We start from the raw sequence: 144179 nt of genomic DNA, 5'->3' as shown, positions 1-144179 counted from the left end.
TTTGAAGTAAGCTGAACTTTTTGGAATTCACTGGACAAATCCAAGTCGACTTGCGAATCTTCTATTTCGAAGTGCTATTGTCTTTGTCAAGTCTCTGGTCTCCATTACAGGAAGATCCAGGATGTTCTTCTGATCTACTATCGATATTATCTTCAAGCACCTCCGCTTCCACTTGATGACATGAAACCGTGCAGACTTCCTTTAAGAGCTTCCTTGGTAAGAATTCTAAAAGAGTAACAGGCACACGGGGAGGTTGTTGAAAGATGTCTTCAGGGTCTGCGGGTGGAACTCGGAAAGCCTTCTTCTTTGTTGCTCTCTTTCGTTTCTTTGACCCTGTACTTGGTTTTGACTTTCTTCTCTTTCTCTTTGGCTTCGAAATAGAAGGAGTCGGCACATATGTAGGACGTCTTTTTCGACGAGTGACAACTGTCCACCCTTCATCATCAACTGAAGCAGACTCTGAGATGTCTGACTTTGATTTTGAAGCCGAATGAGATTGTAATCCTTGTTGAAGTGAAGTGGGAAAGGTGATGATTTTTCTTTGATGTGGCCTTGCCCCCAGCGTGGGATGGGCCTTTTCAACATCAAAATGTACGGACATGAGTTGTGATGGTTTAGGTAAAATTTTGGTGATCTGAGGAGATGGAATCTGCGTAGCATACTGACTTGTCAAGAATATTGGATCAAAAGATCCAAATGTGACAGATGTCATGTTGGAAGTAGCAACATTTTCGGCACAGTCAAGTTCAATTTTCCCTTGACGTGCCAAATCCATGATTTTCTCCTTGAAGACGAAACATTTTTCAATTGGGTGACTAATCACCCTGTGATAACGACAATACCTCGGATCATTCTCGCGACCTGCTTCTTCGGGTCGCTTGGGTATTGGAAGTTCGATGAGCTTTAACTTCAGTAGCTCTTCGAACATGCCCAAGACATCAGCATCAGGAAAAGGGTATTCTTTTGCCTCAAGCTCTTTGAGAGTTTTCCAGGCTTTTTCTTTTTCTTGTGTTGAATCAACTCGTGGCTGATCTTCTCTTCTTTTACCTGTGATTTTGACAGGTTTGCTGGTAGTGGTGGATAAGACTTCCTTAGTTTTGAAGGACTTGCCATCCTTCTTTTCTTGCCTTCGAGGCTCGCTTGGTCGTGGAGTCTGATGCACAGCTATACTCTGCTCCATGTCGTGGGCTCGAGTAGCAAGCTCTTCGAAAGTGTGTGGCTTGATTCCTTTCAAGATGTAAAGGAGTTGCCAGTGCATCCCTTGAACACACATCTCGATAGCAGAAGATTGGGAGAGTCGATCCATGCAGTTGAGGGAAAGATTTCTCCATCGCTCGATGTACTCGATAACTGGTTCATCTTTTCTTTGTTTGACGGCAGCGAGCTCCACCATACTTACTGTTCTTCTAGTGCTGTAGAAGCGGCCGAGGAACACTCTTTCAAGTTGATCCCAACTATCTATTAAGTTGGGTTCCAAGTCAGTGTACCAATCGAATGCATTGCCTCGGAGGGAACGAACGAATTGTTTCACCATGAAATCACCGAATGTACCGGCGTTGTTGCAAGTTTCGATGAAGTGGGCAATATGCTACTTTGGATTGCCTTTTCCTTCGAACTGTTGGAATTTTGGTGGTTGATATCCTGCCGGAAGATGCATTTGTTCGATGCGTTGAGTGTAGGGTTTGGAGTAAACCAATGAGGATTGTGGCATACCCCCATACTGAGCACGAATGGTGTCAGTAATCATTGCTTGCAGTTGTTGGACAGAAAGCGAGGCAACAGACCCTTGTGGTGGATCTCGAGTAGCTTTTCGTGAACCAGAATAATCTGCCCGTTGTTCCTCTTCATGCGGAGCCATGTATGCTTCAGGGGTGAATCCTGGAGGATGGGAAGGTCCGGCACTCGATTCATTCTCCTTGTCTTTATGCTCCAAACGGCTGGCGAGAGTTGCAATTTGAATGTCTTTGTCTTCCATTGCTTTTGTTAATTTGTTGATGGTGTCTGCCATTTGGGCAACTTGTTCCTCCATTGTTAACGCTCCAGCTGTCATCACTGCTCTGATGGATGTGTGAGTTTGTGACGGAGAAGTGATCGATAAAGATCTAGATGATCCCTCGCTTGACTTCGAATCAGATCCAGAATCTGACGAGTCGTCTTCTACCATGTCCGCCCACGATTCTTTCGTGGTAAGTGTCGTTTTCGTGGCACGTTTCTTGGAGTGATGCTGGAGAGGCTCCATTAGCTTGATTCCACCAGTCTTTGTCTTTGTTCGTGTCACATGATGATCGCGACTAGTAACTTGATCAGATTCAAGATTGGAAGAAAGGGTTTTCTTGCCTTTCTCATTAGTGGCAGATGCGATAGCGTTGACGTTGCGAGATGCCATTGATGCTTTAGGTGATGTTCTTGCAGTTGACTGAAAGATGAGAGGTTGAGATCGTCCCACCGGGCGTGCCAGAAATTTGTCGACAATAAATTTCAAACGGATCTACCTCGAGATCCGTGAAATAAGATCGCAAATGATTTTGTTGATTTTTGATGAAATGTGGATACAGATCTCAGTGTTTCCTCTGATTAACAGTCAAGTACAAAGATAGTGATGATGATGTATGTAGCTTTTCTTCTCTCCGAGCTTCGCGCTTTATCGGCTGAGAAGGTTGCTTGGGCGGTGGCTTTGTTTTGTGCTTGATCTTCTGTAGAGGCTTCTTCTCTCCGGGCTTCGCGCTTTATCGGTTAAGAAGGTTTTCTTGGCTTCCGGAGAAGGGCTTTATGCTTGATCTTCTCTTTAGTCGGAGTCCGGATCTCTGAAGAACCTTGCTTTGTCTCTGGAGGAGGGCTTGAGAGCTTCTTCTTCTCTAGAGGGAGAGCTTCTGTCTTCTGAGAGAAAGTGATCCAGATCCCCTCTCAATGAGAGAGGCTCTTGTATTTATAGACTTAAAATAATTTAGCTTTCCAATTATACCCCAATTTAAAGAGGTTTAATTGATTTGTTTAAAAAGCTAAATTTGTCCAAACCCCATTTTAAGGATTCTATGGATCATTATTGGGCCAAACACATTTGTTTGGGTGTAAAGCCCAATACTTAATGTGTGGATTACTTGAATTTGTTAGATTATGGGCTTTATCTACGAAAGCCCAAAACCCGAATTTGTAGGGAGCACGTACCCAGTTAATGGACTCAATTTGGATTTATGGGCCCAATTTTAATTTAAGGGACTTTCGTTAATTTGGAAAACGATGAAGACCCATTTCAATTTTGATGTCTACAGATATATATATTTGGAAAACTCTCACAATGCCAACGTATCCAACTACAAGAGAGTATAATAACTTTCTATTTTTTATAAACACCTTAATAATAGTAAAACATGTTTTTTGAAATAAGCAGAATAACTGTTAAAAACATTTTTAGGGGCCTTCTCAAATTGTAGGGCGTTAGGGGATTGACTAAGTGGCCTTATGCTTGAGCTGGTCTGAAAACTGTTTGAAGTAGATTATTTAAGAGAGATATTATTGTCACACCAACTTTTACTAATGCCACACCAATTTTTATGTAAATCACCAAAGAATTGCACATAGTTGATGTGGCTTACTTAAACAATGACAAATGCAATGATAAGGTATCATTTTATTGTTTTAGTAATTCAATAGTTAAAAAATTTCTTAAACTTGAGTATGAGAGTATCTATTTTCAACGACCCACCCAAGTAGACTAGAAGCTGTCTGAATCAACATTGAAGTTCATGTGATAAAAAAAAAAAAAGAACACGAAAGTTACTTTGAAATAAATTACTTATAGAATTAACTATGGAAAATTTATCAAAATATGCATCGAAATTCGATTAATTCCCAAAATGATGTACTATTGAAACTAATTTAAAAAATGGTAATGTGCCATTTTTGGAAATAATTTTCTTTTAGGAAATCGACAAAAAATAAAATGAATAGTGTTTTGATAAATTTTTGCACCAAAATACCCTTTTCTCTCTCTTCTTCCTCTACTACTTTAATTTCAAACTAAAGGTTAGTAGGATCTTGTCGATACTTTATAAAATAATACTTTTATCTAATGTCGACAAAACCTTATTGACAATGTATAAATTATATTCTAATACAATGTCAATAGGGTTTTGTTGACACTATTTAAAATAATATTCTAATCTAGTGTCAACACGATCCTATGGACATAAAATCAAAAATCAAATTCTGGTACAATGTCAACAAGGTCTTAATAGCATCAATTTGTGGCATTCAAAGGCATGATCTGATATCATAAGATTATGAGAATAAAATTGGAAGGACTTTGATAAATTAAAAAAGTTACTTTTCACTATTAAATTTTGGTTATAAATTTGGGAGTTCGGTAGCTCCTTATATTGATAATTTCATCATAACAACTAAGAAGTCTTCTAGAATATTTAAAAAAAAAAAAACTACTTTCCTAATCTATTTATGATAGAGTAACAAATTTTTAATCTTATTAATTATAGCTCAATTTGGACATTTTCTAAGCATTTCTAATTATAACCTACAAAATAAAAATGAATTTAAATAAAAATAAATTTTTTAAAACAAATTAAAACCTAAGAAGGAGTGGTACTCTAAAATTAATTATGAAATAAAAATCCTACTACAACTAGAAAATAGAAACAAACACTACCAAAAAAAAATGCAAAATAGGAACAGACGTTTAAAACGGCATTAAGCCGCTTTTATTTAAAAACGGTATTACACCATTTTATATTTTTACAACCGTTTTATTCGCATTTTAAAACCATTTTATTTGCATTTTAAACGTCCCTGTCTGTCTGTCTCTCTGTCAGCCATTCTCTCCCTCTCTCTCTCTCTCTCTTGATCGAACTCGGTCTCATCTCTCTCTCAGTCGCTCTCGATCGACCTCTTAGTCGCTCTCTCAGTCTTTCCCTCGATCGATCTCTTGATCTCATCTCTCTCAATCGCTCTTCGATCGACCTCTCATCACCTCACACGACAAGCCAGGAACTCTTCGAGTAGCAATCCCATCTTGGATTTGTCCAAAATCTTAAGATTCCAAATTCTCAGTGAGGAAGAAAGATTGTTCGAAAAAAAAATAATCCATTCTTTCTTTCGATCGATTTCAGAACCGGAGTTCAAATATTTCGTGTTCGACAATGGGAAGGGGGAAATTCATGGGAAAACCTACAGTTCGAAGGCACTTCTCAACTCCCGAAGAGATGCGTAAGATCTCTCTTTCTCTCTCTCTCTCTCATTATTTCTTCGATTGAGATTTTTAGGTTTTTCTTGTTTAATTTGAGTTCTGGTGTACTTTTAGATCTAAATTGATGACTGTTTTTTAATTCTGTTAAAATAAAAAAATTTAATTCTATTGAAGTAATCTTAGTTGAACAAAATATTCAAACTCAACAACCTTGAATTAAATTATCATCAGAGTCATCTAGGAATCAAGAAATTCTATGAAACTTGAACAATTCGGATTTGATTTAATACGGAAATTAGGAATCCAGTAGACTTCTTACTAAGATGTACTCATGTATTAGACCTATGTTAACTGGTTCATTCGGTTCACTCGGTTTGAATTTGGGTTTGTAGTTCACATTTTGTTGGGGGGTAGGCAGAGATAATTTGTTTCTTGGTCCATTTAGGTTCAATTCGCTAATTTTGTTTGCTTGTTCATATATATATGTATATATGCTGTTTAATAAATAGAAATCTGTCCAACTGATTGAATTGGGTTCTGACTAGTTGAGCAAAATTTCCGTTTGGTTATTGGTCTGGTTTTCATAACCTTGTGTATGACTATGTATATATTACAATGGTAACATATGTTAGGCATTATCCCTAGCTTATTATGTGATAATGCGAGTCACACAAGTTCAACACACTATCGGGATTTGTAAATCACATGAGAAACTCATTACTATGACCTGGCACTAAGTGTGTGTTTGGTAACACTTCTGAAGTTTGAATGGAGGTGGTTCACCTTTTAAATTTAGAATTTAGAAGCTTTATTTCTGTTAGTTTGGTTCTAGATTTCAGAACCGAAATTCAAAACTTTTGAACCAACGATTGGCGGGGGACACTGGATGAAACTTCTGAAGTCTGATTTCTAGTTTCCTGACTTCAGACTTTAGAAGTGTTGCCAAACATTGCCTAATAGTATCTTTTTGTTAAAAAATCTTGAACTTTTATTTAGAAAAACGAGATATGGATCCTGAAATGGTTTTCCTTGTGAGGAGTTGGTATTTTACGTGGGAAATGTTCTTTTAGGTGCCTTCATGGCCCTGTAGACTTTGTAGCTTTTTTGTACATCATTTGTAGCTATATGCTTTTGTAACTAGAGGTGTTTCCCTTTTTTTGTTCTCTTAATATAATACATCTTCACCTATAAAAAAACAGAAGAAATAAAAATAGAAGTTGTAAGAAGAAAATGATATTTAGAAAATGATATGAATTTGAACACAAGTAGGTTTAGATTGTTAGATTCAGCAATTCAGTCTTCAAGGATCCAAAACTGACAGCACCTACACTGTAAACTAGTAGGCACTTCGCAGTGCTAGATAGCATACTTAAGAAAAAAAAAAAGAAAGAAAGATAGCATACTTAAGAAAAAAAAAAGTAATGGGCCTATTGGTATTATGTTTGGTACCATGGCCATAGCTGCAGTCTCAAGCTCGTAGAATGAGTTGCAGATATACCAATCTGCACGTGACTTGAAAAACTGCTCAGTATGAGAGAAAGAAGTACGAAAATGAAATTGAACTATTCAACTATTTGTGGTTAAGATAATGGAAGATAATCATCCTACTATTTGGATAAATCCTATTACAATTAGAAATTAGAAACAAATTCAACTAAAGTTAGGAAACAACTTAAGACTTTCTAATTAGAACTGTAGATGTGGAGCATAAAGTAAGATAGTTGTTTCTTAATATTAGGATATCATAGGCCCTATTAACAGCCCAACTTATCGATCAAGGAAAAAAAAACAAAAAAATAATAAGGTAGTTATGTTGCATTGTATTAAGTTGTCTCAAAATAAACCGAATCATGTTGATGTTGTCGTTATAGTAGTTGCGTGACTACATGTATACAGTTTTTTCTATTTAATAGAAGTTAACTAGGGTCAAAATCATTCGAATTATTCAATACTTTATCCAATAGTAGGGATGGCAACATGGTGGGTTTAGGGTTTTGCTTAAACCACCCCGATTACCCGCTTAGACCCCGACTCAAGTCTATTTTTTTAATACATCCCCACCCCTAATAGTATTTCTAAACACTGACCCCTCCCTGTCCCGCATTTAACACAAGTTTTTTTTTTTTTTTAATCTTTTTCTTAATCAAATTGGAAAATCTTTAATTTTTTAATAAACATAAATCCTGATAAAATTTTAGAAGATGCAAAACCGTCCCAACTTCAAATCCGACTTGATTTTCATTTTTAATACCAGAACCACCTCAAAATCATTTTAAAGGTGTGAAGACCTGACCCTATAAGAGTGGGTGGGACGGGCAGGGCAAAATTGCCATCTCTATCGAATGTCATCAAGTTGGAATTTGGAACAAGACATGCTAACCCAGTCCATATGAAATAATAAGATTAGGACCTTTATATTGAGCTTGCAAATTATATTTTTTGTTTCCACTTCCAGAAATATGACCCTTTGAATCAAAAGGATTCATTGTTGGTGGATGTCTTCCATATAAATTTGCACGTTATTCCTAATTTTTATATTCTGTCGTCTATCCATACATAGAAGGGACTGATGAACAACAAACCACAATGAATTGGACCGAAGTATTTAGCGACTCATCATACATTCAATATATATTTCAATATAGGCATTAATTTCATCCCCAAGAGAGAGAATTTTCCTCTAAGAGTATCTATTTTCATGGACCCACCCAACTAGACTCGAAGGACAAAAGGATACTTCCTCGGTGAGTCCATAAACTGCTCGAATCAACATCAAAGTTCATGTGATCGAAAAAAGAACACACAAATCACTTCAATTTAAATTATTTATCAAATTAAACATGGCAAATTTACCAAAATATTCATCGAAAATCGATTAATTCCCAAAATGGTGCACTATTGAAATTAATTTAAAAACATGGTAATGTACCATTTTTGGAAAAAAAAAAGTTTTTTTTTTACCAAATCTGTAAAAAAAAATTTGAACAATGTTTTGATAAAAATATTACAGAAAATACCCTTTTCTCTCTCTTCTTCCTCTACTAATTTAATGTAAAAGTACAGTGTCAATAGGGTCATGTCAATATCGTATAAAATAATTATGATCTAATGTCAACTACACCTTATCGATGCAGCATAAAATTATATTTTGATACAATGTCAACAAGGTCTTGTCAACACCGTTTAAAATAATATTTTGATCTAGTGTCGACAAAACCTTATCGACACTGTATAAAATCATATTATGATACAATGTCAACAAGGTCTTGTTGACACCTTGTAAAATAATATTCTAACCTAAAAAGGGCATTTTCGGTATGAAAAATTATCGAAACACTGTTCATTTATATTTTATCGATTTGGTAAAAAAAAACTTAATTCCAAAAATGGTAATTTACATTGTCAGAAATATTTTCAATATTGCACCGTTTTAGGAATTAGTCGATTTTTGTACTCTATTTTGGGAATTCTCTCAATAAATATTCTAGTCCTTGCCCGTAATTTTTTAGAAATTAAAACATTTGACCCAAATATTAGAATCAATTTATAAAAAAAAAAAGAAGAAATAAAGTTGAAATTATTGTTTTGTTGCAGTTATTATATATCGCTTGAAAGGTTATGGTAACATTAGACCCGTGAAATCTATCGTTCACAAGGGTTCAATTATGTTTGCCTTACATTTGTGAATGGCATGTGCAATTGCACAAATTACAGAAATTAGTATTTACTTAAAGTTTACCAATATATGGGGAATACTAACATTCAAGACCTCATTGGGACGTCAACATTGTTTAATACTTTATTTTTCCAATAATGCCCCTATTATTTCATTTTTTAGTAAAAACAAATAGGGGTATGGCAGTCTATTACATAATAAATGCTTGCTTACATTAATTGCCATATCATTTATTGCAACAAAACCTTTAATTCTAAAGATTAAATACCTTTAGCATTTATTATGAAAAAGATCATTATTACTTAAATAAATAAGCAGTTATTATGTAAAAAGATTAATATACCCTTATCTTTTTTACTAAATGACAAAATGAATAGAGATTTTATTTAAGAAAAAAAAAAGTGTTAGAGAATGCTAACGTCCCCAAAAAGTCTTGGACATTAGCATTCCCCTTTATAATATTTTTTCTCATTTAACATTTTTTGGGATTTAGGCTCTTGAAAAATGACTTATAAAGAATAACAAAATCCCTACCATTAATAAAATATAAATACAATAGTCAGATGATGTATCTTGAATAATCATGATAACCTAACTCAAAAAAAGTCAACTGAAATTCACTCAATTAGATAGAACTACAGATTTTTTCCTTGTGCACCTGGGGAAAAAAATCTATGGCTTTGTGCACAAGCCACATCAATTGAACGAATTTCGATTATCTTTTTCCAAGACTTTTCGTTGAAATTTGTGTTACCCTTCTCTCATTATATTATAACTAGAAGATGGCATGTGCAAACGCACATGTATCAAAAGGGATTTATTGTAATTTAAAATATTGATTAAATGGTTTTTATAGATTAGATAGTTAAAAAAATGATATTTTGTAATTTTGAAAACTAAGCAACGTGATTCTAGGGGATGAGGGTTTGCAATTTTATAGATTTTTTTTTATCAAAATAACCTTAATTATATTAAATTCAAATGTTTAGATGAGGGCATTTATGACCACTCAAATTTGGGTGTCGAACCACTTCTACTCCGCCTTCTCTCATTATAATAGTAAAGATAAAGGAAAGGATATATAAACAATCTTATATATTTTCTGACGTGTTACCATTGAATTGAACTCTTCTCTTTTTGGCAAAGATTCCTTGGACTACTGATCATTGGTTCCAAAAAATTCATGAAATTCTCAGGGTAATTAAACTGAAAAGTGCAATATATTTGTTTGGAGGGAAACAAATGCAGTCTCTCATGCATTAGCTAATTATGCAGTGTCGCTCCAAGAACCAAGAGAGTTCTCTGATGTTTCGAGTCTGCCCATTATTGCTAAAAATTGCCTAATGGGAGATAATATGAGGTTACCTCTCTGTTCAGATCTGTAAAGTCAGGGGACCCCTCCTTTGTACACTATTGTTTGATTAATATACTGATTTTACTTAGCAAAATATATATATATATATATATGGGTCCCGTTCACCAACAAACATTTTGGCAAACATTTTGGCAAAACATTTTTCAAAACATGGGTTAGAGGTTTTGGAATGGGCTGATTTTCCCCAGTTTACAAGTTGAAAAATCGTTGACCGTCCATTTTTTATAAACCATTTTTGATGGGGTTAGAAGTTTTGGAATGGGCTGATTTTTGGTGATGATGATCTCCTCACCGTAGAGATCATCTCACCAAAAATCAGCCCATTCCAAAATCTCTAACCTATGTTTGGAAAAATATTTTGCCAAAATGTTTGTTGCTGATCATTTCCTTATATATATATGGGGGTGGTTCGTGGGACGTCTTGGAAAATGGTTAGAAAACCTATGCAACTCAACCATTAAATCTGGAGTGCTTGGCGGTTGAGATTTAATTTTTAACTCAAAAATTGCTTTACAGCTGTAAAGGATTTCAACATAACTTCTCAGGTTTTTACAAAGACCTCCTCAATAAAATATTTTTTTATTTTTTTTAAAAGATTTCATTCTCCATACAAAATAAAAACTGATTGGACAGTTGAAAAGTTTTTTTTATTTTTTATTGTATCATTCTTCTCTCTCTCTCCATTGACTTCCGTGGACAATCAGACCATATCTCTCTCTCTCTCTCTCTCTCTCTCTCTCGGCTTCTACAGAAAACCAGATCATCACTGCCTTCGGAGCACACAATCGAATTCGGAGAAAGATCTCTATCTGCATCTATGGCTACACATTCTGGTGGTAATGGGTAGTCTTTCCTTTGGCAAAACTGATTTGCAGAAAGAACAAAGCATTCACCTTCAATGGCAATGTGAGTCATGGACGTCCGCCATACATCTCTAGCATCCGCCATTGGTGCATAGTATATTTCAACTCCTACGAAAGCAGGGAACTTATGAAGTTTAAAAGAATTATTGAAAAATTATCAGGGAATACAGCCATGCCATCATATTATAATACAAAATGGTTTCTATAATACATATGGTAAACATGCCCATTGATCTAGATTGGGCCCATTGATCCAGTAGTATTAAGAGCACTCCATTTTCTACAAATTGCCGAGTCCAACATTGTGTTGTAATCATGTGTCAGATGCTAGCCAACATACTTAAATGAAAAAAAATTCAAGTTATCCATATATATTTTTTCAGCTATATTTATCCATGATCTTAATGTATGTAGAAGCCGATAGAGAAATAGTCTGGTTCTTTATACAAGCCAATGGAGAGAGAGAGAGAGAGAGAGAGAGATGGTCTGGTTCTCCGTAGAAGCCGATGGGGAGAGAGAGAAGAATGATAAAAAAAAACTTTTTATATGTCCAATCAGTTTTTACTTTTTATAGAGAAAGAAGTCTTTTTAAAGAAATAAAAAAATATTTTGTGGAGGAGGTCTTTGTAAAAACCTGAGAATTTATGTTGAAATTTTTTACAGTTGTAAAGCAATTTCGATTTAAAAATTAAATCTCAGCCGTCAACCACTTCAGATCTAACGGTTGTATTGCATCAGTTTCCCATCTGTTTTCCAAGACGTCCCACGAACCGCCCCCTATATATATATATATATATATGGGTCGCGTTCCTACGACCCCCATTACGACCCCCATCACGACACACGAATTAAACCGTCCAATTAACGACAGATCTACGATTCAGATTGTTTTAACTTTACAAACGATTGTTTACAAATGAAATTTCGTTATTTGCAACTAACTCCCCGTAAACAAACAATTCGAGTTCAGCTCCTCATCTCAACTTTGTCTTCTTCGCTCTAACCTCTGCGTTCGAAGCCCGCTCTAACCTCTGCGTCCGAAGCCATTTTCTACAGATTCCTCATCTCATCTTCCTCGATCTCTCTCTGTTTCTTTTTCGGGTCTTCCTCTTCGACAGAGATCAGAGATCAGATCTGACTTCATCTTCTTTCCTTCCTCGTCTTCTTCCTTCCTTGAGGAAGGATCAGATCTTCCTTTGTTTCTTTACTGTAAACGAAGGTCACGGTCTTCCTCATCTCTCTCTCTCTCTTTGCAAAGAAACGGAGAGCTCGATAGAAGAAATCCTAAGGTAAGCAATCACAAACCCTTAATTAGTTTTTTTTTTTTTTTTTTTTTAATTTCATGTTCTGCTGAGTTTTATGTATGGATTTTGACGAATCATCGAAAACAAAGATTCGTAAGGAAATTTTATGATTGCTGTATTTTTTATGTATGGATATGTACATAGTTGCATTTTTTAACTGTTCAAAAACCCTCAGCATTCGAAGATTGGCGTCTCTAACGACCCCCAGTTGAATTGGCTCCTATCTTTTAGATTTAGATAAATATAGCCAAATTGGTAGAAGACCACTGCTGCACCATTACCCACAGTATTGCTTGTCCAATAAGCTTTGTAATTGTTTTCCTTAGGCCGAGCTAAGGGATACATAACAAGATTACCATCACCTTGTAGAATAAACTCGAATCTTCCTGTCGAGTAGTCGTTTTTGGTTCATCAAGAAACGAGTTTACTACCAAGGCCTAGTGTCTGGTTAAACAAGATTGTGTTTGTTGGTGCATCAAAGCTTTGCCAATTGTTAATGGATTGTGCGTTCCTTAGCACGAAGTTTCCTGTGTCAAGCATGGCAGCGGAGGTGGCTTGGGTACTGTCTGAGGGTTCGGCCTTCCAAAGTTCTGTACCATTTGGAGCATTGAGGACAAAAACACCATTGGATGTTAATTCAATTTTGGAACCTTTCTGCACTGGGTTACCTCCATTTGCTGTCCAAACAATGTTTTCTACTTGTATTTTAGCAAACCAGATTGCTAACAAGAATTGATCTCCTCCTTGAATGGGATGGATATCAATTCCTGCTTACAAACAGTTCATAATGAGTTCTATTGGTTACACCTTGGCCTAAAAAATTTAAGGTTCTAAAAAATTTCTTTTTCTAAGCCATATTCATTGAATCATTTCTATATGTGTCTGTTTTAATCTTTTGTGTATAGTTCGTCGAACCATATAGTTAGCTTCAAACTTGATATCATTTTTAGTAGGTGATGCTAGTTGAAAGTTGCATTTGACAACAACATAAACAAAAAAGAAAAAAATTAAGAAAATGTGACCACATTTCTTTTAGAACATCTAATTTTTGTGCGTTGTCGATCTGCCGACGAACAATACAGCCATTGTTCGTTACTAACTGTATATAATAAGTTACATTATTTCTTTGTAGGTGGTGCCGAGGAGCTCCATTTAGTCCAATACCGAGGGTCGAGGAGTGGTTCGAGCTGCCACTTCATGCATTTGGCTATACTTACTATTCTTGAATTTCAAATTATGAACAACATGAGGAAATGCCTGAAGTGAAAGATTTCATGTTTGGGGCTTGAAGGAGATGAAGAAGCCTGCTTTCGTTCCTTTGGACTTTCTGTTGACTTCTATTTCATATACATATCTTATGAAAAAAAGGGTTCCATGTTCTAGGAGGCAATGTTATTTAGGAAAAAATGTGGAGGACATTCAATAGGGTCATCTTGGGCCAATCAAACCACATTGTAGGGAGGACCTATAGCAACATACTCCCAATCCATTAGATCTGTGGCATTTGTAGGCATATTATGTTGTGCTCAATCTCTTTTGACTTCTCTATTATATTATTGATGCTTCTTTCTTTAAGCAAAAATATAACAATGTTAACCAATTTTGCATTGGATTCAGCAACACAAATCGATTTCACAATTCAACTCTATAATGAGACATATCATTAGTTGAGGGGCATGTCTTTGGGTCTTATCACTCCCATCCAATTAAACAAATATGCCATCAAATATTTAGAAATCTACGTCGGATTATTAAAAAATCAGATTTTGGAGCGATTAGAAAATTACAAAAAATGATACCATTCAGCTTGAACAACAAAGAGTAATTAATCAAGTTCACCAACTAGTTTTCCAAAAAAAAGCCTTACTGCAAAGAGCACATTATATCTGACATGTTACATTCATTTACAACTTTGTGGATTAGAATCAAGCCCTTCATGAGTTAGAAATACTAAGAAGAGAAGTAGCATGTCCAGTCCAAGGCATTTCCCACAACACTGAAATATGTTTTATGAACCTCCAATCTGAACCGGACCTGTGAGTTTGAAAGGAGGAAAGTCACTCCCAAGCACCTCCCATACGCTGTTATGCAAATAATTTATGAAAAGTCGATAGTGTTGATAAACCCCACTTCTCTGCTTTGAATCAATTCTTCCTAGCTTCTTCAAAATAGCAACTATGCCAACTCCAGGAAGATGACCCCCCACGTTCTACAACAATGTCACACACTTCAGCCACCACTTCTGTCATCATTGGAGTAGAATCTACGATCTGTGATTGAAAGAATATAAGGATTATTCGGCAATCCATATCCATTAGGTACTGAATTTTACACAATCTAGTGTCATACCCCAAAAATTTCATTCAGTTTCTCACCAACCACTTCACAGTCCTCTGATGTATCTTGATGCATGGCAGCCATATCAAGAGACCTACATAAATCAAAACTTCAGATATTTATTTCCCATGCAATATGTTTCTTAATTCTTATACTTACTATGACCTTGTAATTCAAATATTTTCCACCACTAACATCTTTCTGGATAGAGAAATTCTACTTGCAACATTTCTAAGACTGTAAAACATATATGGCAATATAGACTTTGTATATAGCAATTTAGTTTTCAATATAACACATTTCAATATATGGCAATCTCACTGTGGGTAACAAAAAATGGCAAAGTGCATGAATTGAGCCAAAAGGAAAGAGGCCAGCATTTAAATCCCATGAATTCTACCACCTGGGCATCAATCCATATAGAAACTAGAAAGTTCCTGTCCAATAACAGTCCACCATGCAGCAACAAGAGGTATCAATTCACCACACAGACTCTATGGCATTCTCAACCATTAATGAGTTTTCTTTTTATTCTTCCCTTTCCAGCTATGTATTTACTATTACTATCAATATGTGAAAAAACAAAGACTACTTAAAAGCGCATTACAAAAAAATGGTTTCATTTTGTGCTTGAGAAGTAGTTCCTTAAAAATATTTGTTCGGTGAAGTTGTTATAATCTTACTCACATCAACAAATTCTATGATCAACATTCCAAACAGCAAGTAATTTACTTTTCTAAAAGGTTAATGAAAATAATAATATCCCCTTTATTAGATAAGGAAAGTAGACAATGGATATTTGGGACACTTTGATGTCCTAGCTTGATCCTAGACAATGCCAATCGCAGGTATCACCTTCTACACTTATCCATGTTTGTCAGTGGTGCACTAGAATTGCATATGAACAAGCCAACAAAATTCCAAGCCACAAACAAACCACAATCTTGAACATGATGATTAACTATTGCCAAGCATCCTATGGCACACTTCCTAAGATAATTCTTTAATAGCAGAGGCCTAATAGCATTGAAGCAAATTACCAATACTATCAAGACTTGAACTACTTAACACTGGTATGTTCATGAGAAAGCCTTATCTACATGATTTACTCTCTCCAATTTTTTTAAGTAATTGATAATTTTTTTTCTCTCTTTAATTTCCATTAAAAAAAGAGGAAGATAAATACAACAACTAATTAGTTAGTTATATTACAGAGAAGTTGGAGCAGTGGCCATTCTCAACTTGAACAGGTTCCCAAGATAAAATTTTAAGTACATTGGATGCAAGTGTAAGTAATCCACAAAATACACAGAGTAGAGTTGTCTTTCATTCTTAAATAAGTGGCATCAAATCCTGAACTAGTTTGCTACACTGACATTTATGATTCATACCCATATTTGGCATTTATACAGGGAAAATGGAAATCTGAAAATAGGAATAATTTACACCCAACATTCGAGAATAATTTGAGTCTACAGCTTTCAGAATCTAAACAGTTTCTGTTAGGCTCCAACTACCCTGCTGTATCACCCAATTCAACCTCAGCACTTCAAGATGTGAACTCTAAAAGCAAGAATCTTTGTTTTCGATGATTTGTCAAAATCCATACATAAAACTCAGTAGAACATGAAATTAAAATAAAAAAAAAAACTAATTAAGGGTTTGTGATTTCTTATCTTAGGATTTCTTCTATCGAGCTCTCTGTTTCTTTGCAAAGAGAGAGAGAGAGAGATGAGGAAGACCGTGACCTTCGTTTACAGTAAAGAAACGAAGTAAGATCTGATCCTTCCTTGAGGAAGGAAGAAGACGAGGAAGGAAAGAAGATGAAGTCAGATCTGATCTCTGATCTCTGTCGAAGAGGAAGACCTGAAAAAGAAACAGAGAGAGATCGAGGAAGATGAGATGAGGAATCTGTAGAAAATGGCTTCGAACGCAGAGGTTAGAGCGGGCTTCGAACGCAGAGGTTAGAGCGAAGAAGACAAAGTTGAGATGAGGAGCTGAACTCGAATTGTTTGTTTACGGGGAGTTAGTTGCAAATAACGAAATTTCATTTGTAAACAATCGTTTGTAAAGTTAAAACAATCTGAACCGTAGATCTGTCGTTAATCGGACGGTTTAATTCGTGTGTCGCGATGGGGGTCGTAATGAGGGTCGTAGGAATGCGACCCTATATATATATATGTAGGGGACGGTTCAGCAGCCCTAATGTTTGCCAAGTTTGGTGCCAAACATTTTTCAAAATATGGGTTAGAAACTTTGGAATGAGCTGATTTTTTGTGAGGATAATCTCTAACCTCATTAAAAGTGATTGACAAAAATTGGACGGTCCACGATTCTTCAACTTATAAACTAGGGTTAGAAGTTTCAAAATGAGCTGATTTTTTGTGAAGATAATCTCTTCACCGTAGAGATCATCTTCACAAACAATCAGCATATTCCAAAAGTTCTAACCCCATCAAAAGTGATTTACAAAAAATGTTTGGCACCAAACTTGGCAAACTTTAGGACTGCTGAACCACTCCCATATATATATAGATAGGGTCCCGTTCAGCAACAAACATTTTGGCAAAACATTTTTCAAAACATGGGTTAGAGGTTTTGGAATGGGCTGATTTTTGGTGAGGATGATCTCTACGGCGAGGAGATGATCTTCACCAAAAATCAGCCCATTCCAAAACTTCTAGCCCCAGTTTACAAGTTAAAAAATCGAGGACCGTCCATTTTTTGTAAACCATTTTTGATAGGGTTAGAAGTTTTGGAATGGGCTGATTTTTAGTGATGATGATCTCCTCATCGTAGAGATCATTCTCACCAAAAATAAGTCCATTCCAAAACCTCTAACCCATGTTTTGAAAAATGTTTGCCAAAATGTTTGTTGCTGAACATTTCCCATATATATATATGGGTCAGGTTCGAAGGACAACCATTTCAACACACATATAGAAAACGTGTTTTGTCTTATATGGGCAAAAATGTTTGGAATTGACTGATTTTTTGTGAGGATGATCTCTGTGATGAGGGGATCATCCTGGCAAAAAATCATCCCATTCCAAAACTTGTAACCCCATCAAAATTGATTTACAAAAATTGGACGGTCTATAATTTTTCAACAAAAATTGGACGGTCTAGAAGTTTCATAATGAGCTGATTTTTGGCAAGGATGATCTCCTCATCACAGAGATCATCCTCACAAAAAATCAGTCCATTCCAAACATTTTTGCCCATATAAGACAAAACACGTTGTCTATATGTGTGTTGAAATGGTTGTCCTTTGAACCTGACCCATATATATATATATATAAGACAAAACACGTTGTCTATATGTGTGTTGAAATGGTTGTCCTTTGAACCTATATATATATATATATATATATATATATATATGGGTCAGGTTCAAAGGACAACCATTTCAACACACATATAGACAACGTGTTTTGTCTTATATGGGCAAAAATGTTTGGAATGGACTGATTTTTTGTGAGGATGATCTCTGTGATGAGGAGATCATCCTTGCCAAAAATCAGCTCATTATGAAACTTCTAGACCGTCCAATTTTTGTTGAAAAATTATAGACCGTCCAACTTTTGTAAATCAATTTTGATGGGGTTACAAGTTTGGAATGGGATGATTTTTTGCCAGGATGATCCCCTCATCACAGAAATCATCCTCACAAAAAATCAGTCAATTCCAAACATTTTTGCCCATATAAGACAAAACACGTTGTCTATATGTGTGTTGAAATGGTTGTCCTTTGAACCTGACCCTATATATATATATGGGTCAAGTTCAAGGGACATATGAGAAAACATATGTAAAAACAATGTAACATTAATATATTTTCAAAATATAGGTTAGAAGTTTCAGATTGAGTTGATTTTTTGTGAGGATGATCTCTATGATGGGAAGATCATCTGAAAAAAAAAAATCAGTCTAATCTGAAATTTCTAATACTATTAAAAGTGATTTAGAATGTGGACCGTCGATTTTTTGTCAATTTTTACCAATAATTTGTAAATCACTTTTGATGGAATTATAAGTTTCTGATTGAGCTGATTGTTGTGAGGCTGATCTACTCATCATAGTGGTCACATCCTCGCAAAAAATCAGCTCAATCCAAAACCTCTAACCCATATTTTGAAAAACCATTGTTTTTTCATATGTTTTTACATATGGCCCTTGAACCGCCCCCTATATATATATATATATGTATATATGGGTCAGGATCAAGAGACATTTGATTAAACATATGTAAAAACAATGTAACATTAATAAAATTTTAAAATATGGGTTAGAAGTTTCGGATTGAGCTAATTTTTTTTAAGATGATCTCTATGATGGGAAGATCATCTGAAAAAAAAAATCAGTCTAATTTAAAACTTCTAACCCCATTACAAGTGATTTAGAATGTGGACCGTCGATTTTTTGCCAATTTTTTTCAATAATTTGTAAATCACTTTTGATGGATTTAGAAATTTCAGATTGAGCTGATTTTTTGTGATGATGATCTTCTTATCATAGTGACCAACCTCGCAAAAAATCAGCTCAATCCAAAACCTCTAACCTATATTTTGAAAAACCATTATTTTTACATATGTTTTTTCATATGACCCTTGAACCGCCCCCTATATATATATATATATATATAGGGTCACGTTGAATGGCAAACTTTTTGGCAAAACATTTTTCAAAAATGATTTAGAAGTTTTGGAATGGGCTGATTTTTGGTGAGGATGATCTCCTCTGATTTTTGGTGAGGATGATCTCCTCACCGTAGATCATCCTCACCAAAAATCAGCCCATTCCAAAACTTCTAACTTATGTTTTAAAAAATGTTTTGCCAAAAAGTTTGCCATTGAACGCTATATATTCTTAAATCTTAACATTACATTACACAACTCAAGGTAAAGTACCACAGGAGGGACTAGGAAAAAGCAACAATTCAAATGGCACTAAACATGCCTTTTAGGATAAGGTTCAAGTTTGTACTCTCAAGCATCAACAGAAAATTTAACAACAGTAGTACTATTGGTGGTGATATTAGTTTCATCTTGATTAATCACGGAGACCATAGAAATTGCACTGGTGACATATTGCCCAGTATCAGAAACAAAAATTGCATTACCGTAGATAACTAGATCTCTGTATTTCCGGAGAATGAGGGCATATTGACCTTCGCCTCTTGCAGAGTAAGTCGCCCAAATGGGCCTCTCGTACGTATCATAGATCACAAGATTCCCATCAGTCTGCATAAAACAAATGCAATTTCTAGCGAACCCACCCGTTCTCATTGACCAAATTTTGTATCCGTTGTCATAAAGCACAAGATTGCAATCTCGTCGCATGATTAAGGTGTAGTAATTATATCGGAGATAGTTCCCAGGAGGGAGATATTCACCACTGTACAAAATGTTTACGTTTTGGGCATGGCAAGGTTAGTTGAAAATAAGGTAGAGGAAGAGAAGAGCAGAGGTGATCATGGGTTTGGGAAGATGAGAAGTAGTAACAAAGTTGCAAGCCATGTTTCTCAAAGTTTGGTGTGTTAGTGTGTGCGGGTTGGGGGGATGTATTTATGGATGGGGAGAGGACTTTTCTAACCACAAAGCAATTATCCAAGAAAAGAGAACTTTCTACTTATGGACAGTATTTTGTATGTGTGTGTATGTAAAGGGATACCTTACTTGATCCTGATTCTTTATGAATGGGAGAGGACTTTACTAACCACACACTACATGAAAACTGGAAAATTCTACACACACAAAATTGACGGGCCAAGGCCCACGAATTTTAGAAATTGAATCTTGATGGTCTAGAACCATTGAAATTCTTGATGTTCCCAGATTTGACAGCTTAGAGCTGTCGAATTTCTCTCATCCTTCATTAATTTGACAGATTCGGCCTGTCGAAAAAAAAAATTTGGACAATGAAAAATTCAACGCCAATTCCACCTCTTGGTCCGTCAAATTTGGGCTTTTTCACATTGTGACAAAGCAATCATCCATGAAAAGATTTGTTTCTTCTTTGGTAAAGTATTGTGTAGGTGTGGTTTAGTGTTGTGTGGATGGTATTTATGGATGGGGAGAGGATTTTACTAACCACAAACAAATTATCCAAGAAAAAAACATGTTTCTACTTTCTTAGGGACAATATCTATTGGCCTCTTCTAATCCCAAAAAATTTCCTAGGGATCCATTTCATTAGAATTCCAAGGGAATAGCCTTTCATCACATCCATTTGTTTAATGGTGTTGTTTGATTAACATCACGTGTGTTTCCCTCATCAATGAGATCGATCCCACATTTGCTTGAGAAGATAGAAAGTCTCATCCCCAGCGTCTTTAATTTGTATGTAGATAGATGAGAACTAAATGCTCTCTATCATACTTTCTCTCCAACATTTGAGGGAAAACGAAAAGGTTTTTTATTTTTCTTATTTCCAACACCAATAGCCTTGTAATGAAGACAATTCTCATTAGCCAACAAGGCAAGGTGTATATGACAAAGTATCAAATCAAGATCGTTTTTTTATTTATTGGTAAGCTAGGGTTAAAGGGGCCCCTCCCTAAAAAAACACTTCTAACGAGTGTAGATACAAGATAAATCTTCTTCTACAATTCTTAGAAGATCTTGAGGTACATTGAATCTATCCTGAATAATAAAAAAGGCATCTGAAACAACACCCACTTTTGCTAAAAAAATCCGTTGTCCTGTTTACTTCTCTCCACTGGAATTCAAACTCACATTCATCAAAACATTGAGCTTGGTCTACAATTTTCATCGACGTTTCTTCATACTTCCATAAATGTATAATGTCTCTCTCAATGCATTTGATAGAATACAATGAATCTGAACAAATCAGAATTCGTTTGAAATCCCTCGAGCTTGCAAATCTCATTGCTTCTAAGATTGCTTGGATTTCAATCTGTATGATGTCTTCTTCCTCCACTACAAAATTTTAAGTTTTTAGCGGGGGTCGAAAACCGCCGCAAATACTAAAAAACCGCCACTATTATCAATAGTGATGGCCACATGTAACGCCACTGTGATGTAGCTAAAAACCATATTGAGCCCTATAGTGGCGGTCAAAAACCGCCGCGAATTAATTGTATTACCGTCACTATAGATGTAAATGAGGCCCATAATGATGGTAATGGCAGCCGCTAATTTGTTTTTTTACCGTAGCTATAAATACAATTTGATTGCCTATAATAGCGGTAATGGCCGCCACTAATAAGATTTTTTTATTTTTTAACTTCTTTTATTTTAAAATTATTTGTAATTAAATACCTATTTTTATACAACTTGTTAATTAAACACAATTACTTAGCAATCTTTGGATACAATGCACTTATAATCATATAGAACTAATTAACTTTAGAAATTCTCATAAAATTACAAAGGAGTACATAGTAACTAACTTTTGATACATCTCAAGTCTCAACCAAACAAAGAAACCACCTCGTTACAACAACTCTATAAAAATAAAAAATAAAAAATAAAAAAACTCTCCTCTTTGTAGGCTCTTAGATAACAACATCAATTGTACCTTACAACATAAAACCTAGTAAAAGCCAAAAAAAAGATCTGAATAAGAACACAAGTTCTTTTATGAGGACCTTCAAATGGTTCCCAGATGATGGGAAAGTGCTAGGACTTGGACTACCAAAAGCCGAAATATTTTCTTTGGTGCAAGTATAATTGCATCAACTTGGAGGAATGATTCTGTATACACCACTACTTGCTAAGAGAAAAATGTCCTTTCGATTATCTTCTCCAAACGAGTATATATAATCCAAAGAAGGGAGAGGACTTCTTAGCATTGAATCACATTTGATCGGTGAGTCAACTGCACAATTGAAAGGAATCTTTGTAGAAGTGAAGTTCCCGCTATTTTTTGGATTCTCATCACCTACCCATAGATCATGTGCGTACAAATTTGCTTACAAGTACCTAGAAATCCATATATGAACAAGACGATTAATTAATAAGTTGATTCAAGTCTATATATGTTAACCAACCAAATACTCCAAGGGACTGATCTAATAGGTGAGATTTTGAGTGAATTTTTACATAATCTTCTTGTTATCATCGGCATCCGTATCTAGGCATCTTAGAAAAATATATCCAAATGCAACAAAATATGTCTAAAGAAATAGATAGTTTTGACAACAAAGAACAAGAATAAACTTACTAAGTAATACTCATTTGGTATGTTATTTATGTCCAACCTTATAATCTTTCCAAGCAAGTATTTCTTGTTTTAGGAAAAATTATAAGGATCACCTTTGCTTCCACCATCATCCATCATAAAATATAAATACCCATCTTCAGGTCCAAAGAGAAATAGACATCACGATTCTGAAATGCAATGAAAACTATTTAGAACTATTAAAGGATTTGAAGTAAACATCACGATTTTCTCACAAGTTTGACAGTTTCTTTAAACTCCCAATTGTTTGTTGAATAGGACCCGTAAGACCCTTGTTGTAAGATAGATCCCTACATGGAACAATCAGTAATCAGATATGAATCTATTCAGAAAATTAAAATAGAATTAGTCTGCTATTACAAGGGAACAAAGTGAACTACAAAGAGAAGACATACAGGACGAGTCGGAATATCTCCGGACAGCTGGCCTTTCAGTCCCATAGTAGATAATTGTCTGAGATGAATTTGATTTGGGTCAGAATTTCAAGTATTTGAAATGGAAGATTAAATATAACAAGCACTTACATGTAGATAACACATGATTCGTTGCAGCAAATTCCCACCCAATCATTACCACAAGGATCTGAACCCACCCAATTTGGTGGAGTGTTCTCCCATACATCCTTCAAGGAGTTTAGAGCAGCAACTACACAAGGAGAAGCAAAAGAGTGTACACTATAAGCCTAGTCACATAAAACTGAATTGGATCAATCAAAGCCAAGTATGGATCACTGATTAGATCTTAAGATATTTGCCCATGAGATTCTCTTCGGAGTCAAGACTCTGATTCAGCAAAATGTCTGGCATAACAATGACATATACTTAATCAAATTGGCAAGTTTTTCTTTGTGTCAAATGTGTTCTCAACAGTATACAAAGTATGATCTAATAACACAAAACATACCATATTTGAATTCTCTAATGGATAATTGATGACAAACTAGAAATGACAATGATGGTACATACCATCCGACATGTCAGTCATCGCCATTACAGCCGAGAGTTGGAGCATAAGAGCAAGCAGTGAGGCCTGGATTGTTCAGTCCATTGGTCAAATAAACGTCCTGAAAATCATTGTTTTGGACATGAATTCTTCTATGAGAGTTCTCAAAATCAACGATAAAATATCTGGGATACCTTGAAGTTTCTAATTATATTGGATGGAAGAAGTTGTCCCTCTCAATCATATGTTTCTAAGCATTTTTTACCATATAAATCAACTCAACCAATTTTAAAAAATGAACCCCAACGAGTACATTGGCATTATCAAAAAACATTTATGCTCAAGTGTCAATTGTCCTGAGAAGAGTTGGTGGTGAAACAACTTAACATTTGCAATGGGTTTGAATCAAGGACCTGTTGTAAATCAATATATTTTTGCATTGTTTATGTATGGATTAATTGTTCATATTCAAATGCAAATCTTTATATGCCTAAGCTTCCACATATAATCCTAATTTGATATTAGTACAGGGGCGAATGCAATATTTACCCCACACCCAAACACCCCTAGTTCTCCAATTTTTTGCGCCTCCTAATAAAAACACGATATCAAAACATAAATCGAAATAGAGTACAAGCTGCCAAGATAACCTGAACAACTGCATGTCTCTCTTGGATTTCAAGTGCCATTTGCGTTATACTAGTTTGTAACTTGTCAAAACTGAAATATCAAATCGTAATTCAAAAATGAATCGAAATAGACCAAACCAGAGTGTGAGAGGACTTCAAATCTTTAAGTTTAACGTAATCGAACTATACCTGAAGGTGATTGGTGATTCCAAGAGATGATCGAAGCAGAAACCCATAGTAGTAGCACCTGTTGAAGAAGAAAATTCAGATCTTAGGTTTTGTGGAATTGATACCCTAGATCGATTGAATCAAGTAGGAAAATAAAATCGACCTTTCTTGTCTGAAATAGGCCCTAGATCCACGACAAACACGCATAGAGTTACCTTGATGTGATCGATGAGAAACCCTAGTTCTTAGACAATTGGATTCATTTTAGAAAAACTAGAATCAATTGATTGATCGAGAGGGGTCAATTTGAGTGAGGGAGTTGTGAGGTTTTGGTGAGAGAGAGAGAGGCGAGGTTGAGCTTTCTCGAGTTGTGAGATTCTAGATCGATCAATCGATCGAGAGAGAGAGACTAAGGCAAGTTTTCTTGAGTGGTGAGGTTTTGGATCGATCGATCGAGAGAGAGCTCGAGTTGTGAGTTCTTTGGAAATAAAAATGGGAAGAATGGTTTTAGAAATAAAACGTAAGGTTAGGAAATAAACGCGCGAAGGAAAAGGTGACACAAACTCTACAGTGACTCAAAAATATGTAGATTGCAATGTATATAGTGACGGGAATTTTGGCCGTCATTAAAATAGTGTCACTAAAATCCCATGATTTTGTAGTGCTCACTGTTACACCAACCAGCAAACTGAAATAACCCATCTTTATCTCTCATAATGAAACCCAAACTCGCCCCTGGCGTTGATAAAGATCCATCTGTATTGATCTTCAACACATTGTCCGTTGGGGGTACCCACGATAGACGTTGAATGGCGGTTGGCACCATAGAGAAACCACATGTCCAGTTGTTCAAAATCCACAGCATTACCTATGGAGTTTTATCCTCAACGATCATCCCATCAAACCGGTTCTTCACTACCTCTCCCACCTGTTTTAGGACCAATTCCTTTTGAACGGACAATTCCTTTTGAGGACTAATTTACGCATTGTTTTGAAACATGGATGATGGTGTAACTGATAACATGACGATGATGTAAGAGTTAGATTTTGGCTGCTTTTGCTTTGCTCCAGACTGTGATAAATATATTTTGTTGGATACTTGTGATCCCTTTTCTTTTCTTTTTTAATTTACTATCTCGATCTACTTATTTTATTTTAATTTTTATATGGGATTTGATAATAATGGTGAGATATCATATTGCCCAACCGTTCCAACATTATCTGAAATTGCAATCAATTTATATATATATAGGGAAATGTTCGGCACCTTACACTTTACCATACGTGTTTTGTCCTACATGGGTTAGAAGTTTTGGAATGGACAGATTTTTAGTGAGGATGATCTCTACAGTTGGAAGATCCTCCTCACCAAAAATCAGCCCATTCTGAAATTTCTAGCCCCATGTTTACAAGTTGAAAAATTGTGGACCGTCCATTTTTTGTAAACCATTTTTTATGGGGTTAGAAGTTTTGGAATGAGCTGATTTTTGGTGAGGATGCGTGAGGATGATCTCCTCATCATAGAGATCCATCCTCACCAAAAATTAGCTCATTCCAAAACTTCTAACCCATGTAGGAAAATACACGTAGGGTAAAGCGTAGGGTGCCGAATGGGACCCATATATATATATATATATATATATATATATATATATATATGATTACTGTTGTGGGTTGCTGATTCTTTTCCTTACACCTCCCATAATTTAAAAATAAAAAATAAAGTGATGAGAAGCAATTACCTACACTAACATGACCTACTTTAACCAGCTAAGTGTCCAACAAGTACTTCAAAAATACAAGATGGGAATTACTGTGTTTAGAAGATAGTAACAAAGAATCTAGTATTTTAATTTGTAATTCAATAATAAGCCAATGGCTTAAATGTTAATCAATCCAATGAAATTGAACCTAGTAGCTCATGGTTGTTCAACAAATTTGATCAATTTTAGGTTAGTATCTAGCTATCCACGTGAAATCAACTACAAATCACAATGATCGTCAGCATGATTGCAATAAACAAGATGATCAAGTCTCAGAAAGTCATTTCTGAGATCATAATTACAAAGAGATTACCCACACTTGATTTATATTTTCCCCAAATAAAAACAAATCACCTAAAAATTCCAAAATTATTGATAATTAAAGAATTTATATTGGTTGCAAGTTAAAAGGCAAATATTCAGAGACAAATGGAAAAAAGCAAAGCCAACACTGCAATATTTGAGCCAATTCGGATCAGTCGCCCAAATTTCAGAGCAAAATCATTCCCAATCGTCGTGCCACGGTAAGAATGTGGTGCACCGCGATGGTCCCAGGGGAGACATTCTTGATATTCGTGCTGGAACTTTTTAGTCATTTTGCCTTGCATTAATAGAGTTGTCTCAAAACAACTTGAGGGGGAGTGATCCAGAAACCCTAGAAAAACTCTATAAATAAAAAGTGTGTTAGTTTGTTAGGGAGATTAGAAGGTGGGGGAAACTCCAAGGCTTGAAGAATGAGGCTCTTCCTCTCCCTTCTCCCCTCTCTTCTTTATTCTTCTTTTAGTTTTAGTTTTAGTTTAGTTTAGGTTTTTAATTTGAAGTTTGTAATGAAGGATGATCCAGTTAATTTTCAAACTCAAGATCAATGAAGAATACCTTTCATCTTTCTCATCTCTCATTTCTATTTTATTTTCTTATTTGTTGTTTCTTACGATGATCAGCGACTAGACTCCATCAAAGTGGTCAATGAAACTGGAGCAATATTTTTTCTCATAGTTAATTTGCCTTTTACCTTATACTTCATAATTTTCAATGTGAGAATTATTAAGTAGAGGTTATTAGGTTGAGTATTTGATTTCCTAATTTTGACGGTTTATTCTTAGATAAGCTCATGCTAAACCATGATTCATCAAGAACATCATATACAAATCCTTTAATTTCTTCTTATCGATTCATTCACAAACTTTTAGACTTCATTTTGGATTTAATCGCTTGATCTTTCGATCCATCGACATTAGTTTTGCTCAGAGGATTGAGACAAGTAAAGGACAAATTGATCTAAGGAGAAGATTTGCTCAGGTGGATTTGATTATTCTAAGATTTACATTGCATCTTTATTTCTTATTTTTGTTTTTATTCAACTAGTGATACTCTTTGCTAAAATTGTTTTAATTTGATTACTAAAAATCTACATTGGTTTCGAGTTGAAAGAGTATCAAATCGGTCATTGTCCCTGTGGATCGACCTTTGCTTACCAAAGTCTTACTTGTTCATTGTTATATCGGTAATTTGCATCGAACACAAAAGAGCTACTATTGGCACCCCCCAACTTTTATTTATTATAATCCAACTTTTTAAATTATTTATCACACCCCGATTAAAGATTAAAGATTAAAACATACTCTTCAAACATTACAAAGGTTGTGCTAAAATACAATCTCACCATTTCAAAACATCATAACACTAGTTCAAACAATTTCAGTAGATGTTAAAATTATGATTAGGCTCAAATAAAGTCCTAAACCCAAGAAAAAAAATCTAGAAGAGAAAGAGCTTCTATTCACACCCCGACTTTTACTCGTTCTCAACCATTCACTTATTTTCTTTATTTTTATTTGGGGTGTACTAAGTCAAAGGTAGACTACCAATAACAGACTCCTAGATTTCATGGATTACTAGAATAAAATTATTTTCTTTATTTTAGTCATTTTCAAATCTTACTAAGGGTCATTGGGCCCATGGATTACAAAATTTTCAATCCAACACTCTTAACGTCCTTCTAGATTTCATGGAAAAACCCAGATAATAATAAAATTATTTAAACTTGATCTGGGGTGTTGAAAATGGACGATCACCAAACTCCCAAGACTTAAAATCAAAACTCATTGGTGAAACATAATGGTTTTTTATTTATTGTTTGTTTCAAAGTTCTTAAATTTCATCCTCTACAAGCCAACAGTATTCAATCATGTTTATCGATGCCAAGTGTGAGCTCACAACTCTTTTTAACACTTGAGATCTTACTAAGTATGTCGAGCTAGTCTAACTCAAGATTAGGAGGATTTTCAGCCACGGCCATTAATCCATGGTATTGTTCAACATTCACAGAAGAGAGGGGAGGGGGGGATCTAACCATCAATATCAAGAAGGTTAAGAAAGTTCAGCAAACCGGCAAACAAAATCTGATCAAAAATCAGAACCACATAGTAGAAAACGGAATATAGAATTTCAAAAAGAGTTGTGCTAGAGTGACTTCAACGGGGACACCTTGACGTGGTGGTGCGCACATGTTCGTAGATGCGTTTTACTCGTATCTCGGAGAATAGTCATCTACAAGCATGCACGCACCACCACGTCAAGTTCTCCCCCATTGAGGTCATCACTCCAGCATTAATAGAAATGATTGAAAACCAAATTAATTTATTGCCATTCAATACCGTATCTAGAGATGCGGATAATACCGTGAATAATCTATATTAGCATGCCACATCATTTGTTGGATTGCTAATGTGGTAATCCATAGGAGCGTAACCACCCTTATTAAAATTTGAAAGCTTATTAAGGTAATAAAGCAAGTTTTTCTTTTCCTTCTTTATAGATTTAGGGGAAATTTTAAATAAATACCGATAATAAATAATAGTTTTAATAAAAATGGAAGTGGCAATTTTGGAATTGAGCAAAAGGATAATGAGGTAGTTGCATTGAAAGGGAAAGACACCATGTCTCAATTCTAACACATTAACTAGTAATTAAAACATTAATTAACGTAAATTGAAATCTAAATAAGTCAAATTAAAATTCTTAAACAAATAAAATCAATTAATTAAGCCTCACAGGCAAAATTTTAAGTAGTGACCAATTTACTTAAGTAGGACCCACATAATATTTAATAAAGAACCCTTCATTAGGAGTTTCTCCAAAAATTAAAAAATTCTCATTCTTCGTAAGTCAAAAAATTCAAAATTCAAAATTTTAATAAAACTTATCTAAAATATCATCCGACTCTAAACAACTTAACATATTAGTTAGAGATACACTTTATATCTAAGAGACCTAATCCAAACCCTAATCTTATCACAAAACTTTTTTAAAAGGTGCATTCACCACCTAATCTCGTAGGTCAAGAGAAATCCTAGAAAACGAAGGTCAAAAATCTTCCAAATATTTTTCAAACCCTAAGTAAATACCTAATCCCCAAACCCCAATTTTCAACCTAAAAAATATTCAAAAATTCTAAAAACATCTCAAATAGCTAGTAAAACATCTAGATCTAGAAAAAAGAAAGTCTCATCTTGAAGATTGGAAGCAAATGTAGCAACAAAGATAAAGTGAGAATATTCGCACGAGAAACGTTCACCATTAGTTTCTAAGAGAACCGATCGTCGTAATCACTCATGTAAAAGAAAAGGTATTTTGTTATTATTCTAGATTTAGACTATTTTGCAATGAAAATATTTGAAAAAAGTAGAGATCGATTTTCGTCGAGTGGGATTGGTGCTTGACACCTTCCAATCTCGTAACCTGATCCTCATACTCATAATCTTTTTGTGGTTATGTGGTCCTTGACTATTTAGAGTCATTTTTTGATTCCTAGACCATAAAACTAGGTGATGACTCCCAAAAAGAGAAAAGTGGATCCGCACCCACGGATCAAGGGCACTTTCAATTGAAGTTTTAAATTACCAGTTAGAAGTTATCTAAAGTTCGACACCCTACCTAGGTCCAATCTTTTGTTTGTGTGATTTATGGATCGACTATGTGTGTGATAGTTGATAGGCAACAGTAAAGATAAAACTTCTAATTTAGGAAAATCAAATAGAATTTATGTCATCATGAAGTTTAGGAGAAAGTCATGGATCATGTGTGTTTTGTGTCATAATTATGGTCATGCTTATGATGAATGGGCAATCAAGTTACAGTTCCACTCTTTTGAGAAATTCGATGATTGCTTACCAATGACTAATAACCCTTCATCAATTAAAGTCTAAAAACAAATCAATCATGTTACAATTCCAGTCATAGCAATGATAGAATCTCAAATGTGTTAGATAACTTCGTCGTTAGAAGAAAGAAAGAATGATTGATTTTGAAATGAGATAGCCCCGAGAGCCAACCCTTGTTTCCAACTCCCAATAAGCAAAATAATTGTGCATGTATGACTAAGGAAATTGGTCCACAATCAAAGGAGATTGTTGTTCAAAAGGAATCAAAAGACAACTCTGATGTTAGCCATACCAATTCTTTGAAATCTGATCACCACCAAGTATGGAACCTATTTGAAAATTAGTAAGGTAGATCAAACTTCGTATCCCACACATCCAGCCTATAAATTTACAAAATTGTAAGGACCTTGGTTCTCTTACCATTTTCATTTTATTTGGAAACACAATGGTTTAAAATTGTTTCAAAAAGGTGATGACACTAAAAATCAAGGACATACGTAGGATATTTTCGTAAAATAATTTTCATACCATTATGAGGATACAAATATATCTGATTAACATCTAAGGTAGAAAATCAATTGAGGTGTCCATAAAATTAGACATTAGGAAAATTCGTAGGGATCAACCATTTTTGGAAAATTTGGAGGATATATTCCCTTATGAAATAGATATGATCCCTAGGTTTTTCTTTAGCGGAGAGTGTGTGTGTGTGTGTCTCACACACACACACAAAAAACCAGTATCTTATGATTTTTCGATGGAGAGTGAATGTGCAGGAAGCAAATAGGATTTTTAATTTATATTTTTACTAACCACCACCCTAGTCAATTATGATAATTTACATCCATCCGTTGACTAATGATTTATTCAATTTTAATCTTCTTCATTTTATTGAGACAAAGGTCTGTATTGTTGTGGAAATCCATATTAATGGATTTCTAAACAATCAAAATATCCTTACATCTTTAAATGATCTTACCTTCAAACATGGTAAAAAAAAATTATATTTAGGATTTTTATTTTTAAATAAGAGGTAGAGAAACTGTATTATCCTTCGCGTACCCTCCTACTTAAGGTTTTGTGTGGAAGTTACCGAAACTATCTATTTTATGCTTGGTCAAAATCATGAGTCCAAGGAAAATTAACCTGTATATAAACATGCACACACATCTTATATTTTATTTTTTCATGCCTTTCAAACTCATTTTTTACATGATCTTGGAGTGGGAAAATTAACTTCCACTATAAGTAAAGAAAAGAAGTGACTCTAACTTGATTTTACAATTATTTTTTTTACTTTTGCGGCTTAAAAGTGGTGGAAGTACTGTGGCGTCCTGCCATTGGTTATTTATTTATTTATTTATTTTAATATACCATTGGTTCTTCAGTTTAGCACAAAAATATTAATGATAAATTCGTACTCAATTAATTTCTTAGTGAATTTTTGTCACTGTGCTGATAATGCGTACTTACCATACATCATAAAAAAAAATGCGGTGGTCTGCACATCGTAAAAGCCAAAAACAGAGTCATGATAATGACTGATCATGTGGCATACTCAAATGACTCCGTGACATGACAAGTTTGGGTACCGTAAATCTGAATGCCCAAGGATACACTATTGCATTTCTCCTCTTAAAAAGTGTATCCCAGGGGAATGTGCATCCCGAGGCATATATATATATATATGGGTCCCGTTCAACACCCTAAGCTTTACCACACACTTTAACAAACGTGTTTTGTCTTACATGGGTTAGAAGTTTTGGAATGGGCTGATTTTTGGTGAGGATGATCTCTATGGTGAGGAGATCATCCTCACCAAAAATCAGCTCATTCCAAAACTTCTAATCCCATCAAACATGGTTTACAAAAAATGGACGGTCCACAATTTTTCAACGTGTAAACATGGGGCTAAACATTTCGGAATGGGCTGATTTTTGGGGAGGATGATCTTCTAATCATAGAGATCATCCTCACCAAAAATCAGCCCATTCCAAAACTTCTAACCCATGTATGACAAAAAACATTTGTTAAAGTGTGTGGTAAAACTTAGGGTGCTGAACATTTCCCTATATATATATGTAGAGGCCAACACGTCATCGGAAAAAAAAATTGGATGGCCAACACATCATCCATATATATAAAAACTTAGGGTGCTGAACATTTCCCTATATATATATATATGTAGAGGCCAACACGTCATCGAAAAAAAAAATGGGATGGCCAACACATCATCCAAAAAAATAAGAACATGTGGTGGCCAACGAGTCGTTTGTTGCTCATGGACTCTTCAGTGCTTGCCATGGCAAGCATACAAGGGTAGTTTTGTAACTAATAAGGGTACTTTTGTATATTGGAAATTCCATTCAATACACATGGTGCTCAACGGCATTAAAAAAAAAAAAAAACTTGTGTTGGCCAACAGGTCATAAAAAATATAAAAAACATGTGGTGGCCAACATGTCATTAACAAAAATAAATAAATAAATAACACAGTCCCCACCACGTGAAAATTGAATTTTTTGACAGAAAAATTCGATAGGCGAAAATCGATATTTTAAAATCCGAATATTGACGGCCCAAGGCTGTTGAAAATGTTGATGTTCCCTCGATTTGATGGCTTAGAGCCGTCAAATTTCTCTCATCCTCCCTTAATTTGATGGTTTCGTTCCGCTGGAAAAAAAAATCAACAATAAAAATTTTGACGCCTTGGTCCGTCAAATTTTATGAAATTTGACGGCCTTGAACCATCAAATATGGGCTTTTCTCACATTGTTTCATAGGGAAAATTACTCTTTTTTGTCATCTTTTTTATCTTTTGTTTTAGAGAATATAGGAGAAAACTAATGATAATCTTACGCTCTATTTTTAGATGCTCTCTGACCTGCAAGGGATCACCACAAGAGAAGGGAAAATATTTTATTGTCTCAATACATGGTAATTGCTAAGGGTTTCACAACGTGAAAAAAAAACTCATATTTGACGGCTCAATGTTGTCGAAATTCATAAAATTCGACGGACCGTAAAGTCGAATTTTTCATTCTCAATATTTATTTTTGACGATCCAAAATTGTCGAATAAAGAGAGGATGAGAGAAATTTGATGGCTCTAAGCCATTAAATATGAGGAACATAAAAATTTCCAACAGTCCTAAGCCATCCAAATTCGGTTTCTAAAATTCAGAGGCCTTGGCCGGTCGAATTTTTTAATTTTCATGTAGTGGAAGCCAATTATCTTTTTTCCCCTAAGAATTTTTTCATTTTTTTTACCCTTCCTAGTGTATTCCCCTTTTATTTTTGTAAGTGAATAGTATGTTATTGAATGAGTAGTGAATTGAAGATGAGGCTGGTTGGAATTCAAGAATGGTCCAGAATATTCAAAATGAAGAAGATGTCAATTTGAAGCCTTGGGTTGAAGTTGCTCAAGGACTTCCTTCCCTATTTCTTCTTTACACTCCACTAAAACCTGTTTTTCCATTACTCCATCCCTATCCATTTTTTCCATCCAAAATTCAAACGCCATCCTCTTCAATCACCATCTCCTTCAATTTTCTGATAAATCCAAGGGAACCTTACTTTATGCAATTTGTTACCCACCAAGTCTTACTTTATCATAAAATTCAACTTGATTCAGTTAATTTGTTTCTTAAAAAACCTTGGAGTGGATCCTAACTTCATCAATTTGTGGCATCTAAAAATATAGGAATTTTAAAAAAAAATTTGAAAAAAGCAATAATTTTTCACCATTGAATTTTAATTTTAAATCTGTGAGTTTGTTAGCCTTCAGTTTAAAACACCTTCGATCAAGCTTTAAAAGGGGTTTTCTAGATTTTTTTCTTTAAAGTTTTCGCTATAACAGGCTGCACGTAACATTCCACCCGACATGTGTACAATTTTTTTTCTTTTGAATCTGAGTTTTTCCATGAAATCTAGTAGGTTATAGTGTTCGATTGCCAGTTTGATCGTCCATGTGGATGCAACGACCCTTACTAATACTTGAAATCTTACTAACTTAGTCATGCTTTTTTATTTAAACTTTTTTATAACTAAATTTCAACAGTTAAAATTAGCTTTTGATATGTGAATATTTCCTTCAAAGTTCTAAGATTTTTGTCCTTCGTAACCCTGAGGCATCTGATCATGTTTTTATTGTCACAAATCTTGCCTTTGAAACGACTTGTCAACTTGTCTTTTTGGTGGATGATACCAAAACAACTCAGACTAGTCATCTCGCTCTCAAACAGATTTAAAATCATGGTTAGGATCCACTCCAAGCTATGTTAAATATCAAATTAACTGCAACTTGAATTTTATGAAGTGGATCCCCGCTATAAGGTTTGCTGGTTAGCAGATTTGACAAAGTAAGATTTGGTGGGTAACAAATTTCGTAAAGTAAGGTTCCCTGGAGTTGTCAGAACTCTATGGGAGTTATTGTAATAAAAATGTAACTGTTTCGTCTGCCCTCTAAATTTCTCTCTTTCTTTCCGCTGCGTGACACTGACATCCTGCAAGAGGCTCGAAATTATAACAACGAAAAAGATAAGCAGCATTAGATAATATATATATGTAGATATATATTTTTTCATAAAACATAACATTGATCACATTAAACAGAACTTAAGGTACTTACGTACCACATGACGTGAAGAACTAGGAAAAACAACAATTACAATGGCACTAAACATGCCTTAGGGAAATTAAGGTACGTCACAGATATAGCTAGATAAGCTTAGGATAAGTTTTTTGTACTCTCAAGCATTAGTAGAAACCTTAGTATGAGTGTTGGTGCTGGTGATATTCTTAGATTCATTTCGCTTATTCACCGAGACCCCCGTGCCAATGGAGTTAGTGTGAGTAGCCCATTCTGCACCACCATAGATAACTAAATTCCTGTCTTTCTGAAGAACAAGGACAAAGTTACCTGTCCACCTATGCCAAGTGTTAGAAGCCCATACTGCAGTGTCTTTCTCGTTATAAATCACAAGATTCCCATCGCTCTGCATTGCACAACGGCAATTGCTCCCCTTGCCCATCGTGTTCGAACTCCACACCGCGGATCTGCCCTCATAAAGTACAAGATTGCAATCGTATTGCATTTTTAAGGAGTAAATAGTAGAGTCAAGACTGGTCCCAGCACTTAGATAGCTGGGGCTGTATAAAACATTATTGGGATAACTCTGAGCCTCACAGTAGTGTTGGTTGACAGTGAGGAAGATGGAGAGGAGGAGAAGGGTAGAGGTGAGCATGGCTTTGGGAAGATGAGAAGAAATAGGCATATTTATTTCTCAAAGTTTGTTGTCTATGTGTGAGTGTGACTATAAGTTGGGGGGACGGGGGGGCATTTATAGATGGGGAGAGGACTTTTCTAACCACATATTAATTTATTAATACATTCAGCTTACCTACACGTGTACAATTCTTAGTCTTGTTTTTTTTTTCTTCTCAAAGTTGGTTTTTTTTACAGGTCGTTATTTGTTCTGTTCTGTTCATCAAACTGGATTGACACACAACATACACGTGAGTAACCAATTTGCTTCCTAACTAGTCGCAATTCTTAATAACACACACGCGTGAAACGTGGCATGTTTTAAAGAAACATGGCAGGATTGCTCATCACACTCTCTCTCGTAAAAGCTCTATTTCTCTTCTCGAATAACTCTCATTCGTCTATCATCTTCACAGACATAGAGTGGTTTTGAGATGGACTTCTCCACTCTATATTGAGGTGCGTCCTTGCTGAACTATCTGCTACAGTTTCGAATGATATATCCATGGAAGCTTGTACAAAAGAACTTTTGACAGAAAAATAGTGTGCATGCATTTTTTTCCTCGAAAGAACATATATGCTACATGACTTTGCGAATTTTGAAAATTTCAACAATTTGATTGGATCAATTACATGGTAACCCCTCCTTGGATTTTTGCTAGAATTTTCTTCTCTTATCCATCTCAAATGTTCTACCCTTAAACTTCATTCTTCTCATATTGGTTTGCAGGTTCTCCGTGTCAAGACGGGGACCAATCAGCTGAGAGGTTTCTTATGTCTCATACAACCTATTTTCTTTATTTGAGTATTACTTACTCTACAGGGAATTGAGAAATCCATTATGTATGGATGTAGAGCTCGCCCTCAAAATGCGCTGTATATTGAATTAATGTAAGTGAATCTTCTACAGCGAATTAGAGAGTTGTTAAGGAGTTCACTTGGGTGCTTGTTTGATTTGTCATGAATCTTGTTTGTTGAGAGATTAGTTGTTCGTTTGGAAATGATGTTTGTAATTCCATCGTACATCAAGAAATTAAGTTCTATTTCATTTTTGAGTTCTCTAACTTCAATTGGCACCTTATAGAACTGATGCAAGATGTTGATGGCGGTCAGATTTTATCAAATATTAGGGAACTACATGGTTGTGAATTATAGCGTTCAAATTAAAATGCTATTAAAGTCTTACATCATTGATGTTTTATCGACCCAATTAAAATAAACAATAGCCTACCATAAATTATATACTAATCTCCACAATAGCATTTTTTAAATGCTATAAAATTAGTTAATTTAATAACGTTTTTCAAAATGCTATGAAAGAAGCATAGCATTGCGAATTACAAAATCTTGTGAGCACATGTATTCTAACAACCTCAACCGAATGGGCCTTGGGTGAGTGTGTTTTTGTGCAAATATTGTTTGAGTCGATAACTTACCCATGGTTCTGGTGAGAAAACATGGGGCCATGGGTGACTCACGGCGACGAAGAGAAATCCTTTAGGCCATGGGTACCCCATGGCCTAGCCTATTTTCAGCTTTGAAATTGTTCTCGGGGAGAGTTGGGCTCCATTGAAATGGGCCCCACTTGATCTAATCAAAAACTTATATTGGGCTTCGAGCACTTTTGTGCTCGGTTCGAACAAATTGGGGTCTCTACAACTATTTCATGTAATAAAATAGTTGCCAAATAGAAATTAAAAGAATTATCTTGATATTTTATATTTCATACAATAGGCAACAAAATATTTATTTTATTGTAAAAAATAATTACCAATAAAAAATTTGTTTCTATCTTTATATTTTATGTAATAAATAATTACCAAATAGAAAAAATTATTAGGATTTTTAACAATTTTCATTAGTGATTATAAGTTGAGAGTTGATTCCAATTTTTTAACAAGATTCGATTAGGATTTCGACAAATCTGAATTTGAAATTGCAAAAAAGTTTTCTAAAATTTTTATTTTTATTCTTAATCAATTCAGAGCAATCCGCAATCGAAAACTCCAATTTTTTGCCAAAATTTCATTGTCGCACGGTGGATGCTATCCGTGATGCGATGGTCTTTACAGATCTAACTTTGGGTTTTTATTTGCTTGATATATCTCTCTCTACACTTTTTGGAATTTTAATGAATTTTTAGTTTCGGGATTTTAATTTTAGATTTGTTATGTTGCTTAAAAGAGGTGGATCCGACACGGAGACGATGACCGGAGCTTTATTTGATCATCCAAGTTAGATCCCCAACAAGAAACATAACTTTTATTTTCTTTTATTTTGCAAGTGGGATTGAGTTTTGTGAACACATTTTAATTTTTGAAATCTATCCAAGAAGGCTCAAAGTGTAATAATTTTAGGAGAGGATGACAATAGGAGGAAATTGTCTCGACTCCACGGGTTAGTACATTGAGTTTAGTGTCGGTGACCCGAGTCGACTCAACTAGTACATTCCCTATTTAGAACAGGAAGTAAGACTTGTACCCCCACGAAACTACTACTAGTGGTTTCTATACTACTTTTGGTTGATTATCTCTATACACTAGAATTGCATATAGTAAAATGACACTTTTAAGAGGATGGCACCGTAAGATAAGAATCAGATTTCGCCATTGAATTCTTGTCCTATTAGAATAATTGAATTAGCATAGTAATCCAAAATAATCTAAAACTTGATAGACTTGAATTTAGGACCCTACGAGCTTAATAGGCAAAGCTAATCAAAAGTAGCACTAATTGCACTTCTTGATCATAATTAGTGCCTAAGGACAATCCTGTCTTGCCAATCAAGGGAATAGATTGCGTCTATTCTAGATAAGAAAGTGTTTAATAGTGACCGTACTCAACATTGTGCGCCATATCTTTTTTCGGGATCCAACTGACTGGTTTTGGTTTCAGAGAACTGGGTTGGTGTAGAGACCTTATTTTTGCACTCGCTTGATTAATCAACTCGCCGACTTGATTGCAATTGTTCCTAATGATGAATGAATATTCTAAAGTTTTTATTTGTTACTAAATATTTCCAAAGTTTGGATGAAATATTTCAAACAAGCAAAACTTTAGAATCATGCTACGCTAAGAAAATATGACCTAAACATAAAAATCATCATTTTGAGACAAAAAGAATCTTTATGAGAAAAATCACTAAAAATTGATCTAATTACTAAAATACTCTTGACATCAGAACATCTCTAAAGCCTACATTGCACTTAGAAAAATCATTTCGAACATATAAAATAATAAATTAAAATTAAACAAACTGTTTCACCAATTTTCACAAAAGTTAACAAAATTACCAAAATACCCCTCATAGGATCCACAATCATTTTACGTTGAAAACCTACAAGTGACATAAGTCAATACTCTCATTAAAATCTTATGAAAAATTGATTCTAAAACATTTCAAAATGTCAAATAACAACCTATCAACGCAAAAGTTCTCTTTAAGAGCAAAATGATATTTTTTCAACCCTAAAATTCACAATTTTTAAAATAGTAATTAAAACATTCACTAACGTAAAGTAAAATTTTAATAAATCAAATTAAAATTCTTGAATAAATAAAATCAATTAATTAAGCCCATAGGCCAAATTTTAAACGGTGGCCCATTTATTTAAGTGAGCCCATATGATATTTATTAAAGAACCCTCCATTCGGTGATTCTCAAAAAATTAAAAAAAAATTCATTCTACATAAGTCAAAAAATTCAAAATTTAAAATTCAAATAAAATTTATCTAAAATATTATCTTAATCTAAACAACTTAACAAATTAGTTAGAGACAAACCTTATCTCTAAGAGACCAAATTCATATCTTAATCTTATCACAAAGCTCTTTAAAAAGAAGTCTCCACCACCTAATTTTATAGGTCAAGAGAAATCCTAAAAAATCAAGGTCAAAAACCCTTCAAATACTTTCCAAAACCCTAAATTTGGAGTCCTAAATCAATACCTAACCCCCAAACCCCAATTTTCAACCTAAAAATAGAAATTATAAAAACATCCCAAAAAGTTAGTAAAATGTCCAGATCTAGAAAAAAGAAAATCTCATCTTGAAGATCGGAAGCAGATCTAGCAATAAAGATAAAGTGAGAAGATTCACATGAGAAACATTCACCTCCAATTTCAGAGGGAACCAATCGTCATAATCACTCAGATAAAAGAAAAAATATTATTTTTTATTTTGGATTTCAGCTATTTTCCTGTGTAAATATTTGAGAAAAGTAGAGATCGATTTTCGTCTAGCAAGATTTGAGCTTACACCTTCCAATCCCGTAATTTGATCTTCGTACCCATAATCATTTTGTGGTTATGTGGTCCGTGTCTATTTAGAGTTATTTTTGGGTTCCTAAACCGTAAAACTAAGTGGCGACTCCAAAAAAAAAAAGAAAAATAAATCCACACCCGTGAATTGAGGGCGCTTTCAATTGAAGGCTTAGATTATTCTTTGAAACTGTTAGAAGTTGTCTAGAGTTAGGCACCCCTACTTAGGTCCAGTCTTTTCTTTGTGTGTTTATAGATCAAGTATGTGTGCATATGGTTGATAAGAAACAGTAGAGATAGAACTTTTAATTTAGGAATATCAAATAGAATTTATGTCATCATGAAGTTTATGAGAGAGTCTTGGATCATATGTGTTTTATCTCATAATTATGGTCATTCTCTCGAGTGTTATACGAGTTTATCCATGCTTATGAGGAATGGGCAATTAGGTTACAGTTCCACTTTTTTGAGGAATTCGATGATTGCCCATCAATGACTGATACATATCAATCAGGTTATAGTTCCAATCACAACCATGATAGAATCTCAAATAAGTTAACTAATTTTGTCGTTAAAAGAAAGAGAAAATGATCAATTTTGAAATGAGATAGCCCCAAGAGCCAACCCTTGTTTCCAACTCCCAATAAATAAGATAATTGTGCATACATGACTAAGGAAATTGATCTATCATCAAAGGAGAATGTTGTCCAAAAGAAATCAAAAGACAACTCTAATCTATTAGTCATACTAATTCTTAGAAATCTAAATACCACCAAGTATGGAACCTATTTGGAGGTCAGTAAGGCAGATCAAACTTCGTATCCCATACATCTAACTTATAATTTTACAAGATTGTAAGGACCCTAGTTCTCTTACAATTTTCATTTTTTTCGATAACACGATGGTTTAAAACTATCTCAAAAAGGTGATGACGCTAAAAATTGAGGACATACGTAAGATATTTTCACAAAATAATTTCCATACATTTATGAAGATACAAATATATCTAATTAACATCTAGGGTAAAAAATCAATTGAGGTGTCCATAAAATTAGACATTAGGAAAATTTGTAGGGATCAACCCTTTCTGGGAAATTTGGAGGATATATTCCCTTATGAAATCGATATGATCCCTAGGTTTTTCTTTAGTGGTGTTTTGTGCGTGTGAGAGAAACAAACACACACACACAAAACCAAGATCTTATCTTGTCTTTCGGTGGAGAGTAAATGTGCAGGGAGAAAATAGGATATTTAATTTACTTTTTTACTAATTACCACGCTAGTCAATTATGATAATTTACATGCATCCCTTGACTAGTGATTTATTCAATTTTAATCTTTTTTTCATTTTATTGAGAGAAAGGTCTCTAATTTTGTGGAAAGCCATATTAATAGAATTCTAAACAATCAAAATATCGTTACATCTTTAAATGATCTTACCTTCTAACATGGTAAAAAAACTTTTATTTAGAATTTTTATTTTTAAATAAGAGGTAGAGAAACTGTATTATCCTTCGCTTACCCTCCTACTTAAGGTTTTGTGTGGAAGTTACCGAAACTTTCTATTTTATGCTTAGTCAAAATTATGAGTCTGAGGAAGATTAACTTATGGATATAAGCATGCACACGTCTCTTATATTTTCTTTTTTTATGCCTTTCAAACCCACTTTTTACATTATCTTTGAGTGGGAAAATTAATTTCCATTACAAGTAAAGAATAGAAGTGATTCTAACTTGATTTTACAATTTTTTTTACTTTTGCGGCTTAAAAGTGGTGGAAGTACTTTGGCATCATGCCATTGGTTATTTATTTATTTATTTATTTGATATGCCATTGGTTCATCAGTTTAGCACAAAAATATAAATAATAAATTCGTACTCAATTAATTTCTTAGTGAATTTTCTTCAAACCCCACTTTGTCACTATGCTGATAATGCATACTTACTATACAAATGTGAGTGCAATGGTACAAATATGAGTACAATAATATGTGGTTGCCAACACATCATATAAAAAAATGTGGTGGTCAGCACATCATAAAAACAAAAAAAAAGTCATGACAATATGACTCGTCATGTGGCATACTCAAATGACTCCGGGACGTGACAAGTTTGGGTACTGTAGATCTGAACGCCTCAGGATACACTATTGCATTTCCCCCCTAAAAAAGTGTATCCCAAGGGAATATGATCCCAAGGAATATAGATGTATGATTCCTGGACCTATCGTCATCATTTGAGTACACCATCTGGTAAATCATATTATCAAAACTCAACAATATATATATATATATATATGGGTCCCGTTCAGCAACAAACATTTTGGCAAACATTTCGGCAAAACATTTTTCAAAACATAGGTTAGACGTTTTGGAATGGGCTGATTTTTGGTGAGGATGATCTCTACGGTGAGGAGATCATCCTCACCAAAAATCAGCCCATTCCAAAACTTCTAGCCCCAGTTTACAAGTTGAAAAATCGTGGACCGTCCATTTTTTGTAAACCATTTTTGATTGGGTTAGAAGTCTTGGAATGGGCTGATTTTTGGTGAAGATGATCTCCTCACCGTATAGATCATCCTCACCAAAAATCAGCCCATTCCAAAACCTCTAACCCATGTTTTGAAAAATGTTTTGCTAAAATGTTTGTCAAAATGTTTGTTGCCGAACATTTCCCTATATATATATATATATATATATATATATAGATAGATAGATAGAGGCCAACACATCATCAAAAAAAATTAAAAAACACGGGGTGGCCAACACATCATCAAATAAAGAAGAACAGCATGTGGTGCCCAACACGTCATCAAAAAAAAAATGTGGTGGCCAACGAGTCGTTTTGTTGCTCATAGACTCTTCAGTGCTTGCCACGGCAAGCATACAAGGGTAGTTTTGTAACTAACAACGGTATTTTTGTATATTAGAAATTCCATTCAATAGATATAGTGGCCACGCCATTAAAAAAAAAACTTGTGTTGGCGAACAGGTCATAAAAAATATAAAACATCGGGTGGCCAACATGTCATTTATAAAAATAAAAAAAACAGTCCCCACCGAATGAAAATTGGATTTTTTGACACAAAAATTCAATGGGCCAAGATCGATGAATTTTAAAATCCAAGTTTTGACGGGCCAAAGTTGTTGAAAATTTTGATGTTCCCTCGATTTGATGGCTCAGAGCCGTCAAATTTCTCTCATCCTCCCTTTATTTGATGGTTTCGGTCCATTTAAAAAAAAAATCAAGATTGAAAATTTTGACACATAGGTCAAAATTTTTGAAATTTGAGGCCTTGAGCCATCAAATATGGGCTTTTCTCACATTGTTCCATAGGGAAATTTAGTCTTTTTTGTCATCTTTTTATTTTTTGTTCTAGAGAATATAGGAGACAACTAATGATAATCTTACACTCTTTTTTTAGACACTCCCTCACCTGCCAGGGATCACCACAAGAGAAGGGAAAATATATTATTGTCTCAATAAATGGTAATTGCTAAGGGTTTCACAATGTGAAAAAAAAAAAGCCATATTTGACGGACCAACGTTGTCGAAATTCATAAAATCCGACGGACCATAACGTCGAATTTGTCATTGTCAATATTTGTCTTTGACAGTCCAAAATCATCGAATTTATAGAGGATGAGAGAAATTCGATGGCTCTAAGCCATTGAATATGAGGAACATCAAAATTTTCAACAATCCTAAGCCATCCAAATTCGGTTTCTAAAATTCAGGGGCCTTGGCCTGTCAAATTTTTTAATTTTCACATAGTATTTGAAAGTCAATTATTCTTTTTTCTGATATATCCAAGGGAACCTTACTTTATGCAGTTTATATTACCCACCAAGTCTTACTTTATCATAAAATTCAAATTGATTCATTTAATTTGTTTCTTAACAAACCTTGGAGTGGATCCTAACTTCATCAATTTGTGGCATCCAAAAATATAGGATTTTAAAAAAAAATTGAAAAAAGCGATAATTTTTCACCATTGAATTTTAATTTTAAATTTGTTAGTTCGGTAGCCACAGTTTAAAACACCTTCGATCAAGCTTAAAAAGGTGTTTTCTAGATCTTTTTTCTTTATAGTTTTTGCTATAATGGGCCGCACATAACATTCCACTCGACATGTGTACAACTTTTTTTCTTTTGAATAGGAGTTTTTCCATTAAATCTAGAAGATTATGGTGTTGGATTACCAATTTGATAGTCCATGTGGACGCAACGACCCGTACTAATACTTGAAATCTTACTAAGTTAGTCATGCTATTTGATTTAACTTTTTTATAACTAAATTTCAACGGTGAAAATTAGCTTTCGATATGTGAATTTTTCTTTCAAAGTTCTAAGATTTTTGTCCTTTATAACCCTGTGGCATCTGATCTTGTTTTTATATGCCACAAATCTTGCCTTTGAAACAACTTGTCAACTTGTCTTTTTGTGGATGATAGCGAGGCAACTCAAACTAGTCGTCTTGGTATCAAATAGATTTAAAATCATGGTTAGGATCCACTCCAAGCTATGTTAAGTATCAAATTAACTGTATCTTAAATTTTATGAAGTGGATCCCTGCTCCAAGGTTTGCTGGGTAGCAAATTTAACAAAGTAAGGTTTGGGGGTAACAAATTTCATAAACTAAGGTTCCTTGGAGTTGTCAGAACTCTATGGGAGTTCTTGTAATAAAAATGTAACTGTTACGTCCGCCGTCTAAGTTTCTCTCTTTCTTTCCGCTGCGTGACACTGACATCCTGCAAGACTTATACAAACCCCAAAGGTCCACGCACTCGAAATTATAACAAAGAAAAAGATAAGCAACATTACATAACATATATATTTTTTCATAAAACATAACATTGATCACATTAAACAGACAACTTAAGGTACTTACGTACCACATGACGTGAAGAACTAGGAAAAACAACAATTACAATGGCACTAAACATGCCTTAGGGAAATTAAGGTACGTCACAGATATAGCTAGATAAGCTTAGGATAAGTTTTAAGTTTGAACTCTCAAGCATTAGTAGAAACCTTAGTATGAGTGTTGGTGGATGTGATATTCTTAGATTCATTTCGCTTATTCACCGAGACCCCCATGCCAAAGGAGTTAGTGTGGGTAGACCATTCTGCACCACCATAGATAACTAAATTCCTGTCGCTCTGAAGAACCAGGACATAGTTACCCATCGACCTATGCCAAGTGTTAGAAGCCCATACTGCAATGTCTTTCTCGTTATAAATCACAAGATTCCCATCACTCTGCATTGCACAACGGCAAGTTCTCCCCTTACCCATCGTGTTAGAACTCCACACCGCGGTTCCGCGCTCATAAAGTACAAGATTGCAATCGTATTGCATTTTTAAGAAGTAATTACCAGAGTCAAGACTGGCCCCAGTACCTAGAGAGTTGGGGCTGTATAAAACATTATTGGGATAACCCTGAGCCTCACAGTAGCGTTGGTTGAGAGTGAGGAAGATGGAGAGGAGGAGAAGAGTAGAGGTGAGCATGGATTTGGGAAGATGAGAAGAAATAGCCATATTTATTTCTCAAAGTTTGTTGTCTATGCGTGAGTGTGACCATAAGTTGGGGGGACGGGGGGTCATTTATAGATGGGGAGAGGACTTTTCTAACCACATATTAATTTATTAATACATTCAGCTTACCTACACGTGTACAAATTTTTTTTTTTTCTTCTGCGGATCGTTATTTGTTCTGTTCATCAAACTGGATTGACACACAACATACACGTGAGTAACCAATTTGCTACCTAACGAGTCGCAATTCTTAATAACAGACAAGCGTGAAACGTGGCAGGATTGCTCATTACACTCTCTCTCGTCAAAGCTCTATTGCTCTTCTCGAATAACTCTCATTCGTCTATAACCTTCACAGACATAGAGTGGTTTTGAGAGAGACTTCTCCACTCTAAATTGAGGTGCGTCCTTGCTGAACTATCTGCTACAGTTTCGAATGATTTTGTGAAGTTAGACTTTTTAACTAAACAAAGGCAAACACATTCCTTCTATGAGAAAATCATTATTATTCATTCAATTTTTTTCTCTATTTTTATGTTTTTAATGATATTTTAAGCTTTGTTTGGAGATGGATTTTTTGTCATATACACATAGTCCTCAGACATTTAAATTCTTACAAGGAATAACTTTAGATTGTCTCTCTGATTCTGACTATCAATAATTTATTTAGAAAATAATATTTCTGACCTTCCTCTAGAATCTGAATATTATTAAATTAAGGATCTGTGACAGAGCATGATTTCTTACTGTTTCAATTCTTGAATTTGTTTTCCAAGGCAATGTTCTATGCATTAACACTTCATTGATGAGATAATACTCAATATCTTTGACATTATAAAAATAATAATTACTATTTAAAGCTTTACTACCATAATGGGAAATGCCTGAATTGGTGTTTGTTGACAACAAAATTTGGAAGACCAAGACTGTGTGCATTCCTCATTAATCTTTATATGAATCTGATCCAAAGAATTTCAATTATTTTTCTTTTACAAATGATCCATTTTTTTGAAAATGGACGGCCACCGAACTTCCACATAACTCTCAAATTTAAAATTATAATTCAACTGTGAAAAATGATTTTGTTTGGATTTGTTTCTTTGAAATTCATAAAGATTTTTCCTCTACAACCGTGAAGCACCGGATCATGTTTTTGGATGGCACATAGTGAGCCCAAGGACCCTTAGTAAGTGTGAAATCTTTGCTAACTTAGTAAGGCTAGTTGGAATTTTTTTTTTTTTTAAATTGATGCATCGTGTAAGAGAGAGATGTAGACAAAAGAATTTGTTTTATTTAGAAATTGGGATTTGTGGGAACCTTACCGAAGAGATCTTTTGGGAGATCTTTTAGTAATGATATATATATTTTGGAAAACTCTCACAATGCCAACGTATCCAACTACAAGAGAGTATAATAACTTTCTATTTTTTATAAACACCGTAATAATAGTAAAACATTTTTTTGAAATAAGCAGAATAACTGTTAAAAACGTTTTTAGGGGCCTTCTCAAATTGTAGGGCGTTAGGGGATTGACTAAGTGGCCTTATGCTTGAGCTGGTCTGAAAACTGTTTGAAGCAGATTATTTAAGAGAGATATTATTGTCACACCAACTTTCACTAATGCCACACCAATTCTTATGTAAATCACCAAAGAATTGCACATAGTTGATGTGGCTTACCACTACAAAAAAAAAATGTAAAATTGGAACATAAGGGTAAAACGGTATTAAGCCGTTTTTATTAAAAAATGGTATTAAACCGTTTTATCCGACCCATATCCGTTTATTTAGATGGAACGAAAGTCTGATCCATCTCTCTCAACCGTCTCTCTCACTCGACTCTCTCTCTCGTCTCTCTCTCTCTCTCTCTCACTCTCTTGTCTCTGATCTCAGTCGCTCTCTAGTCTCTCTCTCTCAATCGATCATCTCTCTGATCTCAGTGGCTTTCCTCTCTATTTCTCACTTTGAAACTCTTCTCGATCTGTTTCAACTTTCAAGAGAAGATGCCATGAGATGACCTCCAAAAGGCTCTATCGCTCACAAGAAGCTTAATCCAACGTAAGATCTGCTTCTCTGTTCTTCTAATGTTTCGATTTTTCTGGTTTTTCTTCTCTTTCTTTCGTTTCGATTTCATGTTCTTCGTTTTCTAATTTTCGGGTTTTAATCGATATCATCTCTCTGATCTCAATCGCTCTCTCATCTCTCTCTCAGTCGATCGTCTTGATCTCATCTCTCTCTCGCTCAGTCGCTCGCTTGATCTCAGTCATTCTCGCTCGATCTCAACTCTCTCTTGCTCAGTCGCTCGCTCAATTGATCTCTCGGGCTAGGTACTATCTCTAATCTCTCTTTTCTTTATCTAGATTGTATTAGGGATTTGGATTGAAGATTTAGATTTTTAGATGTGATTAAACACAGTTTTGTTTGTTCTATTATCTCAAAGTTCTGATTTACATTGGAATTTCAACATAATTATTTATTTGATATTCTTTGTATTCTGGATGAATGACAAATTTATTTTTTATTTTTTTTGCTTTAAGTAATCTATTCTTAATCTCAGACCTTCCATTTAGTTAACCATCATGGTCCTACATCACATACCCAATAAATTAATTTTTTCTTTAAAATTGTGTTAGACATCAGCATAATTAAGTGTACTGAGAATTTCAAAGTGTTCGATTTTGAATTAAGCAAGGAAGACATGGACTTGATTAAGTCTGTGGACCAGAAATATCGAACCAATCAGCCGGCCAAGTCTTGGGGCATGATCCTTATGCGTAAGGGGTGTGTCTTAATTGGGTAAGCAAAAGGTACATTTCTGTTACGAAAGAATAAAAATGGACAATTAATGAAAATGAGAGTAATATGAATAAAAATGGACAATTAATGAAAATAAGAGTAATATGGTGCCTCTCTGTTTGTACTAATGTTTGGAAACTAAGACCTTTATTTCCTCAATGCTTGGGCTCTATTCCCTCCCAAATCCTGTGGAGTTTTGATTTCATGATATGAGGTTATGAACAATAATTTTCAGCTAATGCATTTACCTTATGGTCTGTTTGTTTGTTGGAAAAAGTTTGTCAGCATTTTGCTAAGAAATAGGTTTCTTGTTGAAACCTGATTTTCCTCTAATTGTGGATACTAATTACGGCCAACATGAGGTAAACATGTTTGTTGATTATTGTGTTACATGCTTGTGCATTGAGTTTTTAATTCCCTCACTTTTTCAGTATCTATACTGTAAAAACTTGGCTAAATATCCATTTGATGCCATATATGCGATGTGTTGTGCATCTGTATCAGTGGGTCAATTTCTACTATGTGTCCTGCAGAAATAAGAAATTCTCAGATGATAATCATCAAGAAATACAGTGTATGGTTATTATATATGATCATTTTTTATTATAATAAACTTAGTGAATGTATCAATAAGCCAACATGTTCTGAAGAAAACGCTGCTACACGTATGTTGCCAAAGGACTTGGGGGTAGGGCTGCTTCCACTTGAAGAGTTTCAATAAAATACTTCGAAATTAGATGTTTGGTGACAAATCATAAATTACTTTTTAGAGCTAAACTATTTTTCTGTGATTGCTAGGCTTGGGTAAAAAAACAAAAAATTGTATATAAGATTGTGTTTAGATAATTATATTGTCCCTTACATAAGAAGCAGTTTTGGTCTTAAAAGGTAAATAAATTGTACTTATAGGTATTTAGTGGTTTCATTAATCAAATAACACAAATAAAATAAAATGTTACAAATTTTGAACCCATTAAATTTGTAAATGATGGCATTTCTTAATTGTTGAAGATGTTTCTGGTGTCAGTTGATGGATAAGGGAAGAAAATGGGCAGCAAAACATAATAGATTGGGATGTTAGTATTGGAGAAGATGTTGAGGGGAAAAATTACAAATAGGGGTATTTTGATAGATATTATATCCATCTTATTTGAGAATAATAGATCTTCTGTTTGTCTAATAATGTTATTATAGTGAATTATATCATCTAAGCAAATATACATCTGTTTTTGTATTTGATAGGAAGTGTGTTTACTCAACAAAACAGATCAAGCTTGTGGAATTGCAGCATGAGAAGGAAGAAAAGGTATCCAAATGAGGTTGTAATCAACCTGGGTTTAACGTGGACAAGAATGGCTAGGAATCTTAACATTTTTTCTGTCATTCTAGAAGTGAGTCTTTCTTTCCAATTTCCAATTTCCAACAACATTGTTTGTTTCTTTCCTGAATCCAGATCCAATGACCTTATTATTTCATTTGTACATACTTCCACGTGACTAGTCATGCCAATATGCCACAGACATAACTCTTCACTGCTTATCTATCAAATAAATAAATAAATATATAAAACCTGTCAGCACTCTCATATCATCTGGTTCCTGAAATTCTGGATATGAAAGAAAAAAAGTTACTTTCATTTGTAGTCATTGTTTCAGTTATTAACACATTCTTGGGCATATAAGATTTTCTTTTAACTCCAAGTTGGGTTGTTAATATTTTTAGGCTATTGCAGTGGGTTATGCCATCATGACTACTAGATCCGTCCATTTAAACTGGAAGATGAGGGCCATTCGAGTTCTGCTCATGTTTCTTTTGCCTGGTCTATCTTCTAGCATTTATTCAACACTTATGAGCTACTCAAGTCTCAATTGTCCTGAGAAGAGTTGGTGGTGAAACAACTTTACATTTGCAATGGGTTTGAATCAAGGACCTGTTTTACATCCATATATTTTTGCATTGTTTATATATGGATTAATTATTCATATTCAAATGCAAATCTTTATATGCCTAAGCTTCCACATATAATCCTAATTTAATATTAGTACAAGGGCGAATGCAATATTTACCCCACACCCAAACACCCCTATTTCTCCAATTTTTTGCGCCTCCTAATAAAAAACACGATATCAAAACATAAACCGAAATAGAGTACAAACTGCCAAGATAACCTGACCAACTGCATGCCTCTCTTGGATTTCAAGTGCCATTTGCGTTATATTAGTTTGTAACTTTGTCAAAACTGAAATATCAAATCGTAGTTCAAAAATGAATCGAAATAGACCAAACCAGAGTGTGAGAGAACTTCAAATCTTTAAGTTTAATGTAATCAAACTATACCTGAAGGTGATTTGTGATTCCAAGAGATGATCGAAGCAGAAACCCATAGTAGTAGCACCTGTTGAAGAAGAAAATTTCGATCTTAGGTTTTGTGGAATTGATACCCTAGATCGATTGAATCAAGTAGGAAAATAAAATCGACCTTTCTTGTTTGAAATAGGCCCTAGATCCACAACAAACAAGCATAGAGTTACCTTGATGTGATCGATGAGAAACCCTGGTTCTTAGCCAATTGGATTCGTTTTAGAAGAACTAGAATCGATCAATTGATCGAGAGGGGTCGATTTGAGTGAGGGAGTTGTGAAGTTTTGGGGAGAGAGAGAGAGAGGCGAGGTTGAGCTTTCTCGAGATGTGAGATTCTAGATCGATCAATCGAGAGAGAGAGAGTGAGAGAGAGACGAAGGCGAGTTTTCTTGAGTGGTGAGGTTTTGGATCGATCGAGAGAGAGAGAGAGAGAGAGAGAGAGTTGTGAGCTCTTTGGAAATAAAAATGGGAAGAAAGGTTTTAGAAATAAAACGTAAGGTTAGGAAATAAACGCGCGAAGGAAAAGGTGTCACAAACTCAACAGTGACCCGAAAATATATAGATTGTAGTGTATATGGTGATGGGAATTTTGGCCGTCATTAAAATAGTGTCGCTAAAAGCCCATGATTTTGTAGTGCTCGCTGTTACACCAACCAGCAAACTGAAATAACCCATCTTTATCTCTCAAAATGAAACCCAAACCCGCCCCTGGCGTTGATAAAGATCCATCTGTATTGATCTTCAACACATTGTCCGTTGGGGGTACCCACGACAGACGTTGAATGGCGGTTGGCACCATAGAAAAACTACATGTCCAGTTCTTCAAAATCCACAGCATTACCTATGGAGTTTTATCCTCATCGATCATCCCATCAAACCGGTTCTTCACTACCTCTCCCACCTATTTTAGGACCAATTCCTTTTGAACGGACAATTCCTTTTGAGGACTAATTTACGCATTGTTTTGAAACATGGATGATGGTGTAATTGATAACATGACAATGAAGTAAGAGTTAGATTTTGGCTGCTTTTGCTTTGCTCCAGACTGTGATAAATATATTTTGTTGGATACTTGTGATCCCTTTTCTTTTCTTTTTTAATTTACTCTCTCGATCTACTTATTTTATTTTATTTTAATTTTTATATGGGATTTGATAATAATGGCGAGAGATCATATTGCCCAACCGTTCCAACATTATCTGAAATTGCAATCAATTTATACATATATAGGGAAATGTTCGGCACCCTACACTTTACCATACGTGTTTTGTCCTACATGGGTTAGAAGTTTTGGAATGGGCACATGTTTTGTGAGGATTATCTCTACAGTTAGAAGATCCTCCTTACCAAAAATCAGCTCATTCCGAAATTTCTAGCCCCATGTTTACAAGTTGAAAAATTGTGGACCGTCCATTTTTTGTAAACCATTTTTTATGGGGTTAGAAGTTTTAGAATGGGATGATTTTTGGTGAGGATGATCTCCTCATCATAGAGATCCATCCTCACCAAAAATCAGCTCATTCCAAAACTTCCAACCCATGTAGGAAAAAACACGTAGGGTAAAGCGTGAAAAAACACGTAGGGTAAAGAGTAGGGTGCCGAATGGATCCCACCCATATATATATATATATACGGGGGCGGTTCAAGGGCCATATGTAAAAACATATGAAAAAACAATGGTTTTTCAAAATATGGGTTAGAGGTTTTGGATTGAGCTGATTTTTTGCAAGGATGGTCACTATGATAAGAAGATCATCCTCACAAAAAATCAGCTCAATCAAAAACTTCTAAATCCATCAAAAGTGATTTACAAATTATTGACAAAAATTGGTAAAAAAATCGACGGTCCACATTCTAAATCACTTTTAATGGGGTTAGAAGTTTCACATTGGACTGATTTTTTTTTTTTTTTTTCGGATGATCTTCCCATCACAGAGATCATCCTCACAAAAAATCTGCTCAATCCTAAATTTCTAAGCCATATTTTAAAAATTTATAAATGTTACATTGTTTTTACATATGTTTTCTCATATGGCCCTTGAACCTGACCCTATATATATATATGGGTAGCGTTCAATGGCAAACTTTTTGGCAAAACATTTTTCAAAACATGAGTTAGAAGTTTTGGAATGGGCTGATTTTTTGTGAGGATGATCTCTACGGTGAGGAGATATTGGTTCTTTACCTCCAACTTCAAATGTAGATGATTTTGGTAATGATCTCTACGGTGAGGAGATATTGGTTCTTTACCTACCATTATTCAATGATGGTAATGATTCTGATACTGGTTCTTTACCTCCTCGCCTATTAGGAATTGTGGAATCTGATGTCGCCTATAAAATAGAATTATTGTTTATGATTAGATATGTAAGTTAAAATCCATCATTTATATGAATTAAATATTAATGAAAAATTAAATGAAGAATCTCTAAAGTTAAAGTGTTTTTACATCTTACCTGAGTAGAAGGACCTCCAACTTCAAATGTAGATGATTTTTTCTTCTTGTGCTTGTTCTTGTTCTTCTTTTTCTTCTTCTTATCTTTCATTAGTGTATGAACTAGTTGAGTTAAGTTAACCATGTCTCTTTCAAACTTATCCGAATAATTTCGACTTTGAGTTGTATAACGTAATGAAGTCTTTGAAACTCCACCCCCCATGCATCTTATTCTGCCTTTTCCATCTTTCCCAAACACCTATGCACAAACTATGATTAATATAATGTATGTAAATAAAAAATTAAAATTAAATAATCTAAGTCATACATACAATGGAAATAGGATCATGGTCGATATCCTTATGGGTAAAACTAGGATCTTCTTTAATAAGATTGTTTAATTGACCCTATAAAACAATGAAAACATTACGATGATAAGTAATTTTTTTAAAAATAAAAATAAAAAATTTGACCAAAAAAATGACATCACTTACGAGAGATTTGGTCAACTCAGGAGTGAGAGCACTACCATCACTCCTCGTATGACTATCGATGAAAAGCTCTGTTCTTGTGGGATGCCGACCATCCGTCTTATATTTTTTCTGTTTAGATCAAAAATGTGCCACATCAAAAATGCATACAATCTTAAAAGCAATATAAATTAATGAACATTTGAAACAGAGTATGTAAATTAATAATTAGATTAATACTTACCATTTCTTCTGCCTTTTTTGCTATACCCTTTCTACCGGTTGTGTGTGGAGTTTTATTTTGCTTACGAAGCTTTTTCATTTTATCACATTTTTCTTGGTCAGTCGATGTCGATTTTAAATCAACAAACTTCTCCCAATCATCCTGTTTGATCCATCCACTTTTGGGCTTATTCAACTTTCGCTCTACATCAGTATTACCAACTCTGCAATATTCCTTCCCCAATCGATATTTCCAATCTCTCCATGCATGACCAGTTTTCTGTAGGTAGAACTTCTTGTAGTCCTCAGAAATATCGTAACGGGACTGTCCAAATATGAACAAATAAATCAATTATAATATAATGAAAATATTCATCATTATTACAACTAATCAATAGAATATTTATACTACCTGGAGAAGACGCCAAATAAGTTCAAGCAACTCTGTTGGTACTTTCCTCCAAGAAGAATAGAAAGGTGGCACGTGTGCCATCGCATAGCGGCCTATATTGGTCGATAAGTCTGTCGAATTATCCCCAATGCATTGCCTCATAGCATTGAATTCCACATGAAGACGTGAATCAGATGATGAATGTGGATCCGATGTCGACGAACTCTGATGACTATCTCGTGTAGGAATCGAGGATGTCGAGCTATCAGAATCCGATGTCGACGAGCTATCAGAATCTTCTATCAACGTCATAAGGTCTGTATGGAATAACATTAAAAAAAATAGTATAAATATTTGAAAGCAATAAGATTAAAAATGAAAGCAATAAATCAAATGGTGTGTTAAATAACAACCAAAGCAGAAATATTACACAATATCAACAATGAATTTGTATTTGAAAGAAATAAAAGTAGATCATTACTATTGTAACACACTATTTTTCATAAATATATACATAACGTACCAATATAGTTAGTTTTCATCATCATTTTCAATGATATCTTCTTTAAGAACAGATGATAAAGCATCCACGTTACTTGCCGCAAATGCTAAAGGATCTTCAAAAGCGTCTACATCTTTATTCAATCTCTTTGGAGCTTCTAAAACCACGTGCCAAGCTTCCGTAGGCCGACTTTGATCTTTACAATAAAAAACTTGAGTTGCTTGTGAGGCAAGAATAAACGGTTCATCGTCCACTTTTGTATTTCTCATCAATCTCTCTAGATTAACATATCGTAAATTTGTGTCTCGATCAACCATATACCCATTTGAATCTTCTATACGCACCCAATCACAATAAAATACCGTCTCTTTGAAATATAGGTAGTCCAACTCAAGTATTTTCTTTACAATACCGTAATAGGTAACTTCTTCATCTACATAGTTCGTATCTCTAGCATTTGCCCGGAAACTCGTTACAGCTTTCATTGACACCCCAGAGTTTTGTGTTGATAAATTCATTTCATATTTCGCTGTATAGAAAATATACCCATTTACTGCATATGCGTTATATGAAATTGCAGAAGCATTTGGGCCAATAGCAAGTCTTTTTGTGATTAAGGGGCTGAAATCGTCATGTAGTTGTTCTCTAACCCAATGAGCGTATGACATTTCTTTCTCTACTTGTGAATTGGTCTTTCGACTATTAGCCCTTGACGCAAGACTTTGAAGGTATTTATTATATTTCCTATAGAAGATAGTATGAATTAATGAGGTTTAAATTCATATAATATAGAAATAAATTTGAGTTGTTGCTACATACTTTTCCCATTGAGAATTCTCAGCAGACTGACGAAGTACCCATTTGCGAACTTGTTCCTACTCCACATTGTTCAGAACATAACGTTTCCCATTCTTATCAATAGGGTAGGCAGGTTCACAGCCATCATTCATAATCATATGTTGGCCTCGTTGATGACTTCCTATTTTACGTAAATCATCAGGCATGTAATGCATAGCATACATCATTGCTTCTTCCATAAGATAACATTTTGTGATAGAACCTTCTGGGAATGTTTGGTTCACCACATATCGTTTATAACTCTTCATCATCCTAATAATGTTTTACGAATTAGACAACAATAAGACAAATAAAAATATTCATTACTTATTGATCATCACATACCGTTCAAAAGGATACATCCATCGATATCTAACTGGTCCACACATCAGCGCTTCCTCCACCAAGTGCACAAGGAGATGTATCATAGAAACAAAAAAAGGTGGAAAATATTTTTCGAATACACACACTGTTTCTACAATACGTCCTTTAAAACTTTGTAGCTCCAAACGATTGATTTTTTTCGAGCATAAGACATTGAAAAACATCGACAGTTGTCGAATAACGGCACGCAATGGCTTTTGATTCTTCATCTTGAATGCGTGCATTAGCAACACCGGTAATAAATGTTGCATAAATATGTGGTAATCATGTGATTTCAAATTTTTCAATTGAAGTTCTTGTAAACTCACATTTTGTTTCCAATTTGAACTGTATCCGACAGGAACTTTCAAATCCCACAAAGTTTTACAAATTAATTCTTTTTCCTCATTAGACAGTTCGTAAAGAGCTTTTGGTAAAACCTCATTGCCATTAATGTTCATCGGCCACAAATTCTTTTTTATCTTCATTTCTTTCAAGTCTAATCGAGCTTTACGGCCATCCTTCGTCTTATCCTTCGTCTTCATAATTGTTGCGAAGAGATTTTCAGTCACATTTTTCTCAATGTGCATCACATCAAGATTGTGACGAAGTGGCAAATCCCTCCAATAAGGCAAGTCAAAGAATATTGATCTTTTCGACCATGGAGTTTCATCATTCATAGATTTTTTCCTTTTCTTACCTGGTAATTTTCCAAACTCTGTATGAACTGTTTCCAACTTGGCTAATAGATCAACTCCGCTCAACCGACGATTCTGTTTCTCTTTTTCTTCATACCCATTAAATTGAGATTTTTGACTTCTAAAAGGATGGTTGAGATTAGTTAAAAATTTCCTGTGCCCCATATAAGCAAATTTTCCACCATGTTTTAACCACATTGAATCTGTTCCTTCACTACAAACAGGACATGCAAATTTTCCCGCTGTTTTACAACCCGATAAATGACCGTACGCTGGAAAATCATGTATAGCCCATAACAAAATTGCTCTCATTGTAAACATATGTTTAGTGCTGGCATCATATGTTTCAATTCCTGTAGACCACAACTCATTTAGCTCTGCAATAAGTGGTTGCAAGTACACGTCAATGTCATGTCCTGGACCATTTCTCCCAGGAATCAAAAGTGTCAACATTGTAAACTCCTTTCGCATGCATAAAGATGGTGGCAGATTATATGGAACAACCATAACAGGCCAACAACTATATGAGTTTTTTTTCATCTCAAATGGATTAAATCCATCTGTTGCAAGTCCCAACCGAACATTACGTGGCTCAATAGCAAAATCTTCCCATTTACTATCCACTCCTCTCCAACAGGATGAATCTACTGGATGGCACATAAACTCTTTTCGTTGTTGACCTCCTTTAAAATGCCATTTCATATTCTCCGCAATCCATGGCACACTATACATTCGTTTCAACCTTTGCGTTAGTGGAAAATACCTCAATATTTTCACCGGTAAAAGTTTTTTCCTCGATTTCTTTTCATTAACCGGTTTCCATCTACTCTCGCCACATTTTGGACAACTATCTCTATCTTCATTCTCTCTCCAATACAATATACAATCATTAGGACACGCATGAATAATCTCGCACTTCATCCGTAAAGTCTTGATCATTTTCTTCGCGGAGTAGGTGTTTTCTGGTAAGGAGTTATCATGTGGCAATATCCTTTTAATCATTTGCAATAATTCATCAAAACTCTTCTGAGACCATTGATGTCTAGTCTTCATACTCAGCAACTCAACTATAACTGACAATTTTGTATCCTCTTTTCGACATGAGTGATATAAGGGTTGCATCGCTTCCTCTATCATTTGGCGATATTGAGTATCATCTATTGAATCATCATGAACTTGGTCATTGTTTCTATCAGAACACTCATCCATACAAGTAACTTCATCTTCTTCGTTGGAAAAATATCCAAGCGCATCATTCAACATGTCTGTCATTCTTGGGATCATATCTTCATCACACTGACGAACAGACGTACTAGCTCCGACTGTTGCATGAACCCCATCCCTCCAATGTTCTCCATGGAATGTCCATCTCTTGTAAGAAGTATCTATACCGTCACAGACTAAATGTTCTGCGATTGTTTCTATATTTTTCCTCATCGATAAGGTATTACGACATTTGACACAAGGACAAAAATAATGATCATCATTACCCAAATTCTGTCTATTCGTTTTCAAGTACTCAATAAATGACACTACACCATCAATGTATTCCGCTGATAGCCTAGGTTTCGACATCCACTCTTTGCTTGGAACTTCAAACCTCTCCATCAAGCATACAACTGATAAGTAAAAGGAAAAAAAAACAACATATTTTTATAACGATGTCTAAGCTAATTATAAAATATATTGTTGGTACTGTCATTAATCATAGTCTTTCACATCATTTGATGTGATCATGACCATCAAATCAGTAGACTTCTATGAACTAATGATGTTGGACTTCTAATGCCGTTAAAAATTAAGGATAACCATTGGTTTCAATTCTCAAATGGGTACTTAAATTCTTAATCTAATTTGAGATTTAAACCAATACTAAAGCTATGGAAACCATAAAAGATATCTAATTGAGAATAAGAATAGAAGCAAAGACTACAAATAAATAATAAATAGCAAATAACAAATAAAAAAGAAAAAACGAAAATGAGAATGGTCATGAAATTTGTAAGTTACAAAAGTGAATATGTTGCTTTGATTAAGGTTTGCTAATATTATCCCACATTCTAGCATTCTAGACATTCTAGTACTAGTTTTTCTCTCAAAGGAGCCCGGATTTGATAGCTATATATCTTGAAGCTTTTGCATTTTTTCTTGTGTAAGTTGGGGAATCTATAAATAGGTAGTTAACACAGGAAAATGTATATAATGTTGGAATAATTATGAATGCACGCAGTTATAGAACACAAGTATGGTACCGCCCATCTTTTTTCTTGTGCATCTTAAAGAAATTTTTTTATGATTATGCACTCTTAGCACATCAGCCGCTTAACAATTGGGTTTGGGAACCAAAACCGTGTGCATTCTTCACAGTTCATAATGTTAATGTTGGCTCTTTTATATTTTATCAAATTAAAGACTCACTTGATCATGATAGTATATTCGTATACATAATCACACGGTCAAAGATTCTAAGTAATACTATTAGAGAGAAAGATTGGAAATACACAATAGTTCACAGGAGTAGTCAAAATCTACTGAAGTTTAGTTTGCAAGTTAGGAAGCATTGATTTTACAATCACATAGCCCAATGCCTTATATTGCAAAGACTACTGTTTAGTCATTGTAAAACAAACAGAAGAGAAAAAGAAAGAATAGAAATAGAGAGGAACCACAAGAAAATACAATAGAGTAGCAATCAAAAATAAAAGTCATGGGAAGATAAGATGGACAATAAGCATAAATCTTAAACAGTAATGCTCTATATATGGAATAATGGGGACATTAAAACATAGGGATTCAAGCATACCAGGAAAATATGATATCATAAGTGCCAACCAGTTAAAGATGAATCATCAAGGATAAATGTGGAGAAAATTGGAATAGGAAAGATGAAAGTTTGGTGGAGTTTCAATTCAGATGAAGCTGCTGTTGAGCAACAATCAGTTGGCTCAGAATAGCTATGAGATATTGATTATATCTTACATCTTGTTTAGAGAGAGATAATGCAAATAACTTGCCTTCCCTTACGAATCTTCTCTTCTCTTCTGCAACTATTGTCCCATAGATGTTTAGAGAGAGATATTGATTATATGTATTGACAGCCATAGTTCATGGAGTTAGTTTACTGAAAGGATTTTGAATGGCTAATTTTGACTTGGATATTTATGTCTAACACCACATGTTTCCTTCTAGCAGTAATATTATACTTCTCAGTAGCAGCTTATTATATATAATACTGCCTCAGTTTTAGCCATAGATCTGATTCTAAAATATTAAAGTCAAAACGAATCAGATGAAGATTCTCATAAAGTCTGACATGAGCGTGGTAAGATATCTGACTACTGACTGGACCATAGCATCATATCCCTTGAAAAATAAGAAACAGAGTGTGTGTGTGTGTGTGAAGGAGATGACAGAACATAGGTGGGAGTGGGGAAGCGGGCAGCTACCCTCTTCTCTTGATGTGACTTCTGACCACATGTAGTCTAATTTACGTGCATATGGGCCACATTCACAATAGCACGGGTACATGAATTCCATATTCATCCACTTAACTTTTTCTAAACATTCATCTTCCATTAGCTGCCTCATATTTGCTGGCTTCCATGACCTAGCTCTACATTAGATGATTGGACAGATTCAAATTTTATTGTTGGATGTCATGCTTGCATTGTCAGATCAAATCTATATGAAACAAGAATTCAAATTTGAATTTTTAGTTTCTTTTTAGATAGATTGATGAATGAAGAGATTCAATTTAAACTAATGGGAGAATGGGGTTTGGGCTTGGGTTGATATGGACCTTCCTAAAGCTGCAAAAATTTCAAGGTCTAGCTCAATGAGTGGGTGGGTCACATGTGTCTAGCTCAATGTGTAGGTGGACCATGCACATGGTACACATGACGGAAGATTGAATTTTAGTTGCTCAAGTGGACATGGTTGTGTCATGAACTTGAACTCAAAGAGGTATTTAAGCATGGCTCTTAGGTGATTGCTGAAGAAGTGGACCAATTTTGTTGGTGTTGGCGTATCTGTGTTAGTAATGGCTTTTAATTAAAGTGGTTGCTTTTATATACAGAATCTGAGAGTACAAGGTGAGACATTTTTTGGAATGCTAAATGGAACTAGGAGGCTTGAAGCAGGAGTAACTATATTGTTGTTGTGAAATTATGAGAGTTTGATGTTTGGTTTCTATTACAAGAATAAGAGATGAGCAGAGGAGTGTGTCTGTTCAATAATATGGGTGAGATGGACCATTGGCATGTATAAGAGGTCACATTATACATATAGAGGGAAATCACAGAGTTGACAGAGAGCTCCAAAAATAGACCCTTAACGAACTAAACTCAAATCAAAGAAACTACATTCATATCATCTAAGCTAAATTCATAGAAAAATGCATCCAATTAGATTTCTCCAATTTTAGATCCAAATTTATCAGAAAAGCTCCAAAAAAAAACTATAGATCACCATCAAAACATAATAATTAGAGAATATTAAAGTGAAAAATAGAAGCAGTAAAGAAACTAGAATAAAAATATAAGAAATAAAAAGAAGTGAAGATGGCCGACTGGAAAATTAGGGTATTTACCAAAAAATTCGCTAATAACTCTACGATTAGAAGTTCATTTTAGCACAAACAAGCTCGGTAAACAAGATTAAAGCATCTAAAGTAGAATTTTAACAAGATTAAACTGAAATTACAGAGAAAATTATAAAATGTACCACTTAAAAGGCTAAAACGAGGCAGGAAGAAAATCTGATTTGCAGAAACACTAAAGATCTCTGGATTTGAAGCAGATCAAAAATCTATCAACGAAGTGATCGATCGATCGATCGGTTTGATCAATCGGTGTTCTCGAATGCCTCTCGAATGTCTGGTTTGATCGGTGATCAGTGTTCTCGAATGCCTCTCAAATGCCGCTCGAATGCCTCTCGTATGGCTCTCGAATGCCGCTCGAATGCCGCTCGAATGCCGCTCGAATGCAGCTCGAATGCCTCTCCACAGTCTATTTTGGTAAGAAATTCAGAGTCGAAGAGGGAGATTGAGAAGAGTAGATCGAAGAGGGAGATTGGAGATTGAGAAGAAATTTTGAAAGGAGAGGGAGATTGAGAAGAGAAGGAAAATCGAAACTGTTCGATAATTTTATTAAAAATAAAATATAAAATATAAAATACCGGTGGGTCGTTGGGCTGGGGCTGTCGAATACGCGTGTTGGGCTTAAATGCGGGCTTTGGGCCGGCGAATATAAACGTGAGATTTGGGCCGTCGAATTTACCGTTAAATAAGTGCAGAATTTGGGCTTTTTTGACGTAGTGATTACTGCTGTGGGTTGCTGATTCTTTTCCTTACACCTCCCATAATTTAAAAATAAAAAATAAAAGTGACGAGAAGCAATTACCTACTTTAACCAGCTAAGTGTCCAACAAGTACTTTAAAAATACAAGATGGGAATTACTGTGTTTAGAAGATAGTAACAAAGAATCTAGTATTTTAATTTGAAATTCAATAATAAGCCAATGGCTTAAATGTTAATCAATCCAATCAAATTGAACCTAGTAGCACATGGTTGTTCAACAAATTTGATCAATTTTAGGTTAGTATCTAGCTATCCACGTGAAATCAACTACAAATCACAATGATCGTCAGCATGATTGCAATAAACAAGATGATCAAGTCTCAAAAAGTCATTTCTGAGATCATAATTACAAAGAGATTACCCACACTTGATTTCTATTTTCCTCAAATAAAACAAATCACTTAAAAATTCCAAAATTATTGATAACTAAATAATTTCTATTGGTTACAAGTTAAAAGGCAAATATTCAGAGACTAATGGAAAAAAGCAAAGCCAACACTACAATATTTGAGCCAATTCGGATCAGTCACCCAAATTTCATAGTAAAATCATTCCCAATCATCGCGCCATAGTAAGAATGTGGTGCACCGCAATGGTCCCAGGGGAGACATTCTTGATATTCGCGTTGGAAATTTTTAGTCATTTTGCCTTTGCATTAATAGAGTTGTCTCAAAACAACATGAGGGGGAGTGATCCAGAAACCCTAGAAAAACTCTATAAATAAAAAGTGTTGTTAGTTTGTTAGAGAGATTAGAAGTTGGGGAAACTCCAAGGCTTGAAGAATGAGGCTCTTCCTCTCCCTTCTCCCCTCTCTTCTTTATTCTTCTTTTAGTTTTAGTTTTAGTTTAGTTTAGGTTTTTAATTTGAAGTTTGTAATGAAGGATGATTCAGTTAATTTTCAGACTCAAGATCAATGAAGAATACCTTTCATCTTTCTCATCTTTCATCTCTATTTTATTTTCTTATTTGTTGTTTCTTACGATGATTACCGACTAGACCCTCTATCAAAGTGGTCAATGAAACTGGAGCAATATTTTCTCTCATAGTTAATTTGCCTTTTACCTTATACTTCATAATTTTCATTGTGAGAATTCTTAAGTAGAGATTATTAGGTTGAGTATTTGATTTCCTAATTTTGATGGTTTATTCTTAGATAAGCTCATGCTAAACCCTGATTCATCAAGAACATCATATACAAATCCTTTAATTTCATCTTATTGATTCATTCACAAACTTGTAGATTTCATTTTGGATTTAATCACTTGATCTTTCGATCCATCGACATTAGTTTTGCTCAGGATTGAGACAAGTAAAGGACAAATTGATCTAAGGAGAGGATTTACTCAGGTGGATTTGATTATTCTAAGATTTACATTGCATCTTTATTTCTTATTTTGCTTTTAGTCAACTAGTGATACTCTTTGCTAAAACTGTTTTAATTTGAATACTAAAAATCTGCATTGGTTTCAAGTTGAAAGAAGTATCAAATCGGTTATTGTCTCTGTGGATCGACCTTTGCTTACCAAAGTCTTACTTGTTCATTGTTATTTCGGTAATTTGCATCGAACACAAGAGAGCTACTATTGGCACCCCCCAACTTTTATTTATTATAATCCAACTTTTTAAATTATTTATCACACCCCGATTAAATATTAAAGATTAAAACATACTCTTCAAACATTACAAAGGTTGTGCTAAAATTACAATCTCACCATTTCAAAACATCATAACACTAGTTCAAACAATTTCAGTAGATGTTAAAATTATGATTAGGCTCAAATAAAGTCCTAAACCCAAGAAAAAAAATCTAGAAGAGAGAGAGCTTCTATTCGCACCCCGACTTTTACTCTTTCTCAACCATTCACTTATTTTCTTTATTTTTATTTGGGGTGTACTAAGTAAAAGGTAGACTACCAGTAACAGACTCCTAGATTTCATGGATTACTAGAATAAGATTATTTTCTTTATTTTACTCATTTTCAAATCTTACTAAGGGTCGTTGGGCCCATGGATTACCAAATTTTCAATCCAACACTCTTAACGTCCTTCTAGATTTCATGGAAAAACCCAGATAATAATAAAATTATTTGAACTTGATCTAGGGTGTTGAAAATGGACGATCACCGAACTCCCAAAACTTAAAATCAAAACTCATTGGTGAAACATAATGGTTTTTTATTTATTGTTTGTTTCAAAGTTCTTAAATTTCGTCCTCTACAAGCCAACAGTATTCAATCATGTTTATCGATGCCGAGTGTGAGCTCACAACTCTTTTTAACACTTGAGATCTTTCTAAGTATGTCAAGCTAGTCTAACTCAAGATTAGGAGGATTTTCAGCCACGGCCATTAATCCATGGTATTGTTCAACATTCACAAAAGAGAGGGGAGGGGGGGATCTAATCATCAATATCAAGAAGGTTAAGAAAGTTCAGCAAACCTGCAAACAAAATCTGATGAAAAATCAGAACCACATAGTAGAAAACGGAATATAGAATTTCAAAAACAGTTGTGCTAGAGTGACTTCAGCGGGGACACCTTGATGTGGTGGTGCGCACATGTTCGTAGATGCGTTTTACTCGTATCTCGGAGAATAGTCATCTACAAGTATGCGCGCACCACCACGTCAAGTTCTCCCCCATTGAGGTCATCACTCCAGCATTAATAGAAATGATTGAAAACCAAATTAATTATTGGCCTTCAATACCGTATCCAGAGATGCGGATAATACAGTGAATAATCTATATTAGCATGCCACGTCATTTGTTGGATTGCTAATGTAGTAATCCATAGGAGCATAACCACCCTAATTAAAATTTGAAAGCTTATTAAGGTAATAAAGCAAGTTTTTTTTTTCCTTCTTTATAGATTTAGGGGAAATTTTAAATAAATACCGATAATAAATAATAGTTTTAATAAAAATGGAAGTGGCAATTTTGGAATTGAGCAAAAAGGATAATGAGGTAGTTGCATTAAAAGGGAAAAACACCATGTCTCAATTCTAACACATTAACTAGTAACTAAAACATTAATTAACGTAAATTGAAATCTAAATAAGTCAAATTAAAATTTTTAAACAAATAAAATCAATTAATTAAGCCTCACAGGTCAAATTTTAAGTAGTGACCAATTTACTTAAGTAAGGCCCACATGATATTTAATAAAGAACTCTTCATTAGGGGTTTCTCCAAAAGTTAAAAAATTCTCATTCTCCGTAAGTTAAAAAATTCAAAATTCAAAATTTTAATAAAACTTATCTAAAATAGCATCCTAATCTAAACAACTTAACATATTAGTTAGAGATACACTTTATATCTAAGAGACCTAATCCATACCCTAATCTTATCACAAAGTTTTTTTAAAAGGTGCTTTCACCACCTAATCTCGTAGGTCAAGAGAAATCCTAGAAAACCAAGGTCAAAAATCTTCCAAATATTTTTCAAACCCTAAGTAAATACCTAATCCCCAAACCCCAATTTTCAACCTAAAAAATATCCAAAAACTTTAAAAACACCCCAAATAGCTAGTAAAACATCCAGATCTAGAAAAAAGAAAGTCTTATCTCGAAAATTGGAAGCAGATGTAGCAACAAAGATAAAGCGAGAATATTCGCACGAGAAACGTTCACCATTAATTTTTTAGAGAAATGATAGTCATAATCACTCACGTAAAAGAAAAGGTATTTTGTTATTATTCTAGATTTATACTATTTTGCAATGTAAATATTTGAAAAAGTAGAGATCGATTTTCGTCAAGTGGGATTGGTGCTTGACACCTTCCAATCTAGTAACCTGATCCTCATACTCATAATTTTTTTGTGGTTATGTGGTCCTTGACTATTTAGAGTCATTTTTTGATTCCTAGACCATAAAACTAGGTGATGACTCCCAAAAAGAGAAAAGTGAATCCGCACCCACGGATCGAGGGCACTTTCAATTGGAGTTTTTAATTACCTTTTGAAACAGTTAGAAGTTGTCTAAAGTTCGACACCCTACCTAGGTCCAATCTTTTGTTTGTATGATTTATGGATCGACTATGTGTGTAATAGTTGATAGGCAACAGTAAAGATAGAACTTCTAATTTAGGAAAATCAAATAGAATTTATGTCATTATGAAATTTAGGAGAAAGTCATGGATCATGTGTGTATTGTGTCCTAATTATGGTCATGCTTATGATGAATGGGCAATCAAGTTACAGTTCCACTCTTTTGAGAAATTCGATGATTGCTTACCAATGACTAATAACCCTACATCAATTAAAGCCTAACAACAAATCAATCATGTTACAATTCCAGTCATAGCAATGATAGAATCCCAAATGTTTTAGATAACTTTGTCGTTAGAAGAAAAAAAGAAGGATTGATTTTGAAATGAGATAGCCCCGAGAGCCAACCCTTGTTTCCAACTCCCAATAAGCAAAATAATTGTGCATGTATGACTAAGGAAATTGATCCACAATCAAAGGAGAATGTTGTCCAAAATGAATCAAAAGACAACTCTAATCTGTTAGCCATACCAATTCTTTGAAATCTGATCACCACCAAGTATGGAACCTATTTGAAAATTAGTAAGGTAGATCAAACTTCATATCCCATACATCCAGCCTATAAATTTACAAGATTGTAAGGACCCTGGTTCTCTTACCATTTTCATTTTCTTTGGAAACACAATGGTTTAAAATTGTTTCAAAAAGGTGATGACACTAAAAATCAAGGACATACGTAGGATATTTTCACAAAATAATTTCCATACCATTATGAGGATACAAATATATCTGATTAACATCTAGGGTAGAAAATCAATTGAGGTGTCCATAAAATTAGACATTAGGAAAATTCGTAGGGATCAACCCTTTTTGGAAAATTTAGAGGATATATTCCCTTATGAAATAGATATGATCCCTAGGTTTTTCGTTAGCGGAGAGTATGTGTGTGTGTGTGACACACACACACACAAAACCAGTATCTTATGATTTTTCGATGAGAGTGAATGTGCAGGAATCAAATAGGATTTTTAATTTATATTTTTACTAACCACCACCCTAGTCAATTATGATAATTTACATCCATTCGTTGACTAGTGATTTATTCAATTTTAATCTTCTTCATTTTATTGAGACAAAGGTCTGTATTGTTGTGGAAATCCATATTAATGGATTTCTAAACAATCAAAATATCCTTATATCTTTAAATGATCTTACCTTCAAACATGGTAAAAAAAATTATATTTAGGATTTTTATTTTTAAATAAGAGGTAGAGAAACTGTATTATCCTTCGCTTACCCTCCTACTTGAGGTTTTGTGTGGAAGTTACCGAAACTATCTATTTTATGCTTGGTCAAAATCATGAGTCCGAGGAAAATTAACATATATATGAACATGCACACATATCTTATATTTTATTTTTTCATGCCTTTCAAACTCACTTTTTACATGATCTTGAAGTGGGAAAATTAACTTCCACTGTAAGTAAAGAAAAGAAGCGACTCTAACTTGATTTTACAATTTTTTTTTTTTTTACTTTTGCAGCTTAAAAGTGGTGGAAGTACTGTGGCGTCCTGCCATTGGTTATTTATTTATTTTAATATACCATTGGTTCATCAGTTTAGCACAAAAATATTAATAATAAATTCGTACTCAATTAATTTCTTAGTGAATTTTTGCCACTATATGAGTACAATAATATGTGGTGGCCAATACATCATAAAAAAAATGCGGTGGTCAGCACATCATAAAAACCAAAAACAGAGTCATGATAATATGACTGATCATGTAGCATACTCAAATGACTCCGTGACATATATATATATATATATATATATATATATGGGAAATGTTCAGCAACAAACATTTTGACAAACATTTTGGCAAAACATTTTTCAAAACACGGGTTAGAGGTTTTGGAATGGGTGGATTTTCGGTGAGGATGATCTCTACGGTGAGGAGATCATCGTCACCAAAAATCAGCCCATTCCAAAACTTCTAATCCCATCAAAAATTGTTTACAAAAAATGGACGGTCCACGATTTTTCAACTTATAAACTGGGGCTTGAAGTTTTGACATGGGCTGATTTTTGGTGAGGATGATCTCCTCACCGTATAGATCATCCTCACCAAAAACCAACCCATTCCAAAACCTCTAACCCATGTTTTGAAAAATGTTTTGCCAAAATGTTTGTTGCTGAACGGGACCCATATATATATATATATATATATATGTAGAGGCCAACACGTCATCGAAAAAAAAATGGGATGGCCAACACATTATCCATATATATATATATATAGGGTCCCGTTCGCCACCCTTAGTTTTACCACACACTTTAACAAACGCGTTTTGTCTTACATGGGTTAGAAGTTTCGGAATGAGCTGATTTTTGGTGAGGATGATCTCTATGGTGAGGAGATCATCCTCACCAAAAATCAGCTCATTCCAAAACTTCTAACCCCATCAAAATTGATTTACAAAAAATGGACGGTCCACGATTTTTCAACGTGTAAACATGGGGCTAAACATTTCGGAATGGGCTGATTTTTGGGGAGGATGATCTTCTAATCATAGAGATCATCCTCACCAAAAATCAACTCATTCCAAAACTTCTAACCCATTTAGGACAAAAAACGTTTGTTAAAGTGTGTGGTAAAACTTAGGGTGCTGAACATTTCCCATATATATATATAGAACAACGTTCCTAAGACTCATATTGGGACTCATATTGCGACACACCGTTTTGTCTTATATGGGCAAAAATATTTGGAATGGGCTGATTTTTTGTGAGGATGATCTCTATTGTGAGGAGATCATCCTTGCCAAAATTCAGCTCATTATGAAACTTCTAGACCGTCCAATTTTTGTTGAAAAATTATAGACCGTCCAATTTTTGCAAATCAATTTTGATGGGGTTAGAAGTTTTGGAATGGGATGATTTTTTGCCAGGATGATCCCCTAATCACAGAGATCATCCTCACAAAAAATCAGCTCATTCCAAACATTTTTGCCCATATAAGACAAAACGGTGTGTCGCAATGTGAGTCTCAATATGAGTCTTAGGAACGTGACCCTAAGTCTCAATATGAGTCTCAATATATATATATATATATATATATAGGGTCACGTTCCTAAGACTCATATTGAGACTCACATTGCGACACACCGTTTTGTCTTATATGGGCAAAAATGTTTGGAATGAGCTGATTTTTTGTGAGGATGATCTCTGTGATGAGGGGATCATCCTGGCAAAAAATCATCCCATTCCAAAACTTCTAACCCCATCAAAATTGATTTGCAAAAATTGGACGGTCTATAATTTTTCAACAAAAATTGGACGGTCTAGAAGTTTCATAATGAGCTGATTTTTGGCAAGGATGATCTCCTCACCATAGAGATCATCCTCACAAAAAAATCAGCCCATTCCAAATATTTTTGCCCATATAAGACAAAACGGTGTGTCGCAATGTGAGTCCCAATATGAGTCTTAGGAATGCTGTTCATATATATATATATATATATATATGTAGAGGCCAACACGCCATTGAAAAAAAAATGGGATGGCCAACACATCATCCAAAAAAATAAGAACATGTGGTGGCCAACTAGTCGTTTTGTTGCTCATAGACTCTTCAGTGCTTGCCACGGCAAGCATACAAGGGTAGTTTTGTAACTAACAAGGGTACTTTTGTATACTGGAAATTCCATTCAATACACATGGTGCTCAACGGCATTAAAAAAAAAAAAACTTGTGTTGGCCAATAGGTCATAAAAAATATAAAAAACATGGGGTGGCCAACATGTCATTAACAAAAATAAATAACAGAGTCCCCACCACGTGAAAATTGGATTTTTTGACATAAAAATTCGATGGGTCAAAATCGATGAATTTTAAAATCCGAATTTTGACGGCCCAAGGCTGTTGAAAATGTTGATGTTCCCTCGATTTGATGGCTCAGAGCCGTCAAATTTCTCTCATCCTCTCTTAATTTGATGGTTTCGGTCCGTTGGAAAAAAAATCAACAACGAAAATTTTAATGCCTTGGTCCGTCAAATTTTATGAAATTCGACGGCCTTGAGCCATCAAATATGGGCAATTCTCACATTGTTTCATAGGGAAAATTACTCTTTTTTGTCATCTTTTTTATCTTTTGTTTTAGAGAATATAGGAGAAAACTAATGATAATCTTACGCTCTTTTTTTAGATGCTCTCTGACGTGCCAGGGATCACCACAAGAGAAGGGAAAATATTTTATTGTCTCAATACATGGTAATTGCTAAGGGTTTCACAACGTGAAAAAAACCTCATATTTGACGGCTTAATGTTGTCGAAATTCATAAAATTCGACGGACCATAAAGTTGAATTTTTCATTCTCAATATTTAATTTTGACGATCCAAAATCGTCGAATAAAGAGAGGATGAGAGAAATTCGATGGCTCTAAACCATTAAATATGAGGAACATAAATATTTTCAAAGCTCCTAAGCCATCCAAATTCGGTTTCTAAAATTCAGGGGCCTTGGCCGGTTGAATTTTTTAATTTTCATGTAGTGGAAGCCAATTATCTTTTTTCCCCTAAGAATTTTTTCAATTTTTTTACCCTTCTTAGGGTATTCCCCTTTTATTTTTGTAAGTGAATAGTATGTTATTGAATGAATAGTGAATTGAAGATGAGGCTTGTTGGAATTCAAGAATGGTCCAGAATATTCAAAATGAAGAAGATGTCAATTTGAAGCCTCGGGTTGAAGTTGCTCAAGGCTTCCTTCCCTATTTCTTCTTTACACTCCACTAAAACCTGTTTTTCCATTACTCCATCCCTATCCATTTTTCCCATCCAAAATTCAAACGCCATCCTCTTCAATCACCATCTCCTTCAATTTTCTGATAAATCCAAGGGAACCTTACTTTATGCAATTTGTTACCCACCAAGTCTTACTTTATCATAAAATTCAACTTGATTCAGTTAATTTGTTTCTTAACAAACCTTGGAGTGGATCCTAACTTCATCAATTTGTGGCATCCAAAAATATAGGAATTATAAAAAAAAAATTTGAAAAAAGCGATAATTTTTCACCATTGAATTTTAATTTTAAATCTGTGAGTTTGTTAGTCTTCAGTTTAAAACACCTTCAATCAAGCTTAAAAAGGGGTTTTCTAGATTTTTTTCTTTAAAGTTTTCGCTATAACAGGCTGCACGTAACATTCCACCCGACATGTGTACAATTTTTTTTCTTTTGAATCTGAGTTTTTCCATGAAATCTAGTAGGTTATAGTGTTCGATTGTCAATTTGATCGTCCATGTGGATGCAACGACCCTTACTAATACTTGAAATCTTACAAACTTAGTCATGCTTTTTTATTTAAACTTTTTTATAACTAAATTTCAACAGTTAAAATTAGCTTTTGATATGTGAATGTTACTTTCAAAGTTCTAAGATTTTTGTCCTTTATAACCCTGAGGCATCTGATCATGTTTTTATATGTCACAAATCTTGCCTTTGAAACGACTTGTCAACTTGTCTTTTTGGTGGATGATACCCAAACAACTCAGACTAGTCATCTCGGCCTCAAACAGATTTAAAATCATGGTTAGGATCCACTCCAAGCTATGTTAAATATCAAATTAACTGCATCTTGAATTTTACGAAGTGGATCCCCACTATAAGGTTTGCTGGTTAGCAGATTTGACAAAGTAAGATTTGGTGGGTAACAAATTTCATAAAGTAAGGTTCCCTGTAGTTGTCAGAACTCTATGGGAGTTCTTGTAATAAAAATGAAACTGTTACGTCGGCCCTCTAAATTTCTCTCTTTCTTTCCCCTGCGTGACGCTGAAATCCTGCAAGAGGCTCGAAATTATAACAAAGAAAAAGATACGCGGCATTAGATAATATATATATTTATATTTTTTCATAAAACATAACATTGATCACATTAAACAGACAACTTAAGGTACTTACGTACCACATGACGTGAAGAACTAGGAAAAACAACAATTACAATGGCACTAAACATGCCTTAGGGAAATTAAGGTAGGTCACAGATATAGCTAGATAAGCTTAGGATAAGTTTTAAGTTTGTACTCTCAAGCATTAGTAGAAACCTTAGTATGAGTGTTGGTGCTGGTGATATTCTTAGATTCATATCGCTTATTCACCGAGACCCCCGTGCCAATGGAGTTAGTGTGAGTAGCCCATTCTGCACCACCATAGATAACTAAATTCCTGTCTTTCTGAAGAACCAGGACAAAGTTACCTGTCCACCTATGCCAAGTGTTAGAAGCCCATACTGCAGTGTCTTTCTCGTTATAAATCACAAGATTCCCATCGCTCTGCATTGCACAACGGCAATTGCTCCCCTTACCCATCGTGTTCGAACTCCACACCGCGGATCTGCCCTCATAAAGTGCAAGATTGCAATCGTATTGCATTTTCAAGGAGTAAATACCAGAGTCAAGACTGGTCCCAGCACCTAGATAGCTGGGGCTGTATAAAACATTATTGGGATAACTCTGAGCCTCACAGTAGTGTTGGTTGAGAGTGAGGAAGATGGAGAGGAGAAGAGTAGAGGTGAGCATGGCTTTGGGAAGATGAGCAGAAATAGCCATAATTATTTCTTAAAGTTTGTTGTCTATGTGTGAGTGTGACTATAAGTTGGGGGGGACGGGGGGGCATTTATAGATGGGGAGAGGACTTTTCTAACCACATATTAATTTATTAATACATTCAGCTTACCTACACGTGTACAATTCTAACTATTGTTTTTTTTTTTCTTCTTCTCAAAGTTGGTTTTTTTTTTTGCAGGTCGTTATTTGTTCTGTTCTGTTCATCAAACTGGATTGACACACAACATACACGTGAGTAACCAATTTGCTTCCTAACGAGTCGCAATTCTTAATAACACACAAGCATGAAACGTGGCCTGTTTTAAAGAAACATGGCAGGATTGCTCATCACACTCTCTCTCGTAAAAGCTCTATTGCTCTTCTCGAATAACTCTCATTCGTCTATCATCTTCATAGACATAGAGTGGTTTTGAGATGGACTTCTCCACTCTATATCGAGGTGCATCCTTGCTGAACTATCTGCTACAGTTTCGAATGATATATCCATGGGCTGATATTTAATTCTCCTAACTGATCTAGCTAGCCTATTCCAGTTAGAGGACTTAAAGGAAGCTTGTACAAAAGAACTTTTGACAGAAAAATGGTGTGCATGCATTTTTTTCCTCAAAAGAACATATATGCTACATGACTTTGCGAATTTTGAAATTTTCAACAATTTGATTGGATCAATTACATGGTAACCCCTCCTTGGATTTTTGCTAGAATTTTCTTCTCTTATCCATCTCAAATGTTCTACCCTTAAACTTCATTCTTCTCATATTGGTTTTGCAGGTTCTCCATGTCAAGATGGGGACCAATCAGCCGAGAGGTTTCTTATGTCTCATACAACCTTGTTTCTTTATTTGAGTATTACTTACTCTACGGGGAATTGAGAAATCCATTATGTATGGATGTAGAGCTAGCCCTCAAAATGCGATGTATATTGAATTAATGTAAGTGAATCTTCTACAGCGAATTAGAGAGTTGTTAAGGAGTTCACTTGGGTGCTTGTTTGATTTGTCATGAATCTTGTTTGTTGAGAGATTAGTTGTTCGTTTGGAAATGATGTTTGTAATTCCATCGTACATCAAGAAATTAAATTCTATTTCATTTTTGAGTTCTCTAACTTCAATTGGCACCTTATAGAACTGATGTAAGATGTTGATGGCGGTCAGATTTTATCAAATATTAGGGAACTACATCGTTGTGAATTATAGCGTTCAAATTAAAATGCTATTAAAGTCTTACATCATTGTTGTTTTATTGACCCAATTAAAATAAACAATAGCCTACCATAAATTATATACTAATCTCCACAATAGCATTTTTTAAATGCTATAAAATTAGTCAATTTAATAACGTTTTTCATAACGCTGTGAAAGAAGCATAGCATTGCGAATTACAAAATCTTGTGAGCACATGTATTCTAACAACCTCAACCGAATGGGCCTTGGGTGAGTGTGTTTTTGGCCAAATATTGTTTGAGTCGATAACTTACCCATGGTTCTGGTGAGAAAACATGGGGCCATGGGTGACTCACGGCGACGAAGAGAAATCCTTAAGGCCATGGGTACCCCATGGCCTAGCCTATTTTCAGCTTTGAAATTGTCCTCGGGGAGAGTTGGGCTCCATTGAATCGGGCCCCACTTGATCTACTCGAAAACTTACATTGGGCTTCGAGCACTTTTGGGCTTGGTTCAAACAAATTGGGGTCTACAACTATTTCATGTAATAAATAGTTGCCAAATAGAAATTAAAAGAATTATCTTGATATTTTATATTTCATACAATAGTCAACAAAATATTTATTTTATTGTAAAAAATAATTACCAATAAAAATTTGTTTCTATTTTTATATTTTATGTAATAAATAATTACCAAATAGAAAAAATTATTACGATTTTTAATAATTTTTATTAGTGATTATAAGTTGAGAGTTGATTCCAATTTTTAACAAGATTCGATTAGGATTTCAACAAATCTGAATTTGAAATTGCAAAAAGGTTTTCTAAAATTTTTATTTTTATTCTAATCAGTTCAGAGCAATCCACAATCGAAAACTCCAATTTTTTGCCAAAATTTCATCATCGCACGGTGGATACTATCCGTGATGCGATGGTCTTTACAAATCTAACTTTGGGTTTTTATTTGCTTGATATATCTCTACACTTTTTGGAATTTTAATGAATTTTTAGTTTCTGGATTTTAACAGATTTGTTATGTTGCTTAAAAGAGGTGGATCCGACACGGAGACGATGACCGGAGCTTTATTTGATCATCCAAGTTAGATCCCCAACAAGAAACGTAACTTTTATTTTCTTTTATTTTGCAAGTGGGATTGCCTTTTGTGAACACATTTTAATTTTTGAAATCTATCCAAGAAGGTTCAAAGTGTAATAATTTTAGGGGAGGGTGACAATAGGACAAAAACTATCTCGACTCCGCGGGTTAATACACCGAGTTTAGTGTCAGTGACCCAAGTCGACTCAACTAGTACATCCCTTATTTAGAACAGGAAGTAAGACTTGTACCCCCACGAAACTACTACTAGTGGTTTCTATACTACTTTTGGTTGATTATCTCTATACACTAGAGTTGCACATAGTAAAATGGCACCCTTACGAGGATGGCACCGTAAGATAAGAATCAGATTTCACCATTAAATTCTGATCCTATTAGAATAATTGAATTAACATAGTAATCCACAATAATCTAAAACTTGATAAACTTGAATTTAGGACCCTACGAGCTTAATAGGCAAAGATAATCAAAACTAGCACTAATTGCACTTCTTGATCAGACTTAGTGCCTAAGGACGATCCTGCCTTGCCAATCAAGGGAATAGATTACGTCTATTCTAGATAAGAAAGTGTTTAATATTGACCCTACTCAACATTGTGCGCCACATCTTTTTTCAGGATCCAACTGACTGGTTTTAATTTCAGAGAACTGGGTTGGTGTAGAGACCTCATTTTTGCACTCACTTGATTAATCAACTCGCCAACTTGATTGCAAAGGTTCGCAATGATGAATGAATATTTTAAAGTTTTTATATATTACTAGATGTTTCCAAAGTCTGTATGAAATATTTCAAGCAAGCAAAACTTTAGAAATCACGCTACACTAAGAAAATATGACCCAAATATAAAAATCATCATTTTGAGACAAAAAGAAGTTTTACGAGAAAAATCACTAAAAATTGATCTAATTACTAGAATACCCTTGACATCAGAACATCTCTAAAGTCTACATTACACTTAGAAAAATCATTTCGAACATATAAAATAATAAATTAAAATCAAACAAACTGTTTCACCAATTTTCACAAAAATCGATAAAATTACCAAAATACCCCTCATAGGGTCCGTAATCATTTCACTTTGAAAATCAAAAATGACATAAACCAATACTCTCATTAAAATCCTTATGAAAAATTGATTCGAAAACATTTCAAAATGTCAAAAAACAACATATCAACACAAAAGTTCTCTTTAAGGGCAAAATGATAATTTTTCAACCCTAAAATTCAAAATTTTCAAAATAGTAATTAAAACATTAATTAACGTAAAGTAAAATTTTAATAAATCAAATTAAAATTCTTTAACAAATAAAATCAATTAATTAAGCTCATAGGCCAAATTTTAAACGATTGCCTATTTACTTAAGTGGGGCCCATATGATATTTTATTAAAGAACCCTCCATTCGGTGATTTTCAAAAAATTAAAAAAAGTCCATTCTATATAAGTCAAAAAATTCAAATTTTAAAATTTAAATAAAATTTATCTAAAATATTATTTTATTCTAAACAACTTATCAAATTAGTTAGAGACAGACCTTATCTCTAAAAGATCTAATTCATATCTTAATCTTATCACAAAGTTCACCACCTAATTTTATAGGTCAAGAGAAATCCTAAAACCCTCCAAATACCCTCCAAAATTCTAAATTTGGAGTCCTAAATCAATACCTAATTCCCAAACCCCAATTTTTAACCTAAAAATAGAAATTATAAAAATATCCCAAAAAGTTAGTAAAATATCTAGATCTAGAAAAAAGAAAGTCTCATCTCGAAGATCGAAAACAGATCTAGCAATAAAGCTAAAGCGAGAAAATTCACATGAGAAACATTCACCTCCAGTTTCAAAAGGAATCGATTGTCGTAATCACTCAGGTAAAAGAAATTTTTTTTTTTTTACTCTAGATTTAAGCTATTTTGCAATGTAAATATTTGAGAAAAGTAGAGATCGATTTTCGTCTGGCGAGATTTGAGCTTAACACCTTCCAATCCCGTAAGTTGATCCTTGTACCCATAATCCTTTTGTGATTATGTGGTCCGTGTCTATTTAGAGTTATTTTTTTATTCCTAAACCGTAAAACTAGGTGGCGACTCCAAAAAAAAAAAAAAAAATGAATCCACACCCGCGGATTGAGGGCGCTTTCAATTGAAGGCTTAGATTATTCTTTAAAACTGTTAGAAGTTGTCTAGAGTAAGGCACCCCTACCTAGGTCCAGTCTTTTCTTTGTGAGTTTATGGATCGAGTGTGTGTGTGCACATGGTTGATAAGAAACAGTACAGATAGAACTTTTAATTTAGGAATATCAAATAGAATTTATGTCATCATGAAGTTTAGGAGAGAGTCTTGTATCATGTGTGTTTTATTTCATAATTCTGGTCATTCTATCGAGTGTTGTACGAGTTTATCCATGCTTATGAGGAATGGGCAATCAAGTTACAGTTCCACTCTTTTGAGGAATTGGATGATTGCCCAACAATGGCTGATAACCCTTTATCAATTAAAAATCAAATACATATCAATCAAGTTATAGTTCCAATCATAACCATGATAGAATCCCAAATAAGTTAGCTAATTTTGTCGTTAAAAGAAAGAAAGAATGATCAATTTTGAAATGTGATAGCCCCAAGAGCCAACCCTTGTTTCCAACTCCCAATAAATAAGGAAATTGATCCATCATCAAAGGAGAATGTTGTCCAAAAGAAATCAAAAGACAACTCTAATCTATTAGTCATACTAATTCTTAGAAATCTGAATACCACCATGTATGGAACCTATTTGGAGGTCAGTAAGGCAAATCAAACTTTATATCCCATACATCCAACTTATAATTTTACAAGATTGTAAGAACCCTAGTTCTCTTACAATTTTCATTTTTTTTTTAGAACACGATGGTTTAAAATTGTCTCAAAAAGGTGATGACGCTAAAAATTGAGGACATACGTAAGATATTTTCACAAAATAATATCCATACATTTATGAAGATACAAATATATCTGACTAACATCTAGGGTAAAAAATCAATTGAGGTGTCTATAAAATTAGACATTAGGAAAATTCTTAGGGATCAACCCTTTCTGGGAAATTTGGAGGATATATTCCCTTATGAAATTGATATGATCCCTAGGTTTTTCTTTAGCGGTGTTTTGTGCATGTGAGAGACACACACACACACACACACACACCAAGATCTTATCTTGTCTTTCGGTGGAGAGTAAATGAGCTGGGAGAAAATAGGATTTTTAATTTATTATTTTGCTAATTACCACGCTAGTCAATTATGATAATTTACATGCATCCCTTGACTAGTGATTTATTCAATTTTATTCTTTTTCATTTTATTGAGAGAAAGGTCTCTAATGTTGTGGAAATCCATATTAATAGAATTCTAAACAATCAAAATATCCTTACATCTTTAAATGATCTTACCTTCTAACATGGTAAAAAAACTTATATTTAGGATTTTTATTTTTAAATAAGGGGTAGAGAAACTGTATTATCCTTAGCTTACCCTCCTACTTAAGGTTTTGTGTGGAAGTTACCGAAACTTTCTATTTTATGCTTAGTCAAAATTATGAGTCTGAGGAAAATTAACTTATGGATATAAGCATGCACACGTCTCTTATATTTTTTTTTCTTATGCCTTTCAAACCCACTTTTTTCATTATCTTGGAGTGGGAAAATTAATTTCCATTACAAGTAAAGAATAGAAGTGATTCTAACTTGATTTTACAATTTTTTTTTACTTTTGCGGCTTAAAAGTGGTGGAAGTAATTTGGCATAATGCCATTGGTTATTTATTTTTACTTTTTTTTATATGTCATTGGTTCATCAGTTTAGCACAAAAATATTAACTATAAATTCGTACTCAATTAATTTCTTAGTGAATTTTCTTCAAACCCCACTTTGTCACTATGCTGATAATGCATATTTACCATACAAATGTGAGTGCAATGGTACAAATGTGAGTACAATAATATGTGGTTGCCAACACATCATATAAAAAAATGTGGTGGTCAGCACATCATAAAAACAAAAAAAACAAAAAAAATAGAGTCATGATAATATTACTCGTCATGTGGCATACTCAAATGACTCCGGGATGTGACAAGTTTGGGTACTATTGATCTGAACGCCTCAGGACACACTATTGCATTTCCCCCCTTAAAAAGTGTATCCTGAGGGAATATGATCCCGAGGCATATAGATGTATGATTCCTGAACCTATCCTCGTCATTTGAGTAGGCCACTGGCAAATCCTAGTATCAAAACTCAAAAAAAAAAAAAAAAAACATATATATATATATAGAGGCCAACACATCATCAAAAAAAATTAAAAAACACGGGGTGGCCAACACATCATCTAAAAATGTAGAACAGCATGTGGTGCCCAACACGTCATTAAAAAATAATGTGGTGGCCAACGAGTCGTTTTGTTGCTCATAGACTCTTCAGTGCTTGCCACGGCAAGCATACAAGGGTAGTTTTGTAACTAACAAGGGTATTTTTTTATATTAGAAATTCCATTCAATACATATAGTGGCCACTCCATTAAAAAAAAAACTTGTGTTGGCGAACAGGTCATAAAAAATATAAAAACATTGGGTGGCCAACATGTCATTTAAAGAAAAAAAAAACACAGTCCCCACCGAATGAAAATTTGATTTTTTTGACACAAAAATTCGATGGGCCAAGATCAATGAATTTTAAAATCCAAATTTTGACGGCCCAAGGCTGTTGAAAATTTTGATGTTCCCTCAATTTCTCTCATCCTCCCTTTATTTGATGGTTTTGGTCCATTTAAATAATATTAAAAAATCAAGAATGAAAATTTTGACATATCCGTCAAAATTTTTGAAATTCGATAGGCTTGAGCCATCAAATATGGGCTTTTCTCACATTGTTCCATAGGGAAATTTACTCTTTTTTGTCATCTTTTTAGTTTTTGTTCTAGAGAATATAGGAGAAAACTAATGATAATTTTTTTAGACACTCCCTCACCTGCCGGGGATCACCACAAGAGAAGGGAAAATATATTATTGTCTCAATAAATGGTAATTGCTAAGGGTTTCACAATGTGAAAAAAAAAAACCCATATTAGACGGACCAATGTTGTCGAAATTCATAAAATTCGACGGACCATAACGTCAAATTTGTCATTGTCAATATTTGTCTTTGACGGTCCAAAATCATCGAATTAATAGAGGACGAGAGAAATTTGATGGCTCTAAGCCATTGAATATGAGGAACATCAAAATTTTCAACAATCCTAAGCCATCCAAATTCGGTTTCTAAAATTCAGAGGCCTTGGCCTGTCGAATTTTTTAATTTTCACATAGTATTTGGAAGCCAATTATTCTTTTTTCTGATAAATCCAAGGGAACCTTAATTTATGCAGTTCGTTACCCACCAAGTCTTACTTTATCATAAAATTCAAATTGATTCAGTTAATTTGTTTCTTAACAAACCTTGGAGTGGATCCTAACTTCATCAATTTGTGGCATCCAAAAATATAGGATTTTAAAAAAAATTGAAAAAAGCGATAATTTTTCATTATTGAATTTTAATTTTAAATTTGTGAGTTCGGTAGCCATTAGTTTAAAACACCTTCGATCAAGCTTAAAAAGGGGTTTTCTAGATTTTTTTTTTCTTTATAGTTTTTGCTATAACGGGCCGCACATAACATTCCACTCGACATGTGTACAATTTTTTTTCTATTAAATAGGAGTTTTTCCATTAAATCTAGAAGGTTATGGTGTTGGATTATCAATTTGATCGTCCATGTAGACGCAACGACCCGTACTAATACTTGAAATCTTACTAAGGTAGTCATGCTATTTGATTTAACTTTTTCATAACTAAATTTCAACAGTGAAAATTAGCTTTCGATATGTGAATTTTTCTTTCAAAGTTCTAAGATTTTTGTCCTTTATAACCCTGTGGCATCTGATCTTATTTTTATATGCCACAAATCTTGCCTTTGAAACAACTTGTCAACTCGTATTTTTTGTGGATGATACCGAGGCAACTCAAACTAGTCGTCTTGGTTTCAAAGAGATTTAAAATCATGGTTAGGATCCACTCCAAGCTATGTTAAGTATCAAATTACCTGCATCTTAAATTTTATGAAGTGGATCCCTGCTCCAAGGTTTGCGGTAGCAAATTTAACAAAGTAAGGGTTGGGGGTAACAAATTTCATAAACTAAGGTTCCTTGGAGTTGTCAGAACTCTATGGGAGTTCTTGTAATAAAAATGTAACTGTTACATCCGCCGTCTAAGTTTCTCTCTTTCTTTCCGCTGTTTGACACTGACATCCTGCAAGACTTATACAACCCCCAAAGGTCCACGTGCTCGAAATTATAACAAAGAAAAAGATAAGCAACATTACATAACATAAATAGATATATATTTTTTCATAAAACATAACATTGATCACATTAAACAGACAACTTAAGGTACTTACGTACCACATGACGTGAAGAACTAGGAAAAACAACAATTACAAAGGCATTAAACATGCCTTAGGGAAATTAAGGTACGTCACAGATATAGCTAGATAAGCTTAGGACAAGTTTTAAGTTCCAACTCTCAAGCATTAGTAGAAACCTTAGTATGAGTGTTGGTGGATGTGATATTCTTCGATTCATTTCGCTTATTCACCGAGACCCCCATGCCAAAGGAGTTAGTGTGAGTAGACCATTCTGCACCACCATAGATAACTAAATTCCTGTCACTCTGAAGAACCAGGACATAGTTACCCATCGACCTATGCCAAGTGTTAGAGGCCCATACTGCAATGTCTTTCTCGTTATAAATCACAAGATTCCCATCGCTCTGCATTGTACATCGGCAATTTCTCCCCTTACCCATCGTGTTCGAACTCCACACCGCGGCTCCGCTCCCATAAAGTACAAGATTACAATCGTATTGCATTTTTAAGAAGGCATTACCAGAGTCAAGACTAGCCCCAGTACCTAGAGAGTTGGGGCTGTATAAAACATTATTGGGATAACCCTGAGCCTCACAGTAGCGTTGGTTGAGAGTGAGGAAGATGGAGAGGAGGAGAAGAGTAGAGGTGAGCATGGATTTGGGAAGATGAGAAGAAATAGCCAATTTATTTCTCAAAGTTTGTTGTCTATGCGTGAGTGTGACCATAAGTTGGGGGGACGGGGGGTCATTTATAGATGGGGAGAGGACTTTTCTAACCACATATTAATTTATTAATACATTCAGCTTACCTACACGTCACTACGTCATAATGCGGTTTTTGCGACGCCACAATTGTGGTAAAAACGACTGCTAAAGGCTGTCGTTACTGGCGACGGTTTTTGGTAGTCGTTTTATCGTCGTTTCGACTAACAACGGTGATAAGTAAAAGTTGGGGTGCCAATAGCCACTGTCAAACTTCTCTCTTCTCTCACTCTCACTCGACTGCTCCTCTCACGACTCTATCTTCTCTCTCTCTCTCTCGAATCCATCGCTCTACCGAATATCTGTCTCTCTCTCTCTCAAATCTACCTCTCTCTAATTTTCAAGAAGAAGATCAACTCTTCGATCAGAATTTTTTTTGGGAAAGAATAACGACGCTCTGTTTCTCGTCCTCATTTTCTCGCTCTCTCGCTCTCTCGTTCTCTCGTTCTTAAAAAGTCTCGATCACACTCTCCAGTATCTGTCTCTCGCACGCAGTCTCTCTCCACAGCATTCCAGATCTAGGATTTGTGAAATCGCTTCCCAAATTTGTCTCAACTCTACAGATCTTAATCAGATCTAGGGTTTGCTTGCGTACACACACACTTTGTCTCTCTCCATAGCTTCCCAGACCTAGGGTTCGCACACTCTCTTCCTCCTTAGATTCCTAGATCTAGGGTTCGCAGAGATCACAAGTAGAAAATGAAAAAAACTAAAAAATTAGGGTTCATGTTCTTCGATTGGAACTCAAGATTAATCGCATCACTCGCTGCTCTTCGATTCAATCAAAGAAGAACAAAACGACTCTTCCGATTTCTCTTTTCAGGTAAGATTTTACTCTCTTTGTCTTTCGTTCCATCTTTCGAGATTTGAGATTTTGAGATTCTTTGATCACATGAGGTTCCTTTACTAGTGGATCGAATTACTTTAGGGTTGTTGTATGATCTGAGTATTTTTTTGGTAATTAGGGTTCGATTGGTTTTCTTATGGTTTGTTGAGATTTGGTAATTAGGAAAATTGAAACTTTGACCAGACACCCAATTCAAGGCTGTTTTTTTTTTCAAAAAATTGTTTCGATCTATCTTGATCTAAAATTGTTTTGTTTTTGTTTTTTTTTTCCTATTTTGGGAGTTATAGATTATAAAGAAAAATGTTGGCAAGAAATAGCCTTTTTTACCTGATTTATTATGCTCTTAGAGTACGTGTGGCACTCAAGCTAATCCCCTTATATAGCCTCACCCAAGAGTCCAAGGAGTTCCTTTGATTTCACCAACACACTCACATACTCAACAAAATGCTCACACACTTAGAAAGGGGGATCCACATACTGGGACACTGGCAACAATGATTGTGGTAAGCTATGCTTCCTGTTGTACTTTTGCTTTACCCTCCAATTCCATCACTTTATGTTTCTTGCAAACCATCATTACTTAGTTTTTAGTTTTAATTTGCTTCTAGTTTAATTTATTTTCCTACTCATTTAGTTGTTGTATTTTGTGGTTCACATTCATCACAAAAACAAAGTAACAAAAAAATTAAGAAAAAAAATGTGAGAGTAGAGTGCATCTGCTTCTCTCTCTTGGTTGGCAACATCAACCCAGTAAGTTAGGGTGTATCTGCTACATATTAGTCTTTTTCTTAACTTGTTAGTCTTGGTTCCATATAGTTTTCCTTAATGCTTTTGGTTTGGTCTTTTTCTTCCCTTATAAATAATTGTGATTACTAAAAGTTAGCAAGTGGTATTATAAAATTGTGTGAAGGGAATGCCTCTTAAGATTGAAAGATCTTTTTTGGTTTATATATTTTGGTATTGTTCTTCATGTATCCTTATGTATGATCCTATGCAGTCACATCTATTGTTTTGAAGGACTAGATACTAATGATTCAGATTCAAACCACTGTATTTTCTGTTTAATTGATGCATATAATGGATTATATCCATCTCTACTTGGATGATATTGGGTTCCTAAGATTGATTTTATTGATGAAAATGTAACATACAACATTACTCTTGACTTATTTTCTTCATTTTTTGGAGTTTCCATACAGGGGACCCTTAGTGAATTCCTATCCTAGCTAGAGTTATAAATCATTGCTTATGGTGTTAATTATTTTCATGTTCTTAACTATTTCCTGCTTGTTTTGCCCACATTCTATATTGTGAGTTCTATGATGAATTCCATATGTAAAAAAACTTTGATTATTATTATTTTGTTTTCCATATGACTTCCATACTTAATATACTCTTATCATCCACATTTATATATGATTTAATTGAACAATCGCCTTCTTTTTTCGACTCTATGGATACAACCAAATCTGTTATTTTTAGTTTGGTTAACTTATTGGAGTCAAAAGTACTTTAAAGTAGGACTCGACTAATACTAAGTACATAGAATGCATCTTCAGCACTGAAAGATAGAGCTGGTCCACTCCATTGATTATGGATCATATCTAATGTATCGTCCACATTTAATTGATTGTTTTTTCTCCATAATTTTCTGGTTTGTTCCTTTACAATTATTTTGTGATTTCAATCATATTTTGGATTTCTATATGGTAATTCTTTTCGAATTTTGAACTATTGAATGCTTGCACACTATGAGAGCTATACATGTAAGGTGTGTTCTGTTTGAAGTAACCAGCTTTGAGAGAGCTTCCCAAGTTCTTTTTGGGTTTTTTGCGGACATTTTCTATAATTTTGCCAAGCTTAACCCATTTGTAGGTACTGATATCCATTTGCATTATTTCCTTTTTATTAACTGACATTATTGGATCTTGCATTAATTTGCAAATGTATGTTTTTGTGTATGTGTAGGACTGTTGGAGCTGAAATTTCTGTTGTTAACTATTAATAGTGCAAGGCTTTTGGAGAGGTAACTATAACTTGTGTTATATTTTACTTTGTAACTTGTCCCTCCAATTGATTTTACAAGAATCCTTTACAGGTTGGCTTACTTTTGGGGTTTCAACGGAAAATCCAATTGGTTCTCCAAAATCTAGTAATGAGAATGTATTTGAGTGAAAGTTTTGGACCATGAGAAAAATGTCATTTTGGGTTGCAATCGATCCAAGTGGATGTCCAACATGTATGAGGTTCTAGTTGATGCCATATGGCACAGGTAAACTTAAGAAATCACCTATGCAGTAAGTGTGTAATATGTGACCTCATCTTTATAACTAAAATTTCATTTTTTGAATTTACAACTTAGAACTGCCATGAAGAATATAAAATCTGCAGTTATTACACCTGGTTTTTCATAGTGGCACCATACTTGTAATTTTATTTTATTTTTTTTAATATTTCGAGCAATATTTACCTTGAATGTGTGTGGACTCCTTGTTATTTATGTAAATGTATGGAGGATATCAATATGGGATTTCATAATTTTTAATTGAATATTAATATGGGATTTAATTATATAAATTGCAAACATTAGAATAAATGTCTCACTTGCAGTTCTGTATGATGAATTGAAAAAGAAATCGATGGAAGCACAATCAATAAAAGCTATAAAAGACTGCCACTTAAAAGGAGATCAACCTGTTCTAATTGTTGGTCTCCAATACTCACTTCTCTTCAAAGGTTGGTTCTTAGACGACGATTGTGAGAAGGAAGGCAGGTATAATTTTTTTCCTATGTTAGATTTTGGCTTATTTTTATTCATTTTTTTGTTCTATTAAAGATTTGGGGATCCTAGATGTGATGCTACAATCGGAATCAAGGGAAGAAGCTTGCATGCTAACTCATTAAAGTAGCTCGACTTCTATGTCAAAAGTGGTAAGTTTTACTATTTTTAATTTATAACTGCATCACATAAACTTCTTAGATTTTAGTTTCTTATACATTTTTTGGTCTATTTCTCAATTTGAATTGTTGGTAGATGTTGGTAATGGTCAAACAAGGAGTTTATTGAGACTTAACAATGTATGATGGTTCATTGAACAAGAATAATCCCATCCCATTGTTATATATATTCTTATATTTAATGAGCTTTACGTGATTGGGGTTGATTTCCTGTTTGAATGCTCTTGAATACAGATACGGTTATTCCGAGTATGGGCAGTCTTCTGGAAAGGTATGGCATCTTCAACCAAGATTTATTGATTAAAGGAATTTGGATTGGTACTTAGATTTGCATCAAATTTCTAGAATTTGGATTGGTAGTTAGATTTGCATAATTGGTCGAGTCGACACGTTGAACTTGGGGAGGATGTTTAAGTTTGATTTGTTGAGTTTACGGACTTGATTCTGGTGATGATAGAGAAGCTACTTCTCTCAAGTTCTAGTTGATTCTGAATATAATTACTTAGATTTTATGTTTAGTTGACGAAAGCCTATGTTTGTTCTTTATTTTTGCAAGATTTTGATTCTGAATCTTACTGTTTTGGCCCCAAAGGAAGTTTCTTTATTTATTATAAATGTGGAATATTTTAATTTCAATTTATGTCTTTTTTGATAACTTCACTTCACATAACTTCGATTTGATATTTTTTTAAACTTTTTTGGGTATTCAAGATTTTGTAGCCTCAGTTTCTCATCTTTTCAAAATGGCATGGTTATGGTTCAATTGCTTCAGGGTGATCCAGAATCTCAAGATCCTGTTATGTATGTAATGACGTCATCTACATGTTCTACGTCGCGTAGTTGATGTAAGTTTGCTCCATAATCCTAGTTTATGCTTCTGTTACATGGTTTTAAAATTTGGTTTCGCGTCTCGTCTCGTCCATGCCTGATACTGAGTTGTCTCGGACAAGTTTTCCAATACATTTGAGATGTCACGTCCAAAATTTCATTTGGACTTATTCATGGCACCTATGGTTCATCTTGTAGAGTTGTAGTTATTCTCTTATAGTTTTTAGGAATCATGGTTGATGTGCCAAGCGAACCAAAAAAATGGTATTGAGCATCAATTGATCGGCACAAGTGCAAAGGTTTCAGATCTAAAGATAACTCTGTGGACATCATTATCTTCATTGTTAAATTTTTTTTTTTTATATTTAAATTTATAATTGGAGTACATAATTCATTGTTTGTTTTTGATGTTGAATGTGAACTAATAAATTGAATTTGATCTGCATTTGTTTCAGGCTCAAGAAAATGTCTTTGATTTGCAAGTATTCTTGTTTTGATGACTTGTGTGATTTTATTTCTTTTTTTTTTGTTGAAGGAGGTCCTTTGTGTTTATAGAAGCTAAGGACCCTAGACTCCTAATAATTTTATTATCTGATTTATTTTTTCACGAATTTGATACAGCTCCATCGGTCTCTGATGGAATTTTTCCTTTGTAGTTGATCTTTCACTTCTTTAGCATAAGAAAGGTTGAGGTTATGCTATGGATCTGTTGTGATAAAGAACTTGATTATATTTAGGATCCACCAATTTGATCTACACATTAAGACTTGATCAAGATTAGAGATTTCCAGTCTCTTTATTCGATTAATTTTTCTCAGAGGGAATTATTATTTTTAAATATTCTGCATTTTTTTATGGCTCAAGAGAATTTCTGTATATAAATTATACTTTCCCTGAAGTGGTTTTACTTAGATCTGATTACTAGAGTTGCATATAGAAATTTGAATCTTAGATCTAGCAATTTTAAAACTTGACTCATCTGGACCATAATACTGACATTACCATAATGCTGAATTATGATATTATGATTCTCTGTAGGCATCTCCAATACAGCTTGGTGGACGGCAAGTACACATTGAGGAGAGGAGGGCAAATGGCACCAGCACATATCGTGGGGGAAGTATGTGCCTTTTATCCCAAGTTCTCTACTATTTGCAGCCTTTTTTCAGTGTACACATCTCTCTTTTTGTCTTTCTCTTTCCCACTAACTTAAATGTGTGACCGCTTTGTATAACTTCTAATCTCAATGTTATATTGTGCTGTTTTCTGCTGGAATGATTCATCAGAAATAACAGAGATCGCTATTAATGAAATATTACCAAAGATTAATGGCAGAGTAAGACACATAAAATTCTTTACCTAGCCCCAGCCTCATAGCTATTTTATTATCAGCTGAATGATTTTGCTGTTATGAACCACTCTGTCAAGGTTGTGTGTATATCTATTCATTTATACCTTTAGTAATGAATGTTAGGCGTAAGAGTCAAAGTTAACATCCGAGTATCTCACATTGATCGGAATCACTATAAATCAAATGGATGTAGTGAAAAACTAGAATTGGGGTGCTATTAAGATGTCAAGTTAAGGAGGGAGGATCTAGTTGTTTTTTACGAGTACCACTGGTAAGGATGAAGGAGGTCTCTGGATAAAGAGGAATATAAATAAAAACTGTCAATTAGTTTTTGCATCAGTAGCCATACGAATTGGTGCCAACCTGGCTGAGAAGCTTACTTTGAAGAAGCACAACTTTTTGTATAATTTGATTCAACTTGGCCAAAATGCTCACATGATCAAATAGTATTGCTGCCACTTGACAATGATGAACCGGCCAAGTAGCATCTGAGCCAAAATTTAAAATCCTGTTGAAGAACAAAAGTTTGTCTTAGATATGACATGTATACTTAACTTCCATGTATGCTATTTGATTTCTTTGATGTATTTGGCTTGTACTTCTTGTACTAGATGCTCTCAGTCATTTAGGCTGGTGTCCACACGCAATATTACACCAAGTGTATTTGCTCTATTATGTTGTCCAAGGTTGGTGAACCTTTCACCGACAGTTTATACATGCCGTTGCTTGTGTAGTTGCATCAAGTTATGGAGCTTGGTGTATAGATCAAGTTATGGGCTTCTTTGTTAGATATAGTTTTATAGATAAACAAATAGATGCAAATTTGTGCTTCTTTATTCATATTCAGTGTTTGGATTCTGGTGTGATAATAGACCACTACAACTTCATTTTACTAGCTTATTTAGTTCATCAGTATATGACCTACCCTAAGATTTCAGGAACTTCAACCTACCATAAGCCTATATGGTCAAACCAGCAATTACCAAGGCCAGAGATGGAGCAATCATAGTGCCATTCCTTGCACAATGTAGGCTAATTTGGAGTTAAGGCAGGACATAGGAAGGTGGTTTACATAGTCTAGTACAGATGCACACACACTATATATATGGGACCATCTAATGCTCCTGGTTTTTATATGATTTCTTCGTGTTTTACTTCATCACTCTATATAAGATCTCATCCTCCATCTCAATTTCTTCATCCAAATTCGAAACAAAGAAGAAATCTATTTCTTATTTTTCTAATCAAATATTAATCAAAACAAGCAGACAGAAGAAGAAATATGAGTTCAACCAGCAGAGCTTGGATTGTTGCAGCAAGTGTTGGAGTCGTGGAAGCATTAAAGGATCAAGGAGGGTTGCATTGAGCCATCTTGTATCCAGCCATCCTGTGTAGCCCCCACAACATGCTTCTCGTCCCGTCTCTTCTCCAGCAAATCCAAGAAAGATCGAAAACCCAAAAATGAGATTGGAAACCAAGTCAGTCCATTGCCTGAGCTCATTGCGGAGCCAACTGGGGCTCGGTCAATGTCATTTGTTGGGACCCATGAATACTTGGCACCCGAGATAATCAAAGGTGATGGCCAAGGGAGTGCTGTGGATTGGTGGACTTTCGACATCTTTCTATATGAACTTTTGTTTGGTAAAACTCCTTTCAAGGGATCAGGGAATCGGGCAATGTTCAATGTTGTGGGGCAGCCATTATGGAAGCTAGTGGCTGTATGTTGTGGTAGCACCCGCTAGGACGTTATATACAAAAGGTTGTGGTTGTTAATTGTTTGATTTTACTTTCTAAAAATAAATAATTTATGGTAGGTGGCTGAAAATAGGTAGATTTATGAAAGTTGAATATGAGGGGTATTTGGGTCTTTTCATGTTATTAGTTGGGGTGTAGGTCATTAATGTCAAAACATAGGGGTATCTCCAACATTTAGCAACATATGAGGGGGTCAGGTATAAAATAATTTTTTTTTTAAAACAAAATATCCTATAGCGACGGTCGCTGACCGTCGCTATATCTCTATTTTAGAGTCGTTTTTTCCGACTGTCTTGGACAGTCGTTTTTTTCCGACTGCCTTGGACAGTCGTTTTTAAAAAACCACTCCTTTTAAAACGACTTGTTTTCCGACTGTAGGGGCAGTCATTTTTGGCGCATTATGACGTAGTGCGTGTACAATTTTTTTTTTTTTCTTCTGCGGATCGTTATTTGTTCTGTTCATCAAACTGGATTGACACACAACATACACGTGAGTAACCAATTTGCTACCTAACGAGTCGCAATTCTTAATAACAGACAAGCGTGAAACGTGGCAGGATTGCTCATTACACTCTCTCTCGTCAAAGCTCTATTGCTCTTCTCGAATAACTCTCATTCGTCTATGACCTTCACAGACATAGAGTGGTTTTGAGAGAGACTTCTCCACTCTAAATTGAGGTGCGTCCTTGCTGAACTATCTGCTACAGTTTCGAATGATTTTGTGAAGTTAGACTTTTTAACTAAACAAAGGCAAACACATTCCTTCTATGAGAAAATCATTATTATTCATTCAATTTTTTTCTCTATTTTTATGTTTTTAATGATATTTTAAGCTTTGTTTGGAGATGGATTTTTTGTCATGTTCACATAGTCCTCAGACTTTTAAATTCTTACAAGGAATAGCTTTTAGATTCTCTCTCTGATTCTGACTATCAATAATTTATTTAGAAAATAATATTTCTGACCTACCTCTAGAATCTGAATATTATTATATTAAGGATCTGTGACAGCATGATTTCTTACTGTTTCCAAGGCAATGTTCTATGCATTAACACTTCATTGATGAGATAATACTCAATATCTTTGACATTATAAAAATAATAATTACTACTTAAAGCTTTACGACTAATGAGAAATGCCTGAATTGGTGTTTGTTGACAACAAAATTTGGAAGATCAAAAATGCGGCCACTTTTATATGTAACCTTACTATTATCAGGATCCTTTCTGTCAAAATCAGTATAATTACAATTCCGTGACTGCAGCAACCACATTAGTTAGTTTTAGTTTTCTAAAATTATAGAAATATCCTTTTTATTATGTGATTTGTCCAGTTTTCAGTTTTTCAAGCTTAGATTCAGCCTATTATAAATCCAAAATGTAACACCCATAAGGAAGGAGTCATAAACCTGGATGAGAGTTTAGCTGTTATTACTGTCCACAAGAAATTTGATCTTCATCTTTGCCTATAAACCACAGAACATGAGCCGAAGTTTTGGTTGGATATGTATAATTTATATAAGAGTCGTGATGAATATACGCGGTCTTGGTACTTGGTTGGGTATGCGGCTGATGTGCAAGCGCACATAACCATAGATCATTTTCATCGGGATACACAGGAAAAAGATGTGCGGTAGTGTGCCCTTACCATGTCAGCCCCTTCCCAAGACCCCATGCATTCCTCATTAATCTTTGTATAAATCTGATCCAAAGAATTTCAATATTTTTTTCTTTTACGAAGGATCCAATTTTTTGAAAATGGACGGCCACCGGACTTCCACATAATTCCCAAATTTAAAATTATAATTCAACCATGAAAAATCATTTTGTTTGGATTTGTTTCTTCAAAGTTCATAAAGATTTGTCCTCTACAACCATGAAGTATCGGATCATGTTTTTGGATGGCACATAGTGAGCCCAAGGACCCTTAGTAAGTGTGAAATCCTAACTAACTTAGTAAGGCTGGTTGGACTTCTTTTTTTCAATTTTTTTTTTTTTTAAAATTGATGCATCCTTTAAGAGAGATGGAGATAAAAGAATTTGTTTTATTTGGAAACTGGGATTTGTGGGAATCTTATCTAAGTGATCTTGGGAGATCTTTTAGTAAAGAAATATATACTTGGAAAACTCTAACAATGCCAACTTATCCAATCACAAGAAAGTATAATAACTTTCTTTTTTTTATATAAACACTTAATAATAGTAAAAACAAAATTTGAAATAAGCAGAATAAGAGTTAAAAACATTGTTAGGGGCCTTCTCAAATTGTAGGGTTTTAGGGAATTGATTAAGGGGCAGTTTGTTTGTGCTTATTTTCAGTACTTAATGCTGAGGAAAAAAAAAATCAGCATTTTTTGTCAAATCAACATGTTTGTTTACTCCATATTTTCTACACTTATGACTGAAAAATAAGTGACAAAAATTAAGTAAAGTTGAGTCACTTAATTTTTTTCGTTAAAGCGGAAAGCATCGGTCATTTTCGACACGGACAAGTATGCCCTTATACTTAAAAGGATATTACTACTTATGTCCCATGGATAATTATATAGCACCCCACAAATTAATAAGGCAACCCCACACCATAGCCACATTGTTATGTCTTATATGGGTTAAAAGTTTCATAATGAACTGATTTTTGGTGAGGATGATCTCTACAATGAAGAGATCATCCACACCAAAAACCAGCTCATCCCGAGACTTCTAACCCCATCAAAACAAGTTCAAGAACAGTAAGTCATCCTTTTTTTTTTAAACAAGTTTTGATGTGGTTAGAAGTTTCGAAATGGGCTGATTTTTGGTGAGGATGATCTCCAGACCATATAGATCATCCTCACTAAAAATTGACTCATTCCAAAAAAACATTAAAATTAGTTATGGTATGATTTGCCCTTATTAATCTGTGCGTGCTTTTATAAGTACCCATCCTTCATTCCCATTGAAAATTATTCATCCAAAATTAAATTCTTTCATCTTTGAAATAAGATGATGGGATGTTCCAACTATTACTATGATAGAGAAGATCGTGCATGTTGTATGAACAAATTTAAATTTGGATGAGAAAGTTATTATCTTGTAATTTAAAATTTTGGTACAATGAATTGTGTACATAATTTAGAATATCAAAATATATTATATTTTACATTTATGCTCGTTTTATTAATTGTGATGTGAATTAGTAGTTAAAATAGTCAAATAGAATATATGTGATTGAAAAGAGTAATATAATTATTTTATCAGTTTTCAACCATTACTATCAAATAATATTCTATTATTAAAATGCTTAATTTGAATCAATTCAGCACAATTCAAACAGGTAAACAGACAATATTCTCAACACTTAAATTCAGTGCTTATACATTTTCAGCAATTATAGTCTTTCCATACTTATTTGCTCAGTTTAACAAACGGCCCCTAAGTGGCCTTATACTTAAGCTGGCCTGTAAACTATTTGAAGTAGATTATTTAAGAGAGTTGTTATTGTCACACCAAATTTTACTAATGCCACACCAATTCCTATGTAAATCACTAAAGAATTACACACAGATGGTGTGGTTTATTTAAACAATGACCAAAGCAAGGTTAAGGTATGATTTTATTGTTTGAGTAATTCAATAGATAAAAATTTTCTTAAACTTGAGTGTCAGAGTACCTATTTTCAAGTATCCACCCAAGTAAACTCGAAGGGCAAAAGGATACTTACTCAGTGAGTCTAGAAGCTATTTGAATCAACATTGAAGTTAATGTGATAAAAAAAGAATGCAAATATTACTTCAATTTTAATTACTTATAGAATTAAATATGGAAAATTTATCAAAATATGCATCGAAATTCAATTAATTCCCAAAACGATGCACCATTGCAAGTAATTTAAAAAATGGTAATGTACCATTTTTGGAAATAATTTTCTTTTACAAAATCAGCAAAAAATAAAATGAGTAGTGTTTTGATAAATTTTTGCACCAAAAAAACCCTTTTCTCTCTCCTTTTCCTCTACTGATTTAATTTAAAACTATAGGTTAGTAGGATCTTGTCAATACTAAATAAAATAATATTCTAATCTAATGTCAACAAAACCTTATTGACAATGTATAAATTATATTCTAATACAATGTCAATAGGGTTTTCTTGACACTGTTTAAAATAATAACCTAATCTAGTGTCGACAAGACCCTATCGACATAAAATCAAAAATCATATTCTGATACAATGTCAACAAGGTCTTGTTGACACTGTTTAAAATAATATTCTAATCTGAAAATGGTATATCCAGTATGAAAAATTATCAAAACACTGTTCATTTTATATTTTACCGATTTGGTAAAAAAAAAAAACCTTAATTTCTTAAATGGTAATTACATTGTCGCAAATAATTTCAATACTGAACCATTTTGGGAATTTGTCAATTATTGTGTTCCGTTTTGGGAATTTTCTCATTAAATATTATAGTCCTTGCTTGTAATGATTCAGAATTAATTTTAACAAAATAAAAAGAATAAATAAACTTGAAATTATTGTTTAGTTGGAGTTATTATATATTGTTTTAAAGGGTTATCGTGACATTAGACCCATGAAATCTGTCATTCACAGTGGTTCAAATATGTTTGCCTTATACTAGTGAATGGCATGTGCATGCAATTGCACAAGTTACAAAAATTAGTATCTACATAAGGTTAGAATTATAGTTATAACTAATTTAGATAACCAATTTAGCTTTATAATACTTTGTATCATTTAACATAGTGTTGGGATTTAGGCTCTAGAAAAAGGACTCATAAAGAATGACAAAATCCCAACCATTAATAAAACATAAATACAACGGTCAAATGATGTATCATTGAATAATTGTGATAAACGAACTCAAAAAATTCGCTCAAAATTCACTCAACTGCATAGTACCATAGATATTTTCCTTGTATCCTGTGGAAAAAATCTATGGCTCCGTGTACATGCCACATCAATTGACCGAATTTTGACTATCTATTTTCGAGTCAATTATCACGACTCATCCTTGAAATTTGCGTCACCCTTCTCTCAATATATTATAACTAGAAGATGACATGTGCAAACACACATGTATCAAAAGGGCTTTATTGTAATTTAAAGTGTTGTTTAAAGGGTCTTTATAGATTACATAGTTTTTAAAAATAATTAATTAATTAATTTTGAAAACTAAGCAATGAGATTGTAGGGACATGGGATTGCAATCTTGTGGATTTTTGACCCAAAATGACCCTAATTATATTAAATTTAAATGTTCAGGTAGGGAAATTTATGACCATTCAAATCTTGATGTGGAACAACTTCTACTCCATCTTCTCTTATTGTAATAGTAAATGTGGCATCAGCAATAGTAGTTGGTGTGGCAATAGCATCTATCAATAATAGTTGGTGTGGCAATAGCACATCTCTCTCTATTATAAACACAGTAGCTATCTTGTGGTAGAATGTGAGAGATAGAAAATCTGTAAAATTAGAGAGAGAGGGCTAGGAGAGATTACAAAGGAAGAGGTTGATCTTCTCTTTGATTAAAAATCAAGCTTCCTTCTTGAGATGAACTTGCGGGTTGTGCAAGTCGTTGGTTTCTTCTTATAGTGGATTCTCCCTTCACCCCCGTGGACGTAGGCACATCGCCAAACCACGTAAATATTGTGTGAGCATCTCTTTAATTGCTATTTACATTCGTAGTTAGTTTTAGTTTACTTTGATTGCTTGTTGGTGTGTTTTGGAACTTGGTATAAATTCCGATTTCAGAACTTGGTATTCGAAACTTGGTATAAGTTTCGACAAAGGGTTTCTCTCTAGGTGGTTTGCTTCCGTGGCTTCACTTCTAACAGTAAAGATAAAAGAAAAAGGTATATAAAATATATATTTTCTTAAGTATTAGTATAGAATCAGACTCTTCTCTGTTGGCAAACGAGCTGAAGGGAGCAAAGATTCCTTGGACTATTGATCATTGGTTCCAAAAAAAAATCATGAAGTTCTCAAGGCATTAAACTAGAAAGTGCAATATGATTGGAGGGAAACAAATGCAGTCACCCATGAATGACCTTCTCTTATCCATCTCAAATGTTCTATTTTTGAACTTCATCCTTCTCATATTGGTTTCGCAGGTTCTCCGTCTCAAGGCCAACATTTATTTTATCTAAAGGAATGGGGATTAATTAGCCGAGAGATTTCTTATGTCTCAAACAACCTTAGTTTCTTTATTTGAGTATTAGTTACTATATGGGGAATTTAGAAATCCATTATGTATGGATGTAGAGCTAACCCTCAAAATGCACGGCAAATTAAATTCATGTAAATGAATCTTCCACAAAAAATTATAGAGTTGTTAAGGAGAAGTTCACGTGGGTGTTTGTTTGATTTGTTGTGAATCTTGTTCGTTGAGAGATTAGTTGTTCGTTTGGAAATGATGTTGGTAACTCTATCATATATCAAGATATTAAAGTCTATTTCATTTTTGAATTCTCTAACTTCAATGGGCACCTTATAGAACTGATGTAAGATGTCGATAGCAGTCAGATTTTATCAAATATTAGGGAACTACTTAATTGTGAATTATAGCGTTCAAATTAAAATGCTATTAAAGTCTTACATCAATGGCGTTTTACTGACCTTATTAAAATAAACAATAGCATTCTTTAAGTATTATACTAATCTCCACAATAGCATTTTTTAAATGCTATAAAATTAGGCAATTTAATAACGTTTTTCAAAACAATATGAAAGAAGCATAGCATGGCGAATTACAACATTTAGAAATTAAATGCTGTAAAAAATACTTAATAGCAGTTTTTGATTGTCATTAAAGGTCTCTTTTATTGCCATTGACCCTTGACTTTGAGTCAAATTCGAGAAATATAAGTCAAGTAGCATGTAATTTGGTGCTTAGTCGTTTTTAGACTTTTAGGTCACTTACTTTGAAAGAGTCTCCAACAACTTGAGGATAGGGAGGTCTTTGCACATAAGTTCGAGAGAATTCTTTTGGTTGGAAAAAAGTGTCATAACCTCTTGAATATGGTCAATTTATAAGGAATAACATGAAAACCTCTTGAATTATGAACAAGATTAGAAGGAACAAGAGTTGATCACCTTTAATATATTTTTAACAAGATGAGATTAGGAAGGTAATTCAACTCATGTGAGAACCAACATTTGGCTTGGGGTCAAGCTTAGTCAATTTAATAACGTTTTTCAAAACAATATGAAAGAATCATAGCATGGAGAATTACAACATTTAGAAATTAAATGTTATAAAAAGTACTTAATAGCAGTTTTTGATTGTCATTAAAGGTCTCTTTTGTTGCAGTCGACCCGTCACTTTGGGTCAAATTCGAGAAATCTAAGTCAAGTAGCATGTGATTTGGTGCTTAGTCGTTTTTAGACTTTTAGGTCACTTACTTTGAAAGAGTCTCCAACAACTTGAGGATAGGGAGGTCTTTGCACATAAGTTCTAGAGAATTCTTTTGGTTGGAGAAAAGTGCCATAACCTCTTGAATATGGTCAATTTGTAAGGAATAACATGAAAACCTCTTGAATTATGAACAAGATTAGAAGGACCAAGAGTTGATCACCTTTAATATATTTTTAACAAGATGAGATTAGGAAGGTAATTCAACTCATGTGAGAACCAACATTTGGCTTGGGGTCAAGCTTAGTCAATTTAATAACGTTTTTCAAAACAATATGAAAGAAGCATAGCATGGTGAATTACAACATTTAGAAATTAACTGCTATAAAAAGTACTTAATAGCAGTTTTTGATTGTCATTAAAGTCTCTTTTGTTGCAGTCGACCCTTAATTTTGAGTCAAATTCAAGAAATCTAAGTCAAGTAGCATGTAATTTAGTGCTTAGTCATTTTTAGACTTTTAGGTCACTTACTTTGGTACAATTGTGAGGCACAAACCTTTCTATGAGATCCACTTTAACCAGTTTATTGTTTTTTCTATTTATCCTCTTTAACTTTATTTTTACTCCTCTAATTTTATTATATTTCTTCTTTTACCCAGTTGTTTTATTATTTTTCATCTTTTACTTATTTAATCTCAAAATTCTTCAATAATATATTCTTTCCAACTTTTTTTTTATGCCCCTTAACATTTCCATCAAATTATAGTTTTGTGGGATCCACTTTATTTTTATTTTTTTACATTTCACTCATATAAATTTACTATATTTTCTTTTTTACCATTTAATCTCGCTTTATAATTTTTCATCTTTTACCTCTATGATCTTAAAAAGTTTCAATAATACCCTAAATCCAATTAAACTTGACCCAAACTCATTAATTTAGTTTAATGTTCGAAGGTCGTGTTAAAATTGTCAACACGTACTCCAACTTTTTTTTCTTTTTTTATAAACCCTTAACTGAAAAGAGGATGCCCATGCCTAAAACTCTAGTGTATATATATAGGGTCAGGATCCGTGGATAACATTCTAGACAACGTGTTTTGTCTTATATGGGCAAAAAGTTTCAAAATGGGTTGATTTTTTGTAAGGTTGATCTCCATGGTGAGGGGATCATCCTTGCAAAAAATCAATCATTCTAAAATTGCTACCTCAATTTACAAGATAAAGAATCGTAGATCGTTCTTTTTAACCATTAGTTTGTAACCACTTTTCATAGTGGTAGAAGTTTTAGAATCGGGTGATTTTTTGTGAGGATGATCTACTCACCATATAGATCATCCTCGCAAAAATCAGCCCATTCCGAAACTATTTTGCCATATAAGATAAAATGTTGTCTAGAATATTGTGTACAGAACGCTGCTCATATATATATATATATGGGTCCCGTTCAGCAACAAACATTTTGGCAAAACATTTTTCAAAACATGGGTTAGAGGTCTTGGAATGGCCTGATTTTTGGTGAGGATGATCTCTACGGTGAGGAGACCATCCTCACAAAAAATCAGCCCATTCCAAAACTTCTAGCCCCAGTTTACAAGTTGAAAAATCGTGGACCGTCCATTTTTTGTAAACCATTTTTTATGGGGTTAGAAGTTTTGGAATGGGCTGATTTTTGGTGATGATGATCTCCTCACCGTAGAGATCATCCTCACCAAAAATCAGCCCATTCCAAAACCTCTAACCCATGTTTTGAAAAATGTTTTGCCAAAATATTTGTCAAAATGTTTGTTGCTGAACATTTCCCATATATATATAGTATATCTTTGAACTGACAAAAAAAAAAGTACCGATGAAAAAGCAACAATTAAAAGGGTACTAAATAGGGGTGCACATTGGCTTGGGTAAATCTGAGATCCGAAGCCTTTGGATTGGATTGGTTCGGATTAAACACACCCACGGTTCGGGTACGGATTGAAGAAAAAAAATCCGATTAATTTGGTTCAGTTCCGGATTAGGATATAATAGAACCGAACCAATCCAAAAACCGAACCAATTTTATATATATATATATATATATATATATATAGGGTCGGGTTATTACGACCCCCTGTGCGACACACCATTTTGTCTTATATGGGCAAAAATGCTTGGAATGGGCTGATTTTTTGTGAGAATGATCTGTATGGTGAGGAGATCATCCTTGCCAAAAATCAGCTCATTATGAAACTTCTTGACCGTCCAATTTTTGTAAATCAATTTTGATGGGGTTACAAATTTTGGAATTGGATGATTTTTTGCCAGGATGATCCCCTCATCACAGAGATCATCCTCACAAAAAATCAGCCCATTCCAAACATTTTTGCCCATATAAGACAAAATGGTGTGTCGCAAAGGGGGTCGTAATAACGCCATCCATATATATATATATATATATATTTAAAAAATAAAATTTTCGATTTTTTATTTCTTTCTTCTTCTTCCTATTCGAAGAATTCTGAAAACAGAACCCTAGTCGCCGTCATTCTCAATCTCAATCGTCTCTTTCACTCATCTCACCTCACTACCTCGCTAACTTATCGGAAAATGAAGATTGAACTCTCTCTCTCTCTCTCTCTCTCTCTCTCTCTCTCTCTCTCTAATTCAAAAAGTTTCAATAAATCTCTAAGCTATCGATCTCTCAGGCGCCTTCAATTAACGGTAAATAAATTTAAATTCTTCTCGAATGGATCTTCAATATATTTCTTATTTGTTTAGGAGAATAACATAAAATGGCTTAAATGTCATTATTTTAAACCTCAAGCCAAAACCCTTTCATTTTTCTTAGAGAATTTTTTTCATTTTCAACTTCTTGAACTCATCTTCTATAAAATATACTATTTTCTACTTATTGAACCTCATCTACATCAAATTTCTTAAATGAAATATAGAAAATTTTTAATTTTTTTATTATCCCAAAATCCACACTTAAAAAAAGTCCTACTTGTTTTTAAGGTTTGAAGATTGGAGGAGATAAAATGTTTGGATTGAGGAAGAAGGTATCTATCTTCAATAAGTATGAGAATCGAGAACCGATCCGAACCAATCAGAACCAATATTGGATTGGATTGGTTCGGTTCTATAGGGTAATTGGATTGGTTCGGTTTCAAATTTGTAGAACCGATCTTGTTTGGTTCGGTTCCAATTTTGCCAAAATCTGAATCAATCCGAACCATGTGCACCCCTAGTACTAAACATGCCTTTTAGGATAAGGTTCAAATTTGTACTCTCAAACATCAAGAGAGACTATTAGTTTCATTTTGATTAATCACTGGGACAGTAGAAATTGCACCCGTAACACCTCTTCTAGTTCCAAAATGAAAAATTGCATCACCGTAGACAACTAGATTTCTATCTTTCTGAAGAACGAGGACATATTGGTCCTTGCCTCTCACAGTGAAAGTAGCCCCAATGGGCTTCTTGTTCTGGTCATAGCTCACAAGATTCCCATCGCTCTGCATATAACAAGAGCAATCTCTGGCCAACCCACCCATTTTTATAGACCAAACTGCATTGCCATTGTCATAAAGCACAAGATTACAATCTCGTTGCATGACCAAGTGTAGTAATTATATCTGAGATAGCCCTCAGGAGGGAGATGTTCACCGCTGTACAAAATGTTTTTGTTTTGGGCATGGCAAGGTTGGTTGAAAATAAGGAAGAGGAGGAGGAGAAGAGAAAAGGTGAGCATAGATTTGGGAAAATGAGAAGACGTAGCAAAGTTACTGGCCATGTTTCTCAATGTTTGGTGTGTGTGTGTGTGTGTGTGTGTGTGTGTGTAGGTGGGAGGAGTATTTGTTGATGGGGAGGGGACTTTTCTAACCACAAAGCATTTATCCAAGAAAAAGAGAACTTTCTACTTAGGGACAGTATTTTGTATGTGTGTGTGTAAGGGGACACCTTACTTGATCCTGATTCTTTATGAATGGGAGAGGACTTTTGATTAGTAAGTTTTATACCTACGAATTAACCACTTTTAAATATAATATTCTGTTAATTTTAGAGTCTTTTAGTTGTTTTTATTTAAGTTTAGTTAGTTTTATACTTTTTATATGTTTATATGTTTTTATTTGATTTTTATGCTTATTTTACAGATTAGTAACAATATGGAACATTGGGATGTTTGCATACGTTTAGGAAAAATTCTGGACTCAAATTTGTTCACTCTCGGAAGAAGGAAGCTAAGCATACAAGCTAGAAAGTCTTCAAGCCGCAGCTTGATAGAAAACGAGGCCGCGACTGGAATTCAAGAAAGGCATAACAGAAATATAAAAATACACGTCGCGGCATGATATATTGGGAAGCCATGGCCTGCCTACGTTTCCAGCTTTACACGATTAATTTGTGGTGACCGAATTAGAGACGGATTTTGGGACTCTTAAACCCTAATGACTCCATATCTATAAATAGGAAAGTTTAACCTTTATTTGGGGATAGAAGTTTTGGGGTTTTTCTTGGAGGTAGAAGATTGAGAAGGAGGACGGGAATTGGAGATCGGCTCTTGAGTTTTATCTTCTTTAACTTTAACTCTTCTCTTAATTTTGTAATCTAAGAATGACTGAATACTTTTGTGATTTTGTTTTCTTTTCAATGATGAACTAATTTCTATTCTAGGATTATAATGGAACCCATTCATGATATTTGATTAGTTTTCTTTCTTTTTTCTATGATCCCACATGTGATTGTTTATTCTATCCAATGTTTAATGCGATTTGATTAACTGATCATTGATTGAATTAATTTGGTGAACCTTAATAATATCGGCAGAGTTATTTTGTGTTCATGACCTAGATAGATTAACATATGCTAATTTGAGATAGGAATATACTTAGGTTGCATGTGCGTTCCTTATGAGAACTTATTCTTAATGAATTCTTCTTGATTTGATTCTCATAGGCATATAGGGAATTAGTCTAGAAGAGTATTTTTACATGACCATCGGAAGAGGCTTGTAGAGAATTTAGTGTTCTTGGATGACAACCATAGTGGATTAATTTATCATAGAGGGAAGGAGAATTAAATCAAGTGGATTGTTTGGGGAAAATTATAAACCTAGATTTTATCACTCATTGATTTTAAATCTACAAGTTTATTTTCTCTGTTAGTTTTCTTGTTTAGTTTTAATTCCTATTTTTGCTTTTGTTTGGATAAAATTAGAGTGAGATAAATTGGTAATTAGCAATAGATTAGTATTTAGTCTCCGTGGGAACGATACTTTCTTATCACTTTATTACTTGTTTCGATACGTATACTTGCGTGCGTAAATTTAGACAATAAGTTTTTGGCGCCGCTGCCGGGGATTAATTTATTAATCTTTTTTGTTAATATTAATTCAATCTTATTTGATTTTAGATCAAACTTTTCTTTATTTTGTAAGAGTTTGGCTAGTGTATGCGTAGTACGGGAAATTCAGAACTTATTCCTTTGGATCTTGAGATCGAGAAAACTTGTCGAAGAAATAGAAAGAATAAGCAAGAAGCTTCTCAACACCATACAATGGCCGACCAAACTAATGGTAATGAAGGCCCTAAGTTTATGCGGGACTATGCTGTTCCATTATTAGATGGGATTCACACTAGTATTCGTCGTCTAACGATACAAGCCAACAATTTTGAACTCAAGCCGGCGATTATTCAAATAGTACAAGCATCTCAGTTTGGGGGTTCACATGTCGAAGATCCTAATGCACATTTAGCTAATTTTCTAGAGATATGTGCCACGTTTAAGTATAATGGTGTTGAAGATGATGCCATCCGGTTGCGGTTATTTCCATTTTCATTAAGGGACATGGCTAAGAATTGGTTGAACTCATTGCCAAGGGAATCTATTACCACTTGGGATGACTTTGCGAAAAAGTTCCTCGCTAAATACTTTCCACCGTCAAAAATTGCAAAGTTGATGAATGACATCACTACTTTCATGCAGTTGGACAGTTAGGGGCTGTTCGTTTGGGCTTCGAAAGCCCGCTCCTTATGCTCTTTTAACTTTTAAGCCTAAAAAGCCCAATAAACACTGTTCGTTTGGGCTTCTTCAGCTCTTATCAATATCAAAAAAAGCCTGAAAATAGCTCTTATCAAGAGTCCTCTAAAGAGGGCTTCTTCATTCTGCTTCTGCGCAAAGCAAATCACCGAAAACGGTTCAGGTATAAAGACTAAAATACCCTTCATCTTTTTCTGAATTTCCAACAACATTACAAACCTAAAACCCTTCGTTTTGTTGATTTCCAACACAGACGACAACACAAACATCGTCGTTCTTGTTGAATCTCTCAATACCTCTCTATAATCTCATCTTCTTCCCCAAAATTTCTCATCAACTCCGTCAACTCCGCCAACTCCTCTTTGTAATCTCTTCTTCTTCAAGCTTCTTTCAACTCCGCCAACTCCGTTAGGGTTTCTCAAATCGAACAAAGGTAAGGTTTCTTTTACATCACTTTCAAGTTATATATATATATATATATATATATATATATATATATATATATATATATATATATATATATATATATTCTGATTTAAGTTCTGTTCTTAGTGATTTTTTTAAAGAATTTTGATGTTGATTTTTGGATGTTTTTCATTGATTATATTTTTAGGGGTTTTTTTCTGATTTTTTTGGGATATATGTGTTATGTGAATGGGTATCCACCTTGGTTTTGGATTCCTTTTTATAGGAATCAATTACAATGTAATCTCTTGGAATGGAGTCGATTGAACAATTTTGTTGGATTCCTTTTTTGGGATATATTCCTTTTTCTTCTCTTCCTGACTTCGTCTAAGAGGCAAATATGATGAATAATTTTCCACCTGAAAATCTGAATTTTATGAGGACATTCCAATTTTCAGATTATTGTCTATTTCTGATTTATTTTAGTGATGAGCCCAAACAACCTCCAAAGCAGATTTTGAAGTGAACAGCCCATCAGATTAATACCCTGTTGCACCTGAATAAAGCCATGCAAGTTTGCAACATCTTCACCATAAAGAACTTCAACCCTCTCTAGATTCCACCTTCTATTTGTCCACGCTTGTCCCAACTGAAGAGAACCGCTGGCGAAAGGAAATAATTCAACTAGTGCGTCATTGCCTCTCCAATTATGAAACATTAAAGAGATATTTTTACCATTCACTACAGGAAAAGTGATATAAAGCGACGAGATTTAGCGACGGCAAAATTCTATCCGTCGGTGTAGAGAGCTTTTAGCGACGGATTAAAAAAGATTTCGTCGGTAAAGAGTTTATTTTCTCAATTTTTTTTTCCTTCTCCTTTCATTTTCCTGAAGTAAACGAAACACTTGTTTCTTTGTTTTCCCAACCGAACGAGCTCTCTGATTTCCTTCGTTTCTATTTCCCTTGAACCAAATTGAATCTCTCGATTTCGACATCTGAAATCAAATGAAATCTCCGTTTTTGATCCGAAGAGATCGAGCTGAATCTTGAGGCATCGAGCTGATCAGGGACGAAGATTAGATCCGAGGAGAGAGCTGATTAGGGACGAAGAGATCGATTCGTTCAACAATTTCAGATTTTCGACTAGAGGTCTAGGGTTTCTCATCGATCAAACCAAGGTAAATAGATCTGTGTTTTATTTTATTTTCCAAGTTGATCCTCAAAACCTAATTAAAAGTCTTCTGTTTTGAGCTCTCCGATTTTAAAAGTCTAATTAGATATCGTTAATAAAGTTCTGTTACGTTTGCAAATGGAAATGGTGGACAAACTAGGTTTGAATTCGAAGCTTTAAAAATCAAAGAAACTCAGAAAAGACTTTAGTGAGTTCAGTTCTTTCTTCACTATGAAAAACAATCCAAAACGAAATCTGTTTTTGACTCAGTTTCAAAATTTTCAATTTACTTTATAAAATCCTAATTCCTGGATTGATCCTATGATCTCTTATTATTATTGTGATTTATCTTTCAAAAATCTTTCTTGAACTATTGATTAGATTAATGCCAAATCTGATGCTGAATTTTATGTTGAATCCGCGAACTGGAAGAAATTTCTGAGAATAATTTAGCATTAAAAGAGTTCCATAAGAAGGACATCAAGTCCCTCGTGTTCAAAAAGATTAGGCCTCTTGCCAAGTATCAAGTACTAAAATCTCTATATTTCCTGTTTGGTAGTTTGTTTATAACAATATAATGTATATCGATTTTGATGAGAATGGTGATACAAATTCAATTTCATCTCTATCTCTCAAGAAGAGGAAAGGTACTCCTCATAGGGCTCCTCTATGTTAAACAAAGAAAAATGACATTTTTTTATTTAGAATATTATATGGTAATTAAATAATATTTATGGTTATAATTAAGAAGAAAATCCCTTCTACTTGTATACTCCATTGGAATTGCTAGGTGGACCCTAAAACTTGGATAAAGTTTTTTGATGATTGGTCGTTATGATCATGATTGGGGTTTGCTAGGTGGGACAGTAAATATAAGCTGTACAGCATAAGAGGTTGGGTATTTTTTGTTATTATTTTCTGTTTGAGCTCATGTAGCTGAAATATTTTAATTATTAATAGTAAAAAAGGAATAATTTTTTTTTTTTTTAATTTAGATGATTGGATGTAGTTTTGATTGTATGTTTCCATTATTGAATTATAGTTAATTGAATCAAATTGCATCGGATCAAATTTAGATCTAAATGTAAAGATCCGATCCAATAAAACTAGATCTATTCTGACTCTTATTTGGGCTGGTTCCAAATCCATCGATCCATATGGGATCCAATGACAGCTCTAGTTTATTAGTCTTAGCTTCCTCTATTTTCTTAACTTCTTCATTGTTTCAAGCAAGTATTAGCCTCTTCTCTAACTTATCTCCATATGATATGGGAAGTCTTGGCTTTAACAAGACTTCATTAAATGATCTTTTAGAATTGACTTCCACTTATATGCCACATTATAATTAATATTTTATAACTTAATGATTAATGATTCTATTATTTAATAATTGTTTTAGTAACCAACGTATAATTTATATTCTGTTACATTTATTAATTAATCATTTCCTAATAATGATGATACCACCTTTGGAATTGAGAATTGTTATAATGCTAGTTGTTAGCTTATACTTACATTTTCATACAGAAAATGTACTATATGAATTTTCAACATTTTTCTTATCCCATATACTACTAAAGATTCTCTTTTTCGTTTTAAATTAACATTCTTGTGATATGTTCTTTTGTGTGTGTGACCTTGTGTTATTGGTTTAAAGGTGACGTCGTCGTAAAGTGGACATGCCAATAGATAAAAGTTGGATTCAGTTGCCTAGAAGTACCCTTGAGTATGATGAAGGAGTTATTAAGTTCTTAGATTTTGCATTTTCTCGTTCAAGGTTTGGTAACATGATTAAGTGCCCATGTGTCAGATGTCTCAATGCGATTTTAAAGGATCGAGATAACGTGCATGGTGACTTATTATGGTATGGGATGAATAAACATTATACTCGTTGGACTTACCATGGAGAGAAATTTGAAGATGAAGATAATAGTGATGAGTCTGAAGAGGGTGATGATATGCAAGGGATGTTACAAGATGCATTCGGAATCCCTAATTTTGATGATGAAGAGGTTAATGAGTTAAATGATGATGGTTCGGATGAGCCAAACGATGATGCAAACAAGTTTTATGAAATGTTGAAGGATGTTGAGACTGAGTTATACCCGGGTTGCACTAAATTTTCAAAACTATCTTTCATTGTAAAGTTGTTACACCTGAAATGTCTTAACGGATGGAGTAATAAATCATTCGATATGTTACTTGAGTTGTTAAAAGATGCATTTCCTGTTGGAGAAAAGTTGCCAAAGAATTACTATGAATCGAAGAAGATTTTGCGAGGACTTGGTTTACATTACAATAAGATAGATGCGTGCCCGAATGATTGCATGTTATTCTGGAAAGAACATGAGAATGCAAATGCATGCGCAGTATGTGGTGAGTCTAGGTGGAAAACTGTTAAATGCCAATCATTTGAAAATCCCTCCGATTCGTCTTCAAAAGAGAAGCAAATACCTGCAAAGATTTTGCGTCATTTTCCATTGATTCCTAGGCTTAAGAGGTTGTTTATGTCTTCAAAAACAGCTCAACATATGAAATGGCACGTCGAATATCGTATAAAAGATGGGGTAATGAGGCATCCAGCAGACTCTATGGCGTGGGAAGCTTTAGATAATAAATACCCATCATTTGGTTCTGAACCTCGGAATGTTAGACTTGGATTAGTCACTGATGGCTTCACTCCTTTTAGTTACATGAGTACTCCTCACAGTACATGGCCCGTTGTTTTGATTCCATATAACCTCCCGCCATGGATGTGTATGAAGCAAACCTCTTTTATAATGTCGTTGCTTATTCCTGGTCCTAAGGCTCCCGTGAATGACATCGATGTTTACCTACAACCATTAGTGGATGAATTGCATGAATTGTGGATAGAAGGAGTTAAAACATATGATGCATCAACAAAACAAAATTTTCGGATGCATGCAGCGGTTTTATGGACTATCAGTGACTTTCCTGCATATGCTAACTTGTCAGGATGGAGCACTAAAGGAAAACTTGCTTGTCCATCCTGTCACAAGGATACTTGTTCAATACGATTGCAAAAAGGAAATAAAGAATGTTACTTAGGACATCGTCGATTCTTACCACTTGATCATAAATTTCGACATAATAAAATGTCCTTTAATGGCAGAAATGAGTTGGGAGTTGCGCCAAAACCATTGACTGGCGAGAATGTGTTCGATCAATTACGTGACTATGAGCAAATTATATTTGGTAAGGCAGATAAAGATAAGGATGGGAGGAAAAGAAAAAGGGATGATTGCAAATTACCGAAGAATTGGAAGAAGAAGAGCATTTTTTTCAATTTACCGTATTGGAAAGATCTTTTGTTGCGTCATAGTTTGGATGTTATGCACATTGAAAAGAATGTGTGTGAGAATGTGATCGGAACATTATTGAACATTGAGGGTTCAACAAAAGACAATTTGAAGACCCGTCTTGATTTGCAATTAATGGGTATAAGAAAAGAACTTCACCCGATATCGAATGGGGGAAAGTTGTTACTACCACCTGCATGTTACACAATGTCTTCAGTTGAGAAAAAGAAATTTTGTGAATGCTTGAAGGATGTAAAAGTACCAGATAGTTATTCGTCTAATTTCTCAAGGTGTGTTCAAGTCAAACAATGCAAAATATCAGGGCTCAAGAGTCACGATTGTCATGTTTTAATGCAACAATTTATTCCACTTGCGCTAAGAGGAATCTTGCCTAAGAATGTGTGTTTGGTTTTGATTGAGTTGTCCACATTCTTCAGACAATTATGTTGTAAGGTTCTAAGGATAGAGGAGTTAGAACGCCTTGAATCTCAGATTGCGTTAACACTTTGCAAAATGGAGATGATATTTCCGCCGTCTTTCTTTGATATTATGGTACATTTGCCTATTCATTTAGCCGATGAGGCCAAGTTGGCCGGACCAGTACAATATAGGTGGATGTATCCAATAGAAAGGTACTTGCACAGGCTAAAGTCATATGTACGTAATAAAAATCATCCAGAGGGTTCTATTGCTGAAGGGTATCTTTGTGAAGAATCGTTGACATTTTGCTCGAGGTACTTGCATGGGATTGAAACGAGGTTCAATCGACCAGTGCGTAATAATGATGTTGTTGATGATGGTTCAAGTGAAAAATTGTCAATTTTCAAAGAAAATGGCCGTGTTATAGGAAAGGCAATCTCACAAATGTTGGGACGGAGTGAGTGGGAACAAGCTCGTCTATACGTGCTAAACAACTGTAATGAAATTGCTCCATTTGTTCGGTAAGATAAATCATTTCAAAATATTTTTATTTATATTCATAATTGATAGTAGTCCTTAATCAATGAAATAATTTATTGTACAGACAACACAAACAGATGATTAAAGACACTCATAATCACATGAGTATTAGGGATGTGGAGCGAAAACATGTGAAGGAGTTCGCTGAATGGTTCAAACATCATGTATGTGATAAATATTATCAAAATTAACCCACTTAAATATAGTTTTAAATGTATTAATTTCATTTTTTGATCTTAATAGGTTTCACAAATGCGATTAAATGGTGAAGACGTAAATGAACAAATCTATCAGTTAGCTCTTGGCCCTTCTCATAATGTGATTTGTTTTAAGGGCTTCATTGTAAATGGCTTTAGATTTCACACCAAAGAACGAGATAGCCGGAGAAAAACTCAAAATAGTGGAGTATTTGTCTTTGCAGAAACACATAGTTTTGCAAGCGCTAAGGACACTAATTCGGTGATAGGTAATGTGGGATACTATGGCATCTTAAATGATGTTTTAGAGCTGAAGTATCCAGGTGGGAATCGAGTCATACTATTCAAATGTCATTGGTGGGATGTCATAAACCGTGGGGGATTCAAGCAAGATGAATATGGTTTCAAGTGTGTGAATGTTACACGGACCTTAGCCACCAACGAACCATACATTCTTGCAAATCAAGCACAACAAGTTTTTTATATAAAAGACAACACCCATTGTGATTGGCGTGTTGTAATAAATACACAACCACGAGACTTATACAATATGGAGCCGGAAGATGATGTAGTAGCAGAACCTTTCCAAGATAATGAGCCAGGGTTGCATCAAAATGCAATCGATACAAATGATGATATTATCACTTGGAATAGGAACGATATCCAAGGAGTACTTGTCGAAGGATATGTTGGTGATGATCAAGGCTTCATTAATGATGATGATGACGATTACATCTAGTATATGATTGATTGTGTAAATTGTTGTTTTTTTTTATAATAATAGTTCGTTTTAATAAAATGAAATTACTCTGTCATTTGATGAATATATTGATTTTAATTATCTGAGAAATTGTTGGTTAGATATGTTGCGTAGAAAATCATCCAAGCAAGTGGTCCAACAGACAGAGGGGAGAAATAACCCCTCAAATTCAATCTCAGATGCATCATCGAGTATAGCTAGACCATCTATGAGAGGTAGAAATGGGAGTAGTAATACAGGTATGATATATTTTATTAAGTTATTTTGAATACCTTGTAGTATCATTAATACAATGTTTGTCTAAATAAGTTTTCATTGACATATTTCTTGTTTTGTTATATTTTTTTAACTCTTTAAACAGCTTCTAGCAGTACTAGAAGAAGAGGGCCTACGCGAGGTGTAGGAAATTTTGGACAAAAAGTAGGGCAGAAGATGTTAGTAGATTGGAATGCTCATTGTCAACCAATAGGAAAAAATTCTAGCCATTTTACACATTTCTTAGGGTACGTTGTGAGGCATTCTGGTCATGCCCCATTGCAATTCAAGTCATGGACTGAGGTTCCAGAGCATGCAAAGGATTCCTTGTGGCGAGAGGTTCAGGTAAATATAAATTACTTTATATTTTAGGTATTGTTTTACGTTTGCCTTAACAATATGATATATGTTTATTATTTTTTTTGTAATGTTTATTTTTTAGAGATTTGTTGAGATTGATGATGATAAAAGAGATTGGGTAATGCTATCCATGTCAATGAAATATAAAGGTTGGAAGAATGACTTAAAACAGAATTACCTACAATTCGATACGGATGAAGAAAGATTGCTTAATATTCCTAACAACGTCTCAGAAGCCGATTGGACCTGGCTCGTCCACTATTGGAGTACTCCTGAGGCTCAGGTATAAATTATTAAGAATTTGTTAATTAACAATCCTTTATTATAATTTTATGAAATTTGTGTAGGTTGTATCCAAGAGGAACAGTGAGAATAGAAAAAATCAAGTAATCAAACATGTTGGGGGGACAAAAAGTTGTGCTCAATATCGTCATGAATTGGTGCGTATCTAATATCTGTCATTTTGATTATTTCATTATCTTCTAATATTCAATGTGATTTATGACATATATTTAATATGATTATGTTTGTGTTACTAAAGGGTGAGGGTAGAGAACCGGGTAATTTACCTACTCGAGCTGAAGTCTTTAGGAAAACCCATATTAAAAAAAATGGGTCACCATCTGATCCTAAGTCGGCTGAGCTTATGGTATGTGATCTTCAATAAATTTTAATATAATGCCAAATAAATAAATTTGAATAAGTTCATACTAATTAGTTCATTTTTGTTGTATAGGCTAAAATGCAAATGGATCATGAAAAAAGTGGTGGATCAGATTCTACGCCTATAGGCGAGAAGATATTCACTAACGCGTTTGGACCAGATGGGCATGGTCGAGTGCGTACATATGGTCTAGGCCCGACACCGAAATCAGTTTTTGGCTCCTCTTTTCGTTCATCTCGTACTAGTTATGCCGAAATGCAATCTCAGTTGACCAATCTACAACAAACGTTAGAGGAAAATAAAAGAGAACATGAGGAGAAGTTTGTTGAGATGCAGAATCAAATGCAAAGTCAAATCCAGAGTCAGGTGCAAGAGCAAATAGCGCAGTACTTCCGCACTATGTTTCCAGACGGTCATCCTCCTAGCCATGGGTTATGAGACTTTTTCTATATGCTTGTTTGTCTTTCCCATGACATTTAACTTTTTTTGTATTATCTTCGTACAATACTTAGACTATATTAGATAACTCTGCATGTATTAAGTAAAACCTTTTTTAACTTTGCATGTATTAAGTAAAACATTTTAAAACTCTAGATGTATTAGGTAAAACCTTTTTAACTCCGCCAATGTACAACTAACGTTTTACATTGCCGGTCCCAAGCCCGGATAAAGGAGGAGGGAGAAGGTATGCCATGAAGAAAGTCCTTCGTCAGGTAAAGATTCAATTTTTTCTGATTCGTACTCTAGTTTTCCTCTTTTTCGAGTGTTTGATCGGAACAAGTGGACAGACAAGAGGTTCTTTTACAGCACTGCTCTGGTAGGTGCCTACCACTACCATAATGACATTATCCAACTTTTGACTTTGTGTGGACTCGGCAACTATTCCAGTAGCTATGAAAGCAGATTTGAGAAGAAGGATCTCCCAACTTCAGGTAGTGTTTCTTGATCCAACAAGTCATATGATAAATTGACTACTGTTAGATTATTGTAGGATTCTTAACTACTTTTAATTTGCCAATTGTGTGTAGGATTCTTGGTTTTTGTATATGGGATACAGAAGGTAAGGTTGTTGGAAGGATTTGGTGTGGGTGTAATCTCCTACATAGTAAGCTTTTGAATAATGCTCTGGGGTGACACAGGGATTTACTGTGATTCTCCCATTTCTGATGTGGAGGTGGTCACATAACCGTAGATTCTTTTACTCATAGGTTCTTGTGTATATAGCAGAGATATCGCCTAAGGACATAAGAGGAATTCTTGGAGTTGTGAACCAGGTTGGTACTGTTTTTGTTTCCTAATTTGAATCCTGGGTTCTAAATATTTTTAATTAAAAACCAAATGTAATCCTTCAAATCAAACAAGTTTGATCTCTCTGTTTTCTTTCTATATAGCTCTCTGTCAATAAAATCTAAATTCATAAAATTTACATGTGACAGTGGGATTAGCCTCACCCAAAGGGTGGGGGTCACTCTCTAAGGACAATTCAACCAGTTGCACATAGGACTTTATGAGGAGGTGGTACATGTGACAGTGGGATTAGCCTCACCCAAAGGGTGGGATACCCAATATAAGCAAAAAAGTCGTTGAAACTTTAATTAAGTTGTTAGGTTTGTCAAGATGTTGGCAAAGCATTTAACAAATGGTATATAGTTTGCTATCCTTCCCATTCCCATATGGTGACTATATGTTTGTATTGGTAATTTTCTGTACATATTTTTCTATCCTACGTACCCACTCCCATATGAAGAGTATATGCTCACATTAGTAATTTTCTATGACTAGAATCCTATATGAGATTAGGGTTGGCAATGAGTTAGGTGTGGCCGTGTGAGTCGGATGAAGCATATTTCATATTCATATCGGATTCTATATTTGGATATCCATATCCAATTTTTTACTTGATTTTATTAAGGATATTTGTATCCAACTACTGGTTAGTGGCAATGAGGCTTTTCTTCCCATTTATGTTCTTAATCATGAAAAATGTGTTTATATTTATAGTTTATTCTTTCTCCACTTTTATTCAGCATGCTTTGTATAATGGTAAGAGCAAAAAACCTGATAAATGGGGAGTGCACCAAGAGCAAGCTTTGGCTGGCAGTGAGAGGCTTGCCAAGACTGATTTGCAAGGGGAACGACTCAAGGAGGCTCAAAACATCAACAAATCACTTTCAGCTCTTGGGGATATCATATCCGCTCTAGCAAACAAAAGCAGCCACATCCCTTATAGGTTTATATCCATAGTTTGCTTATATGTCTGACTAACTTTGTATCAGTTTTCATATTCTGATTCATTTCTTGGGGTTTTGACAGGAACTCCAAGTTGACACATTTACTTCAAGATTCATTGGGTAAGTCTTAGTTGACATACTAGATTAACTAATCAGATTGTTAAATATTATTGTTTCTTTCTTTTGTTGACTCTCTCCCCCACTGATTTATGCTTGCAGGGGGTGACTCTAAAACTCTGATGTTTGTGCAAATCAGCCCTTCAGAAAATGACTTGGGTGAGACATTAAGTTCATTAAATTTTGCGACTCGAGTAGGGGCATTGAGATGGGTCCTGCAAAGAAGCAAGTTGACACGGGTGAGCTGCAGAAGATGAAAATGATGGTAAGTTGCATTAATAAGATTTGAAAATCATTATTCTTTATTATTCTATAGACATCTGGGTACCAAGACAGATGAGCAAGCACTTAATAGGAGTTTCAGAATAAGGAAGAGCATTTAGTGGGGGACCATGTACGTCCTGTTTGAGATGTACACTTTTGGGAATATTCATGGAAATTTGTATGTGCATACACCCCTATGCATTTATGTTAAGGGGTATCGTGTGTGCCATTTCTTGGTGTCGTGTGTAAGTGCCTTGTAGATACATTCCATGCCTTTTATGCATGTGTAGTGAATATTTATGTGTATTAATTATATATGCATCTGCTTTTTCATGATCATCGATGTATGGGTGAACGCGTAGATGTTGTGTAGTCTTGGGAGATCCATTTTATGGTGAATTCATGCATTGGTCTTAGGTCTATACGTGTATGAGATCAATTTGTGCTATTATCTGCTTTTCTTCACATGTACTAAGATGCACTGAATTGAACACTATTTCCACTACTTTAGTATTTATTGTTCATTTTTCTTGATTCAGCTATGGAGCTGGTATTGTCTTTGGAGAAGTTGACGAATGAGAAGCTTCTGACTGAGCAGGTGAAGTTTGGCTTTCATGTTTAATTTTCTACTATTTTCTTTCTTTTTTGTCTGAAATTTGTGCTCATCCCTTTATTTGTATTACTTAGGAAAGTGGTGTTGAACAATGTTTAGTTAGATTGATTTAGACTCAGAAAGGGTTCTAAGCTGGCAAAATGTTTTAATAAATGAGTAATGATTTACTGACACCCCCACGTGGCATACTCAAAATACTCTCCTGATGTGGCATGTGCTAGAACCATAGATCTTTTCCCCTCGGGATACACAACTGCTCATACATATGGGGATGTGCAGATGTGTATCCGAGGCATAAAATCTAGGGTTCTGGCATATGCCACGTTAGGAGAGTATTTTGATTATGCCATGTGGGGGAGTCCGAAAATCACGACTCTTAATAAATATAAGAGTTTTATACACTTTGCGGGTGACGCAAACCTTAAAGACTGGGATTTGAATCTAGGTTTCATTTCTTGAATACCAATGGTAGAGAGTTGCCCATGGGAGGATGCAACCATCATCTTCAACATTTTGGGGTCATTAAATTTTCTAAAACTAAAATATTTTATTTTTTAACACCAGAAAAGAAGTTTTTTATTATGATTGTCGGATGTGATTAGACAGACATGTTTGTGGTTTGGTTTTGATTTGGATTCATTAACTCTTGGTTTAGGTGGAAGCCATAAAAAAGATATCGGAATATGTTGCTCAATTAAGAAGGGTGGGGAAAGGACATGGTAAGAATCAAATTGAAAAACACAAACCCTCACTCTTCATTATTTATTCAACTTTTCTTTCTAAAAATGGTGCTTAATAAGTGCATTGGTTTTGGTTGGTTTGCTCAGGTGTATGGCATTTTGACCAGACACTGCTCAACAATGGAGCTGCGGCTTGATGTTGAAACTTGGCTACAGTTCAAGGAGTGTGTCAGAGGTTTGTTAATAAATAGTTGTTTTCTGTGTTGGAGGTCTTGAAATGAAGAATAGTTATCATGTCTCTTTCTCAGGAACTTGAAAACAAGATGAAAGAGAGAGACTTCTTAGAGTCTATGGCACTTCAGCAAAAGGTTTGTTCTTCACTTCAATAACTAAAAGGGATAAAAAGGGGCACCATATCTCATCCTGTTTAACCAACCACTCACCTAGCATTTTCTTCTATTAAATAGTTTGTTTATGACTCAGGGCACCATATCTCATCCTGTTTAACTTGGATGTGCTAATAAAATAATGGAGTTTCAAAGTCTTTATATTTCTTGGACAGTAATTTTTGTTCTTGTTGTAGAACACTTAAGTTTATCCTCATCCTTGCTTTTTTCACATAACTACAGGCTTGAGTCTTTGTTGTTCATTTTGATTCGAAGCTTTCCTACCTTTTCCATTCCAATTTGCGTTATGATTATCAATTAAATATCTTCGATAATATACTTTTAGTTGAATTCCTTATTCGAGACAAACAAGTCATCATTCTTAACTTGGATACACTAAGAAAATAATGGAATTCAGAAGTCTTATTTTCTTGGATAATAATTTTTATCCTTATTTTTTGCACTATCCCTAACTGAACTGCAGACTTTAGTGTAATTTATTTGCTTGGAAGTTGGAGGCTTTCTTTCTATTTTCATTCCACTTTACATTGTATTTATTTGAACATGCTATGATGTGCATGCTCTCCTTGATGTTAAGAACAGATCTGCATTCTGTATTTTCTACATTGACCCTCAATTTCGAAGAAACTCTGCAAACCATATCATTTAGTTTTTTGTATATGCCACTCATGCTTATATAGGTAGGTAGTGATCAACTGCTTTCACACATCTTTTCTTTTAATTTTGTGCATGTGATATTCTTCAGATCTGAAAGCCAATTACATTCCGTTTTTCACCATCACCAACAAGCGTTGGAGTCTGACCAACAGTCGGAGCAATCTAAGGGATCGAAGTCGGGCAATACTGCTCTTGCTGTTGCTAATGAGCAGGAGAAATCTATTCAAGCTTGTCAACAACAACGTTCTAGAGATATTCAGAGAAAAAATGGTAAGTTTTCTGTTCACCTTATAATAATCTTCTTCAACCAGTAGGAAATTCAGCACAATTATGTTTGTTTTATTAATCACACCGAAACTGCCACTTTCAACTACTGCCGTAGGTTAATTAATTTCATAAAGGATAAGCCAATCTACAGTGGGAGGTGGGGTGGGGCTGGGCTGGGCTGGTTTTTGTCAATTTACAGTGGAGGGGCTCCCCACTGTCAATTTACAGTGAGAGGTGGGGTGGGGCTGGGCTGGTTTTTGTAAATTTACAGTGTGAGGGTGGGGGGTGGCTGGCTTTTGTAAATTTATGATGTGTGGGGGGTTCAGCAATTTACAGTGTGGGGGTGGTAAGCTGATATAATTGATATATGGGCTGGGCTGGCTTTAGTAAAATTTTTTTTTTAACAAAATAGCATATACCGACGGACTTAAAAAGTCTGTCGGTAAAGATGTAAATAAACAAATGAAAACAAAATTTCCGCAAGAATTTTTTTTCCAGAAAATAATGGATATAGCGACGGAAATTTTATTATGCCGTCGCTAAAACAATTACCGACGCTATCAACTCCGACGAGTGCCGACGAAAAACCTCTCCGTCGGTATATTATTTTGCGACAGAATTATGCAGATTTAGCGACGGATCTATCCGTCGGTATAAGTCCATTTTCTAGTAGTGATTGCCCACAATAAATCTGACATTTTGAAGCATCAATGGCATTAATTTGACCATAGCTTTCCAAATAAGAGAAGAATTTTGAAAATCTTTAGCTGTATACATGCATTGATCCTTAAGCTATTTACCTTTTAGGAATTATGTCCATAAGGACTGAATAGTGTGAAATTTCCAACATAGTTTCATCATCTTAATTTTGTGGGGTCACGTTCAATGGCTAACTTTTTGGCAAAACATTTTTTAAAACATGAGTTAGAAGTTTTGGAATGGGCTGATTTTTGGTGAGGATGATCTCTACTGTGAGGAGATCATCCTCACCAAAAATCAGCCCATTCCAAAACTTCTAACCCATGTTTACAAGTTGAAAAATCGTGGACTGTCCATTTTTTGTAAACTGTTTTTGATGGGGTTAGAAGTTTTCGAATGGGCTGATTTTTGGTGATGATGATCTCCTCACCGTAGAGATCATCCTCACCAAAAATCAGCCCATTCCAAAACTTCTAACTCATGTTTTGAAAAATGTTTTGCCAAAAGTTAGCCATTGAACGCTACCCAATTTTGTGTATGTCTTCTAAACGACAAAGTCCTAGACCTCCTTCCTTCTTTGGAGTTGCCAACTTATCCCATCGCATAAGGTGAATTTTTTTCGAGTCACAATCTTGTTCAATTGTATGAATTATTGATTTAGGAATTGGAAGGATCGAAAGAAGGTAAATTGGCATGGAAGCAAAAACGTGCTTTAATAAGGTTAGCCTTCCTCCATCCGCTAATAGCAGATTTCCAACCTTCCATTCGCTTGAGAATTTTTTCAACCAAACCGTTGCAGCTCTCCCTAATAATTTTGGACATTAATGTAGCAGTGAACACACAGCAGAGAACCATATAGTGGTGCTATGCTTCTAAGGATAAGCATACCATATGCATAGTTATAGTGGCTTAAGGATATGTAATATTTACAATAATTTGAGTTTTCAGTATTTATAGTAAAAGTGTGATAATATTACATTAAGCAAGTGGAAATAATCAGTCAAAAAAATGTATATTGTCACCATTAGTTTCAACTATAATGTATATTCATACATTTGCAAAAGAAATAAGCCCACTGGATGAAAGGCCATTTATTTTTGATGAATTAACTGTAGTTAGTAGATTGTTCATATAATTTATTTCTTTAAAGCAATATTTTGTGTTACCTTATCATGTTATCTACCTTTCTCCTTATGTTTTCATATAAGTTTCTTCCTATGAATATCTTCTTTTTGTTAGGACTTCTTTGAATTAGTTCATCTATGTCATCTTGTGTATTGGATATGGTTTCTCATAATCTAACTTGGAGTTCGTGGGGACTATTTATGGTTAGCAAGTTAGGTTAATTTTTCTTCTTTTAAAGTTGTGGGATAGTTCATAGTCAATGTGTCAATCAATTAATGATTGAAATTAGTCGAGATTACTGTTTTAGCTATGTTCTATCATGTGTATTGGATATTCTATCAATTAATGAGGAAAGTTTTATTTAAATTCACCTCACATGAAAAATTTATATAGATAAATGCAAATTTATATAGTTATTTGCTTTATGAACTTATTGATTATTCCTTATTCATTATTTATTTTTAAATGAATATTTAAGTTTTCAGATGCCGAGACAAAAAGTAACAGAACCAAAAGAGACAGAGTCAAAAATTGATTCTGCAAGATGGACACCCTATCTTCATAAGATTTGGATTGATATCTCCGTGGAATTGGTTAAGAAGGGGAAAAGACCTGGTACTTCACTGAATGTATCGGGGTATTCATCTCTGATGAAACAATTCCAAACAACGACAGGGATCAATTATACTAAGAAGCAACATAAAAATCATTGGGATAAAAGTAAAGCTATGTGGGCTAGATGGATGAAGTTAAAAGCATGTAGTGGTGTGGGTTACGACGCTGTTAACAATAAGGTATTAGCGAGCGATGACTGGTGGAACTCTTGGTTGGAGGTAATTTTTGATTAGTTTATCAAATAGGAAAGTCACATTTACCTATTCAAACCCATTAAAGAAATTTATTTATTTTGTAGAAAAATAAAATTGATGCACAATGGCGTTATGAGGGATTGGAACATGTTGAAGAGTTAGACATACTATTTGGAGGGACCTATGCTACTGGAGAGTATGTCGTAAGCTCTTCTAATCCTGGTGCACGTCCATCCATTGGGTCATCTAGAGTTGGAGAACATGAGCTTCATGATGATGATGATGATGGTGGTGGTGGTGGTGATGATGATGATCTTGCATTTGTTCAAGAAACACAACCACCAGAGTCACAACCATTAGGTCCTCAGCCACATGTTGATATTTCTCCTAATACTGATGTTGATGGTGATAGTATCCCTACATTTACTGCACCATCACACAAGAAATCTGGAGATTTTCATTTTCATTCCAAACGACAAAAAATGACGAATGCAACTATGTTGGGACAACAAATTGATCGTTTGATTGAAGCAGTTTCGTCGAGGACGAGCGCGAGTAGTGCACCACCTCCACCACCACCTACACAACCTGGTAGCATTAGGGAGTGTATTGATCTGTTAGATGCAACAACAGAGATCATCCCTAATAGTGATCGTTATCGGTTTGCACTGAAATTATTCAGTATGAAGAAGGAGTACAGGCAAATTTGGTGCATGTTGCGAACCGATGAACTCCGTATTGGGTGGTTGGATGGTGAGATGGAGGATGCTCGAATTAATCCTTCTAAGTAGTATTTGTGTATTTTTTGATATGTATATTTTTTGCGATCTTTCATTGATGGTTATGACTATGGTGGTATGTTATTGACAATGTCTATTTATTTTTTTATGTTTTGTGGATTAGGTAGTATGCCCGTTATGTGGTGAATGTAAAACATGTCTATTGTGTTATCTATGTTATTTGAGTTCTATGGTTTGGATTTATATAATTTGTAATTGTGTATTTATACAGACTTATGGATTCCGATGAAGATATTTCTACGCACGATGATATGTCTAGTAACGATGAAGTTCATGATATGAATATCGTAGATGATGATCTATCGTTAGATATTTTGGTAACAGGTGCCATTGTTGCAATACAACAATATGCTGACACTTTTATCTATAGGGAACCACATAGGAGTTCTGTTTATACTGGAGCAGATTATGTGCGTCATATCATTGATGAAGAGAGTAACACATGCAATGATTTATTTAGGATAGAACGACATGTTTTTCTAAATTTGTGTGATATATTAGAAGGAATGGGTCTGTTAAAAGATGAAAAGAAGATCTCGGTCCAAGAACAAGTTGCAATGTTTGTTTATACCGTGGGTCACAATGAAAGACATAGGGTACTGAGGGCCAATTTTAGGCATTCATTAGATACAATTAATAAATATTTTCATATAGTTCTAAGAGGCTTAATTGAAATTTCAAAACTTTTGATCGTTCTTCCTAATCTCAACGAAGTCTCGATGCATATACGAACCAATGAAAGATATTGGCCATATTTCAAGGTATTTTTTAATGATTTTCCTTTATTTATCATTATTTCTAATAACGTCAAATATCGTTATTTATATTTAAAATATGTAAATATAAGGATTGCGTTGGGACGATTGATGGGACACACATTAGTGCACATATCCCGTTAGTGCATCAGAATAGATTTCGAGGACACAAAGGTATAACACAAAATGTTATGGCTACTTGTGCTTTTGATATGACATTTACACATGTCGTAGCTGGATGGGAGGGATCAGCTAATGATTCTCGCGTGTTCCTCGACACTATTACGAAGTCATCGTTACAATTTCCACATCCTCCTCCAGGTTAGTTATTTTAAAGTTAAGATGAAATACAATAGTAAAATATAGTAAAATGTAATTTCCACATCTTCGTTCTTAATATGTTATTTTCTTTTTTCAAGGCAAATATTACTTGGTCGACTCTGGATATCCATTGATGGAAGGCTACCTTGCACCTTATCGGGGTGTAACATATCATTTACAAGATTTTAGAAGAGAGTCGAGGTCAAGAACAGATAAAGAATTCTTTAATTATATGCATTCTTCACTTAGGAATGTCATAGAGCGATGTTTTGGAGTTTTAAAGGCAAAATGGCCAATTTTGAAGCAAATGCCACGTTACAAATTCGAAACACAACGAGATATTACATTGGCTTGCATGACACTCCATAACTTCATAAGAAATCATGCAATTGCAGATGAAGAATTCTTACGTTTTGAAGAAGAACAAATTGTGGAAGATGAAGGGGGTACACCTGAACATGATAATAATGGTGAGCCTGTAGATCGTCGATCTCGTGTTACCATGGAGAGGACAAGGACTGGAATAACTAATGCATTATATGTTGTTTATAATAGAGCTTAAGAGATTTGATTTATTTTAGATTTGTTCTTAATGAAAATTATATTTCTCTTTTTGTACGACATTGTAATATTTTTTATTTGATAAAATGTGATTTGTGTATGGGATGTTATGTGGATGTTGGAATGTGTATAGGATGTTATGTGGAGGTTGGATTGTGTATAGAATTTTAATATGTATGGGATGTTATGAGGAGATTGGATTTTGTATGGAATGTTAATGTGTATGAGATGTTATATGGATATTGGATTATGTATTATGCAGGTATTTTTTTTTTCAGGAAAATCTCATATGTCCATTTTTAAGAGGAGATGCTGTCGAAATTTCAGTAGAATTATAAAATTTACAAATTTTGTTAAAGTAAAATAATTAATTTTATAATATATATATATATATATATATATATATATTTAGTGTAATTATATATTTATTAAGACATTCTGGTCATTTTTTATTATAATATTAATAGTAATATTTTTCTTAAAATAATGATGAACTATAATGACTTAAAACATATTGATGTACGTATTATGTATTTTTTTTAATGTTAATGTGTATTAGATATTGCGTAGATGATAGATTATGTATCATGCGATGCATTATGCAGGTATTTTTTTTTATCAGGAAAATTTCATATGTCCATTTTTAAGAGAAGATGCTGCCGAAATTTCGATAGAATTAAAAACTTTATAAATTTATTTAAATTAAAATAATTATTTTTTATAATTTTTTAATATAAATTTATTATATTTATATATGTATTTAGTGTAATTATATATTTATTAAGGTGTTCTGATAATTTTTTATGCATTCTGGGTGCATTATCAACATTAAGGGTATTTTGGTCATTTTATCAGAATCCAGTAATAAAAAGCTATCAAACGAACATGCTTTTTTGGCTTCTGTGCTTATGTAACGAACAAGCTTCTGCTGGATATGGCTTTTCAGGCTCCGGGCTTCTGCTTCTTCTATAAGCCAGCTTCTGAAGCTGAAGCTGGCTTTTGTAAAGAACAGACCCTTAGTCTCTCTATGAAGCTTGGGAAAGGTATAAAGATTTACTTAGGAGATGTCCTCATCATGCTCTACCGGAATGGTTGATCATCCAAATTTTCTATAATGGGTTGGTTGGATCTATCAGAACAATTGTTGATGCTGCAGCAGGTGGATCTCTTATGGCAAAGACATTTGAGGATGGGTATAATTTATTAGAGGAGATGACCTCTGACAACTTCCAGTACCATACAGAGAGGATGAATCCAAGAAGAACAGCAGGAGTGCATGAATTAGATACCTTTACTGCTTTGACTGCTCAAGTGGCTTTTCTATCTAAGAAGTTGGATTCATTTGGAGTTCATGTCATTCAAACTCCTACCGTTATATGCGAGGTTTGTGGAAACAATCATTCAAGAGATATGTGCCCTAATAATCCAGAGTCTCTAAATTTTGTTGGTAGTAGACAAAATAATCCATATTCCAACTATTACAATCCGGGTTGGAAAAATCATCCGAACTTCTCTTGGAGTAACAACAATCAAGTTGAGGTCTCTTCATCTACAAAACCCATGTTTCAATCAGGCTATCATCCTCAAGCTCTCCCTAGAGAAAATAAACCTTTTTTGGAAGATCTAGTATATCAGATGGGAACTAACACTAATCAATTCATAACAGATACTAAGCAGTTCATGACAAACACTAATCAGTTCATGACAGAGACTAGAACTCAACTCCAAAGCCAAGCAGCTTCTATTCACAATATGGAAATTCAATTGGGTCAACTTGCTTCAACAATTAACAACCGTCCTCAAGGAACCTTGCCTAGGAATACAGAGACTAATCCAAAAAGAGATGGTAAGGAGCACTGCAATGCTATCACGTTGAGGAGTGGAAAAGAGTTGAATGATGTTGTCAAGGAACCAAGGGAATCAGATGTTTTAGTGGTAGATGAAACAATTTCTAAAGAGAAGGGTGAGCAAGAGAAAGAAACTACAAACCAGGAGCATAACAAGCCGAACTTAGAAAATATTACTCCTTACAACCCATCCCCACCATTTCCTCAACGTTTCAAGAAACAAAAACATGACGAGCATTTTGCAAAATTTTTGAATGTCTTCAAGAAGCTGCATATTAATATCCCATTCGCTGAAGCTTTAGAGCAAATGCCAAGTTATGCCAAGTTTTTGAAAGATATCTTGACTAAAAAGAGGCGATTGAGTGAATTTGAAACAGTGGGTTTGACTGAAGAGTGCAGTGCTATCATTCAAAGGAAACTTCCAGCAAAGCTTAAGGATCCTGGGAGCTTTACTATACCATGCACAATAGGTAACCAATTCTCTGGTAGGGCTTTATGTGATTTGGGGGCTAGTATTAATCTAATGCCACTGTCTATATTTCAAAAATTGGGATTGGGAGAAGTCAGGCCTACTACTGTGACACTCCAATTAGCAGATAGATCATTGAAGTATCCAAGGGGGGTAATAGAAGATGTGCTTGTTAAGGTTGACAAATTTATATTCCCTGTGGATTTTATTGTTCTTGATATGGAGGAGGATAAGGATGTTCCAATCATTCTTGGTAAACCATTCTTAGCCACAGGTAGAACTCTTATTGATGTGCAAAAAGGGGAGCTTACTATGAGAGTTCAAGATCAAGAGGTGAAGTTTAATGTTTTCAAAGCTATGAAGTTCCCCACTGAAGAGCCTGAAGATTGCTATAGAATTGATGTAATTGACACATGTGTTCGGCATAATCATGAAGAAACATCCCCATTTGATCAGTTTGAATTAGCAATAATGAATGCATACAATGAGGACAGTTTAGAGTTGGTGAATTACTTGGAGGCTACGCCAAAATTTACTCGTTCTAAGCCAAAGTTTGAATTGTTAGACATGCCATCATTGGGTTATCATTCGAAGCCTTCAATTCAAGAACCGCCATCACTAGAGCTCAAGCCTCTTCCTAGTCATTTGAGGTATGCTTTCCTTGGTGAATCATCCTCTTTGCCGGTTATTATTTCTGCTTCTCTTGAGCCTGAACAAGAAGATAAGTTATTAAGGGTGTTGCGAGAGTACAAAAAAGCGTTGGGATGGTCCATAGAGGATATAAAGGGGATTAGTCCTTTTATTTGCATGCCAAAATCCTTATGGAGGATGATCATAAGCCCTCTATTGAGCACCAACGTCGACTTAACCCAATTATGAAGGAAGTGGTGAAAAATGAGATTCTCAAGTGGCTTGATGCAGGTATAATTTATCCTATTTCTGATAGCTCATGGGTTAGTTCGGTGCAATGTGTACCGAAAAAGGGAGGAATGACTGTTGTGACGAACGATAGTTATGAGCTTATCCCAACAAGGACAGTAACTGGGTGGCGTGTTTGTATGGATTATCGAAAGTTAAATAAAGCTACTCGGAAAGACCATTTTCCCTTGCCGTTCATTGATCAAATGCTTGATAGACTAGCAGGGCACTCCTATTATTGTTTCTTGGATGGATATTCAGGATATAATCAGATTGCTATAACACCAGAAGATCAGGAGAAGACAACGTTCACCTGTCCCTATGGAACTTTTGCATTTCGAAGGATGCCTTTCGGACTGTGCAACGCACCGGCAACATTTCAAAGGTGTATGATGGCAATTTTTTCTGATATGGTAGAGCATTTTATACAGGTATTCATGGATGACTTCTCGGTATTTGGTGATTCTTTCGATATTTGCTTGGAGAACTTAGCATTAGTTCTCAAAATATGTGAAGAAACGAATCTTGTGTTGAATTGGGAGAAATGTCATTTCATGGTACAAGAAGGAATTGTCCTCGGCCATCGAATATCAAGTAAGGGAATCGAGGTGGATAGAGCAAAAATTGAGACTATTGAAAAACTACCACCGCCGTCTTCCGTCAAGGGTGTTCGAAGCTTTCTTGGACACGCTGGATTCTATCGGCGCATTTTATTAAGGACTTCTCGAAGATCTCTAAACCGCTTTGTAGTTTGTTGGAAAAAGAAGTAGTTTTCAAATTTGATGAAAAGTGTCTTGAGGCATTTCAGATCTTGAAAGCAAGATTAGTGTCAGCACCCATCATTGTTGCACCAGATTGAAATCTCCCGTTTGAACTTATGTGTGATGCTAGTGATTTTGCTGTTGGCGCGGTTCTAGGCCAACGAAAAAATCAAATTTTTCATACTATATATTATGCTAGCAAGACATTAAATGATGCACAGTTGAATTATGCCACCACTGAGAAGGAGTTGCTAGCAGTTGTGTTTGCATTTGATAAGTTTCGTGCATATCTCATCGGGACAAAGGTAATTGTTTTTACTGATCATGCCGCTATCAAGTAGTTAATTGCCAAGAAAGATGCAAAACCTCGACTTATCCGGTGGGTGCTCTTGTTACAAGAGTTTGACTTAGAGATTCGGGACAAAAAGGGGACTGAAAACCAAGTGGCGGACCATCTCTCAAGGCTAGATAATGGGGGGAAAGTTAATGATGAGACTATGATAAATGAGTCATTCCCAGATGAACAACTATTTGCTTGTAATCAAAAGAACTTGCCTTGGTATGCAGATTATGTGAACTTCATCGTTAGCAAAGTGTTCCCTCTTGAGATAAGCTCTCAACAAAAGAAAAAATTCTTGCATGATGTCAAATATTATGTTTGGGACGAGCCTTTTTTGTTCAAGCGATGTGCAGATCAGATTATAAGGAGGTGTGTTCCTAAAGAAGAAATTGAAGACATACTTCGACATTGTCATTCATCTAAATATGGAGGCCATTTTGGGGGAGAGAGAACCGCAGCCAAGGTGCTACAATCAGGTTTTTATTGGCCTACATTATTTAAAGATGCCCATTTCTTTGTCTCAAGATGTGATCGATGCCAAAGGGTTGGTAATATTTCAAAGAGACATGAGATGCCACTCAATAACATTCTGGAGGTGGAGATCTTTGATGTGTGGGGAATTGATTTTATGGGCCCCTTCATCTCTTCCTATAATAATCTCTACATTCTAGTGGCAGTCGATTATGTCTCAAAATGGGTGGAAGCGACTGCATTGCCCACGAATGATGCTAAGTTGGTGCTGAGTTTTTTGAGGAAGAACATCTTTACCCGTTATGGCACTCCTCGAGCAATAATCAGTGATGAAGGCACTCATTTCTGCAATAAATTTTTTGAAGCCCTTCTAACTAGATATGGGGTAACTCATAAGATCGCTACAGTCTACCATCCACAAACTAGTGGTCAAGTAGAGATTTCGAATAGGAAAATTAAGCGGATTCTGGAGAAGACTGTGAACCCATCTCGTAAGGATTGGTCCAAACGATTAGACGACGCATTATGGGCTTATCGGACCGCCTACAAAACACCAATTGGAATGTCACCTTACCGATTGGTTTTTGGCAAGGCATGTCATCTCCCGGTCGAACTAGAACACAAGGCATTTTGGGCAATAAAGAACTTGAATTTTGATTTAAGAGCCGCAGGTGAAAAACGTCTTCTACAACTAATGAGATGGATGAGTTCCGTCTCCAAGCCTACGAGAATGTCAAATTGTACAAAGAACAAATCAAAAGATGGCATAACAAGAAGATATTGGAGAGACATTTTGAGCTAGGACAACGTGTCCTCTTATTCAACTCTCGTTTGAAATTTTTTCCGGGTAAGCTCAAATCAAGATGGTCGAGGCCATTTATTGTTATTAAAACATATCCACATGGAGCCGTTGAAGTTCAAAATGAAATCACGAAGAACATCTTCAAGGTGAATGGGCAACGTCTTAAACATTATTGGGGTGGTGAAATTGATCGTCAGAAATCCACCATCACTCTAGCAGACCTGGTGTGATTTTAGAGAAAGTCAAGCTGAAGACTTTAAAACAAGCGCTTCTTGGGCGGCAACCCAAGCATTCTAAACTCTCTCTTCTTTTATTTTGATTTTCATTATTAATTTCAAAAAAAAATTTAATTAGTTTGCTTTTATCATAATTTTTACAATTTTTCTTAATTCTATTTAATTTTGTTTTGTTGAAACATGTTGGGAGTCTCTAAGCAATTCAAGGGCATTGGTAACATGATGCAAGGCTGTAGAAGTACAAATTGAAGAAGCCGTGGCATCTATTCATTTACAGCCGTGGCATCTAACACAAACAGCAGGTCCTGCTCTCACAGTTCGAAGAGGCCGTGGCTTAACTCTTTTCAGGCCAAGGCCCGCGTCCGTGACAGAACTGATCAGAAATATAAAAATGCGGGCCATGGTATGATATTCTACTAGGCCTCGGCTCAAACTCGTACCCAAATAGAAAAAGGGTTACACTTGCCCTAATATTTCTAATATTACACAATTTCACAACCAACCTTTTCTTCGTGCCTCAACGATAGAAAACTCTTCTTCTCTCTCCCTCTTCTCCAGCATTATTTTTATATCTCCCTCTCAATATCCAAGGGTGGCGAAAGAGAGATCCAATCCGTGACCATGATTTCACCAAATTTCAATGGATATTTCAAGTACTTTCTTTGTTGATTTGACCAAATCAAGTGAAACACCATCAGGTTTTGTCTGTAAGTCTTACATTTAATTAACCTATGTTGCATATTGTGAATAAATATTTGATTATTTGGATTGAAAAATTCAAGTTTTGATTACACTTGTGGTTGTTTGGGAGTGTTTGATGGATTTAATTGGTGATTGGTGATTGATGTTGAGTGATTGGTGAGTGATTGATGTTGGAATGGGTGTGTGGAGTGTTTGATTGGTGGAGTACTATGTGCTGCAATATGTACAGTCTTTTATGACAGTAACTGGTATTACTAAATTTTGAGGAGATCATTAAATTTTTGTGCACACCAGGTGTTTGTGAAAAGTTCAATGACAATGAGAGAGGTTGGGAAGGTTAAGTAGTTGCAAATTTTGGGGGTTATTTGATATACATGGTGCTTGTTGGATATAATTAAGTGTAGTTGCTATACTTTTCATTTTGACTGTAGGTGATTGAGTTACTATTACTTATTGTGGAGTCGTGATTTTTAACCACCGATTGTGAACAGTAACAGAACACGAACTTCAACATTTCATCATTACCACCAGGACTACATGATAATAACAATGAAGATGGCGTGGATGATGCTGATGACTACTGACCGCCAATAAATATTTCAGGGAAGTTCTTTCACCTACCTTTGATTCTAATTGATTACATTGGGGACAATGCAATAACTAAGTTTGGGGGTAGGAGTAGTATTTTTTTGAAATTTTCTTTGATTTGCTGGTTTGCTTTCATGTGTTTAAGTTTAGGTTTTGGTGTGTTTAAGTTAGTATTAAAAAAAAAATTATTTTGTGATGACTTTTGCTTGATAATCTGCAGCCAATGATAATGATTTTGATTTAATACATACATGATTCTTAGAAAATGATGGAGGTTGAACTTATCTATGTGCTTCACTCTGATGAAATTCATTATTGTTTTGAACTCTTTACATTGAGCTTATAATCTTGATGCGCTTGATTGTTTGATACACTTGGAGAATGTTTATGCTTTTGAAAGTAATCCATGATCTCAATGAACTCTAGAACTTATTTGATTGTTACTCGAGGCGAAATCCTAGGTTGCACTTAATTAGGGACATGATTTAGGTCATTCTTGGATCGATTGAGCCTTTTAAGCTTACCTATGTTGATTTTATCACTAGTCTTCCCCATTGAGCCTTGTTTCCAATTTTCTTTGGCACCCACAACTCTAACCAAGTCTTTTTGTCTAATTTTTTCAAGATTTGACCCATCACCTCCTAGGCATATTGATTGCTACTAGATAATTTTGAGCTATGCAAATAAGGGTTGAAGGTGAAGTTCATGGAATGTGGAAGGCAAAGTTTCAAGAATATTTAGTTGAGGATTCGAAAATACTTATGTTGAAAAAAAATAAAATTTCTTATTACTACATCCCTTCTTGTAAAAGAATGCATTGAATCAGATAAGTTTGGGGGTGCAGTAGGCTATATATAAATATAAAAAAAGTATGAAAAAAAAATGGTGAATAAAAGGTTGTCAAGGGAATGAAGTGAAAATGAAGTAAAACAAGATTGAGAATACGGAGTGACTTGATGTTGAAATGTAAGTTTGCGCTCTATGAAAATCCTAAGAGATTGATGTGTCTAAGGGGTGATCTAAGCCACAAAATTTCCTTTTATCCTACCTTTAACCCAGCCACATATTACAAGTCGAATTAAAGTCCTATTGATTCTTGATTGAGTGACAACCTACATTAGTGGAGAATAGCATGAAAAGTAAGCCTATGGAGTTCATCAATTTCAATATCTAGAGATCACTTGTGTTTACTCTTAATTGCATAAACTGATTTGAGTTGAAAACTAATTAAGTGATAAGGGGTTGTTTGCACATATGTGGATGGTTCAAGGTGAGGTTGAATGACATTTGGGTTGAAAATCTAGACTGTTTCAATTTCTAAAGTTTTCTTTTGAATTGTGAAATTTGCACAATCTTTGAGGCAAGTGTGGAGAATCAAGCTAGTATCATCACTTGTGTTTTCTTTATTTTAGATTTCTTTCCCTTAGTTAGGTTTTTCTTTGTTTTTGTTTTGCTCGAGGACTAGCAAAATGTTAAGTTTGGGGGTATTTGATGAGTAGGTTTTATACCTACGAATTAACCACTTTTAAATATAATATTCTGTTAATTTTAGAGTCTTTTAGTTGTTTTTATTTAAGTTTAGTTAGTTTTATACTTTTTATGTGTTTATATGTTTTTATTTGATTTTTATGCTTATTTTACAGATTAGTAACAATATGGAACATTGGGATGTTTGCATACGTTTAGGAAAAATTCTGGACTCAAATTTGTTCACTCTCGGAAGAAGGAAGCTAAGCATACAAGCTAGAAAGTCTTCAAGCCGCAGCTTGATAGAAAACGAGGCCGCGGCTGGAATTCAAGAAAGGCATAACAGAAATATAAAAATACACGTCGCGGCATGATATATTGGGAAGCATGGCCTGCCTACGTTTCCAGCTTTACACGATTAATTTGTGGTGACCGAATTAGAGACGGATTTTGGGACTCTTAAACCCTAATGACTCCATATCTATAAATAGGAAAGTTTAACCCTTATTTGGGGATAGAAGTTTTGGGATTTTTCTTGGAGGCAGAAGATTGAGAAGGAGGACGGGAATTGGAGATCGGCTCTTGAGTTTTATCTTCTTTAACTTTAACTCTTCTCTTAATTTTATAATCTAAGAATGCCTGAATACTTGATTTTGTTTTCTTTTCAATGATGAACTAATTTCTATTCTAGGATTATAATGGAACCCATTCATGATATTTGATTAGTTTTCTTTCTTTTTTCTATGATCCCACATGTGATTGTTTATTCTATCCAATGTTTAATGCAATTTGATTAACTGATCATTGATTGAATTAATTTGGTGAACCTTAATAATATCGACAGAGTTATTTTGTATTCATGACCTAGATAGATTAACATATGCTAATTTGAGATAGGAATATACTCAGGTTGCATGTGCATTCCTTATGAGAACTTATTCTTAATGAATTCTTCTTGATTTGATTCTCATAAGCATATAGGGAATTAGTCTAGAAGGGTATTTTTACATGACCATCGGAAGAGGCTTGTAGAGAATTTAGTGTTCTTGGATGACAATCATAGTGGATTAATTTATCATAGAGGGAAGGAGAATTAAATCAAGTGGATTGTTTGGGGGAAATTATAAACCTAGATTTTATCACTCATTGATTTTAAATCTGCAAGTTTATTTTCTCTGTTATTTTTCTTGTTTAGTTTTAATTCCTATTTTTGCTTTTGTTTAGATAAAATTAGAGTGAGATAAATTGGTAATTAGCAATAGATTAGTATTTAGTCTCCGTGGGAACGATACTTTCTTATCATTTTATTACTTGTTTCGATACGTATATTTGCGTGCGTAAATTTAGACAACAACTTTTCTAACCACAAAGCAATTATCTATGAAAAGATTTGTTTCTTCTTTGAGACAGTATTGTATAGGTGTGGTTTAGCGTTGTCTAGATGGTATTTATGGATGGGGAGAGGATTTTCCTAACCACAAACCAATTATCCATGAAAAAAATAGGTTTCTACTTAGGGACAATAGGGGGAAAATGGAAATTTCCTAATTGGATCACCTTATGGCATTAAAAAATACGATCTGATGCCATGGGGTTGTAGAGGATGAAATTCAACGAACTTTAAAAAATGATACAAAAAAAATACTTGACTCTTCACTGTTGAATTTTAATTTTAAATCTGGGTACTAGCTAGGTAGCCATCCATTTTAAATTCAATGGATCAAGCTTTTTTTGTTATTTATTTATTTTTGAATTTGAGTTTTTTTCATAAAATCTAGAAGGTTGTGGTTTTAGTTGGTGACAATGAGATAATTAATGTGGTCTCAATGGACCCATTTTAAGATTTGAAATCTTAAACTTGAAATTGTGAGCAAAGGATTTGTGTAACGAAAGAAAATTTATTACATATATCGAAAAATTAAATTAACTATATTGACCTACTTTTCTATTGAATTTTAAAAAAATATTAAAAAATAAATCGTAATATTATCAATCTAAATTAAATATTTGCTAGAAGGAGAACTTGACAAATAAAGTGTACAATTCGGGAAACCTTACCATAATTATGATCGGAGAATTAGAATATTTAATCAAAATAGATAAAACTAAAAATTTTAAACAGAAGTTATTGTTAAGTTCAAAAGCATCGAAAAGTATAGTATACGAATTTAGTAAGATAAATTACAAAAATATTAATTTTATCATACTTAAGACTAAGGGGTATTTTTTTCAATAGATAAAAATCATTGAAAATTTTTAAAAATCCAAGATACACAATTTGAATTGGTCTAATATATCGGACATAACGAACAAAAGAAAAATATATATAATTTAATTATTTTTTATTATTAAAATATTAAAATAATTTTTTTATATATAAAATTAGGTTTAAATATAGTTATTTATAAAAGAGAGGCAGATTTGAAATTATCGAATTGTTAAAGAGGTTTCATGAGCCCACTTCTTTATCACAAACATAAGTAACGACTGAGATTTAATCTTGTCATAAATCTTGAGGATGCAAAAAAACTAGCAAATTTCAAACTCCCGCCCATCTCACTTATACTTGCTCGCACAGCTCTCCCACAGTCTCTCACAACTCTAACTCTCTCCCCTTTCTTTTTCTACATCTTATTTAGCTGTAGATTGCAACAATGATGGTGAAGCTTGGTTGCCCATCATTGTTGGGTCCTTTAAAGAAGTCAAGTTTAGAGGTTTCATGGGTTCGTTTCAAGGTTAGCGGCTCCATGAACCTAAATTTGAACAAAGGGTCTGGGTTTGATCAAGAATCATCTAGGTTGCTTTTATCTGGGTTTGATCAATGTATTGATTGAGTTTTTTATTCCATTCCTCGGCCAACTCCTACGCTCAAGGTTCAATTTACCTTGGGATTTGTTAGTTAAGTTTTTCTCTTTATCTTTTCTTTGTTTTATAATTTTGAGTTTTTGTGCTATTAGATCTTGCAAGAAATTTTTAGTAATTTCTTTGTTTTATAATTTTTTTGAGTATCTCTCTACATTAAGTTTTTCTCTTTTATCTTTGTTTTATAATTACGAGTTGGAGATTAAACTAGCATTGTTGGATTAGATATTGATTTATGTGATTTTAGTTGTTTGGGTATCGAAAATAGTGGTATCTTTGCAAAAAGAAATCCAGTTCTTTGTTTCCAACTCTACTAAGCATGCAAATTAGATGATAGGGTGTTCAAGCTTAATGTGTATTTATTTTCATCACAATAAGATACTAATTTGTGTTTTAGATTAAGCATGAGAAACACATTGAAATTACATTACGAACATATTAAATCTAGGAACGTCACACATTAATTGCTTACATGCATGTTCCCTGCGGAGTGTGAAATATCCAGTTCTAATTTTATTTACTCTCATTCTAAAATCAACCAACTTTTTTCTCTCATTAATTTGAATTTTTTATTCCAAGTTCAAAGAAATTCAATATCTATAATTTGCCATTTTGAATGAGACGGGCAATGATTGAGATTTTCCGCGGATCAATCTGACCTCCATGGCACTATATGGTGGTATTAAACGTTAAAAGGCATCTGTTTTCTCTACAATCATGAGGTTTGTGTACTTTAGGAACATTTGTGTTAAGGACATCCACCTACATCTATACATCAGGTGGAGTCCGAGGTCTTTTTTAGAGGTTCATATACCAAAACCTTAAGGTCATGATTTGATCTCAGTCTTATCAACATGTGTAGCTATTGAATATTTTATTATATATTGGTTCATAAACTTGGGACTGTATTTCCTTTTCCCTTCTACCATGCAAAAGTATACTTAAAATATTTGATTAGCTTACCTTACCTTGGCACGCTTATGTTTGACGTTCTCTCTTTATTTTTAAGAAATGATTTGCTCTAAATCATGCTAACAATTGCTCTAAATCATGTTTTTTTTTTTTGTTTTTTTTTGTTTTTTGTTTTTAGTGTTAATGTGGTGTTTAAATAGTTATGTTCTAGCCCCAACTGTTATCAGCCCAGTTTATGTATTGATCATGCTCTAGCCCCAACTGATCATGCTCTTAATTATGTATGGTTTGTTTTTTCTTTATGTACTGTTATTAACCCTGTTATCAATAGATTCTCTAAATCATGTTTAATTACGTTTGAGATTTTCTCTCTATCTCGAGGATAATCATGTTCACTCACTTCTTTTCTGTGGAATCGTGTTGTTACCCTGAATCATTTGATAATAGTAGCAGCGATAGGAATTGTTTTTTCTTTCTGAGTTTTTATTTCATTGTAACATATTTATTTTTTATGGAAGTTGGATTCACAAACTTCTATGCCTCTATGTTATTCATGTACAGGTTCCAGTGGCTCCCATACAAAGGGGTGACACTCCCCTTATTATGAGATGGAAATGAAGAAATGAAGAAAATAAAAAAGACAGTGTTGCTTTAATCATCATCTACTTAGCTTACTCTTATTGTTGAGATTTAATTCCATTAAAGTTCAATCAAAATTGTACTCCGTGTTTACGATCGATAATTTTAATTGAAATGTTTTGCTTTTCGATTCTTGGTAGATAGATTGTAATGGAATAAGTGTTTAGTTTTTGCTCACTAATATATATATTAACATCATATGTATTGTGTTTTATTGTATGTATATGTCTAGAGAGTGGGAGTTAGTGTTTATGATGTGGATAACTGTCGATCAATGTGGGATGTATAGTTGATGTGTATAATACTTTTATATTATTTTTATAGTTATGTTTTTTAAGAAATAATATATATAATTAATATGATATTGTGACTGGAACGCAATTGAATATATGAATTTTGATTATGGAGATATGTTTATACATGTGAAATTTTTTTCATAAAACTAATTTTTAGAGAAAATTCTATCAAAATTATTTGGAATAAATTCATATCATATTTTAGATTTGAAGATTTTGATTTTTTTTCTCCACCCTCAAAATTTGAGAAAATCTAGATCCTAAATTAAGGGCATGACAACGTGTGTGCAAGAGAAAGAAATTTGTTCAAAATTACTTGCAGTCCTATGAGAAAAAAATCATTCGTTAGGAGTCTATATTTTAACCAAAACATGGCACGGAGACACCATACCTTTTGTATAAAAACGCGGACACCTTACTTAATCCTAATTCTTTAGAGTGTTAATAATATAATGCCTTTTTTGATGCACTCCCCTGACGCCTCCTAACGTGTTTTCTCACAGTCCAACAGACATTTGACATATGGCGTGAATGATATTAGCAATACAGAGAAAGCTTCTCTCTCTTGTCCGCACGTCTTCTACTAACATGTTTATTTCTTTAAGGTTTCAATTCATAAAAAAGGTCGTTGGGCCCACATTGACTATCACATTAACAATTCAACAACACAGTCTTTTAAATTTTATGAAAATATTTATTTTTTGAACTTGATCCAAGATGTTGAAAATGATCCAATATAAAAGTGTTGTAGAATATGAAATTTTATGAATATTAACAACAACAAAAATTAATTAATTAATTTTCATTGTTGTATTTTAATTTTAAATTTTAGATATTCTATAACCGTCATTTTTAACACCATTGATCAAGTTGAGAAACATTATTTTTTATTGTTACATATTTTTTTACAATTAATGTTTTCATGAAATCTAAAAGGTTCTAATATAATAATTCATGTGGATATCGCAACTTTTTGGGCGGTGGATGTGCAGCAGGAGAGAGAAGTTCTTGTATTATTATTTATGTCAGCAGTGCCACATGTCAAAATGGTGTTGGGCTGTGCGCAAACAATCACTCGCAACCATCGATGAAAAACAGGGACAACATTGGTGGTGTGGGTGTGGGTGTCTGGTTGGTATTTGGGTTTCGCTTGTTAATGAGATGAGCCCACATTTGCCTGATTAAAGAGAAAGTCACATCTCCGGAATCTTTTGTCGAAGGATAGATGAGAACTAAATGCTCTGTCTCAATCCTCTCCCACGTATAGGGATTAAATGGGTTGGATTCGGCTCAAATTTGAATATATCCATATTCATATCCGAATTTGTTTAATCAGATCCAAATATGTATCTATATCCAATTTGAATTCTACTAGTTAAACTATATTCAAATCATTTTGATTTCACTCAATCCAAATATGAATCCAACCCCATAGAATTGCTTGATTTGGGGCGAATAATTCCGAATGGTTCGGTATTTTTTCTTTTATATATGTTTTTAATTATTACTATTCTATTTTATCATTATAATCATTTTATTTTATAAGAATTTATTTATATTAAAATAGTAGAAAATGACATTTTGAAACACTTTAAAATATAATTTTCAAAGTGATATATAATTCAGATCTAGACCGATAAATGAATGGATCTATGGAAAAAAAAATTCGAAACAACAAATAAACAAAAATACATACAAGGATTTTTGTGTTTCGGCAGTACCCCTTGCACCTCTGCAACTTTGCGTAGCACCAACAGAATGCAAGGCATATCATATACAACAAGATCCGTAATCAACTCGAATCATGGGACATTAAATCATATTCGACCCATTTTTTATTCAATCTACTCCAAGGACGCAAACACGCTAAATTCAGACTTTGGATAAAATCCAACCCATTTTATGTCCTACCAACATATGAGGGCAATAAAAAGGTCTTCTTTTTTCTTTTTTTCTTTTTTTTCCTTTTTCTCCTTCCCAACATCAACTAGCCTTATAACGAAGACATTCCTCATTCGCCAACATGGGAAGGTATATTTGGAAAGTATCAAATCAATATCTTGATGTACTTAAGATTATATTATTCAATTAAGGTAGTTATGTTTGTAAGTGAAGTAGCAAAAACATATGAATCAATAGATTTAATTAATAAACAAGCAATGCTTAAAAGAAAAAAAGAAAAGAGCTAAAAAGTAACTAAGAGAGAAAAGAGAATTGAATTAATATGTTTTGAATTTCATTTTTGAAGCTCCTTATTACACTACAATTAAAAAAAATAAAAATAAAAAGAATTCACCTGCTAGATCCAACTATTCCAGTTTTATTGCAAAAACTCCGTTGGAGTTCTCACAACCTTACTTATAGAGTTTGTTACTCAACAAACCTTACTTTATCAAGTTTGTTACCCAGCAAACCTTGGAGTGAGAATTCACATCATAAAATTCAAATTGATTTAGTTGAATTTTCATTCAACAAACCTTGGGTGGATCCTAACCACATCAATTTGTGGCATCCAAAGACATGATCTCATACCACAAGGTTATTAGAATAATTTTTGGATGGACTTTGATAAATAAATAAAAAATTACTTTTCACCATTAAATTTTAGTTTTAAACTTAGGAGTTCGGTAGCTCCTTATATAGATAATTTCATTATAACAACTTAGAAACCTTCTAAAATATTAAAAAAATACTTTCCTAATTTATTTATAAAATAATAATAATTTTTAATCTTATTAATTATAGTTAAGTTTAGACACTTTCTAAGCATTTATATTTATAACCTACAAAAGAAAAATGAATTTAAATAAAAATAAATTTTTTAAAACAAATTAAAACCTAACAAGGAGTGGTATGCTAAAAGTAATTACGAAATAAAAATCCTACTACAACTAGAAAATATAAACAAATCCTATTACAAATAGAAATTAGAAACAAATTCAACTAGAGTTAGGAAATGACTTGAGACTTTCTTAATATTAGGATATCATGGGCCCTATTAACACCCCAACTTATCAATCAAGAAAAAAAAAAAAAAAACAAATAATAAGGTAGTTATGTTGCATTTTATTAAGTTGTCTCAAAATATACTTAATCATGTTGATGTTGTCATTATAGTAGTTGTGTAAGTACATGTATACAGCTTTTTCTATTTAATGGAAGTTAACTAGGGGTCAAAATCATTTGAATTATTCAATACTTTATCCAATAGTAGGGATGGCAACATGGTGGGTTTAGGGTTTTGCTTAAACCGGCCCCGATTAACCACTTCAACCCCGACTCAAGTCTAATTTTTTAATACATCCCCACCCCTAATAGTATTTTTAAACTCCGACCCCTCCCTGTCCCACCCTTTAACACAAGGTTTTTTTTTTTTTAATCAAATTGGAAAATCTCCAATTTTTTAATATAAGTAAATCCTAATAAAATTTTAGAAGATGCAAAACCGTCCCTACTTCAAATCTGACTCGATTTTCAGTTTTAATACCAAAACCACCTCATAATCATTTAATGGTGTGAAAATCCGACCCTATAAGAATGGACTGGGATTGAATTTCATCAAGGTGGAACAAGATAAACATGTTAGGCTATTGAAATTTGGAACAAGACATGCTAACCAGGTCCATATGAAATAATAAGGTTAGGACCTTTATATTGAGCTTGAAAATTAAGATACAGTTTGGTTCAAAATATATTTTGGTCTGCCAAATCTAGGCAACTTTTAACACAAGCAACTTTCATCGTTAAGAAAGAGAATATTTTTTGTTTCCACCTCCAAAAATATGACCCTTCGAATCAAAAGGATTCATTGTTGTTTGGAGGTCTACCAAATAAATTTTCCTAGTTCTTCATAATTTTTTTATATTCTATGGTCTATCCATACATAGAAGGGACCAATGAACAACAAACCACAACAAATTGGAACGAAGTATTTAGCATCTCATCATACACTCAATGTATATTTCAACATAGGCATTAATTTTGTCTCCCCTGAGAGAGAATTTTCCTCTAAGCGTATGTTTGATTAAATATGGAAAATGGGGTGGGAAATCAATTTCCATGGAAAATGATAATTTTCAAATGTTTGATTACACATGGAAATGGAAATCTATTTTCCAACTCAATCAAAAAGTCCACCAAAATGTTGGATTTCACTTTCCCACCCATATAGGCGGGAAAGTGAAATCTACCCATATTTTTCATCCCCAATTATTCCCCACTCATATCTTTTTCTTTCCTATTACCACCACCACCGTTACACTAACTTCATCATCATCGTTGTCGCCGTCACCGTCTCCATCTCTATCATCACCATCTCCGGCCACCTTCTCTCTCTTCTTCTCCTTCTTCTCCATCCCTCACCTCTTTTGCCACCACCACCACCATGTTTTCCTCATCATCTTCTTCCTCACTTACCTCTGCCACTGTCACCATCACCATCACGTTCTCCCTTTTTCTTCCTCATTTACTTTCACCGCCACCATTGTCGTCGTCGTCGTCATCGCCGCTGTTGCTATCCCAGCTGCCGCCGCCACATCCTCCCCCCTGCCTCTTCCTCCTCATCTTCTCTTCTTCTTTTTTCTCATATTTTTTCTATGATTTTATCCAAGTAAAATCAAACAATAGAATTTACCAAAATATGCATCGAAAATCAATTAATTCCCGAAATGGTGCACTATTGAAATTGATTTAAAAAAAATGGTAATATACCATTTTTGGAAACAAGTTTTTTTTACCAAATCAGTAAAAAAAAATTGAACAGTGTTTTGATATAAAAAATTTCATGAAGTTCTCAGGACTTTAAACTGGAAAGTGCAATATGTTTGTTTGGAGGGAAACAAACGCAGTCTCTCACGCATTAGGTAATTATGCAGTGTCACTCCAAGAATCAAGAGAGCTCTCTGATGTTTCGAGTCTGCCCATTATTTCTAAAAAAATGCCTAATGGGATATAATATGAGGTTACCTCTCTGTTCACCAGTGCAATTTCTACGATCTCCGTGATTAATCAAAATGAAACTAATATATAAGGTTCAAGTTTGTACTCTCAAGCATCAACAGAAAATCTGACAACAGTAGTACTATTGGTGGTGATATTAGTTTCATTTTGATTAATCACGGAGACCGTAGAAATTGCACTGGTGACATATTTCCCAGTATCAGAAACAAAAATTGCATTACCGTAGATAACTAGATCTCTGTCTTTCCAGAGAATGAGGGCATATTGACCTTCGCCTCTTGCAGTGTAAGTAGCCCAAATGGACCTCTCGTACGTATCATAGATCACAAGATTCCCATCAGTCAATTTCTAGCAAACCCACCCGTCCTCGTTGACCAAATTTTGTATCCGCTGTCATAAAGCACAAGATTGCAATCTCGTCACATGATTAAGGTGTAGTAATTATATCGGAGATAGTTCCCAAGAGGGAGGTATTCACCGCTGTACAAAGTGTTTATGTTTTGGGCATGGCAAGGTTGGTTGAAAATAAGGTAGAGGAAGAGAAGAGCAGAGGTGATCATGGGTTTGGGAAGATGAGAAGCAGTAACAAAGTTGCAAGCCATGATTCTCAAACTTTGGTGTGTTGGTGTGTGCGGGTTTGGGGGGAGGGTGGTAATTATGGATGGGGAGAGGACTTTTCTAACCACAAAGCAATTATCCAAGAAAAACAGAACTTTCTACTTATGGAAAGTATTATGTATGTGTGTGTGTGTGTGTGTGTGTGTGTAAGGGGACACCATACTTGATCCTGATTCTTTAAGAATGGGAGAGGACTTTTCTAACCACAAAGCAATTATTCAAGAAAAAGAGAACTTTCTACTTATGGACAGTATTTTGTATGTGTGTGTGTGTAAGGGGACACCATACTTGATCTGATTCTTTATGATTGGGAGAGGAGTTTTCTAACCACAAATTAAAGCAATCATCCATGAAAAGATTTGTTTCTTCTTTGGGGCAGTATTGTGTAGGTGTGGTTTAGTGTTGTGTGGATGGTATTTATGGATGGGGAGAGGATATTACTAACCACAAACCAATTATCCATGAAAAAAACATGTTTCTACTTTCTTAGGGACAACATCTATGGGCCTTTTCTAATCCCAAAAAATTTCCTAGGGATATAGCCTGTCATCACATCCATTTGTTTAACGTTGTTGTTTGATTAACATTTTGTGTGTTTCCCTCATCAATGAGATGGATCCCACATTCGCCTGAGAAGATAGAAAGTCTCATCTCCAACGTCTTTAATTTGTCGGTTGATAGATGAGAACTAAACGCTCTCTATCATACCGTCTCTCCAACATTCGAGGAAAAAAGAAAAGGTTTTTTATTTTTCTTATTTCCAACACCACTAGCCTCGTAACGAAGACAATTCTCATTACCCAACAAGGCAAGGTGTATATGAAAAGTATCGAATCAAGATCTTTATGTACTTAGGTTTCAATCATACAATTAAGGTGGTTATGTTGAATTGTATTAAGATGTATCGAAATATATCGAAGCATGTTGATGTTGTGCTAGTTATGTAAGTACATGCTTACATCTTATTTTATTTAATAGACCATTTTTAAGCAATTATCATTTTTTTTTAAATTAGACCATTTTTATTGCATAAGCTTGATAAACTTGTTATGCAATCATTCTTATTGGAGGTGATATTTTTCCGGTTTTTAAAAGTTGAGGACTAATTTACGCATTGTTTCGAAACATGGATGATCGTGTAACTGATAACATGACAATGATGTAAAGTTAGATTTTGGCTGCTTTTGCTTTGCTCCAGACTCTGATGATAAATATATTTTGTTGGACACTTATGATCATTATGCTTTTCTCTTTTAATTTACTCTCATTTTAATTTTTATATGGGATCTGATAATAATGGGGAGATATATTGTACTGCCCAAGCGTTCCAACATTGTCTGAAATTGCAATCAATTTATATATATATATATATATTCATAATTTAAAAATAAAAAATAAAGGTGATGAGAAGCAATTACTTACACACTAACATGACCTACTTTAACCAGCTAAGTGTCCAACAAGTACTTTAAAAATACAAGATGAGAATTACCGTGTTTAGAAGATGGTAACAAAGAATCTAGTATTTTAATTTGAAATTCAATAATAAGCCAATGAATTAAATGTTAATCAATCCAACCAAATTGAACGTAGTACCTCACGGTTGTTCAACCAATTTAATCAATTTTAGGTTAGTATCTAGCTATCTACATGAAATCAACTACAAATCACAATGATTTTCAACATGATTGCAATAAGAGCTGCTATTGGCACCCCCAACATTTTAAGTTATTTTTCACATCCCCATTAAAGATTAAAACATACTCTTCAAGTAATACAAAGGTTGTGTTAAAATCACAATCACGCCATTTCAAAACATCATAACACTGGTTCAGACAATTTCAATAGATGTTAAAATTATGATTAGGCTCAAATAAAATCCTAAACAGAGGGAAAAAATCTAGAAGAGAAAGAGCTTCTATTGGCACCCCACCATTCACTTATTTTCTTTTTTTTAATTAGGGTGTACTAAGTAAAAGGTGGACTACCACTAATAGACTCCTAGATTTCATGGATTACCAGAATAAAATTATTTTCTTTATTTTACTCATTTTCAAATCTTACTAAGGGTCGTTGGGACCATGGATTATCAAATTGTCAATCTAACACTCTTAACATCGTTCTAGATTTCATGGAAAAACCCAGATAAAAATAAAATTATTTGAACTAGATCTAGAGTGTTGAAAATGGATTATCACTGAACTCCCAAAACTTAAAATCAAAACTCATCGGTGAAACATAATGATTTTTTATTTATTTTTTGTTCCAAAGTTCTTAAATTTCATCCTCTACAAGCCAACAATATTCAATCATGTTTACAGATGCCAAGTGTGAGCTCACCACTCTTTTTAAGACTTGAGATCTTACTAAGTATGTCAAGCTAGTTTGACTCAAGATTGGGAGAATTTTCAACCACGACCATTAATCCATGGTATTGTTCAACATTCACAAAAGAGAGCGGGAGGGGGGAATCTAACCATCAATCAAGAAGGTTAAGAAAGTTAAGCAAACCTGCAAACAAAATCTGATGAAAAATCAGATCCATAGAATAGAAAACGGAATATAAAATTTCAGAAAGAGTTGTGCTAGAGTGACTTTAATGACACGGGGACACCTTGACGTGGTGGTGGGCGCATGTTCGTAGATGCATTTTACTTGTATCTCGGAGAAGAATCATTTACAGGCATGCATGCACCACCATGTCAAGTTGTCCTCCACTAAGGTCATCACTCCAACATTAATAGAAATCAAAGATCAAAAACAAAATTAATTTATTGGCCTTCAATACCATAATCCATAGAAGCTTAACTACCCTTATTAAAATTTGAAAGCTTATTCAGGTAATAAGGCAAGTTTTTTTTTCCCCCTTCTTTATAGATTTAGGTGAAATTTTAAATAAAAACCTATAATAAATAATAATTTTAATAAAAATGGAAGTGGCATTTTTGGAACTGGGCGAAAATGATAATGAGGTAATTGCGTTGAAAGGAAAAGACACTATGTCTCAATTCTAACACATTAACTAAGAATATTTTTTTCCCTCACAATCCTATTTCTAAGGAGATGGATGAAAAGGAGAGCAAACTATCATAATCAAAGAATTGTATAATTAGCCTAGAAATGAAGTTATTTGAGTCAAAGCAAAGAATATGAGTTGTGTGGTATAACATCAATAGAGCAAACTATCATACTCATAGAATTGGATAATTAGCCTAAAAATCAAATCATCTAAGCAAGAGCAGAGAACAAACCTCGAAGGTCAGTAAGACCAATCAACCGAGATAGTTTCAAGGCAAAATTTCGTTAACTCGGGTGGGACAACATCAGCATAATAAGACAGAATTTATAATAGTCAAAAATCGATCATGTGTCAAATCTTTACATTAAATGCGATGTGCATATAAGTACTTATAAAAACAATACTAACATGATATTATCTGATTCACCAACCTACAAACAATGAAATCAAATCAAACTTAATAAATAATGAAATGAGACACTTTTTTGAATCTATTCAATTCATTAGTAAGAATAACAAGAATGTGATTTTGTCACCAAAAGTCAACCCAAGGTTTAGTCATAGAAAAAGTTAATAAAAGAC

The 144179-nt window shown here is 34.3% G+C and overlaps 7 protein-coding genes, 6 long non-coding RNA genes and 3 pseudogenes across 33 annotated transcripts; 8 read left to right on the top strand and 8 right to left on the bottom strand.

The window, feature by feature from the left end:
- Positions 1-11923: 11923 nt before the first annotated feature.
- On the top strand, positions 11924-13971 carry LOC147386052 (uncharacterized). The gene is made up of 2 exons (XR_015172078.1): positions 11924-12400; positions 13548-13971. It is a non-coding gene; the product is annotated as an uncharacterized LOC147386052 (long non-coding RNA).
- Positions 13972-14261: 290 nt separating this feature from the next.
- LOC147386051 (uncharacterized) lies at positions 14262-20308 on the bottom strand. Of its 2 annotated transcripts, XR_015172236.1 has the most exons (3): positions 19875-20308; positions 14765-14846; positions 14262-14685 (listed from the first exon to the last, which is right to left on the bottom strand). It is a non-coding gene; the product is annotated as an uncharacterized LOC147386051 (long non-coding RNA). The 2 variants fall into 2 exon arrangements; XR_015172235.1 differs by lacking the exon at positions 19875-20308 and having other exon boundaries at positions 14765-17289.
- A 3095-nt stretch (positions 20309-23403) lies between these two features.
- Positions 23404-24997, bottom strand: LOC147386050 (uncharacterized). Of its 2 annotated transcripts, none has more exons than XR_015172215.1 (4): positions 24912-24989; positions 24718-24775; positions 23923-24020; positions 23404-23602 (listed from the first exon to the last, which is right to left on the bottom strand). It is a non-coding gene; the product is annotated as an uncharacterized LOC147386050 (long non-coding RNA). The 2 variants fall into 2 exon arrangements; XR_015172214.1 differs by having other exon boundaries at positions 23405-23602; positions 24860-24997.
- Positions 24998-35372: 10375 nt separating this feature from the next.
- On the bottom strand, positions 35373-35897 carry LOC147386049 (mannose-specific lectin pseudogene; annotated as a pseudogene).
- A 9265-nt stretch (positions 35898-45162) lies between these two features.
- Positions 45163-45687, bottom strand: LOC147386048 (mannose-specific lectin pseudogene; annotated as a pseudogene).
- Positions 45688-47523: 1836 nt separating this feature from the next.
- On the top strand, positions 47524-50362 carry LOC147386047 (uncharacterized). Its single transcript, XR_015172097.1, has 4 exons — positions 47524-47741; positions 47895-48010; positions 49722-49870; positions 50202-50362. It is a non-coding gene; the product is annotated as an uncharacterized LOC147386047 (long non-coding RNA).
- Positions 50363-53086: 2724 nt separating this feature from the next.
- Positions 53087-55228, bottom strand: LOC147386046 (uncharacterized). Its single transcript, XM_086423235.1, has 7 exons — positions 54881-55228; positions 54379-54674; positions 53989-54291; positions 53769-53876; positions 53607-53681; positions 53297-53533; positions 53087-53173 (listed from the first exon to the last, which is right to left on the bottom strand). Exons 1-7 carry the CDS (start codon positions 54942-54944, stop codon positions 53087-53089), a joined length of 1170 nt encoding a protein of 389 aa, XP_086279361.1. The 5' UTR covers positions 54945-55228.
- Positions 55229-55734: 506 nt separating this feature from the next.
- LOC147386045 (uncharacterized) lies at positions 55735-58365 on the bottom strand. The gene is made up of 3 exons (XM_086423234.1): positions 56389-58365; positions 56042-56094; positions 55735-55969 (listed from the first exon to the last, which is right to left on the bottom strand). Exons 1-3 carry the CDS (start codon positions 58363-58365, stop codon positions 55735-55737), a joined length of 2265 nt encoding a protein of 754 aa, XP_086279360.1.
- A 13817-nt stretch (positions 58366-72182) lies between these two features.
- Positions 72183-72704, bottom strand: LOC147386044 (mannose-specific lectin-like). Its single transcript, XM_086423232.1, has one exon. The coding sequence runs from the start codon at positions 72702-72704 to the stop codon at positions 72183-72185; it is 522 nt and encodes a 173-aa protein (XP_086279358.1).
- An 8880-nt stretch (positions 72705-81584) lies between these two features.
- On the bottom strand, positions 81585-82151 carry LOC147386043 (mannose-specific lectin pseudogene; annotated as a pseudogene).
- A 464-nt stretch (positions 82152-82615) lies between these two features.
- On the top strand, positions 82616-86939 carry LOC147386042 (uncharacterized). 19 transcript variants are annotated; one of them, XR_015171983.1, is made up of 8 exons: positions 82616-83010; positions 84823-84909; positions 85003-85060; positions 85133-85306; positions 85645-85770; positions 85871-85965; positions 86069-86263; positions 86765-86939. XR_015171983.1 is itself a non-coding variant. In XM_086423434.1 (4 exons), exons 1-4 carry the CDS (start codon positions 82887-82889, stop codon positions 85185-85187), a joined length of 324 nt encoding a protein of 107 aa, XP_086279560.1. In that variant the 5' UTR covers positions 82616-82886; the 3' UTR covers positions 85188-85451. The 19 variants fall into 19 exon arrangements, 1 of the variants encoding a protein (XP_086279560.1); XR_015171984.1 differs by having other exon boundaries at positions 85645-85807; positions 85886-85965; positions 86227-86263; XR_015171980.1 differs by having other exon boundaries at positions 86227-86263; positions 86765-86937.
- A 19609-nt stretch (positions 86940-106548) lies between these two features.
- On the top strand, positions 106549-110085 carry LOC147386041 (uncharacterized). The gene is made up of 3 exons (XM_086423228.1): positions 106549-109130; positions 109214-109313; positions 109393-110085. The coding sequence occupies exons 1-3, from the start codon at positions 106549-106551 to the stop codon at positions 110083-110085; spliced, it is 3375 nt and encodes a 1124-aa protein (XP_086279354.1).
- Positions 109368-112067, top strand: LOC147386040 (uncharacterized). The gene is made up of 6 exons (XM_086423734.1): positions 109368-110345; positions 110468-110706; positions 110804-111004; positions 111069-111161; positions 111263-111370; positions 111458-112067. Exons 1-6 carry the CDS (start codon positions 110210-110212, stop codon positions 111821-111823), a joined length of 1143 nt encoding a protein of 380 aa, XP_086279860.1. The 5' UTR covers positions 109368-110209; the 3' UTR covers positions 111824-112067.
- Positions 112068-113390: 1323 nt separating this feature from the next.
- LOC147386039 (uncharacterized) lies at positions 113391-113995 on the top strand. Its single transcript, XR_015171686.1, has 3 exons — positions 113391-113615; positions 113699-113736; positions 113836-113995. It is a non-coding gene; the product is annotated as an uncharacterized LOC147386039 (long non-coding RNA).
- A 583-nt stretch (positions 113996-114578) lies between these two features.
- On the top strand, positions 114579-115580 carry LOC147386038 (uncharacterized). Its single transcript, XR_015172022.1, has 3 exons — positions 114579-114595; positions 115266-115329; positions 115438-115580. It is a non-coding gene; the product is annotated as an uncharacterized LOC147386038 (long non-coding RNA).
- Positions 115581-119117: 3537 nt separating this feature from the next.
- On the top strand, positions 119118-120511 carry LOC147386037 (L10-interacting MYB domain-containing protein-like). Its single transcript, XM_086423645.1, has 2 exons — positions 119118-119278; positions 119359-120511. The coding sequence occupies exons 1-2, from the start codon at positions 119174-119176 to the stop codon at positions 120043-120045; spliced, it is 792 nt and encodes a 263-aa protein (XP_086279771.1). The 5' UTR covers positions 119118-119173; the 3' UTR covers positions 120046-120511.
- The last annotated feature ends 23668 nt before the right edge of the window (positions 120512-144179 follow it).

This window comes from Akebia trifoliata, chromosome 14 (genome assembly GCF_017979445.1).
Source record: "Akebia trifoliata isolate Shusen 1 chromosome 14, ASM1797944v1, whole genome shotgun sequence".
NCBI lineage: Eukaryota > Viridiplantae > Streptophyta > Magnoliopsida > Ranunculales > Lardizabalaceae > Akebia > Akebia trifoliata.
Note: the sequence above shows the minus strand (reverse complement) of the source record. Positions and strands in the feature narration are given on the sequence as shown.

Excerpts from the sequence above, each read along its gene's own strand:
- LOC147386037 (XM_086423645.1), top strand. The coding sequence starts at position 119,174 with ATGTGGGCTAGATGGATGAAGTTAAAAGCATGTAGTGGTGTGGGTTAC. Across the intron at positions 119,279-119,358 it reads GGTGGAACTCTTGGTTGGAG|AAAAATAAAATTGATGCACA; the intron begins GTAATTTTTGAT and ends TTTATTTTGTAG.
- LOC147386045 (XM_086423234.1), bottom strand. The coding sequence starts at position 58,365 with ATGGAGAGGTTTGAAGTTCCAAGCAAAGAGTGGATGTCGAAACCTAGG. Across the intron at positions 56,095-56,388 it reads GTTCAAATTGGAAACAAAAT|GAAGCGCTGATGTGTGGACC; the intron begins GTGAGTTTACAA and ends CACTTGGTGGAG. Across the intron at positions 55,970-56,041 it reads TGGATGTATCCTTTTGAACG|GATGATGAAGAGTTATAAAC; the intron begins GTATGTGATGAT and ends AAACATTATTAG.
- LOC147386046 (XM_086423235.1), bottom strand. The coding sequence starts at position 54,944 with ATGCTTTATCATCTGTTCTTAAAGAAGATATCATTGAAAATGATGATG. Across the intron at positions 53,877-53,988 it reads CAAAAAAGGCAGAAGAAATG|AAAAAATATAAGACGGATGG; the intron begins GTAAGTATTAAT and ends TGATCTAAACAG. Across the intron at positions 53,174-53,296 it reads TTGGAGGTCCTTCTACTCAG|GCGACATCAGATTCCACAAT; the intron begins GTAAGATGTAAA and ends TCTATTTTATAG.
- LOC147386040 (XM_086423734.1), top strand. The coding sequence starts at position 110,210 with ATGTTGCGTAGAAAATCATCCAAGCAAGTGGTCCAACAGACAGAGGGG. Across the intron at positions 110,346-110,467 it reads AAATGGGAGTAGTAATACAG|CTTCTAGCAGTACTAGAAGA; the intron begins GTATGATATATT and ends CTCTTTAAACAG. Across the intron at positions 111,162-111,262 it reads CTCAATATCGTCATGAATTG|GGTGAGGGTAGAGAACCGGG; the intron begins GTGCGTATCTAA and ends GTGTTACTAAAG.
- LOC147386042 (XM_086423434.1), top strand. The coding sequence starts at position 82,887 with ATGAAAAAAACTAAAAAATTAGGGTTCATGTTCTTCGATTGGAACTCA. Across the intron at positions 83,011-84,822 it reads CTTCCGATTTCTCTTTTCAG|TAACCAGCTTTGAGAGAGCT; the intron begins GTAAGATTTTAC and ends TTCTGTTTGAAG. Across the intron at positions 85,061-85,132 it reads AGTGCAAGGCTTTTGGAGAG|GTTGGCTTACTTTTGGGGTT; the intron begins GTAACTATAACT and ends AATCCTTTACAG.
- LOC147386044 (XM_086423232.1), bottom strand. The coding sequence starts at position 72,704 with ATGGCTATTTCTGCTCATCTTCCCAAAGCCATGCTCACCTCTACTCTT.
- LOC147386041 (XM_086423228.1), top strand. The coding sequence starts at position 106,549 with ATGCCAATAGATAAAAGTTGGATTCAGTTGCCTAGAAGTACCCTTGAG. Across the intron at positions 109,131-109,213 it reads GAAATTGCTCCATTTGTTCG|ACAACACAAACAGATGATTA; the intron begins GTAAGATAAATC and ends TTTATTGTACAG. Across the intron at positions 109,314-109,392 it reads CTGAATGGTTCAAACATCAT|GTTTCACAAATGCGATTAAA; the intron begins GTATGTGATAAA and ends TGATCTTAATAG.